Genomic DNA, 144179 nt, shown 5'->3' on the forward strand with positions numbered 1-144179 from the left:
CCGAAACTCCCAGACAGAGACGAAACTCATGCATGTTCAGCGGCACTTTCGGCGGCCGAAACTGCCCTCCAGAGACGAAAGTCCTCTTTCGGGGGCAGGCTTCGGCAGCCGAAAGGCTTGCCTCCCAGGCAGGTTCGGCGGCCGAAAGTCATTCGGCTGCCGAACCTGGTTTCTGCCAAAGGACAGAAACTTGGTTCCTCATGCATTTTTGCCTCCCAAATCCAACCAAACATGCATTTCTCCTAATCTACAACATACATACTCAAACATACAAGTTCCTAGGGGCATCAAACTATCTTAAACCCCATCTACAACACATCAAACATCCACATTGTCCAAAAACATAACATAAACCCATAACCCTAACCATGAGCTAAACATGCATTCTACCCCATAGATCTACTTAAAGCTTACTTAAAACATGCCATAAGCTCAAGATCAGCCCTTACCTCTTGAAGATCGAGAGGAGAACGACTCTAGCTCGGAAAATGGGAGAGAGAGAGTTCCTTGAACCTCCAAGCTCCAAAACTTGCTCAAAAGCTCAAAATTTTCAAAACAAAGGTAAAACTAATGAAAATTGAGAAAGATTTGAAGGAAGGAACTCAAAACCGGCGAGGGATAGCGGAGAGCTCACCTTGGCCGAAAATGGGGAGAAAAGCTCGCCCGTTTTCGGCTAAGGGACCCCTTTATAGGTGGCTGGCCAGGCCACGTTCGGGAGCCGAAAGTGCCTCCGCATGCATGCCATGTTCGGCGGCCGAACCTGGTTTCCCTCACTTATGCTTTCGGGGGCCTAAGGCACACCCGAAACGCATGCATGTTCGGCGGCCGAACTTGAGGTTCGGCGGCCGAACCTGAGTTTTCCTCCAAGGTTGTTTTCATGCAGAAACTCATTTCCTTTTTACTTAAAACCATGAAATACATCAAAACATTTTATGAAAATATGTTTCTACCCTACTAGAGGCTTCCAACATCCGAGATTCCACCGGACGGTAGGAATTCCGATACCGGAGTCTAGCCGGGTATTACATTCTCCCCCCCTTAAGAACATTCATCCCCGAATGTTCCTCAACTAGCACAAGCATAGCAATCAATAAAAACATACATACATAGCACAAAAACACATAGAGATCTAACCTTAAAAGAGATGAAGGTACTGCTGGAGCATAGACTCCCGTGTCTCCCAAGTGCATTCTTCCATATTGTGGTGGTTCCAAAGGACTTTCACCATCGGGATTTCCTTGTTCCTTAGCTTTCTGATCTGGGTGTCTATGATCCGTACTGGCTGTTCAACATAGGTGAGATCCTCTTGGACCTCCACATCAAGCTCACTGAGAACCTTGCCCGGATCTGACACAAACTTCCTCAACATTGAAACATGGAAAACCGGATGGATTCTTTCCATTGAAGCAGGTAAATCCAGCTTGTACGACACATTCCCCATCTTTTGCAAGATTTCAAAGGGTCCGATGTATTGTGGGGCTAGTTTACCTTTCTTCCCAAAGCGAACCACTCCTTTCATAGGAGACACCTTGAGCAATACCAGATCCCCCTCCTGAAAGTCTACTTGTCTTCTGCGGATATCTGCATAACTCTTCTGTCTGCTTGCAGCAGTCCTGATCCTTTCTCTGATTATGGGTACCACCCTGCTGGTGATCTCTACTAGTTCAGGCCCTGCCAAGGCCTTCTCTCCAACTTCCTCCCAGCAAACAGGCGACCTGCACTTCCTCCCATATAAAGCTTCATATGGAGCCATCCCGATGCTAGCATGATGGCTGTTATTGTAGGCAAACTCCACCAAGGGTAGATGCTGCCTCCAAGAATCGCCAAAATCCAGCACACACATTCTAAGCATATCCTCTATCGTCTTGATGGTCCTCTCTGATTGTCCGTCCGTTTGTGGATGGAAAGTAGTGCTGAAATCCAACCTGGTACCCATGGCGTTCTGCAGACTCCGCCAAAACCTAGAGGTGAACTGGGGCCCTCTATCGGACACTATTGAAACAGGAACCCCATGCAGCCTGACGATCTCATCAACATATACCTGCGCCAACTTGTCCACAGAATAGCCACTCCTGACAGGGATGAAGTGAGCAGATTTGGTGAGTCTGTCCACAATCACCCATATGGAGTCCAATCTGTTGGACGTCGCCGGTAACCCCACTACGAAGTCCATAGCTATATTCTCCCATTTCCACTCTGGAATAGGTAGCGGGTTAAGCATCCCAGCCGGCTTCTGATGTTCCAGCTTCACCCTCTGACACACTTCGTAGGCTGACACAAACTGTGCCACTTCTTTCTTCATAGCTGGCCACCAATAAACTTTCTTCAAATCTTGGTACATTTTGGTGGCTCCGGGGTGAACGCTGTATCTTGCATTATGAGCGTCTCTCATAATGTCTCCCTTTAGCCCTATGTCATCTGGTACACACAATCGACTCCCATAGCGGAGGATCCCCTTGTTGTCGAATCTGAACTCACTATCCTTGTCTGACTGAACAGTCCTGGCAATCTTCACTAACTCTGGGTCCTCATGCTGTTTCTGAGCCACCTGCTCCAGAAACACGGGTGCCACTCTCATCTGGGCAACTAAAGCACCTGTACCAGACAACTCCAACTGAAGACCTTCATCAACGTGCTTGTAAAACTCCTTCACCACTGGCCTCCTCTCTGCCGATATATGGGATAAACTGCCGAGTGATTTTCGGCTTAAAACGTCTGCCACAACATTCGCCTTACCCGGATGGTACTGAATCTTGCAATCATAGTCACTCAGCAGCTCCACCCATCTTCTCTGTCTCAAGTTCAAATCTCTTTGACTCAGGATGTAATGTAGGCTCTTATGATCCGTGAAGATCTCACATTTAACCCCATAGAGGTAGTGCCTCCACATCTTGAGTGCAAAGATTACTGCTGCCATCTCCAGGTCATGTGTAGGGTAATTCAACTCATGCTTCTTCAGCTGTCTAGAAGCATAAGCAATCACCCTTTCATTCTGCATTAGCACACAACTCAGTCCCACACGGGACACATCACAAAACACTGAGAAGTCTTCATTACTAGATGGCAGGGCTAACACTGGTGTTGAAGTCAACCTCTTCTTGAGCTCCTCAAAGCTCTCTTCACACTGGTCGGTCCACACAAACCTCTGATTCTTTCTGGTCAATCTGGTCAGAGGAGCTGCAATCTTTGAGAAATCCTAGACGAACCTCCTGTAGTAACCTGCCAAACCTAAGAAACTTCTAATCTCTGTCACTGAAGTGGGTCTAGGCTAGTTAGCCACAGCTTCTACCTTCTTGGGGTCCACCTCTATTCCATTTTCTGACACTACATGCCCCAAGAATGAAATGCTCCTCAGCCAGAACTCACACTTAGAGAACTTGGCATACAAGCCATGTTCCCTCAAGGTCTGCAGAACCAACCTCAGATGATGGGCATGCTCCTCTGCGTTCCTGGAATACACCAAGATATCATCTATGAAGACAATAACAAAGTGATCCAGGTATTGACTAAACACTCTGTTCATGAGATCCATGAATGCTGTAGGGGCGTTGGTTAACCCGAACGGCATCACAAGGAACTCATAATGCCCATATCTGGTCCTGAAAGCTGTCTTTGACACATCTTCCTCTCTTATCCTCAGCTGATGGTACCCAGATCTCAGATCTATTTTGGAGAAACAACCCGCTCCTGCTAGCTGGTCGAATAGATCATCGATCCTTGGCAGAGGGTACCTATTCTTAGTAGTGACTTTGTTCAACTGCCTGTAGTCGATACAAAGTCTAAGGGATCCATCCTTCTTTCTCACAAACAAGACTGGAGCACCCCAAGGTGAGGTACTCAGTCGGATGAAGCCCTTTTCTACCAGCTATTGTAACTGTTCTTTCAACTCCTTCAACTCGGCTGGGGCCATCCTGTAGGGAGGGATAGAGATCGGTCTAGTTCCAGGCATCAACTCTATCTCGAACTCTATCTCCCTAACAGGTGGTAAACCTGGAAGCTCGTCTGGAAAAACATCCTGAAACTCTCTGACAACTGGCACTGAGGCTGGCTCCCTAACCTGACTGCTAAGCTCTCTCACATGAGCCAAATACCCCTGACATCCCTTCCTAAGCAACCTACGAGCCTGAAGAGCTGATATCAGACCTCTAGGCGTACCCCTCTTGTCTCCTCTAAAGACGACCTCTGACCCGTTCTGATCTCTGAACTTGACTACCTTGTCTTTGCAGTCCAAGGTAGCACCATGGGTAGATAGCCAATCCATCCCTAGAATGACGTCAAAGTCTGTCAAATCTAGAACCACAAGGTCGGCGGAGAGGCATCTTCCCTCAACAAGAACTGGACTGTATTGGTAGACTGACTCTGCCACTGACGGGTCACACTTGGGTCCACTGACCCATAGGGGACACTCTAACCCAGAGACTATCAGACCCAACCTTTCAACGGCTCTCGGAGCAATAAAAGAATGAGATGCACCCGGGTCCATTAATGCATACACATCAGAACACCCAATGATGAGATTACCTGACACCACTGTGTTGGATGTGTTAGCCTCCTGCTGTGTCATGGTGAAGATCCTGGCTGGAGCTGATGGACTTTCACCTTGGGAACCAGAAGAAGAGGCTGCCCCTCTCCCTCTACCTCTGCCACTGCCCTAAGTTGTGGCTGGAGCTGATGGCTGTGCCACACTACCAGAAGCTGTCTGCTGGGGCTGGCCCATAAAAGGTGCTCTAGGACACTCCCGAGCCATGTGTCCCTCCTGTCCACATCTGAAACATGCATTTGTCCCAGCCCGACACCCTCCCTTGTGTGGCCTCCCACACCTTAGGCATTCTGTACCATCTGAACCTGAGCTCGAGCCACCGCCTAATCCCAGACCAGATTTCAACTTACTCCAGAACTTGTTGGTGGTGTTATTCCACCTCTTGCTACCTGAGCTCTGAGAAGAGGGACCTGGCCCTCCTCTGCCTGGGGTCTTAACCCCTGAAGACTGGGTCGCTGACTGCTTCACTGACCCCTCGACTATAGCACTCGCCTCCATCCTTCGCGCCATGTCCACCACAGTGTGGAAACTTTCCCTCTCAACTGATTGAATCAAAGAGGAGTACCTAGAATGCAGTTTCATAACATATCTCTTGGCTTTCTTCGAATCTGTATCTAGAGCTTGCCCTGAAAAAGGCAATAGCTCCAAGAATTTATCCGTGTACTCCTCTATACTCATGTGTTCTGTCTACCTCAGCTGATCAAACTCAAGCATCTTCAGTTCTCTGGAACTGTCTGGAAAAGCCCATCCAGCGAACTCATTTGCAAATTCTTCCCATGTCATGCCGTCAAGTCTTGGGTCCACATAACACTTGAACCATTCCCGTGCCTTTTTGCACTTTAAAGTGAACCCTGCCATCTGAATGGCCCTACTGTCATCTGCCTCTAGCTCATCCGTTATCGTCTTCACTACTCTCAGGTACTCAAAGGGATCATCCCCTGACTTGTATTTGGGAGCATCCAGTTTAAGGTAATCTGTCATCTTCACTTTGCTCCCACCGGCTGAGTTAGGTCTAGAAGGTTGAGTAACTGGGGCTGTTGGTTCTGTAGGTGGTGGAGGTGGGGGTGCAGCATTCCCCAAGGTGGGGTTTACCGGGTTAGGATAGAAGGGTGAGGGTGGATAAGCTGGGTACTGTGTGTAAGGTGGATAGAAAGGTGGATAAGGCATGTAGGTAGGGTAGGGGTTAAAGCTGGAGTAATCCGATGTGCCTCCCATCGGATACCCTGAACCCTGTGGGAAGGGTGGATAATGGGGTGGAAAACCATACCCCGAGGCCTGAGCGCCTCCCTGAGACTCCCCTATCCCTTCTTCCGCCATGCTGACATCCAGATTCCCATCCCTCCTCTGTTCCTCTTCCATAACCTCCCTCACATCTGAAGAACTTCCTCCTCTATCTGTCCCCCTTCTGCTAGCATCAAAAGACCTTCTAGGGTCCCTTGACACTCTTTCTCTACTTGATCTACATGACATTGCCCTAGGCAATGCAGGAGGACGGGCGCTCGTGCCCTCATCCTCTGGTGGTACTCCAGTCAATCTTGCAGATCGAAGGGTTCCTCTCATCCTGTTTTCTGAAAAATAGTACACAACACACAAACATTAGCATCATATGGTTCATGTGGGAACACATGAACCCGCATCACATACATATCATTCATATCATAGCATTAATGGACATGCATATAATCATGGCATTTCACATCATCATACAAGACAGAACTCAACATCCTATCCTAGTGGACATGATCTTCCTATTGTGCTTGACCTTCTAGAACATCTATGAGCCCGACACTCTAGGTCCGATCCTATGAACCTAGGGCTCTGATACCATTCTGTAACGACCCGAAAATCGGACCGCTACCGACGCTAGGATCCAGGTCGGCTTAAGGCTGCTGGGACCCGTAGCAAGCCTAACATACAACCTGTAAACCTGTTTAATCCCATACATGATCAAGAATATACATAAAAATTTTAAAACTTTTCTTCCATACATTCTCTCATACACCAAACTCAACCTGTGCATGCACTGAGCATAGTCATAATCATAAGCATTGACCCCTCTGTGGGATCTCATCAGTGCGCCAATGGGCGATATAGCATATGTTGAGTTGGTTTACATGAACATCATAAAACATCTAAGATCATGTATAAAAAGGGATACCTTACACATTGGGTCAAGCACAATCTCTAATCCTCAATATCATTACATACATTACTATTCATAACTTTACATCATTTTACAATTTATCATGTCCACACTCTATCTATTACATAGACAAGACTTCATTACTCTTGCTGACCTTCTGGTCTACCTTGTACCTGCAAACCTGGGGGATTAGGGAGAGGGGTGAGCTACTAGAGCCTAGTGAGCAGAATAATAAAACTTTTAAAACATATGATAACATGGAATGCATCACATCACAGCTAATCACATTAAGGATGAAGTTGTCACCAATAGTCCTCTACATAGTCCAACTGTGCCAGAACGTAGAATGGGTCCTGGTCTTTCTCTTACATGGCATAACATAACATTCCAATGTGCCAGAACGTAGAGTGGGTCCTGGTCTTTCTCTTACATAGTGCCAGCGAACGTAGAATGGGTCCCACTGGTCTTACATTCCGTACCGTACATATCACATCGTCACATCATAGATCGAGGGCTATGGATCATCCAACATTTCATCCACAACAACAACAGTAGAGTATGCAATGCAACATATTCGTGAATTCTAATGCAACAACCTAGTATATCTCATGGTATTAATGATGTGTGAATCATGCTAAAATGTTCATTTATTTGCTTTAAAAACGAAATGAGTTATTCCACTCACCTCTGGATAGCTCTGACCAGACACTGGAGCAGCTGACTCACTGCTGGGGTCCTCGGTTCCTCGGGTCCGAACCTACACAGGTGGACTCAAATGAGGGACCAAACATACATGTACATAACTCTAAACTACTCCCCAAAAACCCCCCTAAAACAACATGAAACAATCATAGAAAAACATGCAAAGGAAGGCTGGACAGGGCACTTTCGGCGGCAGGTTCGGCGGCCGAAAGTCCCTCTAGAGCCGAAAGTCAGGCAGGTTCGGCGGCACCTTCGGCGGACGAAACTCCCAGACAGAGACGAAACTCATGCATGTTTGGCGGCACTTTCGGCGGCCGAAACTGCCCTCCAGAGACAAAAGTCCTCTTTTGGGGGCAGGCTTCGGCAGCCGAAAGGCTTGCCTCCCAGGCAGGTTCGGCGGCCGAAAGTCCTTCGGCTGCCGAACCTGGTTTCTGCCAAAGGGCAGAAACTTGGTTCCTCATGCATTTTTGCCTCCCAAATCCAACCAAACATGCATTTCTCCTAATCTACAACATACATACTCAAACATACAAGTTCCTAGGGGCATCAAACTATCTTAAACCCCATCTACAACACATCAAACATCCACATTGTCCAAAAACATAACATAAACCATAACCCTAACCTGAGCTAAACATGCATTCTACCCATAGATCTACTTAAGCTTACTTAAAACATGCCATAAGCTCAAGATCAGCCCTTACCTCTTGAAAGATCGAGAGGAGAACGACTCTAGCTCGGAAATGGGAGAGAGAGAGTTCCTTGAACCTCCAAGCTCCAAAACTTGCTCAAAAGCTCAAATTTTCAAAACAAGGTAAAACTAATGAAAATTGAGAAAGATTTGAAGGAAGGAACTCAAAACGGCGAGGGATACGGAGAGCTCACCTTGGCCGAAAATGGGGAGAAAAGCTCGCCGTTTTCGGCTAAGGGACCCCTTTATAGGTGGCTGGCCAGGCCACGTTCGGGAGCCGAAAGTGCCTCCGCATGCATGCCATGTTCGGCGGCCGAACTGGTTTCCCTCACTTATGCTTCGGGGCCTAAGGCACACCCGAAACGCATGCATGTTCGGCGGCCGAACTTGAGGTTCGGCGGCCGAACCTGAGTTTTCCTCCAAGGTTGTTTTCATGCAGAAACTCATTTCTTTTTACTTAAAACCATGAAATACATCAAAACATTTTATGAAAATATGTTTCTACCCTACTAGAGGCTTCCAACATCCGAGATTCCACCGGACGGTAGGAATTCCGATACCGGAGTCTAGCCGGGTATTACATTCTCCCCCCTTAAGAACATTCATCCCGAATGTTCCTCAACTAGCACAAGCATAGCAATCAATAAAAACATACATACAAGCACAAAAACACATAGAGATCTAACCTTAAAAGAGATGAAGGTACTGCTGGAGCATAGACCCCGTGTCTCCCAAGTGCATTCTCATATTGTGGTGGTTCCAAAGGACTTTCACCATCGGGATTTCCTTGTTCCTTAGCTTCTGATCTGGTGTCTATGATCCGTACTGGCTGTTCAACATAGGTGAGATCCTCTTGGACCTCCACATCAAGCTCACTGAGAACCTTGCCCGGATCTGACACAAACTTCCCTCAACATTGAAACATGAAAACCGGATGGATTCTTTCCATTGAAGCAGGTAAATCCAGCTTGTACGACACATTCCCCATCTTTGCAAATTTCAAGGGTCCGATGTATTGTGGGGCTAGTTTACCTTTCTTCCCAAAGCGAACTCCTTTCATAGGAGACACCTTGAGCAATACCAGATCCCCTCCCTGAAAGTCTACTTGTCTTCTGCGGATATCTGCATAACTCTTCTGTCTGCTTGCAGCAGTCCTGATCCTTTCTCTGATTATGGGTACCCCTGCTGGTGATCTCTACTAGTTCAGGCCGCCAAGGCTTCTCTCCACTTCCTCCCAGCAACAGGCGACCTGCACTTCCTCCCATATAAAGCTCATATGGGCCATCCCGATGCTAGCATGATGGCTGTTATTGTAGGCAAACTCCACCAAGGGTGATGCTGCCCCAAGAATCGCCAAAATCCAGCACACACATTCTAAGCATATCCTCTATCGTCTTGATGGTCCTCTCTGATTGTCGTCCGTTTGTGGATGGAAAGTAGTGCTGAAATCCAACTGTACCCATGGCGTTCTGCAGACTCCGCCAAAACTAGAGGTGAACTGGGGCCCTCTATCGGCACCTATTGAAACAGGACCCATGCAGCCTGACGATCTCATCAACATATACCTGCGCCAACTTGTCCACAGAATAGCCACTCTGACAGGGATGAAGTGAGCAGTATTGGTGAGTCTGTCCACAATCACCCATATGGAGTCCAATCTGTTGGATCGCCGGTAACCCACTACGAAGTCCATAGCTATATTTCCCATTTCCACTCTGGAATAGGTACGGGTTAAGCATCCCAGCGGCTTCTGATGTTCAGCTTCACCCTCTGAAACACTTCGTAGGCTGACACAAACTGTGCCATTCTTTCTTCATAGCTGGCCACCAATAAACTTTCTTCAAATCTGGTCATTTTGGTGGCTCCGGGGTGAACGCTGTATCTTGCATTATGAGCGTCTCTCATAATGTCTCCCTTTGCCCTATGTCATCTGCATCACATCGACTCCCATAGCGGAGGATCCCCTTGTGTCGAATCTGAACTCACTATCCTTGTCTGACTGAACAGTCCTGGCAATCTTCACTACATCTGGGTCCTCATGCTGTTTCTGAGCCACCTGCTCCAGAAACAGACGGTGCCACTCTCATCTGGGCAACTAAAGCACCTGTACAGACAACTCCAACTGAGACCTTCATCAAGTGCTTGTAAAACTCTTCACCACTGGCCTCCTCTCTGCCGATATATGGGATAAACTGCCGAGTGATTTCGGCTTAAAACGTCTGCCACAACAATTCGCCTTACCCGGATGGTACTGAATCTTGCAATCATAGTCACTCAGCAGCTCCACCATCTTCTCTGTCTCAAGTTCAAATCTCTTTGACTCAGGATGTAATGGGCTCTTATGATCGTGAAGATCTCACATTTAACCCCATAGAGAGGTAGTGCCACATCTTGAGTGCAAAGATTACTGCTGCCATCTCCAGGTCATGTGTAGGGTAATTCAACTCATGCTTCTTCAGCTTCTAGAAGCATAAGCAATCACCTTTCATTCGCATTAGCACACAACTCAGTCCCACACGGGACACATCAAAAACACGAGAAGTCTTCATTACTAGATGGCAGGGCTAACACTGGTGTTGAAGTCAACCTCTTCTTAGCTCCTCAAGCTCTCTTCACACTGGTCGGTCCACACAAACCTCTGATTCTTTCTGGTCAATCTGGTCAGAGGAGCTGCAATCTTTGAGAAATCCTAGACGAACCTCCTGTAGTAACCTGCCAAACCTAAGAAACTTTCTAATCTCTGTCACTGAAGTGGGTCTAGGCTAGTTAGCCAGCTTCTACCTTCTTGGGGTCACCTCTATTCCATTTTCTGACACTACATGCCCCAAGATGAAATGCTCCTCAGCCAGAACTCACACTTAGAGAACTTGGCATACAAGCCATGTTCCCTCAAGGTCTGCAGAAATATCCAATACGACTAAGATTTTATTATTTTATCATATTTTTAATATATATATATATATATATATAAGAGATGGGAAATAATTTGCTTTGAGATGGTGATCAAGAAAACAGAAACAAGAAGAAGATGAGCTTGTTGAATGACAGCGCGCAGGCCAATTAATCAACAAGCCAAAATTTTTATTTGGATTTGGTTTATTATAAATTTAAATATAAGTATATGAGTTCCATTTTTTTATATAAATAAATTCTTTTTCTTATTTATTGAATTTATAATAACCGGGTACCATAGATTTTTTCGATCAATAATTAAGACTGTATAGAAATACCCAAGGAGGCAGCTGTTTGTTTGCTTGCAAGAGTGGACAATCAATGTACACATTTTCAATTATTAAAGAAAAAAAAAATCATAGAAATATCGTAACCAACCATGCGATGCAGTATGCAGTGTGTAGTATGAATTCCACTCATCGTGATACGTCAAAAGCTTCTTCACCTTTGTCATACATCACCATTTCTATCTTTAGGCCAAACACTTTCCTTTTTCAACTTTAGCAATTGGACTTCACACCTTATTTAAAAAAAAAAAAAGAAAAAGAAAATCTTAGAGTGACTGATATCGTAAACAAACTATAATTTATTATGGTTGGACAAAAATTATTTGTAAATAATTAATTAACCTCGTGTTTATCAATTATAGATGTTCTGTTATTTATAATTCAATCGTTAAATCATTTAAATGCTGAATCAAATTAAAATATTAAATATTATTTTTAAAATTATTAAATTTTTTAATATTTATTATAACATTCATAATATTTTTAAATCAAAAAGATCCAAATGAATTTTTTACAAATTATTCATCATTTTCATTTATATACATGATGAAAAATTTCAAATTTAAAAATTTTAAATTCCTTTATTTTAAATAAAAATTTCACAAAAAAAAGAATTCAATTGAATTGAATTTCTATAAAAATTTAAATTTCTACAAATTCTTGATTTCAAACGAAGGGTAAAACGTATGAGTTGATTCTGGCTTGTGGTAAAGGTTGTTTAATCCCAATCTCACATTTAACAATATGAGCTAGTATTATATTGTATTATTAGTTGCATTGCTGGAAACATTCCAACTTTGTCTGTCTGCAATTTATACTATTTGGTGTAGTTCAATATGCATCCAAATTGCAGTTGGATAATATAGAAGGTTAATCCTTATATATGGTTTAAATGATATCATATATAAAGCAAAAAGGCATGCAAAGGTACGAAAGGAGAATTCGTTCGGTATCTATGCAATAAATTTAAATATCAAAATCGTTTTTGACAAATAAAAGTATTAAGTACCATCTAAATGAAGTATGAAGTTTTATCTAACTACTAAGAGTAATACTTATATGGTGAGAAATAATCATATACAGTAAGGACTCTACTATAGATCAAACTATTGGTAGTTCACATATTAAAAATAAGTAACAACATGCTTTATATACTTTTAAGGGAATGGTGATGGATATAGTAGAACTAACTTTTAGTCAATATGACTAAAATGAATTGCCAAACAAAATAGTAAAGAAACTATTTGATATGTTAGATGCAACTAATCAAGAGTTATAGCTAGGATTTCAAAATCACTCTCAATTATCATAGTTGCTTGAATGCTTAACATTCATCACTTGTCAAAAAGGTATTTTGATGATATTTGTCAACTAGTTAATAAAATGCTTCCAGCATATAATGTTGACTTTTAATTACTACAACACAAAAAAAATTAGTTTAGGGTTTAGGTTTCCTAATAGATAAGATTTATTATTATTTTAATGGATATATACTTCATTAGAATATCGATAGCAATCTAACGACCTGCAAGATATGTTAGTCTATCTAATAGATGGGTATGTACAATCAGAAAATACATATCCCATACAAGAATATATATTATTTTCTGCTAATTAAAAGGTTGTAAGAGTTGTATGCATCAAACGTCATACTAAGGTACATAACATGACACAATGATCATGTTTCTGAAGATGCAGTAATGCATCGTTATGCTAACTCTTCTACCTAGAAGCACTTCAACTCTAGTTATCCTTTTTTCTTAATTGAACTAAGAAATGTCATACTTGGTTATATACTAATAGATTCCAATAATTTAATCAATCTAATTATCAATATTCTTTATATCTTATTTTTATTTTAACCCAGTACAACATGCCACCTGACATCTGATAGTACTTAAAAGACCAGGCCAGTCCTGATATTATTTAATAGACCAGGTCGGTTGGATGACCATTTTCTTCCGGATGTTTAGGTCGGACGACTACCCCAGCAGATCAAGTGACGACCTATAAAACCCCTTACCCTATCAAAGTATAAGTAGAGCAAAGACTGTCACTGTAACGATCCGAAAACCGGACCGCTACTGGCACTAGAATTCAGATCGACTTAAGGTCGTCGAAACCCGTAGTAAGCCTACTATATATCCTGTGTACCTGATAAAATTTCATACATGATCATACATCATTACAAAAACTTAAACATTTCCATGAAACCGAGCTCAACTTGTGCATGTATCATACTGAAAACATAAAACCCATACTAGAGCCCTCATCAAATGCTCTAATCTGGTTAATATCACATGCCTCAAGTGTAATACCCGGCTAGACTCCGGTATCGGAATTCCTACCGTCCGGTGGAATCTCGGATGTCGAAAACCTCTAGAAGGGTAAAATCATGTTTTTATAAAATGTTTCCATGTATTTTATGATTTTAAGTAAGAAAGAAATTGAGTTTTGAATGAAAATGACCATAGAGGGAAACCCAGGTTCGGCCGCCGAACATGCATGAGTTTTGGAGGCACCTTAGGCTTCCGAAGGTGGCCTGGCCAGCCCCTATAAGAAGCCCCATGGCCGAAAATGGGCGAGTTTCTTCCCCATTTCCGGCCAGAGGTGAGTCCATGCCCTCCCATGGTTGATTTTGATGATTTTTCTCAAATCTTTCAAGTTTTAACAAGTGTTTACTTGATTTTGAAGAATTGTGAGCTTAGAACAAGTTTTTGGAGCTTGGAGACCCAAGGAGCTAGATCTCTCCCATCTCTGAGTTGGATCGCCACTCCTCTCGATCTTCAAGAGGTAAGAGTAGATCCTCACCTCTTTTCATGTTTTGATTAAGTTTCATGAAGGTTCATGGGGTTGAAATGCATGATTAGGTTAGTTGTTTAGTGTTAAGGCTTATGTGCTTTTATAGTTAATGTATGTTGTATATGTATGTTTGATGTGTTTTGGTTGGGGTTTAGGCTAGTTTTGAGACTCCTATAAGCTTATGTATGTGTGTATGCAAGTTTTGGAAGTGTTGGATTTGAGTTGGAAGGTGTTGGGAGGCAAATGTGCATGAGGGCTAAGTTCTGCCACTGCTGGAAGAACTCAGGTTCGGCAGCCGAAGGCACTTTCGGCCGCCGAACCTGCCTGTGGAGGCAAACTTTTGGCTACCGAACCCTGCCCCCGAAAGTGGACTTTCGGCTCTGGAAGGGAGTTTCGGCCGCTGAAGGTGCCGCCGAACATGCACGAGTTTCGGATCTGGAAGGAACCTTCAGCCGCCGAAGGTGCATGACTTTCAGCTCTGGAGGGACTTTCGGCCGCCGAACCTGCCGCCGAAAGTGCCCTGTTCAGCCTTCCTTTGCATGATTTTCTATGCATGTTTGTGATGTTTTAGGGGGTTTTTGGGGAGTAGTTTAGAGTCATGTTAGTCTATGTTTGGTCCCTCATTTGAGTCCACCTGTATAGGTTCGGACCCGAGGAACCGAGGACCCCAGTAGTGAGATAACTGCTTCAGAGTCTTTTCAGAGCTAGCCTGAGGTGAGTAGAATGACTCTTTATATTGCAAAGTAAATAAATAAATTTTGAGCATGTTCATGCATCACGAATGCCATGAGATGTATTAGGTTGTTTGCATTAGAATTCATGAATATGTTGCATTGCATAATATGATGTTGATGTGGATGAACATTGGATGATCCATTAGCCTTCGTATGGTATGATATGATATGATGATGATATGGTTCGGAAGTCCAGGAAGACCCATTCTACGTCCCTGGCACTATGTAAGAGAAAGTCCAGGAAGACTTATTCTATGTCCCTGGCACATTGGAATGTTATGATATGTTATGTAAGGGAAAGACCAGGACCCATTCTACGTTCTGGCACTATTGGACATGTAGAGGGCTATTGGTGACAAGTTCATCCTTAATGTGATTTGTTTGTGATGTGATGCATTCCATGAAAGCATGAATCTTTAATATAATGTTTTACTATTCTGCTCACTGGGCTCTAGTAGCTCACCCCATTCCCTTAATCCCCTAGGTTTGCAGGTACGGGTTAGACCAGGAAGTCACCAGCATTAGAAGTCATGCTTTATGTAATAGCTAGATGTGGACATGTATTGTAAAATGTTATTATATGATGTAATGTAAAGAATTATATTGAGGATAGAATTGTGCTTGGCCCTAGTGTATGTTAATTCCCTTCTGGTACATGATCCTTGTAATGAAATGTTTTAATGATGTTTATGCAAACCAAGCTTAATGTATAATATGTCACCCCATTGGAGCATTTGATGAGGGCTCCAGTGTGGGGTTTATGATTATGAGTTGTGCATGCACAGGGTAAGCTTGGTGAATGAAAGAAAAGTTTAAGATTTTTATGTATATGTATGATCATGTATGGGATTTAACAGGTATACTGAAGGTATGTTAGGCTTGCTACGGGTCCCGGCGGCCTTAAGCCGATCTGGATCCTAGCGCCGGTAGCGGTCCGATTTTCGGGTCGTTACAGATTGGTATCAGAGTCCTAGGTTCATATGGTCGGACCTATAGTGTGTCGGGCTCATAGGTGTTATAGAAGGGCAAGCACAATAGGAAAATCATGTCCACTAGGATAGGATGTAGAGTCCTGTCTTGAATAATGATATGAAATGCCATGATTTTATGCATGTGCATTAATGATATGCTATGTATGTGATATATGTGATGCGGGTTCATGTGTTTCCACATGAACCATTTGATGCTAATGCTTTATGTGATGTGTGCTGTTTTTCAGAAAACAGGATGAGAGGAACTCATCGATTTGCACGATTGACTGGAGTACCACCTCAGGATGAGGGCACGGATGCCCGTCCCCCTGCCTTGCCTAGGGTAATGTCCTGTAGGTCTGGTAGGGAGAGAGTGTCAAGGGACCCTAAAAGGTCTTTTGATATGAGCAGAAGAGGAACAGTTCAGGGAGGAGTATCAGAAGATGTGGGGGATGATATGGATGTGGATCAGAGGAGGGATGGCAGTCTTGGTGTGAGCATGTCTGAAGAGGGCATGGGAGAGTCTCAGGGAGGCACTCAGGCCTCGGGGTTTGTTCAACCACCCCAATACCCACCCTTTTCATAGAATCCCAGGTATTCGATGGGAGGTACATCGGATTTCCCCAGTTTTAATCCTTATCCTTCTTACATGCCATACCCACCTTTCTACCCACCATACCCATAGTACCCTATGTACCCACCCCCATCTTTCTATCCAGGTACAGCAAACCCTAACCCAAGGGATGTTGCACCTCCTCCACCACCAGCAGAACCTATGGTCCCAGAAGCCCAAGCACCTAAACCTAGCTCATCTGGAGGGAGCAAGGTCAAGATGACTGACTACTTGAAGTTGGATGCTCCTAAGTATGAAACAGGTGATGATCCGTTTGAGTACCTCAGGACGGTCAAAATGATAACAGATGAGTTGGGGGCTGATGACAGTAGAGCCATTTAGATGGCTGGGTTCACACTGAAATATAAGAAGGCTCGAGAGTGGTTTAAAAACTATGTGAACCCGAGGTTGGATAGTCTATCCTGGGAAGAATTTGCTAATGAGTTTGCAGGATGGGCTTTTCTTGATAGCTCAAGGGAGCTGAAAATGATCGAGTTTGAGCAGTTGAGGCAGACGGAGGAAATGAGTGTAGATGAGTACACAAATAGATTCTTGGAGTTATTGCCGTTTGCAGGGCAAAATCTGGATATAGACCAGAAGAAGGCAATGAGGTATATCATGAGGCTTCATTCCAGGTATTCCTCCTTGATCCAGTCAGCAGAAAGGAAGAGCTTCCATGCCATAGTGGATATGGCCCGGAGGATGGAGGCTAGTGCAATAATCGAAGGAAAAATTAAGCAGTCAGTGGCACAGTCTTCTGGTTCCAAGACCCCAGGTGGGGGAAGGTTAGACCCTTCATCTTTGAGTGCAACAGCTTCAGGCAGTAAGAGGTGGGGTAACACCACCAAGAAGTCAAAGAAGAACAAGTTCTGGAGCAAAATCAAGTCAGGTCTGGGATTAGGAGGTGGCTCGAGCTCAGGTGCAGACAGTGCAGTATGTATGAGGTGTGATAAGCTACACAAAGGAATCTGCCGGGCTGGGACGACTGCATGTTTCAGATGTGGACAAGAGGGGCACATGGCTCGGGAATGTCCTAGATCAGCTTTTGTGGCACAGTCTCAGCAGACGGGTTCTGGTAGTGTAGCTCAGCCAGTAACTCCAGCCGCGACGCAGGCCAGTGGCAGAGGCAGAGGGAGAGGGGCAGCCTCTTCTTCAGCGGGTTCCCGGGGTGAAGGTCCATCAGCACCAGTACGGATTTTCACCATGACTCAACAGGAGGCGAACACATCTAACACCGTGGTGTCAGGTAATCTCATCATTGGTTGTTCAGATGTGTATGCATTAATGGACCCTGGTGCATCTCATTCTTTTATTGCTCCGAGAGCAGTTAAGAGGTTGGGTTTGATGGTCTCTGGGTTAGAGTGTCCTCTCTGGGTCAGCGGGCCCAAATGTGATCCATCAGTGGCAGAGTCAGTCTGCCGGTTTAGTCCTGTATTTGTAGAGGATAGATGTCTTCCAGCCGACCTAGTGGTTCTAGATTTGACAGATTTTGACGTCATTCTAGGGATGGATTGGCTATCTATCCATGGCGCTACCTTGGACTGCAGGGACAAGGTAGTCAGATTCAGAGGTCAGGATGGGTCAGAGGTCGTCTTCAGAGGAGACAGGAGGGGTACACCTAGAGGTCTGATATCAGCCCTACAGGCTCGTAGGTTGCTTAGGAAGGGATGTCAGGGGTATTTGGCTCATGTGAGAGAGCTAGATAGTCAAGTCAGGGAACCAGCCTCAGTGCCAGTAGTCAGAGAATTTCCAGATGTCTTCCCAGACGAGCTTCCAGGACTACCACCTGCTAGGGAGATAGAGTTTGAAATAGAACTGATGCTTGGAACCAGACCAATCTCTATCCCTCCCTACAGGATGGCACCAGCAGAATTGAAAGAATTGAGGGGTCAGTTGCAAGAGCTGGTAGATAAGGGTTTCATCCGACCGAGTACCTCACCTTGGGGTGCTCCAGTGCTGTTTGTGAGAAAGAAGGATGGATCCCTCAGACTTTGTATCGACTACAGGCAGTTGAACAAAGTCACTACCAAGAACAAGTATCTGTTGCCTAGGATTGATGATCTATTTGACCAGCTAGTAGGAGCAGGTTGTTTCTCCAAGATAGATCTGAGATCCGGGTACCACCAGTTGAGAATAAGAGAAGAGGATGTGCTGAAGACGACATTCAGGACCAAATATGGGCACTATGAGTTCCTTGTGATGCCCTTCGGGTTAACCAATGCCCCTGCAGCATTCATGGATCTCATGAACAGGGTTTTCAGACAGTATCTGGATCACTTTGTTATTGTCTTCATTGATGATATCTTAGTGTATTCCAGAAACGCAGAGGAGCATGCCCATCATCTGAGGACAGTTTTGCAGACCTTGAGGGAACACGGCTTGTATGCCAAGTTCTCCAAGTGTGAGTTCTGTTTGAGGAGCATCTCATTCTTGGGGCATGTTGTGTCAGAGAATGGAATTGAAGTGGACCCCAAGAAGGTAGAAGCTGTGGCTAACTGGCCCAGACCCACTACAGTGACAGAGATCAAGAGCTTTTTGGGTTTGGCAGGTTACTACAGGAGGTTCGTTCAGGACTTCTCTAAGATTGCAGCTCCTATGACCAGATTGACTAGGAAGAATCAGAAGTTTATGTGGACCGACCAGTGTGAAGAGAGTTTTGAAGAGCTAAAGAGGAGGTTAACTTCAGCACCGGTGTTAGCTCTGCCTACCAGTAATGAAGACTTCACAGTTTTCTGTGATGCATCCCGTGTGGGACTAGGTTGTGTGTTAATGCAGAATGATAGGGTAATTACTTATGCTTCTAGACAGTTGAAGAAGCACGAGTTGAATTACTCTACACATGACCTAGAGATGGCAGCTGTAATCTTTGCACTCAAGATATGGAGGCATTACCTTTATGGGGTTAAATGTGAGATCTTCACAGATCATAAAAGCCTGCAGTACATCCTAATTCAGAGAGAGTTGAACTTGAGACAAAGAAGATTGGTGGAACTGCTTAGTGATTATGATTGCAAAATCCAGTACCATCGGGGTAAGGCGAATGTTGTGGCAGACGCCTTAAGCCGGAAATCACTTGGCAGTCTATCCCATATCAAGGCAGAGAGGAGACCGGTGGTAAAAGAGTTTCATAAGCTCATTAACGAAGGTCTACATTTAAAGTTGTCTGGTACAGGGGCTTTGATAGCCCAGATGAGAGTGACACCCGTGTTTCTAGAACAGGTGGCTCAGAAACAGCACGAGGACCCAGAGTTAGTGAAAATTGCCAGGACTGTTCAGTCAGGCAAGAATGATGAGTTCAGATTTGACAGCAAGGGGATCCTCCGCTATGGAAACAGATTGTGTGTACCAAATGACGTGGGTCTGAAGGGAGACATTATGAGGGAAGCTCATAATGCCAGATACAGTGTTCACCCTGGAGCCACCAAAATGTACCAGGATCTGAAAAGAGTCTATTGGTGGCCAGCTATGAAAAGAGAAGTGGCACAGTTCGTGTCAGCCTGCGAAGTATGTCAGAGGGTGAAGCTGGAATATCAGAAGCCGGCTGGAATGCTTAACCCACTGCCGATTCCAGAGTGGAAATGGGAGAATATCGCTATGGACTTCGTGGTGGGGTTACCGGCAACATTCAACAGATTAGACTCCATATGGGTGATTGTGGACAGACTGACCAAATCTGCTCACTTCATCCCTGTCAGGAGTGGCTATTCTGTGGATAAATTGGCGCAGGTATATGTTGATGAAGTTGTCAGGTTGCATGGGGCTCCTATTTCAATAGTGTCTGATAGAGGACCTCAGTTCACCTCCAGGTTTTGGCGGAGTATACAGAACGCTATGGGTACCAGGTTGGATTTTAGCACTGCTTTCCATCCTCAGACTGATGGACAGTCAGAGAGGACCATCCAGACTATAGAAGATATGCTCAGAATGTGTGTGCTAGATTTTGGCGGTTCTTGGAGGCAGCATCTACCTTTAGTGGAGTTTGCCTACAATAACAGCTATCATGCTAGCATAGGGATGGCTCCATATGAAGCTTTGTATGGAAGAAAGTGCAGGTCACCTGTCTGTTGGGAAGAAGTTGGGGAAAGGTCCTTAGCAGGGCCTGAGTTAGTAGAGATCACCAGCAGAGTGGTGCCCATTATCAGAGAAAGGATCAGAACCCATTCTACGTCCCTGGCACTATGTAAGAGAAAGTCCAGGAAGACTTATTCTATGTCCCTGGCACATTGGAATGTTATGATATGTTATGTAAGGGAAAGACCAGGACCCATTCTACGTTCTGGCACTATTGGACATGTAGAGGGCTATTGGTGACAAGTTCATCCTTAATGTGATTTGTTTGTGATGTGATGCATTCCATGAAAGCATGAATCTTTAATATAATGTTTTACTATTCTGCTCACTGGGCTCTAGTAGCTCACCCCATTCCCTTAATCCCCTAGGTTTGCAGGTACGGGTTAGACCAAGAAGTCACCAGCATTAGAAGTCATGCTTTATGTAATAGCTAGATGTGGACATGTATTGTAAAATGTTATTATATGATGTAATGTAAAGAATTATATTGAGGATAGAATTGTGCTTGGCCCTAGTGTATGTTAATTCCCTTCTGGTACATGATCCTTGTAATGAAATGTTTTAATGATGTTTATGCAAACCAAGCTTAATGTATAATATATCACCCCATTGGAGCATTTGATGAGGGCTCCAGTGTGGGGTTTATGATTATGAGTTGTGCATGCACAGGGTAAGCTTGGTGAATGAAAGAAAAGTTTAAGATTTTTATGTATATGTATGATCATGTATGAGATTTAATAGGTATACTGAAGGTATGTTAGGCTTGCTACGGGTTCCGGCGGCCTTAAGCCGATCTGGATCCTAGCGCCAGTAGCGGTCTGATTTTCGGGTCGTTACATCAAGCTTGGTTCAAACATAAATCATATTTAAACTTTTACATAAAGATCATGTTAACGGGGATTACAAAGGTAAAGAAAACTAGGGCCAAGCACAATTCTAATCCATTATACATTATATGTCCACAACTACTCTATTACATCAGCTATACCAGCCACAAAGCCAACTCCCCACGCTATCTCTGATCCTGCAAACCTGGGGTTAGGGGAAAGGGATAAGCTATAAGAGCCTAGTGAGCAGAACCATAAAAACATTTAATAAACATATACTCATATGAAATGCATCACAGCACAAATAATTCACAACAAGATGAACTTGTCACCAGTAACCCTCTACATATCCAATGTGCCCGGCCCTCGACGGAGCTCCTCAGGACTTTCGCTTAAACATAACATAATATATCCATAAATTCCAGGGGCGTAGAATGGGCCTCAATCTGGACTTTCTTTTATCATATTGCCAGGGACGTAGAATGGGTCTCGACCTGGACTTCCGTATCATATCATATCATATCGAGGGCTAATGGGTTATACAATATCCATCCACATCAACAGTAAATTATGCAATGCATCATATTCGTGAATTCTAATGCAAAACAACCTAATACATGAATATGGCATTCGTGATGTATGAACATGCTTAAAAAGTTTAGTTACTTTAAAAAGATAGTTCAATTCTACTCACCTCTGGCTGACGCTTGCCTAAAACTGTAGCAGCTGACTCACTGCTGACCTCTACGGTCTCCCAGGTCCTATCCTACACAAATGGACTCCCATGAGGGACCAAACATAGCTAATACATGACTCTAAACAACTCCCTAAAACCCCCCCTAAAACATAACAAAACATGCACATAAAACAAGCAAAGGAAGGCTGGGCAGGGGACTTTCGGCGGCAGGTTCGGCGGCCGAAACCCCATCACAAATCTGAAAGTCACCAACCTTCGAGGGCAGGTTCGGCAGCCGAAAGCCTTCCCAGATCCGAAAGTCCATCCTTTCGGGGGCAGGCTAGGCGGCCAAAGGCTGCCTCCATAGGCAAGTTCGGCGATCGAACCTGGGTTCTCCAGAATGGCAGAACCCGATTCTGCCTTATGCACTCAGCCACCAAAACTCTCCAAATCCTCACATCCAATCTCTCAAAACATGCATACACACTCAAACATGCACAAGGGGCATAAAACTAGCCTGCACCCCAATATACAACTATAAAACATCACAAGAACAAGCATTCATCATCAAAACTATCACAAACCCTAACACTTTATATCTAACCAATACATGCATTTTTAACCCTTAACCCTTTTTAAAACTTACTTAAAACATAGGAAAAGGCAATGATCTACACTTACCTCTTGAAGATCTAAGGTAGATGTGACCCAAGCTTGGAGTTGAGGAGAAACAGTCTCTAAACTTTAAAATCTTGGATTCAAACTTAAAACTTCAAAAACAAGAGAAAACTCATGAATATCTTGAAGGATTTGAAGGAAAACAACAAAATCAACAATGGGAGGGCAAGAACTCACCTTTGCCCGAAAATGGAGAGAGAAACTCTCTCATTTTCGGACTGGAGGCCTCTTATAGATGGCTGGCCAGACCACCTTCGAGGGTCGAAAGGAGAGCTCCCGCGGCAGCACCATGTTCGGCGGCTGAACATAAGGTTCGGCGGCTGAACTTGGGTTTTCCTTCCAAAACATTTTTCTTTCTTTTAAGATTTCTTTCACATAAAAACCAATACTAAAAACATAAAATTCATTTTGTGAAAAACTTATTTTACCCTTCTAAGAGGTTCCGACATCCGAGATTCTGGATTCCAATGGGGATTCTGTCGGAAGGTTGAAATTCCGACGCCGGAGTCTAGCTGAGTATTACAGTCACAAACTATACCTTTTTAGACATATCAAGACTAAACAATTTCATTTATCTGTAAATACCAAGCTTTTAGGTAGTCCAAGTAAATTTTATAAAGTGATTAAAGTAAATGTAAGATTTTAAACCAAAATTTTGGCAGAATTTCCTCTGTTTCATCAACATTTCAACCTGTAGCACATATATATATATATATATATATAAAACACATGTAAAATTATCAACTGTCATTTGACATCTTACTATTCCTTGATTTACATGACCTTCATAACTCACTCTATTTAATATGTCCATGCCAAAATATAACTGTACTATGACTCATATACTCAAAACAACCAGCTATATTAATGACCTTGATATATGATGTAGACCTCTGATGAACTCCGCATGCCTACTTTAACTACAACCTGTGTGAGGTAAAAATCAATACGCTGCGCTAATGCTCAGTGGGTGATTGTAAACAAATAATAAAATAGAGCAAACATGTTCACGTATATAGATAATTAAGTAAATAATTACAAGCTGTCAAATGTAGTTCACATGATACAAAGCATACTTGTCAACTTCTTAGTATAAAATATGAGTGCCATATGTATTCTTGTGCACGACAAGAATTTCCTTCATATTCAATAAAATATATTCTTTTGCCTTTATTGCATATTTTCTATTTATAGCAAATCACCATAGCTTAGTGCATGTAATAGATGCAGACATGTTAACATTCACTGATAAGTTCACAAAATCGAGTATCAATTTTAATTAAGTTCTCAGCCCTTATAAACACATAGTAGGGTCGACTAGATAGATAAGGAGTTATAACGGTAGGCACAGGATGCTAAACGGTAGGTTCAGGGACCAAAACTGTGATAGTAGGGCTCTGTGGCGGTACTTATAAGGTACCTGATATGTAACCTCAAATATAGATCATGTATCGGTAGCAGTACTGCGAACTCTGTATGTTTATATAGCATGCCATACCCTTAAGCTAACCTTGACTCCTATTAAGTTTACTAGGGCCAAGTATCATTAATTCAATGTAAATACATATCATTTGAAACTATTTGAATTCATTTTCAAAGTACATATATCATATCTCAAAGTTAACATTATGAGAAACTCATGGTAGATAGTGCAAAACTTTATTGACTTAGCATTCCAATATTACGTTAAGTCAATTTACTTCTTGCATTTCATAATATTAACAAGTAAAGAATGACAAGTTTTTCTCAAATTATCATGCACAAATAGGTGTTATTATTAAGCAAGCACGTGCGAAAAACCAAGTACAACAAGCAAGCACGTGCATAATTCTCACCAATTAAGCAAGCATGTCAATTTTTATGCATTCCAATTTGAGTAAACTGCATTCTGCCATATATTGCATAAACTTTTCAAGCAGTTTAGAGTTACAATTTGACTTCATTTTCGATATAAAAAATATACATTTATGTCTTATCTTTTCAACAAGGTATAATTCATGCAAATCTGATTACTCTAACTTAAGTTATGAATTTTTCTTTACAAGTTGCTCAACAAGGTCTTAATCAATCCAATATTGGTACTTATTTATAGTATCATAAAATATATCAACTTCATGCATTTTCATATAAATTCAAGCTTAAGTATGTTCTACAAAATTTTAGGTATATTTCTTAAGATTCATTTGGCATTGGTCTTAACAAATTTCACTGAGTACATAATTAGTTATGGTATAATCAATACACTCTGTTCCAGATGCACTATTACTGTGTCCAGTTTAGGTTCACTTTTAATTTTCATCATTTTACCTATAGATTCATAATTTGGTCAATTCATGAAAGTTTTAGCTCTTTATCTCAGCTTTCATTTGGTATATCTTAGGCCTAATTTCAATAAATGAAAAATAAGTTATGAAGTTGTTAACACAAACTGCCCTGTTACAATCTATTCTGTCAGGTTTGCACTTTTAGCTCTCATGTTAAATTTCTTTACTCTAAGCCTTTCAAACACCATTTTAACATTCATATAACATATTTATACAATTAAAACAATATTTTCAGCAAGTAAAATCAATCCCTAATTTCACATATTCATGATAAAATCAAAGGAAAATGGAAAATCATACAAACACCAAACCTTTCTTGAATTTCTCTTTCTTTTCCTCTTCTATTCTCTAGCTATGTCCTTTCCCTTTAATGTTCCTTCACCTCTGATTTTCAAGCTTGGTGTATATGGAACTCTAAACTTTTCTTCTTCAATTCTTTCAACATATGGCTCTTCCTTTAGCTCATGATCTTAGGGTGAATTTTGGTTAAAGAAATAAGATGATTTGGTGAGATTTTGGCTTGGCTTTATTGGGAGAAAGAAAAGTAAAGTTTTTTCCTTGAAAATGGAGTGACCTATGGCAATGTGAAGGAAGGAAGAAGACAACCCCTTTTTTTCATTTTGCTTTGTCATTTCTTCCATGCTTAGTTAGGTGACACATGGAGGGTTTAGGTGAAGAGGTGGAAAACATGAAGGACTAATCTGAATTTTATCATTAAACTTTCCATATTCACACTTTAACCTACTAAACTCTTTACCATGTTTCAATTTAGTTTTTAAACTTCCAATAATCATAGATTAACCTACTAAATTATACTTTTAGCCTTTAGAAGTCCTTTTTACTTAAGTAAGCATAACAGATTTAAACAAACACCTCAAGCAAGCACGTCGGGAAACCCTAAGCACTTCCCGAAAGTGACTCGTTCTCGACTCACTAATCACACTGTCTACTTTATTTCTGGATATGTCCGTTTCTTTATTTGAGTTTTCTATGATTCAGTTATTAGTAACTTAAAGTTATGCTAGCACCTCCCCTAAGTAGCTCGGGGTAAGCTAGCACCTCCCCTAATGCCACTTGCTCTAGTAGTGAAATAGCCTAACCCATACCTAATTATGACACTACTCTAGCTATAGGTTTGAGGATGTTACACGACCTATCCAATAGACCAGGTCGGACGCCCATTCAAGACAAGGTCGGATGACTTCTCCAATAGACTAGGTCAAACAACCACTCAAGGTCGGACGATCATTCCAAATATCCAAGTCCAGGTTGAACTACTTCTCCTGTAGACTAGATTGGACGACTATTCCAGAAGATGTGCTAGCTAACAGAAGAGGTTAGACAATCATTCCAAAAGACGTGGCAACTGCATGAAATAACGGAAGAATCTTTTTCTCTCTCTCAGCTCACATGTTTTCTGTTGTAACAATAGTTATGCATAATAAGCTGTACATAATCCTGTATACTCTTCCAGAATAGTCGATAGAGCTATATATAAACCCATTCTTACCAAATAAAAAAACGCGAGCGAGTATTGCCTTAGCCTCTTTACTCCTATCAAGTTCTTTTTATTACATGGTATCAGAGTATACTTGTGTTGTTTTTCTTCTCTAATCCTATTTTTTCCTTCCTTATTCATCACTCAAATGGCGAAAGAATTACCTAGAGAAACAACTTCAGAAACTGTGAATCAAACCAAAAATGAAAAAGAGAATGAGAGTGATTTTCTCATACTTCAAATCTCAGATAATCCTGGAATACAACTAGTCAGTGCTCCTCTTACTGGGAAAAACTATTTGTCATGGAGTAGATCTATGATGATTGCTCTATAGGCCAAGGAAAAACTTGATTTTATTGATGGTACCTTCGAAATGCCACCCGCTGGGTCTCAAAACTTAGAAATGGAAGAAGGTGGACAGTATGGTTACCATATGGATATTAAGCTCAATGTTAAAAGAGCTGATTGATGCATTTATATATACACCATCTTCTCAAATACTCTAGGAAGAAGTTAAGAAAAGATTCGGGCAAAGCAATGGACCCCTTCTCTATCATATCAAACAGGAAACAAGTTCTCTTACTCAAGTTAATATCTCTATGATGATTTATTTTACCAAACCGAAAAGATTGTGGGATGAATTAACTTGTTTAAAGCCTTTACCTGTATGTGAATGTGGTATATCCAAACAATTGGATGAAATTTTCAATGAGAATAAACTGATTCAATTCTTAATGGGCTTAAATGATAGCTATGATCATATTAGTAACCATATCTTACTTTTGTATCCTCTCCCCACCATTAACAAAGCTTACTCAATGGTGGTTAGAGTTGAAAAACAGAAAGAAATACACAATGACATAGTGGGAGATTTCAACTCGGTCATGATGATCAGAAACCAACCATTTGTTGGAAGAATTCAAAGTAAGAAAAAGGAATGTGGCAGAATAGAAAATAGAACTTGTGATTACTGTAAAGGCAAGGGTCACACAAAGGAAGCATCCTTTAAGCTTCATGGGTATCCAGAATAGTTCATCGAGCTGAAATAGAAGAAGATGAAAGAAAAAGGAGTGATTGCTGCAAATGTACATAAAAACACGATGGAAACTGATGGCCAACAAAAAGGCAGCCAAGTGAGTTGGGCGAATTTAATCCAACAAGAGGTGGCAAAATACAGGCAGAACCAAAATCCAGTCACAAATGAGGTAAGCTATGTTAACTTCTCTGGATTTGCAGGTAAGAATACTAGCGGCTATCCTACTAGCAGACATGGTAAAAATTCCGTATGGATAATAGACTCAGGTGCATTAACTCATATGTGTAGTGATCTATCTCTATTTCATACCATTTATATAATACCAAATAAAAGTACCATAACCTTACCCGATGGAATATCCAAATATGTTCACTATTTGGAACCATCAAACTCTCATATAAAAAAATTCTATAAAATGCCTTGTATGTTCCTCATTTTAAATATAACTTACTTTCAGTTAGTAGTCTTTCTAAATTCTCTAACCTAATAGTAAAATTTTCTTCTGAAACCTGCTTTTAACAGGACCCAGTGACTGAAGGGGTGCCGGCTAAAGGGAAACAGCAAGGGGGACTCTATATTCTAGTAAATAAAACTCTTACTAGCTGTGATATAGTTGCCAACTCTAGCATTAATTCTACAAAGTTATACCCTTTGCATGAAAGGAATGAAGTTTTTCATTTATACTCTTGTCAAAATTCCTATGAACTATGGCATTCAAGACTTGGTCATACATTACATATAAAATTAATTCATATCTCAGCCATTCAACCAATAAATAAGGAGAATAAAGTGTATGAAATATATCCACTTGCAAAACAACAAAGGCTAAGTTTTCAGAAAAGTAAAATAATGAATGGAAGTGTTTTTAAACTAATTCATATTGATTTATGGGGTCCATATTTAGCTCATTCCATTTTAAATGCAAATTGTATTTTGACTATAGTGGATGATTTTCAAGAGTCACTTGAACATATCTTTTGCATGATAAATTTAATGTGCATAACATACTTCATGATTCAATCAACATGATACAAAATCAGTTTTATAAAAATATTAAGGTAATAAGATCATATAATGGAACAGAGTTCATAAATAAACAATATGAAACTCTTTTTAAATTCAAAGGAATTTTACATCAAAGAATATGTTCATACACTACACAGCAAAATGATATCATGGACAGAAAATATAAACATTTATTGCAAGTGGCAAGGGCTATAATGTTTGAATCTAAGCTTCCAAAATTCTTTTAGGCAGAGAGTATATTAACAACCACTTATATTATAAACAGATTGTCAAGTTCTATTTTAGATTGGAAAATCCATTATGAAATTCTTTTTGGGCGAATGCCGACTTAAAAACATTTAAAGGTCTTTAGTTGTCTATATTTTGCCACAAACAAAAGGCCTAAAAATGATAAGTTTGAATAAAGAACTTTTAAATGTATTTTCATTGGGTATACCTCAGGTTTCAAAACATACAAATTATATGATTTACATCATAAAAAAATAATAATATCAAGAGATGTGATTTTTCATGAAATATATTTTCCTTTTACAGGGGACACTTCAACATTTGATGCTACAGTTCCCTTACTTATCCTTGACATTTTTGACCTGACCGACTTTATTCTGACCTAAATTCATCGCCTATACTTAATAATTCTGATCTACACCGACCTCATTTCAACTTGAATAACAGTTCATCACCTACCCTTGACAATTCCAATCTCATTCCGACCAGAATAATAATTCATCACCTACCTTTAACAATTCTGACCTGCACTGACCTCATTCCGACTTGAATAACGATTCATAACCTACCCTTGACAATTGTGACCTACACCAATCTCATTCCGACCTGAATAACAATCCATCACCTATCTTTGAAATTTCCAACCTACACCGACCTCCCCATTCCAGTCTAAATGATGACTTTCTCATTCTTGAGCCACTCTCTGAATACACAAATAGCCTAGAAATCGAACCTGTTCTTCAAACAAATTCAGAAAAACTAAGGAGAAGTGCTAGCGTTACTTCTAAACTAAGTTGGTTAAATGATTATGTGGTGAATAATTCTTCACTTACTGAATCCTCAGTCAAAACTTCAAGATGGGAGCATAGACAAATGTAAAGCTAGACTGGTTGCCAAAGGCTATAATCAATTGGCCGAAATTGATTAACATTGAAGTTTTTTTCCAGTGGCAAAAATGGTAACTATTAGACTTTTTCTAACCATTGCCACAAAATTCGAGTGGTACTTAGATGAAGAAGTCTACATGTGTCCACCAGAGGGATATACAAAAGCCAAAGAGAGACAATTGTGCAAATTAATTAAAAGTCTATATGGGTTGAAGCAAGCGGGTAGGCAATGGAATAAGGAACTTACAATAAAATTTCAAGACTATAGGTTCAAACAGTCATCATCTTATCATTGTTTATTCATAAAACAAGCAGAAAATGAATTTACAGCTCTAATTGTCTATGTTGATGATTTATTGATTACAGATTCAAATGAACTATAGATTTTGCATGCCAAACATTTCCTTCATCCATAATTCACAATCAGAGACCCAGGATATGCTAAATTTTTTCTAGGGCTGGAGATTAGCCGGACTCAAGAAGGAATATTTTTAAATCAATGGAAGTACATTTTAAACATTTTCTAAGACACTAGTCTAACCAACTCAAAAGCAGCATCCTATCCACTATCAAGAAGCATCAAACTGGATAATGAGATAGGGGAGCTCATTGAACGCCTAGAACAATACAGAAGACTTGTGAAAAGATTGTTATACCTCGGCTTTACCAGGCCTGATGTTACTTTTGCCACACAGCAACTCTGTTAGTTTATGCAATCTCTTAGAAAAGCCTTATTGGGATGCGGCAATTCAGGTCCTTCATTATTTAAAGAGGTGTCCGTCAAAAAGTCAATTCTTTTTTTCTTCAAAAGGCACACAACTCATAGCTTTCTGTAACTCTAATTGGACTTCCTGCCTTGTATTACGAAAATCCATCATAGGCTACTGTATATTTCTCGAATCATCCTTGATTTCCTAGAAAGCAAAGAAAATAATGCACAATTAGCAAATCTTCCACTGAAGTAGAATACAAAAGCATGGCAACAATAGCATGTGAATTAAAATGGATAAGTTACCTTCTTCGAGATTTTGATAATACAAATATGTCTTTCTATTCATCTCTTCTGTGATAATCAAGCGGTCGACCACATTACTATGAATCCTGTTTTTCATGAACGAACAAAACATCTTGAAATTTACTGCCATATGGTCTGGGAACAAGTCACAAAAGGATTCATTTCTACCTTGCAGTCCCTTCCCGACACGAGCTTGCCAACCTCCTTACTAAGCCTTCGACCTCCACTTCCTTTCATGAGCATCTGTTCAAGATGGGCCTTCGAGATTTGCCTCCATCTTGAGGGGGGCCTAAAAGTACTTAACAAACCAAGTCGGTCCCTGATAATACTTAACAAACCAGGTCAGTCGAACGACTATTTTCTTCCAGATGTCCAAATCAGATAACTACTCCAGCAGACAAGGTGATGACCTATCCAGTAGACTAGGGCGGACGACCACTCAATGCAAGGTCAGACGACTTCTTTAGTAGACCAGGTCGGATGACCACTCAAAGCAAGGTTGGACGACTTCTCCAGTAGACCAGGTTAGACAACCTCTCAAGGTTGGACGACTATTCCAAATGTCCAAGTCCAGGTCGGATGACTTCTCCTGTAGACTAGGTCGAACGACTATTTCAGAAGATGTGCCAACTAATAGAAGAGATCGGACGATCATTCCAGAAGATGTGCCAACTGCATGAAATAACAGAATAATATTTTTCTCTCTTTTAGCTCACATGTTTTTTATTGTAACAATAGCTGTACATAATGAGTTGTACATAATGACGAGTACCCTTCCAAAATAGTCAATAGAGCTATATATAAACCTATTTTTATCAAATAAAAAAGGAAAATTACTTTTTAGTCCCTGAGATTTAACGTAATTAACACTTCTGTCCCTCTATTCTGGCGACCCAACACTTAAGTCCCTCATTTTCTTTTCCATTCAAATTCGTAGTCCTTCCATTCAAAATAGCCGTTTGGTCAAAGAGTCAAAGGAGAGAGGTAAGAGGTGAGAATTTTTTCCAAAAATAACCCCCTCAACCTGAAATCTCTCATCATTCTTCTCTTTCATATCTTCTCCATTTTCTTTTACCCATTATTGATTCTCCTTTTTTTTTTCTCTCTCCCTTTTCCATCTTTCTTCTTCTTCATATTTTCTCTATTTTCTTTTGACATTGTCGATTTTCCTTTTTTTTTTTCTCTTTTCCATCTTTCTTCTCCCTCATGTTTTCTTTATTTTCTCTTGACATTGTTGATTTTCTTTTTTTTTTTCTTTTTTCAATCTTTCCTCTCCCTAAAACATTATTTGAGAGTTGCAAGATCTTTTCTTGGAGGGCCAATAGAGAGATGAGAGAGTAAACTCTTACAGAAATAGAGAGAGATTTGTTGCAGAAATAGTAGAAGTTATTGTGAGGAGGCTGACAGTGATTTGGAGAAGAAGAAGAAGAAGAAGCAGAATCTACAGTGAAGAAGTAGAATCTACATTAAAGAAGCAGCTACAGTAAAGAAGCATTGGGTTGGGTTTGGGTTTCATGATTTTGAAATAGTGGGACTTTTAATGAGGGTCAATTTTATCAATTCACATGTCCCAAACGGCTATTTTGGATGGAAGGACTACAAATTTAGACGGAAGAGAAAGTAAGGGACTTAAGTGTTGGGTCGTCGAAATAGAGAGACAAAAGTGTTAATTACGTTAAACCTCAGGGACTAAAAAGTAATTTTTTCAAAAACAAATGTGAGCAAGTATTCCTCAGCCTCAGGGACTAAAAAGTAATTTTTTCAAAAATAAATGTGAGCAAGTATTCCTCAGCCTCTTTATTCCTATCAAGTTCTTTTTGTTAAATAAGTGCATAAGAAAAATGTTGGAAAAGGGAAGATGAAGAACATAGTTGCACCTAACAATGTACTCAAAAAATAGCACGAGGATTGGAGCACTAATGAATACAATGTAAAGTGTCAAAAGTTTTTCTCTAATCAAATGAAAGAGACTAGTGGACCAAGTAATGAAGTGTCTAGACATTAACATGGATCCGTTTTATAGTTTAGGCACCAATAAAGGATAGTAAGTATCAAGAATGATACTAACTTTGATAAGTCGGTAATTTCTCTAATGATAATAAACACTATGATTAATGGGAGATATTTAGAAGAGATTGACATATGCACGAGTTGTTTGAGATCACTCATAAAATTATAAATACACATTGTAGAGTTATCCATGAAAGCAATATATTAGTCATTTTGTAAATAATTTAGCTAATACATTTAATATCAATAATGAATAGTCCACTTTTACCAGCCATATGCGTGATTTGAATATATGCTATATGAGACTTATTATATATCATGTCAATAAAACCGCAATTTGTGGTTAAAGGCAAATGTACCACAACTATTAGAGGAATCAAATGAGTCGGTGTGAGTGGATGAGACTCATTTATATTATGAGTTGGTCGACGAGAAGAAGAAGCGGCAAGTATATAGCTTAGGATCGTAGGCATTTACATATTTCCCTACACAGTTGCAGGCATTTGTATTGATAACCTCAAGTAATACAGTGAGAGCTAATTTAGGATTAGGGTTAAGAATTAAGACAGAAACTTGTTCAGATGAAGAGTAAAAAGGAGACTTTGCAAACTAAAGTAGAGTAGCTAAAGGAGATCTTTAGTCAACTCATGTCTATGCAAAATGCATTCCCCAGCCTCAGCATAGACCAGTAGCTTATCCATTAGGTTTGATGAATAGCCTAAATTAATAAAATTATTTTAAATTAAATAGCCATTTAATTTATAGACTGAAAATATTTTTAAATAATTTTTCAGCCCAAAAGGACTTTCTTGAAAACTTCAAAAAGTTATAGGGACTAAATCATAATTTAGTTAAAAACTTCATCTTCTTCCTTGAGAAGATGCCTTAGTCGCTGCACGCTGTCTAGCTGCCTGCTCGAACGTCTAGTTGTCAACACAGGTCACCGACGACAGCGTAACACTTGCGCATAACTGGCTTCTGCACTTCGACAACGGTGAGCTCGGAGTCAGCGACATCACGGAAGGAGTCGCGATCTCACGGAATCGCACCCATTTCCTGCGATGTCAACAGGTTTTCGTGCATCCATCTGTGCATCGACAGGTCGCCGTGCGTCCATCTGCACACGGCTTCTTGCCTTGCCCTCGGTCATGCAACACTTGCGCATCCCACTGGCCAACTCGATCCATTCACTGGTGTCACAGTTTCAGATTTCAGCAATCGCCTGGAACCGTGCGGCACTTGACTTGAACACCTTCAAGCCAAGTCAGCCTTAAGAATCACCCGATACCCTGTGAACATGAGTACCCTGATTAGTCAAGGTTATATAAGCGAATAGCGAAGCCAACAGGCAGCATTCCATTAGAAGCCTCACAGTAGGCACAAAAGATAAGAACTGAACATGAGAATTCATGAACAGGCTACTTATTTTATTACAGGGGCAAAATAGTAATTATACATTATCATCGATGCAATCGTTACAATAATTCTCACCTCTCTTGTAGACAGGGGGGACGGTCTACAAGGAGTGAAGGCACAACTTGGATCTCCGTAGGCCTACGGTAGCCAACTGGGCCCAGCCCCAGCTGGTGGCCAACTAGTCACTCCCCCCTAAAGAGCCTTAGGAACAACTTGGCTTGTGGCAGGAGGAGACATCAACATGTCTCATATGACACCCCCCTAAAATAAATACATGAAAAGGAATTACAACAAATTGTCTCGGCCATTATCTTCATACTAATTTCTACTATTTTCTCCCAATATTGCTTTCTAGGAATTCCAATGTTGGAAAATTACAGTTTTGATCCCTGAAAACTCTATGACCCTGACACTCCCCCACTTAAACGGTCGATGTCCTCGTCGACTGAGTTTGTTGGGGTTCTTCAATCTTTGAGTCCGACATTCTTAGGCTTGCAGTGTGATTTGATCCTAGTCCTGCTCAATTAAATTGTTGGACAGCATAGTTCTTAATGATGATGAGACTACAAAAGCTCTATCTTCTGGTGGTAAATGTTCTGCCCTTGATTCCTTAGACTACTGCAAATGGTGCTAGAAATTATTGCTTTACTCCTCTGCACGAACTTATTGCCTGAAGTCATTGATCACTGGTTCTTTTCTCCTTAACTTGTCTCGCCATTACTTGTCTTTAATTGTCGACCTTACTCTTTGCCTCAAAGCACGACCCCATGGTGCAACAAATCTATCAACCTGCATACACTCATGCCATATGATATTATGATTAACCTGTAATAATCTCATAAGAAAGGTTAGTATTAACCACGTTAGAATCAAATACGATCTAATATAGCAAGTCATCTAGAATACAATCCATTATAAATTAATAGATATGACAACAGCACTTGTCCACTAAAACTTGAACTGCCTTTACCCATCTGCTTGACATAACACAACGTTATTCCACCTGTAGCGAAGCTCGGCAAATCCTCCTAAGGAACTGGTGTCCCTATTGTCAAAAGAGTTCGCTCAATACTCTCTTTCTCCTTTTTTTTTACGTCTTATGTTCCTCCCCTTCATAAGCTCTGGTATTATGTACACTTTATCTCCTTTTCCTTTCCCCCAGAATGTAGTCTATGCAAATGCCTACAAAACGTCTCCCATTACACACACAAAATATCCACGATCACTGAAAAGGGGCATTTTCTTGTTGAACCCTATGAGCAACAGAAATCTACTCAAAACAACTATTAAGATTGACTATACATGAACCAATTAATACCATCTTCATGACTTGACACTAAGAAATTACTAGAAGATACTCCCTTTCTTATACTGCTTTCATCATAGCTCACAACATCGATTCGCCTCACCAACTTGCCTCAAGCAACCTGTGCTTCTCGACCCATCTCGGTCCTCCCCCACATTGATGCACTTGGGAGAACTTTTATTTGGCCATGAGGTCTCTTTCCTGCTCGACAACAAAGGTAGGACTAAATTTTTCCTTTTTTAATTACACATTATTATCCAATCCCTTTTAAGGCAGCTACATCCTATATGTTCACAATATTTGTTAGCACCAACTTGTCAAGTCCCACATCACGAGGAACCTGACTCAATAATCCACAAAATATTTCAAAATAAATGAATAACTATATAAAGTAAGGTAAGGAATGATATCAGGAAACACAAAAACATTATACTCATCTGATGTGAGAGGGTTCCCTCTCGTTAAATTCCTTTCTCTCGTACTGAATGATCATTAAGGATCTCCATCTCTCATCATTATCTTGAGTACCATACTCCTTTGACCAGTTCAATGGTCCTCACTTCTGTCAGTTTTCGCTTATCCTCCTTCTTCCTTTTGTCGTAGGATGAGTGAATTATTTGCTTTCACAACGTTGTTGCTCCCAACGGTATTTGTTGCCACTCTTTGCCCAACGTTACCATACATTCCTATGGGTTGTCCTATCAAAATATTTACTTACCTCAAAGAGAATGAATATGTGCTCAACAATCATAGTTGGTTGGCACTTCTCAGACATTATCCCATACTCTGGTACTTGTTGTTTTCTTTTCATCCCCTCTGGACTCCCATCTATTCCTCTTTTTCGACTCATTTTCATCCTCGCAAAACTTAGTCTTGGTTTCTTTTTTCTTTTGTTTTTTTTTTAGGGTACGCCCTTCCTATTTGGTGCTCTTTTTATACTCTTGTAAAGGATATGTTTTTGAGAGACGAGGCAACTACCACCTTTGATCTATCACCATCTTATCCATACCAGTGTTTCATATGAGTTTTCCAAGAACTTTTCTTCTGCACTAACAACGCTGCACCACATAGCAAGAGTTATAGGAGCACTAGCTTGCTCCCTGGTTATGCACCAGGATCAAGTAATTTATAGAAGAATATCATAACAGTTGATAACCACAGTACTCATTTCTCACAACTTACTCCATTTATTTTTTTTCCCACTTACGCACGGCTAGACAATACTTCATCGAATGCTACTTTTCGTTGAGTTTACCCTTGCACCACTTCATGCTTGGATAGCCACTAGTTTCCTCTTCACTACTCTCGACTACCTCTCCTTTATCAAGGAATAATTGTTGGTCGAAATAGAGATAATTTGTGTCATTCTGGGAGACGCCACATCAATTAACGTCCCAAGTTCACTAAAAAAAAAAGAAATTGTGAAGTCCATCTTGCTTTTTGATGTCCTCGATTAAGCGAGTTTGTCAAAGGACATGCTCAACTTAATCCCCGCACTCAAGTTGTCTGCTTAGTCTTTATTTCCTCATATCATCCACTTCAGTTTTATTTGTGATCCTCACAATTGGGTAAACAGTGTACGAATCTTGTATCTGTGCCCGCTTTGTAGCATCAACTCCGCTATACTTGACACTGGGCAACAATATGTTGTTTTATAATAGCTTCGATTCTCATTTCTTCTCTTAGAGTCCTCAAGAAGACTTTAAAGATCTTCTCCTCCATCCCATGTCCCTTATTTAACACAACACTCACAGAATATTTCCATCATGCTTGATCCCTTCACGCGAACAATACTACCTTAGGCGGGGAGGAACAAGAAAGTACAAACAACCTAGAGTTGACAACTCTATGATTTATACCGAATGTTCCCTCCCCCTTTACTCACCATGTCCCTCAAGACCTTCGACACATTTCCTCACCAGCAACTTGTAAAATCATATGGCTTTCTTCATGGAGAACACTTCATACTGCTTAGTTATGCCACTTCCATGTGCTCTTGTTTACCACCTTTCAGACCACTCCCCCACTTATTACTTTGGCCCATCTTCTTAGGCGGCTATCAATCAGATATTAGAGTTGAATATTCCTTCAATTCCTTGGTAATAGAACCAACTCAATATTGGGAAATGCATTCCTTTACTCTACACCATAATCCTCCAGGTTCCGACCTTCTTCAGAAAGGTTTTAAGCTCAGTCATATCTCTTGAATTGTTGTCACAATCCGCTTACTCTATTAAAATCAAGTGCCACGTCCTCTTGTGTCATCCATAGATGCTGAAAAGTTCCTTTATGTACTTTCCTTATGAACACCTTGTTGGAGTTTACCAACTCTCTTGAATAACAAATGTTACATTCTTGTAGTAAAACTGGAGCTTATCATTTCATATCCTCCCTTTTCTCATGTATAGAGTGAACACTCTCTATTCATGGGACTTTACCCTTTCATTTTTAGAATAGATTTAGCTTTATAGCTTGATCCCATAAACGTTGTTCTTTATATGTCTGCACAGTCACCAATCCCAATAATATTAATGCATAAGTTCATGTTGAAGAGAAAATTATTTACCTCCATCCCACAACAAGGATTGAAGTTCTGGGATTCCACCCGTGCCTACTTCATTGGCATTAGCTCGTGATTCACGCCATTGATAATTGTTCCTCTGGTTCACTTCTGAAGTATTGCTCATAGTCTTTTCTATGTCATATTTAATATTATTGCACCATTCCTGCAAGTAAAACAAAATACATGAGAGGCTTTTGCCTCAATTCTGTCTCGGGAGGCCTCTTGCCTCAATTCTATCTTCGGAGGCCTCTTGCCTCAATTATGTCTCAGGAGGCCTCTTGCCTCAATTTTGTCTCATGAGGCCTCTTGCATCAATTTTGAGTGGAATGGTCTCAGGATTCTCGAATGGCCTCAAGCTCTATTGGCTCATCCTCCCCCTTATCACTATACCCTGAGGTCGTTACTCTCTCTCCAAGGGCCACTAAAAGGAAGCATGTAGCACCTAGTCATTACCCTCTCTCCATAAGACATTTCCAATGGAGTGTGCAGTACTAGGTCATTACCTCTCTCCCAATGGTGTCCCTAGTAGAGCGTGCAACACCTCTAGTTAATATGGCCAGTCTAGCCCGAAGGCTCATGCTTTTGTCTTCTTCGCCTCATAATGTGCTACTACTCCTCGTAGCTTCATAATTGGGAGGTCACTGCCTCCTCCTTTCACCACTTTAGGCTCAAGATCACCCCACCGGGTGTCATTCGCATGAAGGAGGTTTTGGAAGGCCTCAATCTCCCGTCAATTTGGCTATCATAGCCAACAACGTTCATTTTTATTATATATATATATATATATATATATATATATATATATATATATATTTCACTCTAGTGCCTCAAGGCACTTCTAACCAGAATCATCTCCAATGCGTTTCCCTCTTAGGTGGCATAGACAACCAACCAGGCAGCACGATTCTCACCCTTCTCTCAAGGGCCTTTGTGCAGGTGCCAAACTTCATCATTCCTTTATCTTGCTCGCAGATCTTTCTTGCTCTGATACCAATTGTCACGGTTTCAGATTTCAGCAATTGCCTGGAACCGTGCGGCACTTGACTTGAACACCTTCAAGCCAAGTCAGCCTTAAGAATCACCCGATACCCTGTGAACATGAGTACCCTGATTAGTCAAGGTTATATAAGCGAATAGCGAAGCCAACAGGCAGCATTCCATTAGAAGCCTCACAGTAGGCACAAAAGATAAGAACTGAACATGAGAATTCATGAACAGGCTACTTATTTTATTACAGGGGCAAAATAGTAATTATACATTATCATCGATGTAATCGTTACAATAATTCTCACCTCCCTTGTAGACAGGGGGGACGGTCTACAAGGAGTGAAGGCACAACTTGGATCTCCATAGGCCTACGGTAGCCAACTGGGCCCAGCCCCAGCTGGTGGCCAACTAGTCACTCCCCCCTAAAGAGCCTTAGGAACAACTTGGCTTGTGGCAGGAGGAGACATCAACATGTCTCATATGACACCCCCTAAAATAAATACATGAAAAGGAATTACAACAAATTGTCTCGGTCATTATCTTCATACTAATTTCTACTATTTTCTCCCAATATTGCTTTCTAGGAATTCCAATGTTGGAAAATTACAGTTTTGGTCCCTGAAAACTCTATGACCCTGACAACTAGCAGCCTTCAACCATCGAAAACGTGAAGAAAAACCGCGATGGTTGGACAAGCGGGTCAACGTACAGATCAACAAGTAGATCTAGGTGCCCGACGATGAGCTCAGAAGCCACAGATGCAGCTGCTACGCGCGGCTACTCAGGCTGAACATCATGTTCCTCGTGAACAAGATTTTCAGAAATTGATTTTCCTTTTTTTTTTAATAAACAATTAAAATTAAAATAAAAAATCAAAACAATTTTAATTTCAAATTCTACAAATTTTTCAAGCAACTTTTAAGCACTCAAACAAATTTAATCAGATTAATTCAATAATAAATATAATTATATATTATATTTTAATCATTTAAATGGACTCCAATGCCACTGATATATTTTAATTGAATTAAACATAATAAAAAAATAAAAATTATTTACCCGATTATGTTTAAATGAATAATAATATTAAAAAAAATAAATAATTTTTATTTTATTTACCCTAAAAATATGAGATGATTTATTTTGATAAATTATAAATCATTCAAATATTTATTTTGTATCGATATCTATATAGAATAATGGTAAAACTATTCTAAAAGTTTGAGAGAGGTTTTAAATATTAATTATCTGCTTTTCCAATAAATTTTGAAAACTTTCTAAAGGTATCTCTGATTAAAAACCGCCTGTTCTCATAAAATATTTCTTTTATACTAAAAATTTAGAATTTCAGTATTAATAATATTTATTTATTTATTTATTTATTTAAATAAATTAATTAAAATTATAGTTTAAAATTTTAATAAATAAATTATATAAATTTTAGATAATTTTAATTAAGTACTTAATTAATTGGATTAAAATTATAATTTTTTAAATTATAATTTTATCCTAATATCAATTTATATATAATTAAGTCCTAATTAATTTTATTTTTAATTTTATTTTCTCATACAATTTTTTATGTGTGTGACCAATTAGATTTTAAACATGTCGATAACAAATATAATTAATTAATTAATTAATTTGAAGGTCAATAATATTATCTAACAATATATCAAAACTACTCAAATATTCGGAATATCAAAAGTATTTTGACTTTAACCTTTCAGTGCATGATTTATCAGTATAATTAATATCATTTTATCACGAATGTCTCAAATTAACATTTAATATATGGAATGTGTCTGCATGGTTAAATCATATTATACCTCATTTATTACTCATTGACCGATTAAATAAAATTTCAAATTTTATTTGCTGATTTCATTCTGCCTTACATAAGAATTTCATGATCAATGTTAGTAGAGTACAAATAGGACATTCTCTAATTTAACCTTAAATCATATTTCATTCACATAAATACTACAGTTCTTAATATATTTAATTATTCACATTTGTTATTCATAAATCAAGTAATTTGTAAGATGAATCAAACATTGAAGTCTTTATATAAAATTATTTATTGATTTCAAGTCAAAAAATCACTTACACAATCATAATTTGAATAATTTATAAATACAGATTATTTTTCATATGTATTTCTCATATAAGTTTTAGTGTACTTATTTATAAAATAAACACCTACATATTAATTCTAGATATTTTACATATCTCAATCTGTGATATCAGTTACTTCCTATAAAAATAAAGAACATAATATGTATCAGTTTTAACAAATCTAATCATTGTTCAGTCATAATAAAAATATTGATCAGAAATATTTAAAAATATTATTTAAATGTAATAGGAATCTCACAATTATAACTATATTATAATTTATTTTGCTCAATAATATAATTTAATAAATTTTATCTTTCCTCGAAATTTAATTAAATTAACATTAAATATAAATAATAATATTTATATAATATATTTAAATATTTAAAATATATAAAAAAATAATATTCAATTATAACTACCATATCAACCGTAAGGCATTTTATAACAATTATATAAATAAAAAGAATTTTTTATTTTGATTATTTGGGTGTATAATGGGTTTATGGATTTTCTATTTATGGAAGTTTGTGTTGATGGATCAATTTTTGATTGAGATCTGATTAGGAATTATTTATGTGTTTAATTTTTTTAGGGTTTGTGGATTGTGTTAAAAATTAATGCATCTTTCCTATTTCTTTCTTTCAATTATTATTTTTTTTGTTTATCCAGTCAATAAATCAATTTCCATTTTATACGATAAACTAGAGGAACAATCAGATTATGAAGTATTAGTTATAGATTTAAGCGGTTGCAGATTTTTAGAAATTTTTTTTTTTTTTTTAAAATAGGGGTGAGGGAGTCGAACCTTTGACCAGATTTTTAGGAATTTAACTTTATTTATTTTTAGGTTAATATATAACTTGCATCTGATGTATTTTTTCAGTTCCAACTGCAATAAAACATTCTCTAGTATTTCTTTTCATTTGTCTATTATTCTATAAACATCCCCTGTTTTTATTTTAGATTGACTTTTATTCAATTTTCTAAATTATTGTTTGTGATAATATTTAATACTTGATTCATGGATTTAGTTCAAATCTTTTATTTAAATATAGATTTATTCTTCTAGAGTTTAGTTTTCTTTTTATATATATTTTTGAGTTTTTAATATTTATCCATAGTTTTAATAGATAAATCAAAACAAATAAAATAAAATAAAATATATTTATAGACTCTCAAGATTATTTTTGAAATTTATTACTCTCTTGTTTTTAATTGAATTTTTTTTATTAATAAAATTTTTAACAGAATGATTAAATAATTATATTTTAAATTAATAAGAGATATTTCAATTAATTTCAAAAATTATAAGGTCAATTAGTTAATTTTATCAAAATTAAAGGATTTCATAGTAATTTTTGAATATAATATAAAATTTTATACAGATAAAATAATATTTTAATATAAATAATATTTTATTAGGATTAAGGTTTTATCATTTCATTAAAAATTATAACATAATCAGTTTAAATTATTAAGAATTAAATTTATATATTTTAATTTTAATTTAATAAGAGTGTGATCAAATTGAATCTCCCCATGATCTCATCACTGGAGACTTAGACCTATTGGGCAAATTAAGTTTCTTTTTCTAGATATTTGTAATAAAATCATTTGCTTATAAAAAGAAAATCTCTCCAGTTGGGGAAGCATGAGACGTTTTACTCTCAAAGTCTTTTGGCTACTTATGTAAACATATCTACATAGTGTTAATGGCTTTTGTCTTTATACTATCTTTCTAAATCTACACTCAAATTTATTTCCTCCACAGGAAATTAATTTCAAATTATAAATTCATCCTCTCCAGATTTTTATACCTCATCTTTCCATTTAATATTTTTAAATAATCAAAACATTAACCTTTAAAAATTATTTTTTAAAATATTTAGCTGCTTTAAGTTACTAAAGTAGATGATATTATCGAGGAGGCCAAAAAATCAAACTAAAGAAATAATTGAAGTCCTTTGGAATCTCTCTCTTTCTCCTCTTCTCACTTTCTCTATCCTTCTAAAAGGATAAAGCCAGCTAAAGGAAAAGAACTAATTACATACCAGCATGCAACTTCTGTGTCCCCTCCAAAGTAAGCTTATATGTCGACCTGCTGAATTTTCCCAGAGAACACACTAAAATTTTCCCGGAATATAAACCATATGGAGAAGCTTACGGATTTGATCCACCTTTTCGTCACCGTCTTCCTCTCCGGCTTGGCCTTCCTCATGGTATTTCCGGCCATAACCGATGTCACCATGACAGCCCTTTGTCCTGGTCAAGATGCGTGCTCACTCGCCATTTACCTCTCTGGATTCCAGCAAGCCGTACGTTTCTTTTCTTCATATTTTCTGGTTTTCTGCTGCTGATCGTCTTCTCTTACTTCCTTGATTATGCATTTTCTTGATTTTCTTTGGTGGGTATCCATTAATTAATCTCTAAATTTTTAAATATATATAACTATGGAACTTAATCTAATTAGCTTTAAAGGTTTCCATAGTGTTTGGGTAGGATTTAGAAATTTATTGGGAAGAAGTGAAAATAATAAAAGAAAAATATTTTTAATTTTTAATTTTTTATTTTTTTAATATATTTAGATTGATGGAAAATAAGAGGAAGAGAAATGAATATACATTTATATTCCTTTATTTGGAATAAATAATATTATTTTTTAGAAATTTTTAATTTCTCTTTTATTTTTAAATAAACTTAAAAGTTAAAGGACATGAATATAATTTTTAATTAAAATGATATTTTTTTCTTTATTTTAATAACCATTTTATTTTCCACTCTTACTTATTTTCTTTTACTTTCTAAATAAAAAAGAAATATTACTTCAAAATTATTTTTCTCCATTCATTTTCCTTCCTCAACTTTTCCCGGATGCTTGTACTCCCACTATACTTCCATTTTGCGGGCCAACCCCAAATGACTAGTGGGCCCATCCACTACATTCCTTCACATATCAATTGTCAAGGGCACTGCACCAATTAGCAGCAGCCAAGTAATCTCCAATCCAAAGACAAACGGACAATTTTGTCTGTCCAAATCGAATTACCCTTAAATTATAAATTAAGGGTGTTTCTATGATTACTTAGCATAAAAATAAAGTAAATATATTTTGTTACAAAAATTATATATTTTTATATTATAAAATTACGTGATAGTTATTTTTATTAAATAATCATTATATGAAAATATATTAAATTAATGGAAATTAATGGAAATTAATTTTTCAACTATATTAATATATTTTGTGCAAATTAATATAATAAAGGTATATTAACTTAATAGCATTATTATTAAAATAGCAATTTTCTCTATCATTTAACATATATGTTATTATATTTATATTTTTAAGTGTTAATATTTTTTTATAAATTTATAAAATATAAATATAAATAATATAGATTTTAATTTTAAAAAATATTATTTTGAATTATTATCATTTTTCTGTTAATTTAATATATTTTCTTTAATATGATTAATTACAAAAATAGATTCACTGTAAAAAAAATTAAAATAAACTCTAGGTTTTCTTTTTAAAGTTTTGACAGATTTTTATAACAAAGTAATTATTACTTTGTTTTATTTATTATTTTATTTATTTTTCTAGATATATATATATATAACAAATCTACTCTATTGTTAATGGCATTATTAACTGTTGATAAGTTCATTGGCCGTTGGTAATGGCAAAGTAAAAATAAATTATTCATCAAACTATAAATTATATTTATTAAGAAAAAAAAATATAAGTTAGGTCTGTGAAAAGTTAAAAACTTTTGAGATTTTTATTATTAACCCTATATTTTTTTTTTTAAATAGAGAGTTGGAGGAGTCGAATCTTAGACCTTTCAAAGTTACAGGATACACTTTCCACCAGGCTAAACCTTGGAGTACTTATTAACCCTATATTTTAAATTTATTTAGAATAAAATATTCAAAAAAGACTAAGGACTACCCTACACATTATGATCCTTATGAATATGGATACCTAAAGCAATAATGAGGAATCTAGACTTTTATTGTGGGCAATAATATCTCTTTCTTTAAAGTACTTAACTACTTTATTTATAGCAAAGAACTTTAGAATTAGTTATCTCAATAACATTGGAATTTAAATAAAGTTATGATGATCTTTTAAAAAAAATTCGAAACAATTTTATATCTCTTGTTTGCTAAATTTTAAAAAATTTAAAAGAAATATTTTTTTTCTTAAATTTTTATGTTTGACAAAATTAATAGTGTAAGAATTTAATTTCTTTGAATTCTTGTGAGAATCAATTTTGAAATAAAAGTAAATCTCATCAAAATTGTTAGAATTTTGCAAGAAATAAATTCATTTGAGGTTATTTAAGTCAAAATTATTTAATTAGCTCTTGAAAATTTTTTTTCTTTTTTTTTAATTTGAAATTTAGTTTTTATTTTTAGTTAATAATTACTCTTTACAAAAATTATTTTAATTTAATTGTGACTATTAATATTTAATACACTTATAATTAATATTAAAAATTTATTCTAAATAAATTTATTCTAATATTGGGAAGATTTTGGATTCCACCACTGCCTAGAACTAATGCCACCAAAGGGGAGTCAAGATGTTGCGGAAACAACAAGAAAAAACCTTAGAAGCACATAATCACAATAACATGTTAAACTTGTCCATATTTATATCTAATCCAAATATTGAATCTTCACATAATTTATTAAATTTTTTAAAAAAAATGTAAAATTTGATTAAGTTTTTAAAAATTGTAAATTAAATTAATTCATAAAATATTCTTTCATTGAAAAATCTTTATCTTTATTTTTATTTTTATTTTTATTTTTATCTGTCTATACATAGAGTTAAAAGACAGAAATTCTCTGTAAAAAAAAAATATTGACTGTTTAATTTGTTGACTCACATTTTTAAGTATTATCCTATAAATTTTATTTATGAAATTGACTTTTAATTAATAATTTAATTTATGCATATAGAAACAAATGTATATATATTTTTTTAATTTATAATTATGGAATAATTTAATACATCTGAGTGAAAGCAAGTAAAATCAATGCCCTATCAGAGAAATTGTGAGATAAAATATCTTTAAAAATAAGAATGTTAGCGTGAAATATACATTTAGCAAAAACGAATATTGGAGAGAAAATGGAATAAAAGAAAGAAAATATGAGTTAAAAACAAAAATTAATGCAAGGAAAATGGCATTAAATATTGAAGAATATATATGTATTTCTTTTTAAAGAGAATTTTTTTTAATCAGAGAGAAATAATTAAAGAAAAATAAAGTTTATTTTATTTTTTTATTATTTTCTCTTCTGATAAAAAAAGTCACATTAAACTTATTTATTTTTAAATAAAAAATAAAAGAGTAAAATTTAAAATCTCTACTGTATTCTGATGCATTTACCATTAATTTGAATTTAAATATTTAATTTAATTTAATTTAAAATTTTAAAATAATAATAAAAATAATGTGCAGATAATAGGAATGGGATCGGTTGTGGTAACTCCCCTAATTGGGAATCTGTCTGATCAATATGGAAGGAAGGCCATGCTGACTATCCCTTTGACTCTCTCCATCCTTCCTTTAGGTACGTTGCTTTTTTTTTTTTTTTTTTTTTGAATAAAATTGATATTTTATTATATTCATTTTCCTTTCTTTTTCTTTTTCTTTTTCTTTTTCTTTTTCTTTTTTTTTTTTAAATTGAGATTACACAAAGTCAGTGAGATTTAAATGTGCTTTCTTTTTTCAACAAAAAACATGTACATATAATCAATGAGTTAACTCGGTGAAAATAAAATTATTTTTTATATTCTAAAATCTGAAAATTCACATATCAAATTGAAATAATTGTTTATTTCAAAAAATTAATGAGTTTTGATGTAGACTATATTTTAATTAAATATGTTTTTAAAATTAAATTGGGAAATTGCAGCAATATTGGCATACAGCAGAACAACCAATTTCTTCTACGCCTACTATGCGTTGAGGACTCTCACTGCTATGGTCACTGACAGTGGCATCAACTGCCTCGCTCTTGCTTATGTGGTAATTATCATTTCAAATCACCTTATTATTATAATGTACTCTTATAAATGTTGATTTTATTCAAAAATATAATGTAATAATACAAAATAAATATATTTTCTTTTTATTAATAATGGAAGAAAATGCAAAAAGATTAGAACCAACACTTTGAATCCTGATAGAGTCGGCATTGATTCTTTCTTTCTTCTCAGGCGGACAACATTTCAGAGAGTAGACGAGCGTCAGCATTTGGAATTCTTTCTGGCATACTCCTAGCCTCCTTTGTCTGTGGAACTTTAGCCGCTCGTTTGCTCCCTACTTCTTTAACATTCAAGGTTATTCCACCACTCCTTGGATTCAAAATTGAGGACTCACAAATATATAAAATATTTTTTTTAAAATAATTTAATTTATTCTTTAATTATGAAAGTATTTTTTCATTAAATAATTTTTAATATTTCAAATATAAAAAAATATAGCCTAAAATAAAGCTAATCGAGAAAAAGCTGTAATATTGGTTGGTTGGTCTTTCCACTCCAGATTGCTGCAGTTGTATCAATGATTTCTGCTGTGTACATGAGAATTTTTCTGAAAGATAAAGTACTAGATGGTGAAAATTTAACTCGGCCATTCTTAAAGAGTGGACTCGATGAAACTCATCAAGATGATAGTGAGTCACCCAAGAAACCACCAGTATTTAAGAAGATTCTAACACTTGGGGATCTTATTTCCTTGCTGAAGTGTAGGTAAGCTTCTCTAAAACAAATACAAGTTGAGCTTTCTTCTTCTTTTATGACTCAGTGAGTCAACAAAAACTAGTTTTCTAATTCAAATGCAATAAACTTGTTTTGCAGTGCAACATTTTCACAAGTAGCAGTTGTTGCCTTCTTCAACAGTCTTGCAGAGGGAGGAATCCAAGCTTCTGCAATGGTATATATGCGTTTTCCTATCTTTCTGCATCTACCATATGATAGAGAGATTTTTAATGGGTAAATTACTATCAAATTCGTAAAATTTTATAAAATTAACTAATTTCGTTCCTATTTCAAAATCATTCAATTAAAACATTTCTATATTTTGTAAAATCTAACTCTTTAATCATAAATTATTTATATAATTTAGTTCCGAATAATTTTAATTACATATATTATTTAGTTTCTTTAGTTTGAAGTGCACGTTTGCATATGTCATGACTGTAAAGTAAAAAATAAAAATACTGAAATTTGTCATTTGTAAACTGCAGTACTATTGGAAGGCTAGGTTTCACTTTAACAAAAATCAGTATGCTGATCTATTGCTACTTGCTGGAGCTGCAGGAATGGTGTCACAGGTACAAAAAGCATCTGTTTTTCTAAGATTTTCTTTTTCTTCCATACGTTATTAAATAATGTGAAAAAGGTTACACTTAAACACAGATAGTAAAATATAATAAAAAATATTAAATTTCATCATTCAACTTAAATTTATCTATTAATCTATCGTTAAAATACTAAATCAGTCCAAATAACGCTAAATAAATTGAGTAGAGTATAACTCATATTAAAATCCTAACATGTGATGGTTATATATTTAGATTTTTAATAATAATTGGAGAGAAAATTTAGAACGAAAAATTTAATATTATTGGTATTATCGGTCTCCATGGTATATAACTCAGAGATAAATTTATTTTGGTATTCCAATTTTTTGTGAATCTTGCAGCTGGTTTTCATGCCTTTTTTGACACCTTTTATATCAGAGGAAAAACTTCTCTCAATAGGACTCTTTATGGGTTTCATCAATGTAAGAGCCTTAGTCTTATTTCTCTTATTGTGTTTGTAAATACTGATAATGTAACTGAACCTATAAACTGACCATAAAACGTTGACGTTTAACCTTACATTTTGCAGATGTTTCTCTACAGCATATCATGGTCAATTTGGGTAATGATTTAGCTAAGTTGTACTTTTTTAGACGAAACGCATTAATTCTTCCGGTCATTTTAATCACAAAGTAACTCGTAAAAGACACTGTCACTGTGACCAGGTTCCATTTGCGGCGACAGCATTAACAGTTTTCATCGTTTTCGTGCCTCCATCTGTAAGTTTAAAATATATATAAGCTCTTCTTTGTATACGAAACAAATTTGTTATTTGATTTAATTTCGTTATTTGCATAGTTGCGCAGCATTACGTCCAAACAAGTCGGCGCCAATGAGCAGGTAATCAAATTTGTAGGGTTCCAGTTATAGTACAGTTAATTAGAACCCAAGTCAAACTTTTATTTATTTATTTTTAATTGTTATTGATATATAAGATACATTACCGTAGTCGCAGACTTAATCTGGTGTTAAGTATATCTGAATAAATTTGAGAAATATCAGTTTTTACTCTCCATATTCCCATTTCAAAAAAAAAAGAAAACATTACCTTTGTTTTAAGTTTAATATTAAAACTTGTTTCAGGGGAAGGCTCAGGGATGCATTTTAGGCATAAGTTCCTTTGCTAACATCATTTCCCCATTAATTTTCAGTCCTTTGACAGGTACATTAATCATTAAAAAAAATTAAAAAACATGACAAGGGAACATGTAATAGAATTAACTTCTTCTTCTTCTTCTTTGAATGCAGCTTTGTTCCTGTCCGAAGATGCACCTTTTGAATTCCCTGGTTTCAGTATGTTATGCATTGGATTTTTAATGGTAAGTCATTTATTATTAAATAAATTATTATTTAATTTCTATATTATAATAAAATTAATTAATTAATTCTTAAATTTGGAATATTTTGCAGATGATTGCATTCATTCAAAGTATTATGATAAAGGCTGCTACTCCAATTCCAGTTCAAAAAAACAGCAATAATTGCATGGAGGCCTAATTCTATGTTCTGGCCTATTGGGGAATTTTCAGCCCCAATGTTCATTGGAAGTGATCATAGAACTCCTTGCTTAGACAAGGAAGAAAGTCATCACTAGCTTAACATTATATATGTATACATGGTTCATATTCTATATGCCTTTTATGATAACATTCTGAACGTGTAATAACGTGCATTACACGTTATACTACTCATAATTTATTTTTTAATATAATTTTTCGTTAACATTTTGGATATTAAAAAATAGTCATAAAATAAATTAATTTTTTTATGATCAAGTAAAAAGTTAAAAAAATTCTAAACTATATAAATAATGGAATTAAAAGAAGGAATGATTATTTTTTAAAATATAGTATGTATAACTTTATTAATTAGCACAAATAAATCAAATATAAAATTAGAAAAAAACTCCAAATGCTAAATAACTAAAAATTAAAGTTATATATATAATAGAATTAAGAAACAATAATTAAAATAACTAAAAATAAATAATTTGAATATATAATATGTAACATATGAAATACCAATAAGAAAGGGAGAGTGAAATGGGGAGAGCTGCAGGGAGCAAACTTGAATTTTTGGTGACTATGTTTATTGTCTCTGTATCTTTAGTTGCATCTTTGATTTTTTTTAGGGGTTTTGTTTACCTTTCCCTTATCTGGGGGATTTTTTTTTTGTCTTCTTGTTTTTCTTTTTCAAATCTCTGTTATTTATTTGCTATGATATTTCTTGGGACTTGCTTAAGTGTCCTTTTATAATTTTAAGAGATCACTCCTATTATGTGGCACTGGTAACTCTGCCATGTCTCCTCCTTGCTATTCATAATTGTGGTTCTACTGAGCTGAGGATCTTCTCTATTTTTATTTTTGTTGCATGTATGCCTATCACTTTGTGTGTCTTGATGTTCTTGTGATTGTTATAGTGATATATTGGTGGTCATCATTATCGACCTCGGTTGCATCGATATTTCTTACTTTTGTGTGCATCAGGCAGTGCTTTTATAGGATGGTTTGAATCGGTAGTTAGTTTATGGGTTAGCTTGATTCCAGATTATGGTTTGGGTGATTTGAATCAGTGTGTTGGTCTTTTGGTTTCTTTTTAAGCCCTCTTCTGTTGTACATTTGACTATTAGGTCGTGCAAAATATAATTTCTTGTGCATTGGTAAAAAAAGGATATATTAATAATTTTATTATTTATAGCAATTAGAATTATACTTAACATATTATATACCAAGTAATTTTGTTTAAAAATAGCTCGAAAGACTAATTAAAGAAGTTGGCCAATACCAATATCTATAAAAACGTATTAATATCTATGAAAGAATACATAACATAAATAAACTATAAAATTAAGAATGTATGTCTAAAACTTTGTTGGAATTTTGATAAATTTTTATCTATAACTAAACTTAATTTAATACAAAGTAAACACAAATATTTTTAGGATCTCATATCAATTATAGAGTATGCATGTGTAGGGCTTATATAGGATCAAGGATTTTATCAAAATTACCTTGATTTTAATAATGATCCAATTTTGTCCTTAAGTCTGTGTATATGTTCATCTCTGAACAAAAAAATGGAATCCAGCTCATAGAAAATACATACACGTTTTTAGGACCTACAAAAGTCCTAATTCTATGTCAAAATATCTAACTCCATCTCAAGTTTCTAAAATTTATTATAAATATATACATACACTATGGGCAAAAGCCAAATAGCTTATCTATAAATAATTAAGTGAGCAAAAACATAAGTCTCTCTTTAATTTTTTACAGAGAGTTTTTTCTCTTAGTTTTATGATAATTCTCTGAGGCTATGTCCTCCCTTTCTGGAAGTGCATCAATTGTCTCTCACCTCTCTTGGGAGGGAGATGACTCTCTCTCTTCCATCCAAAGTCTATGGATTTTCTCTCTACCTGCTTTAGAGGGTGTATATTTTTATTATTTTGGCTTTGGAGGCATATCTGGCCTTCTTGGAGAAGATTTGGATGAGAGATTTGCATTGGTAGGCTAATTAGTGATTTTTTTTTGGATCTCCTTGAGAAACAAAGCGTCAATATTGCTTAATTTCTCAAGCAACAGAGCGGTGCATGAGATCTTTCTAAGATCCACTTTTCTTGTGTTTGCTTTGTTTTCTTAAGGTAGTTTTTTGTAAATGCTGTTGGAGACAAAAATCTTAGTTCTGCTTAGCTAAACTCGGTGAAGGGTGCGTATAGTGACTTTAGTTGGTAGTGGTTCATTAGTATCAGACATAACCTAAAAGGTGCGAGTAGGACGCTAAAGAAATATTACCTTCACCCTCACTGCAAATGTATGGATTTGGTGCCTCCCTGCCCTAAGCTCAATGTGCCGTCTTCTTTAAGCTAAAGCCTCAAATCTTAGGGAGGAGAGTGGGAATTCTTTTCTAGGTTTTAAGAGCCTTTTTAATGAGGGCATCATGGTGGACGTTAAAGCACCAAACTTCAAAGGAGCCATTAGTAGATCTAGAGCCAAAGCATTACAAACCATGATGATGGAACATTCAACAAAAGGAGTTCTAAGCCAAAAAGAGTGTTCTATAATAATGAACATATAAGTCCAAGAAGGTCTATAAAGTCCAGAATTAGCTGAACATGTTGGAGCTAATTTAGGAGAGCGTTATGTTGACAAGTCATATGGCATGCCAAGTAGAAGCTGATGCGGTTTCTTAGCTGAAGTGACAACCAAGGTGGAGGTGACTTGGATCTATATTTAGTAGCCTTAGAAGGTCCTCACCAACCATCTAGTGTGCACCTATTGTCCAAGATACAAGAGCTTGAAAATGAATATGATAGACTACTTTTATGGTAAATTTGAAAAAAAACATTCATTCCATATTTGACCAAACCCACTTTTTAGATATTGACATTTTACTTGTTAGATTTAATCTTTTCCTTTTATAGTTTGTTATTTAAACTTATTTAGTATTTAAATTTTAATTGTTTTATCAAAGTACAGACCAATGGTTTAAACCATGACTTGGTAGAACCACTCATAATCCCTTCTTACTTTCACTAGTAATTTTTAGAATTTTAGAACAGAAAAGTTGAGAAAAAAAACTCCATTGAAGGAGGTCTTATAAGGCTTAGGTCATTTTACTCATTGTGAGGTTATGTTCTTTGCTAAGTTTCATCTAGAACTTAGAGTTATTACAAGTTTGTCACTTGTAATATCTTAGGCTTATACTTGAGAAACTCCAGCACAAGTTGCTTTCGTGCTTCAAGTGTCATTGACTCCATTATATCTTTATTTTTCATATTCGTAGTGTTAATGAAAGTGTTTGCATTCTCAATTCATATTCTTATTTGTGTTATTGAGTTGTTGTGAACATTATTCAAGTGTGTTTGAGCTTAGTTGACGGGCAATCCTTTCATGGCCAAATAATCTGAGTTATACTGTAACCTAGATTCGGCTAAGACTTGTGTCAAGTGATATCAGAGCTTTTGACTCCTCTACCAAGTAAGTGTTAATATTTGTTGTTGTTCTTCTTCTTCTTTTTCCTTTCATTGTATTATGTTCTTGGTGTTAAAAGCTTACCATTCTTGTGTTTAGCCTTTCTTTCTTCCCTTTTACAAAAAAAAAGGTCATTTTTCAAGTTGTCCATTAGTATAATCTTTCCTACTAGTATTAATTTTTTTTTCTTTTACTAATTTTTTTTTTCTTTTCAGCTCTTTTGCTTCCTTTATATTATTAAGTTTGACTCTGTTTTGCTGTTTAGTTGGAGTTTTAATATTGAACATTACTCTTAAGTTGGAAACCTTAGCAAACTAACCAAAAAATTGCTGAAAATTTTCAAATCATCTACATTGTATCCAAAAGGAACCCACGTAAATTTTCATACCAAAATTCCATCATTTAGGTAGGGAACCAAATTTAACTGTAAATTGAAAATTTTTTTTATTCACATAGCAAACCTAACCAGAACTTTCTAAAATTTTATAGGTTTTATTGATATTGTCTTACAAGTTCTCATTTCCAATTTCAGTCTGAAATTTCATTACTTGCGTAGGAAACTAAATTTGGCTGCAAACTGGACTTTTCCTTTGTTCACATAGTAGACTCACCCAGAACTATCTAAAATTTTATAAGCTTTCTTGACATTATCTTATAAGTCTTATATTCAATTTCAAATTAAAATTCCACCATTTGGATAGAAAACCAAAATTTGGCCGCAAACTAGATTTTCTACTAAATCAAATTGTAAACCTACACATAAACTTTTGAAATTTTACAGGTTGTCTAGAGAGTGTGTTATGCATCCCCATATTCAATTTCAACTCAAAATTTCAACTTTTTAATTGTGGACCAAATTGGCAAAATTGATGTGTTAGCTTTGTTTTATGTCCTTGTTATATTGAATTCCAATTTTGCTGTCTAGCATTTTACTAACTCCAGTGTTACATTGAATATTCTTCATCTGGTTTTGTTTCTAAATTATACTTGAGTATACCTTGAGATAATTAAGTTCAAAAGTAGAATTTGGTTTAAGAACACCTGAGAGGAAAGAGGTAAGAGTGTGTGAGGTTAAAAGAGGGTAACAACTTAATTTTTGAGTGCTCAAACACTTTGAGGGAGTGAGCTATAACTAATAACTCAATTTCTTATAAGAACAAAAAAAATATCTCATACAAGGAAATTAGAAGAGACTAGTAGAGCAAGGGATGTTGGAGGTGATAAATTAAAAATGTATACTGAAGTTAAGAGAAGTAGAAGTGAGACTTGGTATAGAAGAACTGTAATATAAAAATTTGAAATAATGTCTAATGTAATAATTATTGTGCAAGATTATTTAGAGAGAATTACAACTGAGTTGATGAGGGATAGAGAAGAAAGACATAAGGAAAGAAGGACTACTGAAGAAAGGAACCAAAATAGGGAGAGACATAAGAGAGGTATGGAAAGACTCAATTTGGGTAAAAATGGGACAGGTAGGAGAGAAAAACAATATGAGCTAGATTGAAAATATAATCTGGATGAAGAGGATTGAGATGAGTTTGAGAATCATGATTGAGACTATCACTAAGGGGGTAGATAGTATAGACCACTTAGGGGCAGAGGTGTAACGGGAGAAGAGGAGTTAAAATTCAAACGGGAGATGTTTATAAGGGATAGACAATAACATAGAAAGCATCAAGATGAAAATATCACTTTTTATAGAAAGAATGACCCCAGTGTTTACCTAGAATAGGAGAGAGATGTTGAATTGATTTTTGAGTCCCATAGTTATTCAAAAGATAAGAAAGTAAAGTTAGCAACTGTGCAATTCAAGAATTATGACATAGTATGGTGGGACCAAGTCCCAGCAAAAAGAAGGAAAAATAGGGGGAGACCAATCTGCAAATGAGATGAAATGAAAGACATGATGAGGGACAGACTTGTATCACCCTACTACATTAAATAGCTGCACCAAAGGTTTCAAATGTTAACTTAAGATTTTAAAAATGTAGAGGAATACCACAAAACTATGGAAATAACCATGATTAGGGCGAATATTGAAAAGGAGGTAGAAGTTACAATGGCTAGATTTCATAGTGGGTTAAATTCTGAAATTGCAAACATTGTGGAACTGTATCATTATGACACTTTGAATGAACTAGTACGAATGGCTATGAAGGTAGAAAAACATTAAAGAGGAAAAATATGACTAAGTATAGAGGATTTCCTTATTCAGCCACAAAATCACCTTAAAGGAGAACTTAGACACAAATTCAAAAGGAGAGAAAGCTACACCTAACTACAGCAAGGAGTGAAAGGGAAAAGAAAAGAATAAGGTGAAGGAGAAAGTCACTACTTATGTTTCTTCCAATACCATTCAAAGGAGTAGAGATATTAAGTGCTTTAAATATTTAAGGAATGGGCAAATTGCTTTTTAATGCCTAAACAAGAGAGTGATGATCATGACAGATGAAGGTGAGTTGAAAAGTGAATAGAAAAGGAAAGAAATGCAAGAAAATGAAAGTGAGAATGATGAAGGACATGGAGCTAAAGGCAATTATGCTAGTGTACTGGTCAATATGTGCATCTTGGCTATACAGGCAAAGGATGATGGAAATGTGGTTTGATGCCAAGGGAGAATATCTTTCACATTAGATGTAAAGTAAAGGATAAGAATTGTAGTGCAACTATAGATAACAAAAGTTATTATACTATGGCTAGTAAGCTCACGATGGGCAAATTAGGGCTGCATACATGCAAGAACTGCAAGCCATATAGATTAAAGTGGCTAAATAATTATTCAAAGATGAAGGTCACTAAGCAAGTGATTGTGTCATTTTCTATTGGAAAGTACAAAGATGAGGTGTATTGTGATGTAATCCCTATGCAAGCCACTCATTTGTTGCTTAAGAGGCCATAGCTATTTGATATGAATGCTACACATGAGGGCCGAAGCAACACTATATCATTTGTTAAGTATAGCCGAAGGGTGAAGCTACTTCTATTAACTCCATCTCAAGTCCATCAAGACCAAATCAATATACAAAAATCTATGAGTGAATTAAAAAAGTATATGAGTGAAAAACAAGGAGAGACTAGACCTATTAGAGAGAAAAAGAAAGTTGATAATGAGATGAAATAATCTAAAAAGGAGGACCAAGTTTGAGGCAAAAGGAAAGCTTGTATACAACAGGAAGGAGAGTGAGAAAGAGAGAGCTTGCATTTGGGGAGACCTATATTTTTGCTTATGTATTATGAGTCATATATGATTATTGCTAACCTTGACATTTCTCTTCATAAAAGTGTTGATTTATTGGTCACCTTTGGAAGTCCTCACCAACCATCTAGTATGCACTTATTGCCCAATATATACGAGGTTGAAGGTGAATGCTATAAACCACTTTCATAGCAAATTTAGAAAAAGCATTCATTCCATATTTAGCCAAACCCACTTTTTAGGGATTGACATTTTACTTATTAGATTTAATCTTTTCCTTTTATAGTTTGTTATCTAAACTTATTTAATATTTAATTGTCTTACCAAAGCATGAATCAAAAGTTTGAACAATGCCTTGGTAGAGCTACTTATAATCCCTTCTTGCATTCACTAGTAGTTTTTAGAATTTCATAATATAAAAGTTAAGAGAAAAATTCCATTAAAAGAGACCTTGTAAAGCTTAGGCCATTTTACTTATTGTGAGATTATGTTATTTGCTAAGTTTCACCTAGAACTTGAATTTATTACAAGTTTGTCACTTAAAATATCGTAGGCTTATACTTGAGAAACTTCAACACATATTGCTTTTGTGTTTCAAGTGTCACTGACTCCACTTTATCTTTGTTTTTTAGATTTTTAGTGTTAATGAAAGTGTTTTCATTATTAAGTCTTATTTTTGTTTATATTATTGAGTTGTTGTGAACATTATTCAAGCGTGTTAAACTTGGTTAATGGACAATCATTCCATGGCCAAATAATCTGACTTATACTTCAAGCTGGATTTGGCTAAGACTTGTATCACTTTTGGTTTTTGTATTTTTTGTAGATGAAAATTGTATGCTCTTATGATATTTCTTTCTGGTTTTTCTTTTATCTTTTTGGCTGGAAATGTGACAAAGAGAACGATACTGATTTGGGGATCTGATTGTATGGAACTTCTTCTTCCGATTGTAGTCTAAGGTTTTTTTTTTTTCCTTTTTCAGCTTAAGCCTTTATGTATGGACTAGATTTGTTCCAAGCTAAGCCTATTATTTATATATTTTTTTTGGGCATTTGGCTATATAACTGATAAAGGACTATTTAGATTCCGTAAAAAATTTTAACCAATATCGTTTAATTAAGACGAAATAAGAGAAAAGAGAGGTTAGAAGACAAAAGGTCTTATTGAAATTTATCAAAAATTGAAAAGTGGATTTCTAATAGTTAAGGGAGGTTATTTATAATAGAAATAAAACTCTAATATACAAAATTATGAAAATATCCAAAATATCTAAAAAAATAATTGAAATGCAAAATTAACTCCCTAAACGATGGAATTTTCATATTGAACTTTGTGACAAACTTGCCGCCTTAATCATACTTTTAAAAGTCGTGCGTCTCGAAATTCTCTTTCCGAAAAGCTATCGTAGATCTCTATCAGACGTAGACAGCAAAAATTAGGTCCGGTCTAAATCTGTCATACAATCCAAAGTTAGTTGCTTCATGTCAGTAATTTATTCCTACGTACTAATTAATGTCTTTTTTTTTATAAAAAAAAAAAAAAAAACTTCTCCATAATATTTATATATAGTATGTTAGATCATTCGGTTTTCGTATAATTAGAAATTTTATTTTTAAAATATAATAAATAGATTTTTTTATTTAGAAAATAATTATTTATTTTATTGAAGAATATCTCATATTCTAATTAGAAAATAATCACTTGAAATTTTATTTATTCTTCATTCTATAATTGACTAAAAAGATAAAAAGGGAAAATTAAATAATGGTAATTTTCAAATGTTTTGAAGAAAGCTTTTTAAAATCTATTGAGCCTTTAGTTTTAGACTTATTATTTTCTATAATCATATAAGACCTAAATGTTTAAAATGTAAATATATGGATTTATGTAGACTAGATTATGATTTTATACTACAGATCTATACATATCCAATAACTAGAAGTTCAATTTTAAATTATTGTGTATGTGTTAAATACCCAAAAATAGAAAAAATATTAGCTACATTTTTTATATTTAGAGCAAGATAAAAAAAAATTCCTATAAATACTCCTAACCCACAACAAAATTTGACATTTATCCAATTTTCCCAAATTCTCCAAACTATAAATTATATTTCCTGTAATTTAAAATGCTTTTTTTTTTAATTCTTTAGTATTCAATTTGCTAAATTTTATTTTTTCGACATTTGTTCCTATATTATGTTTTTATTCCAACTACTTTGATCTTTTACTATCAAAAATGGCAAGCTCTACAAAGTATTAAAGAAGGTCAAGGATAGATAAGGGTAAGGGGAAATTTCATGAATTTTCCACTTAAGATACTTATGGCTTGGATTTCAAGCTGATGAGTACCGACAATCTTGATAGTTTATTTAACAGCCAATTGCCTTTCACAAACCCAAGAAGCTTTAAAATGCAGAATATTAATTTAGAGGATGACAAAGATAAAGCACCGACACTGATCATGGAGTCAATTCAATCCAGTTGGACATTGAGATGTAATTTTCAGGATCGAGTCTCCCCCCAAACAATATAGTGTCAATGGGTTTTGAAATGCTATAAAGACATGATAAAAACAAAAAAAAAAGTACAATGGAGTTAAGGTGAATACACTTTTTTTAAAAAAATTTCAACCCGAAAATTAATATGGAACAGTTTGGCAATATTTTCAAAATAAATATCTTGCTGAAGCTATTGCGGAGACGCGACAGATCCAAATTTCCATATCAAGAAGCTCATTACCACATGTTTTCAAATATTATGGTAATAAGGTTAAAGAATAAATTATAAAATTAATTAGTGTTGAATTTTTCTTTTGGTGAAAAGCTCAAATTGGGTAATTTATTCAAAATTCCCAATTCTCAATATAAAAATTAAAATATTCCTCCTAGCATTTTGAAAAGCTACCTTAAATCATGACAGAGAAGTATCACTACTTGGGGCACCAGTTAAATGACAAAGTTCTATAAAACAATCATGGCTAAAGCTATGCTTTTCAGCTATTTTAAATACACTCATCTCCATATATAGAAAAACTAGTACTCATGTAAGCACATGCTACATGCTTTATTTAAGCTCTCTCAACAATCAACTAAATGCTAAACAAGCAAAAAAAAGCCAGAAAGCATTGATGAATGAGTGAGAACGTATTATTGACTACACGAAAGGAGTAAATATGCATTAATGAATGAGAAACAACACAAGTAAAATAGCCACTTAGGCATTAAAATTTGAGACTCCACATAGTAGTTTGATTTAAAAACCTAACTTATGTACAATTACTACGGCTGTTATAGGCCAAAGGCAGAGACAATCATCTCCTAGCCAAACAAGTCTTCACGACTTATTGAATCACCTCCATCATCTGAATCTGCACTGGCATTGAATGTCAATATAAGCTCTAAAAGTTCCCTACTAGCAGCTGAGCTCTCTTCATTCTGCTCTGAGCTAGTTCTCCGCCTTCGCAATGAAAACAGTTGCAACATCAGGTCTTGTGGTGAAACTACAGGGAACATCCAACCTCTGCCCTTCGGTTTCTGCAGAACAGAGAAAGTGCAAAACAGAGTCTATCATTTGCATCATCCTACCCGTAAACAAAATTATCAACATCCTTATCTCAATTATCATCATTATAATCATTGTCATTATCACCATCACCATCACCACCATTGTTAGAGAAATAAACATCGTCATAGTAATACTCATCACCAATGGCAAACGATTTAATGCAATTATGCAGCAGAACCTTTTTTAAACAAGTAACAGCAACTGTAATACTGGCATAAAGATTAATTATTTCTCAATTCCATAAATAAAATGAAACAGCCAATCAGACCAGGCTCAAGAAGAATCGCTAGAACACCTTTCATTCTGGTAATCTTCCCCTTCCAACAAGATCAAACAGGCACAGAACCTCTTTCTTCCTAATATGAAATTGGGAAAAAGAAAATTCAAATTGCCTAAAGTTTGGAATGCTTAACCAAAGTATGCCCACCCCAAACTGTGTCATTCTAATTGTGCGTCCGGCCAAAAACTCTATCTGGATTAAGAATGCACCACAAATTGCTTGTATAATTTAAGAAGATGTGCAAACAGTGACATGGGGGCCTACCAATGTATCAGATTTTAGGACTGGCCAAATTTTGGGGAAAAAATATAGAAAATAGTTATTTTGGTTAACTTGGGTATCTTTTAGCATTCTTTTAAAACCCGCCTAGTCACTAAAACAATGAAACCAAAAGGTTAAAGATTTAAAATTCAACCGAGGTTGAATTGGGTGTTACCAAATATTAAATAGATATAAAATTAATACTCTCTTAAAAATAATAATAATGTATTATTATAAATTATAGTTTGATATGTTCTTATAAATAATTATCAACATAAAGCTAATTTAATTTAATGGGTAAAACATTGTCTGAAAAATAATTTATAATTAGAATTTTAATTTTCAAATAATAATATTTTATAATATAAAAGAACTATCTAAAATAAAACTTTTATATTGATAAAAAATAAAGTTTGAGACATTAAAAGTTTATAGTAGAATAAATAAATAAATAAATTATATACTTTATATCATATAAAAGATGACAAAACATAAAACAAATTAAATAATTCAAGTTAATAGGGCTATATTTTTTTTCAAATCAAGGAGAAATGCAGTTTAAAGCCCAGACAGAATTGCCCATTGGTCCAATTCCCAGTAATCCGGTATGGTCCACTTTTAAAAACTATGATTTTTAGGATTCAAATTCGTATTACTTATTAGGACCATGGCTCATCTTCTGATGCCTTTTTAAGTATCCTTATGGGACACCTTCCAAAATTTATTGGATGATAAAATATTAAATGAAAATTTCAGATTGCTGGTTTCCTTTCTTTGCATTTTGAATTGAGTAAGCCCTTGAAGTCCATTAAATGACAAAAGTTTCAAGGATTTCTTTTCATTTACTAGCTCAATATCATAAAGCATACCTGTTCAATGTTTGCAGGCAGAGTTGCTCTCTCAAAGGCTTTGGGAGTCCAAATCTTTATATCAGTCTCAATTCCACTACTAGCAAGAGCAGTTGTACTAGGATGAGGCTCAATACAGTTGACCACATGCTTATCAGCTTCCATTACACGAATGAGCGTTCCTCCCTTTTTCTTCCAAATGAATATCCGACCACAGTCTGACCCGCTCGCCACATACTCGCATCCAGGCCCAAAGAAGCTTACCCCTTTCACAGTCTCACGGTTACTGTGCCCTTTGTATACTTGGGGCGCATTTTTTTCATCAGCATCCATGGGCTCCAAATCTTTCGTATCACTGCCAGCGGAAACTGGAGAGGATGGGTCTGGATTGGGACCCAATCCCATGTCTTGTGTGAAAAGATAGATGAACTCATCATTATATGAGACTAGAAGCTCACTCTGGTCTGAGAACGACAAGCCTGTTATTCCAACTTTCTCATCACCAATCAAATGTGGAGGACAAAAGAAATCCGTAGGTCGACCAAATTCAGTTGACCCATCCCATTTGTACATGCGGATATCATAAACTCGAGCATACTCATCTGACCCAGCAACAGCAAAGAGATTTGGGTTCCTTGGATCAATTGCAATTGCATTTAGATGGACAACTGACATGTAATTACTCCTATCAACAGTTGGTTGGCAAGTGAAAAGTTCTGTGGCACGCCTAGTTCTCAAATCAAACTGAAACGGAATTATCAGTGTTACATAATTGTATTAAACCAAATAATCAAAACCAAGTGAAAATCATATCACAAAATCACAAGGCTTAGAAATAGGACAACGTAAGTGAAAATAACAAGAGACTCGTACACAAGGACAATCCAGACTAAGAATCAACCAGACATTTGGCTTGTCAGTTTGCTAAATTTGTGAAAAAAGAGGAAAGGAAAATCAATAGGAATTGGCAAATCAGTCCTTTATTCCTTTTATTTTTCCAGCCTGCCCTTTGCAATTAGATCAACAAAAACTAAAAGATTTCCAAACGTGCATCCTTCTTTCTACCTCAAAAATAAACCCTGAAATAGATCATTAGGCACTATAGGCAGATTTTGATGACTGTCTCATGTCACCCTAACAATATCAAACCATTCTATCACCATCACACATATCATTTAACACATTTTTCATATTCCAAGCAAATGTCTAGGTGTTCAAGCCCATAAGGCTAGTTTAAGTTCTCTAACAAACAAACATAACTCACATGTTGAACCCATTATAAGAAATTGGAAAGGCAAAACATAACTCACATGTTGAACCAATCCATCCTCGCCACAAGTATAAAATATATGAGGGCTACCAGGCTCAATAGCCAGCTTATGAGCTCGCCCTTGGTGTTTTGCTAGCAATGCAGTTTCCACAGCTCCACGCTCCAGAATTTGAGCATGTCGAACCTATAATAGTGGTTAAATTTGTCATTACAAATACTATCATATTTGAAATATAGATAGATTATTACTTTATGATGATGAGATTACTCCCTCTTTGACCTATGAAGTGCTTCGAATACAAAGAAAAAGTAATTAGTTGCTAGATATTATTTCTGGCTAAGAAGATTTTTCAAAAGGGCAACTAGGATTTACCTGACCATCTGCTGCACAAGTAACAATGCTTCGATCATCTGTGTAAGGCATAATTTTGGCTTGAAAAACATTGTTATTATGACCAGAATGGAAAGAAAGCTTGATACGCCCAGTTTCCCAGTCCCAGAGTATAACCCGTCTGTCATCAGAACCTGACACCAGAATGTCTCCATCAGTATTGAAGCTAACAGTATTTACACAACCCCTGTGCTTGTCTAGCTTCTTGTATAGATCAAGTCGCAGTACAAGATCCTGAAAAGAAGACAAAATTTTCTTCAGAGCTTTATCACTGATAAAAATTCTCAAGCAGTAAAGCCACCCCCCATCACCACCCCGCCCCCACCCCCCCAAAAAAAAAAGCATAATTTAATAAACAAATAATTTTTCCTTGTAATTTCCCTTTCTTTTCCATTTTGTGAAGTGGAATTCATATTATTTATCAACTATATTTTCATATATTTTCGAATTGCAGTTATGAAAATATATAATTAATCCCAAAAGCCAGAGCAATGATCAAACATACATACTTCCAAATGATAAATCCATCTATAAACACCAAAATGCAATATCCAGTATCCAGATAGTCCCCATTGACTAATTTCAGCTCAACCAACAGAAAACACTATCAACTCCACTTCAGTTCAGTTGGTTTTCATTTGTAAAGCTAAGAAGAAAACTTCTTAGAATAGCAAATTGTGATCAGAACCTCCTAGTGCAACATCTGAACCGTCCGACCTCAATGAATACTTATAACCCAAAAACATCAGTCCGTTGAAATTTGAAAGTGGGATAGCTAATAAAATAAATACAAAAGCATATCAACAAACTAACATATGGTCACCAAAAATCAATCAACCACTATTAGCTTCAAATAATAATAATAAAAAATATCCGCTATCCACCTAATCAAGAATTCCCAAAATTAAAAATCCAATTCAAAATGATTTTAAGCATACAAGTCCACATACCCATCACTCAATACACTATAAAAATATGAGAAAAGAAGAAGGATAAGCTAGAACAGAGGGAAAGACCTCAGAAGCAGCGAGACGGTGAGCAAAATTCCGGGTGGAGAGGTCACCAACCTCCCGTTGCAAAACATTAAGAACCGCCTTGTCGGGGGTGGTTCTAGCTCTCTTTTTCATTCTAAAACGGAAGAGAATCAATCAAGAATAAAAAACTGGAAGAGATCGAATCAATTAGTTATCTGTGAGTGAAACAGAAGCGAGAAAGAGATCGAGGATGGGGATCGCGGAGGTTCTGTAATAGAATTCGAGGTTCTGTTGTAAAATTCGCGAGGGTGTCTAAGGAGAGAGGGGTAGCTTATGGTTCGGCTCCACACCTGGAACCCTGTCACCACTATGGCCATCGTTTGATCTCTTACACTTGGCCTCCGATCGGAGAAAATAAAGAAATTAATTGAAGGCTAAAGATGTCAAATTTCTTTTTTCTATTTAAACTTACTTTTCAATTATAATTAAAATATTTGTGAGGATTTAAAACACTCTATATTTCACGAAAAATATTAAATAAGTTATTATTTGTGAGATTTTTGTTGTTTAAATTGTGAGGTTATTTTTAAATATATATATATATATATATATATATATATATATATATATATATATATATATATATATATATATATATATATATATATATATATTTTCATAGTTTTTAGTGTTTGCATCTCTTATAAAAATTAATTAATAAAAATATTTTAATATAAATTTTATTCTAAAGTTTACTGTAGAAATAATATCTTAAGATATTGTATTCCTAATTTTGGTATTCTCTTATTAATAATATGAGTTATAATTTTTCAATTTTTCTTTTTTAAAGTAATAGGTCTCTCTTTTCGTAGTTGTCGGCCACAATCTTTTCGAGTAGGTGATACGGATCCAATAGGGCAAGTTTCTGACAATGGTGTGGAGCAAACTTATGTCATTCAAATGGATCTAAAGGGAATTCAAAATCATATTCATATGATCCATATATATTTGGGGCGTGCTTCAACTCATATGGGACAGATTTGGTGCAACACTTGCAATCATAGGCTTAGGGAGCCTAATCAAACCCATGGGCTAAAACTACACAAAGGGAAGCCTAAAGTGAAGATCAAGTAAGGCTTTTGTGAAGATTCAGCTTTGTTATGATGGGCTTGCTATATTTTTATCATTTAACATTTGTTTTATTTTAGCATTGTTTGGGCTTGTATTCTGGCCATAATTTATCTTTTAAGTTTTAGAGTGTTGGGCCATGTTATGGGCTTATGTTTTAATACTTATGTGTTATGTTAGTGTGTGATTGGGCTTGGGCCTTATGTGTTTAAGTCAGGTCTAAGAAGAGTGTCTTAGGGTTTTATTTGTGTTTCTTCTTACTATATAAGGATAAGAAACAATTGTAAGAAGCAGCTTTTAATCAAACTTTTCAGAATTTCTTTCATGCCTTTGGCGTGTATTGCTTTGAGTGAGAGTGAGGATTTGCTTTCATCAATTGCACCAGGAATTTTGGCTAACTTATCAACTATTCGTTGTGGCGTTTGTCGGATTCTCATCTAAATCCTTCGATCATTGGTGTTTCAGCTTCTCTAAGTTTGGGGTGCCATAGGAGGTGGGTTTATCAGATCTTTGGATTCCGTATCTACTTGTGCGTGTGGGTTTGAGGCTTGTGCCATAGGGTTCCGCGTCAGTTGGTATCAGAGCCAAAGTGAGGTAAATTCTTATTTATCTCAGGATCTAGAGTTTTTTTTTTTGAGTTTTCATTTTCTTCCTTGTTGTTTTCGGCGAAAGCTTGTATGTCCATGGCTGCACCTTCTTGATTATTAATCATAAAAAAAAAATCGAAATCCAAAAAAAAAAAAAAATCGCCTTTGCCTTATTTACCTTGATCTGGCCGAAATTGTGATTTGCTTCCTTTTTCATATATATTGCCTTACCTATCTCAATTAATTGCAGTAATTTATGGGAATCAATTTGAATTTTGAATTTTAAATTTGGTCGAATCCAGATTAGGAGATAAAAGAAATTCTGCCTATTTCCTAAAGTGCACATTTAGGGCAATTGCATCTAAATTGATTTGATGTGAAATCCTTCTTTTAACACCAGAATTTTCGTCCATGTTTCTGACCTGAGAGAAATTTACATTTTTCTTTTCTGATTCTATTTGTGGGGTTTTGATACTTTCCTTTTTGGGTAGATTTAAGTAGATCCATATTTAATTTGCGTTGAAGTGAATTAAATGCAATATTTTTTGTCCAGGTTCGTTTTTATTTGATTTCTAAGTTTCTTTTTTTTGTTTAAGCTTGCTTTTGCTTCCTTGACATTGCTGGAGTATTGTTTGCTTGTATCTATACTCTAGGTGATATTTTTCAAGTTGCACAAAACATAGTTCATGTGTTACTTTCCAAATTGTCAGTGTCTTCTTTCTAGTTTTTGCGCGCTTCCTTCTTTCTTTAGGTTTTCTTCTTTGTTTCATTAAACGCACCTTGTGGTTGGTTGGTTGACCTTAGTTTCTGAAGTGCAATTGAAGAATCAGCAAAAGAATGGTAAGAGTGCAAACACTTGAGTACTTTCTTTTTTTAACACAATATTTGCTAGTTCTTTTTGTTCTTTGTTGATTTAAGGTAGGATGAGTAAAGACAAGAATGTGGTGGATCGTACTGATGGAAGTGAATCGAATATGGGTAACGATTATAAGCTCTTTAAGAAGTCAGTCAGTGGTGAGTTACAAAGGCTCAATAAGACTCTTGAGAGGTTAACTGAAACTATGGAGAGTTTGAATGTCTCACAAGCTTCCACTTCTACAAGAATACCTCAAAGAACTCTTAATTGCAATAATGCCTGTGATGATTCGGATGTGTTGGTTAATAATGTGTTGCTTGCTGCACATTATGAGATGCTTGTTGCTAGGAGTGCTCTGAATATGCAGGTTAAGAAAGAAAGCCTAGAACAACGGGAAAACATATTTCACACTAGGTGTTTGGTTAATGGAAAAGTGTGTACTCTCATTATTGATGGAGGTAGTTGCACAAATGTGGCAAGTGTGTATATGGTGGAGAAATTGGGCTTGGCTTCGATTGACCACCCTAAGCCATACAGATTGCAATGGTTGAATGATTGTGGTGAGGTTAGGGTTACACGCCAGGTGGTTATACCATTTTTTATTGGTAGGTACAAGGATGAGATCTTATGTGATGTGGTACCTATGCAGGCAAGCCATATGTTGTTGGGTAGACCGTGGCAATATGATAGAAAGGTGCACCATGATGGGCTCAATAACAAGTACTCATTCACTCATGAAGGACATAAGCTTATATTCGCTCCTTTATCACCTCAAGAGGTATATGCCGATCACATAAAAATGATGGAGAGGAAGAGGGAGGCTTCGGCCTTGGCTAAAAAGGAGAGTGAGAGCTTGATTTCTGTGGAAAAAATGAGAGAAAAGAGTGAGTTTGAGGGTAAAGAGGCTGGAAAAGAATCAAGACTAGTTCAAGGAGGGAAGGTGGAGAAAGAAAAGGAGAAAGAAGAGGCTAAAGTTCCAATCTCAACTTCCATAGAGATTAAAATTGAAGAGGAAGTTGTAATGCATGAATATAATGTAGTTGTTGTTGAGAATTCCATCAATGAACTTATAGAAGAGGTTGTGAATGATGAGGGACATGGGGAGCACGTGATTGATCAGGTGGAGGAGGCGAATGAGACTGTTTTGGAAGTTGTAGAGGAGAATGGGTCACATCCACATGATCTTTCTATGACTAATATTTTTATGCCTAGTTCATTTGTTCTTGGTGTGCAGGTTGTTGATGAAAACATTCATGACGAAAGTTTTATCCTATTTCCACCTATTCAAAAGGAGGTCTTTGAAGATACATGGGTTCCTAAAGCTTCCCTTTTTGACATAAATATTAGCAAGATTCGAGGACAAATCTTTTCTAAAGAAGGAGAGAATGATACGGATCCAATAGGGCAAGTTTCTGACAATGGTGTGGAGCAAACTTATGTCATTCAAATGGATCTAAAAGGAGTTCAAAATCATATTCATATGATCCATATATATTTGGGGCGTGCTTCAACTCATATGGGACAGATTTGGTGCAACACTTGCAATCATAGGCTTAGGGAGCCTAATCAAACCCATGGGCTAAAACTACACAAAGGGAAGCCTAAAGTGAAGATCAAGTAAGGCTTTTGTGAAGATTCAGCTTTGTTATGATGGGCTTGCTATATTTTTATCATTTAACACTTGTTTTATTTTAGCATTGTTTGGGCTTGTATTCTGGCCATAATTTATCTTTTAAGTTTTAGAGTGTTGGGCCATGTTATGGGCTTATGTTTTAATACTTATGTGTTATGTTAGTGTGTGATTGGGCTTGGGCCTTATGTGTTTAAGTCAGGTCTAAGAAGAGTGTCTTAGGGTTTTATTTGTGTTTCTTCTTACTATATAAGGATAAGAAACAATTGTAAGAAGCAGCTTTTAATCAAACTTTTCAGAATTTCTTTCATGCCTTTGGCGTGTATTGCTTTGAGTGAGAGTGAGGATTTGCTTTCATCAATTGCACCAGGAATCTTGGCTAACTTATCAACTATTCATTGTGGCGTTTGTCGGATTCTCATCTAAATCCTTCGATCATTGGTGTTTCAGCTTCTCTAAGTTTGGGGTGCCATAGGAGGTGGGTTTATCAGATCTTTGGATTCCGTATCTACTTGTGCGTGTGGGTTTGAGGCTTGTGCCATAGGGTTCCGCGTCACCAATTGATGCGGAACCCAGGACCAACTTGTGATCAAAAACCCCGTCACACAACTTGATAGAGAACAAGACAAAGATATCTTCCAGAAGGTTGTTCTACCACACCCCTAACCAACGAATGTGATTAGAAACATGGATAATCAAGCGAAGGTTGCTCTACCACACCCCTAACCAACCATGTGATTAAAAACATAGATAATCAAGCGATTCCAGCTTCGAGAACGCCACAAGAAATTCTTGATAAGTTAACTAAGCATGGAGAAAATCCAAATCAGAACGCCACAAGGTTAAACCTTGATAAGTTACCAAATAATGGAGAAGAACCAAATATTGTTCAAAAAATCATTTTTATTCACTGCCTCCTCGTGGCTGCCACCTTAAGGGTGTTTTTATAGCCTTCAAACCCTAATTCTATTGTAGGAAGGTGTAATTACAATATAGGACCATATCTAGTCAAATAGTCAAATCTGGATTACATTAAAGATCATTTTCCTAAATTATCTTGGAGAAATCTCCTTCCTAAATGGGCTGCACGAATTTGGCTTCTAATATAGGCTAAATTAATTTAAAACAAATCCCACAAAATACTAAAATACCAAAATAATAAAACTGGCCTAAATACAATTTGGCCATACATGCATTACGCGATCTGAAATTGTGTTGTGCGTCCACATGTGTTGAAGAGAGTCTGATTTGTTTCCTTATTTTTCCATGCTTCCCAAATATAGTTCTCATCTCGTAAGCCTTGAATTAAGCGATGGTAACTTGATTTGTCATGATTTAGAGTTTCCCTTTTTAAATCTTTGAAGTATCGTATTATTTCCTTATCCGTATCATTCTCTACTTCTTCAAAAAGATTCGTCCTCGTATCTTCAACCATAATGATAAGAAAAGAATCGATCGACATGGGATTCTCCTTGAATTCAGTATGATATTTCACGAATAAAACACTAAATTTTGACATCTCTCCTCTTTTTTTCTTTTTTTTTTCTTTTTGAAATCAAACAATTGAAATAATTTTTTTTTCTTTACTCTTCTTTTTTTTTTTTCTTATCTCTCACTTTTTTTTTAAAGAAAAAATCTCACACTGAAATAAAAAATAAATTCTCTATTTTTTTTTCTTCCTTTTTTTATGAGAGAAATTATAAGATAAACTGAAATAAAAAAATAGAGAAAAAATAAAAAAAAAACTTATGAAATAAATAAATATAGATAAATAGGAATTTATCTATCACCGTGCTTTGATACCAACTGACGCGGAACCCTATGGCACAAGCCTCAAACCCACACGCACAAGTAGATACGGAATCCAAAGATCTGATAAACCCACCTCCTATGGCACCCCAAACTTAGAGAAGCTGAAACACCAATGATCGAAGGATTTAGATGAGAATCCGACAAACGCCACAATGAATAGTTGATAAGTTAGCCAAGATTCCTGGTGCAATTGATGAAAGCAAATCCTCACTCTCACTCAAAGCAATACACGCCAAAGGCATGAAAGAAATTCTGAAAAGTTTGATTAAAAGCTGCTTCTTACAATTGTTTCTTATCCTTATATAGTAAGAAGAAACACAAATAAAACCCTAAGACACTCTTCTTAGACCTGACTTAAACACATAAGGCCCAAGCCCAATCACACACTAACATAACACATAAGTATTAAAACATAAGCCCATAACATGGCCCAACACTCTAAAACTTAAAAGATAAATTATGGCCAGAATACAAGCCCAAACAATGCTAAAATAAAACAAGTGTTAAATGATAAAAATATAGCAAGCCCATCATAACAAAGCTGAATCTTCACAAAAGCCTTACTTGATCTTCACTTTAGGCTTCCCTTTGTGTAGTTTTAGCCCATGGGTTTGATTAGGCTCCCTAAGCCTATGATTGCAAGTGTTGCACCAAATCTGTCCTATATGAGTTGAAGCACGCCCCAAATATATATGGATCATATGAATATGATTTTGAACTCCTTTTAGATCCATTTGAATGACATAAGTTTGCTCCACACCATTGTCAGAAACTTGCCCTATTGGATCCGTATCAGTAGGCGTAGTTTTTATTCTTACTCGGATATGAATTTTGCTTTCCTCATTCGAAGGTGGTATAAATATTTTTGTTTTGGCTTTCTTTTTCTTTCTTTTTAGCATGTTGAAATTTCGTTGGAGGAAACTCTTCCTCGTTGATGTTAATGGATTAAAGTTTTTCTTCCTTGACTCATACTCTATGAAGTATGTGAATAAGGCCATCCCTCTCTCGTCGTATCTGTTTTCTACTGTGTTTTTTCAACTGATTGCATATATTTTTTATAATATTTTTTTATTTTTCTCAATTTATATTTAAAATCTAAATTATTTATTAAGATGTGTTATTTTTTATATTTCTTAATAAATAGATATATTTTATAGACTACTATTGATGGAAATACTCTTTAGACGTGAATGCTTTCTTTCGACTTAGAACATGATCGAATTTTGTTAATGAATAATTAGAATTTACATTTCATCTATCATTTTTATTTATAGAGTGAATTATAAAAGATTTTATCATTATTAATAAGTTGATTAATATATTTTTAAAAACTTATTAAAATACCTTTAATTTTTTATTCGATTAAAGGTCTTTATCCTTCATCTATTTAATTATTAATATTAAAAAAAATAAAATAATATTATTAAAAAAACGTCTTAATAAATTCTTTTATTTTAAACAGTGATAAAAAACCAATACAAGTAAGTAATTAAAGCAAATAAAGTACATAAAATATACACATTTTAAAGCAAATTTCTTTAAAAAATTAAAAAAATTATTATAATTAAATCACAATTATTTTTTTATATTTTTAATTAATTAAAATATATTTATAGTGATTTAATTATCAATATTTATAAATATATTTTTCTATAGAAGTTATCAATTAATATAGTAGCTCAATACTAATTGTATTATAGAGTTAATTTTTAATGATATTTATTATAGAAAAAGCTTTTTCATTATAACACATATGTAAACTCAGAAAAAATATTGTTAAAATAACGTATTAATTTAATACATGATTTATTAATAAAATTTAATTTTTTTATAAAAGAAATTAAATTTTCTAATCTATTACCCATAAAATAATATTTATTTATATCGAAGGTTTTTTTAAATTAAATTATTTAATTTATTACCTATTAAACTCATGTTTCCATCAAATCTATTAAATAATCTAACTTTACTGGCAAAACACTTTTTTCTAAATATTTAAAATTTATTTTTTAAAAATTTAAATATTATAATATATAATTTCAATGAGATAAATAAAAAATATATTTTCTTAATAATAAAATGATGCATTAAATTAAAATTAAATAATAAGTAAATAACTGAAAAAAGATGAGTTTTAAAGTTAAAATTTTAAAGATGAGAACAAATTTTTTGGATTGAAAACAAATAGAAAAGGGAAAGAATTAAGTAGTAAATTTTTTTTTTGACAAATATGATAAAGAATTTAATTTTATATTATAAAATATAAAAATATTGTAATTAAATAATTTTAAAATAAAAATAAAACAATAAGTTTTTTTAAACATATACAGGTTCTTTGATGTTCTAAAAAAAATTTATTTAAATACCATTAAATAATTTAAAAATTTTCAGGAGCCATGACGGCCTTTTCTTGCTGGCTTTAGGGCTGTGCGGCCTTTTCTTGTAATCGATCGGATTGGTTTTAAATTCAAAAAATTAAAAATTAAATTTTAAAAATATTAAAAATTAAACTAAATCGATTATTAAAATATAATTAAATTAAATCAAATTAATAAAAATCAATTCACTTCGGTTATATCCGAAATTTGCAAATTTAATATCTTTTCGCTGGCCGAATTAAATAAAGAAAAATTGAATAAAGAAAAAAAAAGTTAAACTTGGGATTGCTCGCTAGATTGAATAAAAATTAATATAATAATATATAATAAAATCGATTTAAATCGAATCAAATCGAAAATCAAATAATCTAAAAAATATTAATCGAACCAAACTGAATATTTTAACTAATCGATTAGTTCGATTTTTCAATTCGAATAGAAAAATGCTCTCCTCTAGCTGGCTTTACCCTACTCTAAAAAAAAATATTTAATAAAAATAAAAAAATTGAATTGAATCCTTTTAAAATAAAAATACTTTTAAATAAATGTATAAGTTTCATGAGTTAAAACCCAACATTCTCTTAGTCAATGATGCCCATAACATGAAAACTCAGCATCCTAAGAATCAGCAAGAAGTAGTAGTTTGTTTCTAACGAAATGAACTGAATTCAAGTATAACATATTATAATGAACAATTTGCAAGTGATTTCGGATTATGTTGTTTTTGGGTCCAAACTTGTACCACTAGCTGTTTGAGGGAATTAGTTATTAGGTGGTTAGAAATGAGTTCGCAAATTTGGGCGGTTGGTGGATCATATCAGCTTGGTTTGTTCAGCTCAATGCAAGAACAACAAGAAGAAAAACTAAAATTCCAATCAATATTAGCCTTGATACAACAAAAGCCAAACCATTGGAGTAAATTATTCATCTTGATAAACAAAATTATTTGAAAAGATTCGATGGGATTGGGGCCATGTCTATCTCAAAACAGAACCTAAAATTTGTGATTCCTTTTCATATGCATTGATGGGTTCAATAAGTACAGATAACTTACTGGAATTCTATACATATCAGCTTCAATCTTCTGAAAAAGAAATAGCAAATGAAGCACTTTCCCAATCCTTCTCAAAAATTACTCTGATGTAAAGAATTGGAAAAAATAACAGAACCTAACCCACCATCCATTCAATAATTTCTCGTAGTGGTCTCTGTTTCTACAAAGGACAGCAAAATCTTGCTCCACCCTGGAGCAAATACAATGCCCAAATCAACTTTTGGACAGAGCCCAAAAAGACTATCCATATGAAATACATTGAAAACAGGTTATAATCAATTCGGAATTACCTGAACAATTACCAAAAAAATTGTCCCTAGATGAAATCAATCCAGCTCTAACGGTTTGAGAAGCCAATGATTTAGCCACCTCCACTCACAGGACTGCAAATGAGAGACAGACCTTTTGTTTTAATGCCAAGCTTCAATCTCAGATCCCAACACTTAGTCTGGATCTGGCTGCCTTGATGTGCTTGAAGAGGGAATCCCCAGCATCAGATAAGCCTTTTCTACCAACCAACCTTACCTGAAAGTTCTGAGATAACACTTCCATCCTCTTTCCATCATCACCTAACTCGCTTAGTGTAATGGCCTGCTTCCTGGAAATCAAACCATAGAGACATAGCAAGCAGGAATCCAATTTTGGTCCTTGGAATTTGACCCTTAATAATGAAAGGGATTCAAGATCATTTGATCTGGGATCAAACAGAATAGAGAAGCTCCCAAATGTCAGATCAGGAGAGTTAAATAGTTCAGTTAAATCATCACTTTCCTCAATATCATTATTTGATTTGCTGGTTAAAGCCAAAGATCTCCTTTTGGCCACTCTCAGTATATTAGCAGCCTCTCTCATCCCACTTAGAAATGCTCCATGCATTGTTGCTGGATACTGTTTGTTTGTTGCCTCTCCGGCAAAAAAAACCCTTCCATCTCCAATGCTCTCAGCAAGAATATCATAATCATCTCCTGAAGACCCAACTGCAACATAAGAATAAGACCCATATGTGAAGCAATCTTGCCCCCAACGGGTACAGACTGCCTGAACTGGATCTGGAACAACAATCCCTTTTGGATGAAAAATACCTCGCAGTATTTCTAGGACCCTCTTAACAGACTCCACTGGAGACATTGTCTCAAACTTAACTGCAGCATCCCCAGCGACAAGAGCAATTAGAAGTGGACCCCCTGAAACAGATGAATAACTATAAAACAGAAAGAATTCACCTCTCCTACTCGAATCTTCTGTCAAATGTCCAAAAGTATCAAGCTCTCCTCCCCAAAAATTATAGGGAAACAACAGGGCCACCTTATTTAACAGCCCATATCCCAATCTCTGTATTGCATCTTTCTTTCTTTGTGGAAGCTCGGGGACAAATTCAATTGTTCCCTTCTTAAGCACCCCCAATGGCACTGTACAGAGCGCCATGTCACCACGAAACACCTGCCCACTTGCATAAACAATAACCCCATCAACTCCATATCTTATACTCTCCACAGTTCTTTCATAGAAAATGGGCAGATCCATAGCAAGCTCTCTAACAAAAGTATCATTACCTCCTGGAATAAAACAATGGTCACCTCCCATCTCATATGGATCATCCTGATCCCAATAAGCCATAGACAAATTAGACATTAGTGAAGCATTTGCATATTCTAAATTTGCAAGATGCCAATTCAATAGCATCCTCTCCTGTAAATCCTCAGCTACCTTATAAGCATGCCTAAAAGCGTCAAGCGCAATTCCTAAGTTAACATCAACAGATTTAACTTCCTCAATCATGACCTGCCTAAGTTTACAAACTCTGTCTAACAATTTATTAAACGAAACCTCTACCCTAGAATCAATCTCTGAATCTACAGCCTTCCCATCAGGTAGATACAAAGGGCATATATCTCTCACTTTATGAAGAGGTAAACCCAATTGCCTTGCAAGAACTCCGAGTGGGTTTCCATTTATTCCAGTGAGAACACTCCCACCCAGATCAGCGGCGGCCACCACTGCGTCGCCCTTCATCTTCATCGTTTTTACACGGCCACCTGGCCGTGCTCTACCTTCCAAGACGACCACTTTAAAACCCATAGCCACTAGCTGCCTCGCTGCAACGAGTCCGGCGAGACCCGCTCCTACAACCACCACATTGGCTTTGTCAGCCCGCTCATGCAACATCATTTGCGCCTCTTTAACAGCAGGCGCGAGCCCGAAGTTTATGTAGCCATGTTCTAGTAGAAAATTATAAGCAGAGTCGACTAGGTTCTTGTACTCGGCCCTAATTGACACAAGAGCGTGATCACGAGTTAGCCAAGTCGACACATTTGATCTCCACCGAGCAAGAATGTGGTTCCTCACAACAATATAATTAGCTTGCTCCGTGCCCCCAATCGTCGACACCACATTAGCTTCGATTTCTTCTTCGGTGAGCGAATCTACGGGAAAACCTACAGAGATTGCAATGAATGCTTCGACGTTAACTTCTTCAGACAGGCCTCCGGCTATCCTATGCCGTCGGAAAGACGGATTGCCGTTGATTTCGGTGAAGAACCGCTTCCTACGGCGTCGTCGTTTTTGTGGTGGAGGAGGGTCTACGGAATTGGGATTTTGGGGTTGTTCTTCGATGGTGTCTTCGGGGATTGGGTCGGAGGAGTCGTCGTCTTGAGAGTCTAAAACGGGGGCGTCGAGTGTCGTATTGGGTGGTGGAGACTGGGTTTCGGAAGAGTGTGGGAGGTGGTTTTCAGAAGAATTTTGGGGATCGTTAATTTGATTTTGGGGTTGGCTTGGAGAGAGGGTGAGGTCCGTTTCCGGCGAGGATTCATCAGAGACAACTTCATTAGGGTTGTCGGAGGGGTCTCGGGCAAGCTCCGGCTCTGCTGTTGTTTCCATTATTTGTATCGAGTAGGTTTTCGGCTCGTTTGGATAGGGGTAATAAAGCTTGCCCCAGATAAAGAGAGGGAGTATCTAAGCTGGGCTTATATAAATAGGCATTCCAGGGTTAGATTAGACATAAAATAAAGGTCAAATTGAACGGATAAAAGTACAAAATAGGTTAAATTAAATATATCCGATTCTTAAATAATTTGTATGTGATTTTTAAATATCTAATTCACTAAAAAAATTAAAAAATGTGAAATGTAACTATTAATTGAGTCGATTTGATATGCTAAATCTCACATGGGATTTTATATTCTAATAATATTTAAATTATATTTAATTCACCGTATGCATAATTAAAATGTTATTTTTCAATACTTAATTAAAAATAAATTTAATTAAATTCATGTATTTTTATTTAAAATCAAATAAAATTAATTTAATTTTTTTATTAATTAAATCACTATTCTTTTATTCAGAAGTCGAGTAATCTCATTTAATATAATATTATTTTTTTAATAATAAAAATATTTTTTATACAATAAAATTTTACTTTTTAATTTTAAAAATTATTTATTATACTATATATTTTTTAAACCTTTTTAGGTTAATTAAAATATAATAAATTTTGATGTTTTCAAATGATGTAAAAAAATATATTTTATTATTAAAAATAATATTATATTATATTTTGATTTATTCTACCTTAATAAAAGTATAAAAGTTTAAATGGCACAAATTTTTTAAAAGTTAACTATTTACTCTTTATAAAAAAAATTATTATTTAATTTTTTAATTTTAAATAAATTAAAATATTTTCGATATTTTAAAAAATATGTAAATTAATCACTCTATTAATTTTAACAGTTAAATATTAAAAAAATTTTAAATATTCTTAATATAAAATAATTAATTAATAGAATTTTTACAAACTTAAAGGATTAATTAATATATTTTTTTAAACTATGCAGATTAAATAATAAACTACTGAAATTAATAAATTTATTAACAAATAGATTTTTTAAAATAGTATAAATATTTTAATATACTTTTTAAAATTAAAAAATTGTTAAATAAATTTCCTCCTAATATATAGATTAAATAGTAATTTTTTCATAATTTTTTTTTCCTCTCTCTGCCGGAAACACACAATCTTTCGTTTCCAATATTGATTTATGAATAATAAACTTTATTTGTAGACAACACAATTAAGTTGTTATTTGTTTAACAACTTATAATAAAATTTTTCAATAAACAAATACTTGATGATGAAATATGAGGCTTTGTGCATCTTAATCATAATTTTTTATATTTATATTTAACATATTGTGAATTTCACTTTTCTTTTTAAAAATTATTTGAGAAAACAATTAGTCTGATTTGAATCAAAGGATAACATTAAAAAATAATAATGAGATTCAATATTTTTGAGTATTGAATACGATGAAACTCTAATCAAACGGATTTGAATAGTTATAATCGAATATGAAACTAGTTCAAATTTTAAAAAAATATTCCTAACCGATTCAAATAGAATTCAAGTTTTATTTATAGGATATCTACTTTCAGAACTTATAAATAGTTAATTTAATATAAAAATATATATTTTATAATAATATTTATAAAATTTTTTATATATTTTTATTTAAAAATTAAAAATATAAATATATTTTAGAAGTATTAAATTTTTTAAATGAGAAGTATTTTTTATATAAATTATTAATTAAAATATATAAAACTAAACTAGTTTGGATTTTATTTGGAAAATAATAATTGAAACAGATTCGACTAATTTATATTAATTTTAAATTAAATTTAAAATGAATTTAAATATTATTAATATAAAATAAATTTGAATCAAAATATTTTAATTTTTATTATATTCTATCCATTAACATCCCTAAATATATCATAAATTAACTACATAAATTTATTTATACTATATAGTTGAATTTAATCATTAAATTTAATACAAATGCCATATCATTATTTTAGTTCGTACCAAAAATTAATATTTTAATATAATTAATAATTATTAAAAAAATTCAAAATTTTATTAATTTTAACTATTATTCTCTAAATTTTTTTTAACAAATACGCCTCAAACTAATTTTTTAATTTGATTTTTTAATTTTAATTAGATTTATTTATAATTTAAGATGATATATTTTTAAAAATAAATAACTTATTTTCAACGTTTTTGTTATATATTTAAGTACAATTTATTATATAATTATAAATTATAAGCGTTATAATAATATTAAATCTAGTAAATTAAAAATTATAATTCTTTCAATTTAAAAAATTAGTTATATTTATTATATTCATTTTGATTAAACTTAACGTTAATAATCAATTTAATAAATTTAAAATAATTAAATTTATTATATAAAATATAAAATATAGTTATAAATTTAATTTAATTTTATTATTTCTGATTAATTAAATTGATGGTTAATTTTTAATTTTATTAAAATAAATATAATAAATATAATTATTTTTTAGATAGTGAGAATTATAATTTTTTATTTATTAATAGTGTTATTATTATAATACTTTGGATAATTATACAAAAATTTGTATTTTATGATGTAAAAAAAAAAGTTATTAGCACTTAAAATTATGCCATTCAAAATTATAAGTAAATCAAATAAAAAAAATTAAACAAATCAAAATTTAATTTAAAATATATTTATTTAAAAAGTCAGAGTATAATTGTGAAATTAAAAAAATTAATTTTTTTATAATTATTTATTTAAATTATATTAAAATATTAATTTTTGAAGCTTGAAAATTTTTTTTACCATTATCCCTTAAATAAATCAAATTAGGCGTAAGATCATGTAAACTAAATCACTTTTTTTTGTTTACCTTTTAAATTTTCAGTACTCTTTTAGTTTTTTAATTAATTAAATTAGTATTTTAAAACTAAATTATTACTTTTTTTTCATTTAATATTATATGTTGTTACGTTTTAAAATAATAATAATAATAATAATAATAATACATTTTAAGTATTCGTTAAATCCAGCTAACTAAAACTAAATTTATAATTTTAATTGAATTAAGAAATTTTTAATGAAACTATTTTCATTAAATAATGAAATTTAAATTTAATTAGAAAACCCATTAAGCCAATCAAAATAAAGAGTTTTTTAATGTATTATTTTTAAAGGAATTAAAAAATTAAATAAATCCTTACTCATTAATAAAATAAATTTAAAATGAAAAACTCATTTAATCAATCAAAATAAAAATTTTTAAATAATATTAAATTTCTCTATTTCCTTCAGCCATTCAAAATAGCGAGTAATATTCCGCAGCCGAAAGATCATTCAAATTTGGCTTTGAGTTTATGATTTCTGTATCCAATTTCTAATACAGTTCTTCCTGTGACCGCCTTTCCTACCAAAAACTTAATCCCACCAAATATGGAAGATCAAAATATGTGAAATGATTAAAATGATAAGTAGGCATCAGCAGTTCATCTTTTTCCTTCCTTCAAAATTATTTATTTAGATTCGATCCATTATAAATTAAGAGATTTTTAAAATATAAATAAATGAATGTCAACGTGAAAAATATATTAAAATTATTTTAATATTTATTGAGTTTATTATGAAATGAATTCATCTAAAAATTTTTATTGTGATTAAAATGATTTATTTATATATTTTGAGATTAATATGATTTATTTATGTATTTTGAGATTATTTATATTATGAAAAATAATAATAAAAAAAAACTCTTCATGTTTTGCTGCTGCTTTAAAGCTTCAAGGGACGGTTGAAGGGAAATCAATCAGAAAGTACATCTTAATTACATTTGAGTTGAAAGCTTCAAAGGAGGGGAGCCCCATACTTAGTCTAGGACCTTCTTTCACGCCTCTTGCACTTTGGTGGTTAGGAGGGAATTGCACGGTTTTTTAAGATTTTGAACCGAATAAAAAATTGTATTGAATTGAATCGAAAAATTATGTGAAATTAAATTAAAGAAAAAAAAATCGATGATTAAGGAATTAAATTATATCAAATTAAATTTATTTAATTATTTAGTTTTATTTTTTATTGAGAATTGAAATCATAATAAAAATTATTTATATATATATATTTTAAATAATTTATAATAATATTATAATTTTAACATATAGTTCGAATAATATATTATGTATATCATATAATTTTAATAAAATTATACACATATAATTATAATATTGTTTAATTATTAAATACTTCTTACCATTTTATTTAATGAATTTGGTTAATTAATTATAATTATTCTATTTATATATATATAATATATATATGCTAATAGAATTATACTATTAGAATATAAATTACTAAAATAATTATATATATATATTTATAATTGCTATTATTATTATTTATATAAATATAATAATAATATAAAATTATTATAATTTTTAATTATTAATTAATTATTAAATATTTATAGTAGTATAACTTAATTAGTTAATTAATATTCATTCTATCTAAATAAATTAGATATATACACTATCTCAATATTAATAAAATTATATTAATAAATTATATTAATAAAATATAAAAAATATAATAAAAATACTATATTATATTTAATTATTTAGTGTCTTTTTATATTTTAAATAAAAATATTATATAATATTATGGATATTTAATATTATTTTAATATTAAAATATGAGATTTATTATAAATAATATTAGTATTATCTTTCGTTTAAATTTAAATTTTATTATAAGAATAAAAAATTATACCAAAAATAAAATCAATATTAAAATTGAATCAAAATCAAAAATATAATTTTATTATAAAATTTAAATATTTTATTGAAACTAAAATCGAAAAAAAATTGATATTAAAATCAAATCAAAACTAAAAATACATAAAACCATACAAAAACCATACCAAAATCATACTGAAATTTGATCTTAATTCTAAAAAATTCAAAAAGTTGATTTTTGATTTAAATTTCAATTTCTATAAGAAATTGGTCTAAAACTGAAATCGAAACTGCACGACTTAATAGAAATTAGAGAAACAAAGATTGCTATTAATTTTTAGTGATACAAAAATTAAATTGGTAAAAAATATTATTGTTTCATTATTTTTAAATGATTTTTAATATATTAATTTTTATTTACAATAATTACATTTCTAATATACTAAAATAAACAAATATTAAATTTTCTATAATTTAAAAAATTCAACTAAAAGATTTTTATTTTAAAATTTAGCAACTGATACCGTTGGTTGATATAGTAAAAGTTGTGCTAAAATTTAACTCTTAATTATCATTATTTTATTTTTAAAGTCTTAGTTTCATTAGAAATTATTTAATATATTTTTTAAAAAACAATGATTAATTAGTTAGTTTTTCCCAGGAGCAACGGTGACTACTAGATTTGAGAATCCACAATTAAATTGCCAAAACAGTGGACCTAAAACAAATTTAATTGAAGAATTATAAAATATAAAAGGGTTTTTTAAAGAGTTTTTGATGATTGATTTAAATCAAATTTGCATTTAAACTATTTTCATCTATTATAACATATAATTTATTTATTTTGTAATTAAATTCAATTCAATTTATAATTTTTTTTATTAATTAACTATTCAATCCATCTATTAACTCCATATCCATCGATTATTAAGATTAATTTACTAATTAATAATATACTAATAAAATCAATGAAATGCTAATATAAAAATTAAAAAATAAAATATATTTTACATTATTTTAACTATTTTTTAGAAATTTGGTTACTTTTAAGTTTTAAATAAATTAAAATTAAAATAATTTATACATATTAATTTAATTTTTTCATAAATGTTAATTTTAATTTTATAAAAATTTAAAAATTACTGCACCTGAAATAATTATTGAAAAATAAAATAATGTATCTGCAAAATATATTGTAGGTGCAAAAATATGACTAATTTTTAATTTTTTAAAAATTAAAAGTAAGAATAAAATAATTAAATTGAGATATTAGATTATTATTAATAATAATAAAGATACCAAAAAATCTTATTAAAACACTAAAACTAAAGAGAAGAAGATAGAGTTATCATTTAAGATGAATAATTGAATATAAAATAATTATTTGTTGATTAACTAATAAAAACTAATAAAAAAATTTATATAAATTGAATGAAATATCCAAACCAATCCAACATAACTATCCAACTAAGTTTGTTGGTTTGAATTGGGTTAAATTAGTTGGATTTCATGGATTGAACCAATTCATGAGCACCCTACTTTTTTGTATATTGAAGTGAGAAAATTATAAGTATTTATACATGTTTTCTAGCTCAAAAAAAAAAAAAAACACTAATTACTCGATCACAATATCTTACAGAAATTATGTTAATCAAATCAAACAAATCATTCTGAAACTATGCTGAATAGTCCTACAATCATGCTCTAGTCAACACTCTTTCTTAAATTGATACAAAGATATTACACATGTCCAACTCAACCCTTAAATTGATGCAAAAATATTACATATGTCCAACTCAACTTGCAAATCAAGATCCTATTGCTAAGACATTTGGAAAATATACATCAGCTAGTTGTTTATCATATGTCACATGTAATATACTCAAGGAGCTATTTATTACTTTTTCCTTTATGAAGTGATGATCAATTTTAATGTTTTTTGTTTGATCATATTAGATGTGATTGTGAATTATTCTAATATGGCAGCTTTGTTGTCACAAAATAAAAGACTATTTTTTCTTAACAACTTCAAATCTTCTAACAATTTCTATAGTCATAGTAATTCACAAACTCCAAGAGCCATTACTTTATATTTTGCTTCAGCGCTTGATCAAACAACTACACTTCTTACCATAAAAGTACAATAGCTAGAGCCAGAAGTTGATTATCTATCATCTAGAGATCCAACCCACTCAGCATTTGTAAAGGCTTCTACACGGAGGTGGCCATGCTTGGAGAAAAAAAGTCATTTTTCTAGAGCATACTTCAAATACCATAGAATATCAAAAATAGCTTGCAAATAAGGCTCCCGAGGATCATGCATATATTGGCTTACCAAGCTCACTGCATATGCAATAGCAAGCCTGGTGGGAGATATATATATATTAAACTTCCTACCAATCTCTGATATCTTTTTTGGTTAACTGAATCACAAATTCCTGACTATAGTTTATGATTGCTTCAATAGGAGTTTCTGCCAGCTTGCAACCCAACATGTTAATTTCTTGTAAGAGATATAAGATATACTTCATTTGAGAGATAAAGATTCATTTCTTTGATCTGGCTATTTCAATTCCCCAAAAAATACTGCAATTTTTCTAGATTTTTGATCTCGAACTATTGAGCAAGAAGATTTTTAGTCGAAACCTTTATTCTCTATCATCTCCAGTTACCACAATGTCATCAACATAGATTGTAACGACCCGAAAACCGGACCGCTACCGGCGCTAGGATCCAGATCGACTTAAGGCCGCTAGGACCCGTAGCAAGCCAAACATTCATCCTGAATACCTGTTTAATCCCATACATGATCAACACATACATAAAAATTTTGAACTTTTCTTTTCATTCATTCACAAAACTCAACCTGTGCATGCACTAATCATATACATAATCATCAACCCCACACTGGAGTCCTCATCAATTGCTCCAATGGGGTAACATAACATATTTTAAGTTTGGTTTACATAACATCATAAAACATTTCATTAAAAGATCATGTAACAAAAAAGGGATTAACAACATACTAGGGTCAAGCACAATTCTATCCTCAATAACATCATTACTTTACATGACTGTTTAATTGTAACAGTCCGGAAATCGAACTGCTACCGGCGCTAGGATCCAGATCGGCTTAAGGCCGCCGGGACCCGTAGCAAGCCTGCTGTGAACTCTGTGTACCTGTGAAATCCCATACATGCTCATACATTTTCTGTAAAACTTAAAACTTTTCTCTGTTCCAAGGCTTAACCTATGCATACTCTATCTTTGGTCTGTAAAACCCCTGCTAGAGCTCTCATCTTTGCTCTGGGCGGGTCAACTCATAGAATGTTAAGCCTGGTTTTTCATATACAATAAAATCATTTGCATAACCGACCATGTATATACAAAAGGGATTACAACTCATAAGGTCAAGCATCATCTATACAACATACACTATCTTGTACAATTACATGTCCACACTAGCTATTACATAACTCTTCTCTTTATCTATACCCTGCTGACTTCTCTAGACTCTGAACCTGCAAGACTGGGGTTAAGGGAGAGGGTGAGCTATACTAGCCCAGTGAGTAGTACATATAAAACATGTTATAACACATGATCTCATGGAGTGCATCACAACACAAGTAAATCACATAATCTCAGACGGACTAATTCAAAATTCCCCCACATTGCCCGGCCTGCGAAGGAGCTCCTCAGGTCTTCATTCAGCACCTTATGGTACCGTGTGCCCGGCCCTTTCAGGGCTCCTCAGGTCTTCATTTAGGGGGCTAATGAATCCAAGCTACGCCCGATCTGTACATGCACTGATTAATGCAACATCTTCGTGCTCTCTAATGCAATACTATACACATGGCATAAATGATGCATGAAACATGCTAACAATGTTTGAGTTCTCATATTCAAAGGTTTAGTTCAGTTCCACTCACCTCTGGCTGACTCTGTACTGACTCTGCAGGTTCTGAAGCAGTGCTCATTGCTGAACTCCTTGGTTCCTCTGGTCCGTTCCTACACAGGTGGACTGAAATGAGGGACCAAACTAACTCAAGAACATCTCTAAGAAACTCCCCACAAACCCTCTAAAACATCCTAGAACAAGCACATAAAACATGCAAAAGAAAGTTGGACAGGGCACTTTCGGCGGCAGGTTCGGCGGCCGAAACTCTCCTCCAGAGACGAAACTCATGCATGTTCGGCGGCACCTTCGGCAGCCGAAAGTCTCGTCCAGAGACGAAACTCAACCTTCGGCGGCACTTTCGACGGCCGAACCTTGCCTCCAGAGACAAAAGTCCAAATGTTCGGGGGCAAGCTTTGGCAGCCGAAACTGCCTCCACAAGGGGTTCGGCGGCCGAACCTTCCTTCGGTGGCCGAACCTGGTTTTGCCCGTTGGGCAGAAACCTGCTCTGTTTCATGCAAACTTCATCCAAAATCTAGCCAACATGCATAACAACTACTCCCAACTAGCATATACCATATAACATGCATAAAGAGGTCTAAACCTCTCCTAAGACCTCCAACAAACATATCAAACAACACTTAACCATGCTGATACACCAAAATCCTCAAAAACCTCCCTTAACCTAAACATGCATAACTACCCAAACAACTCCCATAAAACCTTCAAAATCAAGAAAGGAAGTTCAGGATCTTCACTTACCTCTTCCAAACAAGAGATTGAACAATCCCTATGTGGAGATATGGAGAAATCCTCTCTCAAACTCTCCAAGCTTCCAAACTTACTCTTTGGCTCAAAAACTTCAAACACACATGAAAATCCATCAAAACCATGAAAGATTTGAGAAAACACATAAATCACTCAAGGAAGATCAAGTCTCACCTCAGCTCGTGCAAATGGAAAGAAAATCTTATCCATTTGACCGACCTAGGCCCTTTTGTAGTTGGCTGGCCAGACCAACTACGGCGGCCGAATGAGAACCCGAATGCCATGCACGTTCGGCTGCCGAAAGTCACCTTCGACGGCCGAACCTTGGCTTTTCTGCCTTGGTGCTTTTCTTGCAAAACCTTACTTCTTTAACACTTTAAAACATGAAAACACTTTCAAAACATAGGAAAACCTAATCCGTACCCTTCCAGAGGATTCCGGCATTAGAAATTCCACCGGACTACAGGACTTCCGACGCCGGACTCTAGCCGGGTATTACATTCTCTCCCCCTTAAGAACAGTCGTCCCCGAATGTTCCTTAAACACGAAGCACATAAACACATAGGAAAGGGAAAAACTAACCTCAAAACAGATATGGGTATTGCTGGAGCAAAGACTCCCGTGTCTCCCAGGTGCACTCTTCTAGGTTATGATGGTTCCACAGGACTTTTACCATCGGAATTTCCTTGTTTCTCAACTTTCTGATATGGGTGTCAATGATCCTCACTGGCTGCTCAACATATGTGAGATCTCCTAGGATCTCCACATCAGGCTCACTGAGAACCTGGCCCGAATCTGACACAAATTTCCATAGCATAGAAACATGAAAAACCGGATGGATTCTTTCCATAGATGCAGGTAAATTCAGCTTGTACGACACATTCCCGATCCTCTGTAGAATCTCAAAGGGACCAATGTATCGTGGAGCTAGCTTACCCTTTCTCCCAAAGCGAACTACGCCCTTCATTGGAGACACCTTCAGCAAAACCATATCCCCCTCCTGGAACTCTATCTGCTTCCTACGGACATCTGCATAGCTTTTCTGTCTACTGACAGCTGTTCTGATCCTCTCTTTGATGATAGGCACTAATTTGCTGGTAATCTCGACTAACTCTGGCCCTGCAAGAGCCTTTTCTCCGACCTCTTCCCAGCAAACAGGTGTTCTGCACTTCCTCCCATACAGAGCTTCATACGGAGCCATTCCTATGCTAGCATGATGGCTGTTATTGTAGGCAAACTCCACCAGAGGTAGATGCTGCCTCCAAGAACCGCCAAAGTCTAACACACACATTCGGAGCATATCTTCTATTGTCTGGATGGTCCTCTCTGACTGACCGTCTGTCTGTGGATGGAAAGCCGTGCTAAAATCCAACCTCGTGCCCATAGCAGCTTGCATACTCCACCAAAACCTGGAGGTGAACTGAGGTCCTCTATCTGATACGATTGACACAGGAACTCCATGCAGCCTTACTATCTCTTCTATATACACCTGCGCTAGCTTGTCCACAGAATAGTTACTCCTGACTGGAATGAAGTGAGCAGATTTAGTCAGTCTATCCACAATCACCCATATGGAGTCTAGCCTGTTGGACATCGCCGGTAACCCCACTACAAAATCCATCTTTACATTCTCCCACTTCCATTCTAGAATCGGCAGTGGGTTAAGCATTCCAGCCGACTTCTGGTGCTCTAGCTTCACCCTTTGACATGTTTCGCAGGCTGACACATATTGTGCCACTTCTCTCTTCATCGCTGGCCACCAATACACTCTTCTCAGATCTTGATACATCTTGGTGGCTCCAGGGTGAATGCTATACCTTGCATTATGAGCTTCCCTCATAATGTCCTCCTTTAAACTGCTGTCATCTGGTACACATAACCTCTTCCCGTGACGAAGAATCCCCTCACTGTCAAATCTGAACTCCGCACTGTTGCCTGACTGAACAGTCCTGGCAATTTTCACTAACTCAGGGTCCTCGTGCTGTTTCAAAGCCACTTGCTCTAGAAACACGGGAGTAACTCTCATATGTGCAATCAAAGCACCGGTACCAGATAACTCTAACTATAGCCCTTCTTCCATGAGCTTGTAGAAATCCTTCACCACCGGCCTCCTCTCTGCTATAATGTGGGATAAACTGCCGAGTGACTTCCGGCTTAAGGCATCAGCTACAACATTAGCCTTACCCGGGTGATACTGGATCTTGCAATCATAATCACTGAGCAATTCTACCCACCGTCTCTGCCTCAAGTTTAACTCTCTCTGGCTCAAGATGTGCTGCAGGCTCTTATGATCTGTGTAGATCTCACACTTTACCCCATAGAGGTAATGCCGCCACATCTTGAGTGCAAAGATAACTGCTGCCATCTCCAGATCGTGTGTAGGATAGTTCAGCTCGTGCTTCTTCAGCTGTCTAGAAGCATAAGTTATCACTCTGTCATTTTGCATCAACACACAACCCAATCCCACTCGGGAAGCATCACAGAACACTGTGAAGTCTTCATCACTGATCGGCAGAGCTAACACCGGTGCTGAAGTCAACCGTCTCTTCAGCTCTTCAAAACTCTCTTCACACTCTTCTGACCATATGAACTTCTGGTTCTTTCTGGCCAGTCTGGTCATCGGAGCAGCAATCTTCGAGAAGTCCTGAACGAACCTCCGATAGTACCCTGCCAAACCCAGAAAACTCTTGATCTCTGTTACTGTCATGGGTGTAGGCCAGTTGGCTACTGCCTCTACCTTCTTGGGGTCCACTGCTATACCTTCATCTGATACTAAATGCCCCAAGAAAGAAATGCTCCTCAGCCAGAACTCGCACTTAGAGAACTTGGTATACAAGCCATGCTCCCTCAAAGTCTGCAAGATTATCCTCAGATGCTGGGCATGCTCCTCTGCATCCCTGGAGTACACTAAGATATCATCTATAAAGACAATCACAAAGTGATCCAAGTACTCTCTGAAAACTCTGTTCATGAGATCCATGAATGCTGCAGGGGCGTTTTATAGTTGGCTGGCCAGACCAACTACGGCGGCTGAATGAGAACCCGAATGCCATGCACGTTCGGCGGCCGAAAGTCACCTTTGGAGGCCGAACCTTGGCTTTTCTGCCTTGGTGCTTTTCTTGCAAAACCTTACTTCTTTAATACTTTAAAATATGAAAACACTTTCAAAACATAGGAAAACCTAATCCGTACCCTTCTAGAGGATTCCGGCATCAGAAATTTCACCGGACTACAGGACTTCCGACGCTGGACTCTAGCAGGGTATTACATTAATACTATTCATTACATTAATGAACTATACATTACATTTCAATATTTATCATGTCCACCACTAGCTATTACATAACCATAACTTTACTCTTCTTGACCTCCCGACCTATCCTGTACCTGCAAACCTGGGAGATTAAGGGAGTGGGGTGAGCTACTAGAGCCCAGTGAGTAGAATAATAAAGCATTTAAAACATATGCTATAATGGAATGCATCACATCACAGACAAATCACATTAAGGATGGACTTGTCACCAGTAGTCCTCTACATAGTCCAACTGTGCCAAGGGCGTAGAATGGGCCTCACTGGTCTTTCTCTTACATAACATAACATTCCAACTGTGCCAGGGGCGTAGAATGGGCCTCACTGGTCTTTCTCTTACATAGTGCCAGGGGCGTAGAATGGGCCTCACTGGTCTTCCATACCGTATCATCATCATATCATATCATACGAGGACTAAAGGATCATCCAACATCCATCCATATCAACATCAAATAATGCAATGCAACATATTCGTGAATTCTAATGCAAACAACCTAGAATATCACATGGCATTCGTGATGCATGAGTCGTGCTAAAACTTTCATTAATTTAAAACATAAAGGTTTATTCTACTCACCTCTGGTAGACTCTAGAGCAGCTAGCTCACTGCTGGGGTCCTCGGTTCCTCGGGTCCGAACCTACACAGGCGGACTCAAATAAGAGACTAAACATACATGAACATGACTCTAAAATACTCTCCAAAAACCCCCTAAAACATCCTAAAACAATCACATAAATCATGCAAAGTAAGGCTGAACAGGGCACTTTCGGCTGCAAATTCGGCGGCCGAAAGTCCCTCCAGAGCCGAAACTCAGCCACTTTCAGCGGCAGGTTCGGCGGCCGAAAGTGGGTTCCAGAGCCGAAACTCATGCATGTTCGACGGCACCTTCGGCGGCCGAAACTCCCTTCCAGAGCCGAAAGTTCACTTTCGGGGGCAGGGTTTGGCAGCCAAAAGTTGGCCTCCACAGGCAGGTTCGGCGGCCGAAAGTCCCTTCGGCTGCCGAACCTGAGTTCTCCCAAAGGGGTAGAAACTCAGCTCCAACATGCACAAATGCCTCCCAAACTTCCAAACATGCATCCAACCCTCTCAAATCATGCATACACACATACATCAACACATAGGGGCCTCAAACTAACCTAAACCCCAACAACAACACAAAACAAGTAACTCAGCAACCTACATTGCCCAAAACTCACATAAAAACCTAACAATGTTCAACTAACCTAAACATGCATTTCTACCCCATGAATCCTCTTAAAACTTGTTTAAAACATAGAATGAGCTCAAGATCGACTCTTACCTCTTGAAAATCGAGAGAGAGTGTGACCTAACTTGGAGATTTGGGGAGGATGGGTTCCTGAGGTCTCCAAGCTTCACAACTTCGATCTAAGCTCGAAATCTTCAAAAACCAAGATAAAACTTGTTAAAACATGAAAGATCGAAGGAAAAACATAAAAAACGACCATGGGAGAGCATGGACTCACTGTTGGCCGAAAATGGGGAGAAAGCTCGCCCATTTCGGCCATGGAGCCCTTTTATAGGGGCTGCCAGACTACCTTTCGGTAGCCTAAAGTGCCTCCAAAACTCATGCAAGTTCGGCGGCCGAACCTTTGCCTCTTTCGGAAGCCTAACTTGCTCCCCTAAACCATCCAATGTTCGGCGGCCGAACCTGGAAATGTCTCCATAGTCTATTTCATTCAAAACTCAATTCCTTTCTTACTTAAAACCATAAAACACATTAAAACATTTTATAAAAACATAATTTTACCCTTCTAGAGGTTTCCGACATCCGAGATTCCACCGGACGGTAGGAATTCCGATACCGGAGTCTAGCCGGGTATTACATAGATAATGAGTAGTGTGATCTTACCTTTGTAATGTCTAATGAACAAGGTATGATCAACATTACTCTGTCTATATTTAAAGAAAGTTATGGCTTTGTTAAATCGCTCAAACCACGCTCTAAGAGACTAATTTAAACAATACAAATCTTTCTTCAATCTACAAACTTTCCCTTGTGTGTTCTTATCATCAAATCCTGGAGGAATCTTCATGTATACCTCATCCTCTAAATCTCTATAAAGGAAAGCATTTTTAATATTAAACTATTGTAAGTCCCAACAAGATTGGCTGCACAAGATAATTAATAATATCCTGATAGTGTTCATCTTAGCAACCAGAGCAAATGTCTCTTGATAATCTACTTTATAAGTCTGGTTAAAACCTTTAGCCATCAATCTAGCTTTGTACCTTTCAATTAAAATGTTAGCCTTGTCTTTTATTGTGAATACCCATTTATAGCTGACAAGTTCCTTCCCTGATGGAAGAATAACAAGCTCCTAAGTCTCATTCATTTTCAAAGCTTTCATTTCTTCAACCATTGCTCCTTTCCATTTTGAATCATTAAGAGTTTCTCTCCAATCCTGTGTAATGGACACAGAGAAAATAGACAAAACAAAAGCTCTATAGGAAGAAGACAATAAATTATAAGAAACAAAGTTAGATAATGGATGATTGGTACAAGATCCTACTCCTTTTCTATGAGCAATGGATATGTCTAAATCATTAGAGACTAGAAATAACTCACTGGGAGAATTTGAAGATGATTCTTGGCATGGTATAGACTACTCGATGGCTTTACCTATCCTTTCTTTTCTTGAATACGTCTTCAAATCTGATCTATCTAGTCGCTTAACATCAACATCCTCCCTTTGAACTTGGCTCTCTTTCTCCCCATGACTATCAACATCCTCCCCTTGAAATTAACTCTTCTCCCCATGACTATCAAGAAGTATGGAATCAAGGATCTTCTCTTCCTTTTTCTCATTCTCCCTCTAAAGAGGTGATGGAGGTGCAGGAAAATATGGCTCAAATTTCCTGAAAGTAACATCCATACTCACAAATACTTCATAGAAGGAGGGTGATAACACTTATATCCTTTTTGTGTGGGAGACCATCCAATAAATACACATTTAAGAGCTCTAGGTTTCAATTTTTCAACGTTATTTGTATGAACAAAGCAGACATAATAAAAAACCTTTGGGGGAGCAGTATAGGAAATTTTACTTTCCAGAACCTCTATGTTTGACTCTTATAGTCAAGTGCTTTCAGTGGCATCCGAGTAATAAGATAGGCTGCTGAAAGAATCGCATCTCTCCAGTATGGTTTTGGCAGATTTATAGTGAATATAAGGGATCTAACAACTTCTAATAAGTGCCTATTTTTTCTTTCTACAACTCAATTATGTGCACTAGTTTGGTGCATTATCCCATTGGTCTCAAGATAATTCTAGAACCATTTCTCTATGTATTTTGTCCCATTGTCTTATATCAGAATCTTCACTTTAGCATCAAACTGTGTACATATCATCATGTGAAAAGACATGAAATAAGAAAACACTTCATTTTTTATTCTCAACGAATAGATCCAAATTAATATGGTACAACGGTCAATAAAAGTAACAAATCATTTATTACCATATAAAGAGGCATGTTGTGCGGGACCCATGCGTTAGAGTGAATGGTCATAAAAGGAACACTACTTTTATTCTTACTCAAATGATAAGAGTTCCTTGTGTGTTTGGCAAATTTTCAAGCACCACAACATAAGAATTGACCTTAGCTTGACTAAACAATTTGGGATATAATCATTCTAAAACAAAAAATGAAAGAATCTTTAACCTCTTGTGCCACTGGATTATTTCCTTAGTGACATCTTTATTTGTATTTAGAAGAGCTTGATCTAAATCAATATCTAAGTTTCCATCCAAAACATATAACTCATCTTGCAACCTATCAGTACCAATAATTTTCTCGGTTCGTAAGTCCTAAAAGTTATAATGAGTGCGAAAGAATTTCACTTTACAATTAAGAGAATAAATTAACAGGAAAATCGGTACATAAAGGACAGAGAAGAGACTGATATTTGAAGTATAATTAACAGAACATATGCCAGCTATGAGAGTATAAGAGTCAGCAACTATTCGAATATGATATTGTCTTGGTCAAGAAGTTTTGTCTCTTTGCTAAAATTAATTATTGTAAGTGGGAGAGCACCGGGAGTAATTATCTCTCCAAAAGATTCTAGTAGAGAGTAGAAATCCATTACAAGATAAAATCATGTAGATACACTCAAAATTTGATGAGAGGGTGATCGAAAAAGGAATCAACAACAAAAGGTGATCGACAGAGATGAAATGCGTCGACGCATGAACAATACTAAAAAATTTAAATCGGCGCGTGAACTCACGCACAACGGCAAAAAAAAGCAAGCATCTAGAATTGGATCGATCTGCGTTTGGACTACCTCCTAGAGTGGACATGTCACGAGAGAAATATTGTAGCTCCACCACTTGAGTTTTGCTCAAAAATGAAAAAAAAATGAAAAAAACAAAAAAATACCAATGCTAAAAGGAAAAACCGGCTCTGATACTATAAAAAACTCTTTCTTTCTTGTACACTGAAATGAAAAAATTACAAATATTCATATACGTTCTCTAACCCAAAAAAAAAAAAACTACACTAATTACTCAATCGCAATATCTTCCAGAAATTAGAATATCTTACAGAAATTAAACTAATCTAATCAAATAAAATCATGCTGAATATTCCTCCAATCATGCTACTTTTATAAACCACAAAAACATTTAACTAAGTTTAAAAAATATATAAATTATATAATTATTTTGACAAATTACAAAACCTGCAGTAATTCATCCTATCTTAATCATGTGAGATGATATAAATCAAAGATGATTATTAAAAAGAAAAGAAAAGAAAAGAAAAATAAGTAGTTTCCCATTTCTCAAAACTTGAAGTTGTGTGCTGGTTCCCAAAACATAGAGAGTCACCACAGCTTCTTTATGAAACAGTGTCTGTAAAACCTGCTGAACACCAAAAGCAACCAAACCGATTAGCTCAGATAATGAAGCAGAGTAGGAGGCAAGCTTAAGAAGTTTCATCTGCAGCTGAAGTCTAAATTATACAACAGTTGCAATTTCAGTACATCCACAACAAGCACGATTGTCATTAAAGATACACACAGATATATACATGGCAAATATAATCTTATGTTACAGACTAGTCCTACATTTCAGGATTAATTTCAGCATCAATCATCTCTTCATCATCATCCTCAAATTCTCCTTCCAGAAGCCACTGTTCAAGTTCATCTACATCATCATAGTCGTGCATGTGTAAACTCTCTGAGTTATCCCATTGGTCAATTCCCAGCTCCTCTCCATGGCTTGCCACATTCAAGAATGGTCTATTCCTAGCCAACGCATCAATAATATCCCTATTTACATTTGCTGTCACTCCCAACCATCTCAACCTTGGAAAGTAGGGTTTCTTCAACCAACGGAATGCTAGTTGTGTCATTCCACCACAGTTGTATATATCCAGCAAGCGCAAGCTACTCCCATGTCCACGGTCCTCATCAACCTGCATTGAGGCTAACGCCATTATTGAAGTATCACCTATAAGTGGACATTGTCGCATTCTAAGTACTGAAATTGGTACTCGACTTTTTGCAAGACAGAGAATTCCATTATCAGAGAGGTAAGGAAGATTTGATACATCCAATTCCTGCAATTCTAGTCTAGAAGAGCCTTCAAATAGAGCGTAGACACATTTATCTGTTAGTCTCTTGCAGCCTCTCACAGACAATGAAACTAATGAACTTATGATCCTACCTTTCAAGTATGACAATCCTGAATCACTTATATCAGATCCATCCAGAAGTAAACTCTTTAACTCAGGAAGAGTGCTGATAGCTCTGAGGGCTTCATCGCCAAGGCTTTTGCAATCTCTCAAGTCAAGAACTTTAAGGTGCGTGTTTGATACCAAACTTTTAATTGCATGGTTAGTTAAAAGGTTACACCATCTCAAGCTAACATGAGTCATACAAAGTGCTGTTGCAGACATATCATGGAAAACCAGATCAGTCAAATGGATCCCATGAGACACCCTAAGCCTGTATAAGCTGGAGCATGAATGCAATATTGTTTTGAACCCAGTATCTGTAACCTGACAAAAGCCACCAAGACATATACTTTCCATGTTTGCACACTTGTCTGCCATTAAGAGGATCCCAAGATCATTAACTCGTCTGAAATACGTTACTATGTACTCCTGGCTTCGAATTAATGAGAGGTGTTTCAGTTTTCCATACTGATTAATCTGTTGAAGGCCAGAATTGGTGAGATCAAATGTAATTCTTGGTTCAATGAGGGGTGTGTCTCGAAGATCCAAATGGGTTAAAGACACAAGACTTTTGGATATTGTGCCCACCATAGCATCAGTAATATAGTCAACCGAAAGGTTTAATTTCAGAATGCCAGGCAAAATGGATGCTCGAATGTGGTTCAGTGGTTGATGGGGTCCCACACTTGGACTGAGCAGTTCAGTTACCATTACTGATGAAACATAACCAATCTCGAGGGAAGTGAGTTTTTCTGAAGCCAAAGCCCATACTCGAGCAAAATTATGGCGTAGAAATAATGATACATCAAACATCAAAGTCAACACCTACCAAAACAAAAAAGGGTATTAGAGGGGAAGTATCAAATGATTCTAAAATGGTTATAAAATAATTAAATTGCAAACACTAAATTTGTATTAATTAGATTGTAGCTTTGATGTAACAATAAAGTTACTCTATTAGGGATTTAGGGGCCATGATTTTGTGCCATGAAAACAGCCTTTTTGCAAAGCAAGGGTGAGGTGAGGCAACATACATCAACCATCCCAAAACCCACAAGTGTGGGATGCTTCATGCATTGGAATCAACCATGTTGTAGGATTCAAAACATTGACAAAGTACCACAAAAAAATATCCCATAAATGTTAAAGGCATATGCTAATGATCACCAGTGAATGGAACGATATGCATGCAAGTATAGCCTATCATTTAATTATTACACCATATCACTGAAGGAATAATGATCAGGTCAGTTCTCTGATCATTTTCATTATCCAGGGACATTCACAGAGACATAAAATTTAGGAGTTATTTCCTAAATCCTCCACTATAAAGTTCTTTTTTCTTTTTCCTTTAGTTTCTAATTTGAAAGTAATATTCAAAAATAAAATAGCAATACTTTATTCAGCCAGTCAGCTGATTGGGCTAATTTTTTCATAAAATAATAGGTCTGAACTAATCTCGCCAAATAAAAGTTTTCCCTTATAAAAAGACATTGGCCAATAATTTAAGGGCCTTCTTTCCATTTTATTAATACTTTCAAAGTATTGCAGATATTCATAGGCATTAAAATCAAACATGCATATAACTGATGCAAACTTGACTCACATGTTTGTCACTTGGTAATTTGCAATAACTTAAGAAATACTAAAAAATATTGCGCAGAATTATCTACAAACGGATATTTCATTGCAACATTCTTACATCCTTTTATTTTACCATATATATAAAAAAAATCATTTGAGGTATCACACCATTTATGTTGCTTAGACTTGGTTACAAGGGTTGGGTGCATATCCATTCCACATCAACATGGATATCCTCAATTTGTTCATAATGTGGAGGATAATGCCCAACTACCATTGCTGCTTGCATTTAATCAATAATCAACCCCATTACTGTTTGCAGTTCCAACATAGTAACAGCATGAATAAGCAAAGCATATCAAAGTGCAAAACATCAACATTATTCTAGAGTCTAAACACTTATAATGTTACTATTAAAAAAATGCACTAACAACAAACATACAAATGTATGCCAAGCAAGTGATTCCTAGATTACCTCTGTCAATATATGGTCCATTGTTCCCTTGGTAAAAATCTTTAGGAATATATCAAGTTTTCTCATTTTGCTACAGCCCTTTGGGATATTTATACCTCCTTGTTTGGTACAACCTAAGAACAGTTTCAAAGGCCAAGTACAGTTCTGGCTGTATCAAGGCCTTTGATGGTACAACTCTATTGTATACTAGTACTCATAACAAATTATTGTACATCAACACATCTTATAGAAAAAGACACTTTTTTTTTTTGGGAGAAGGGGGGAGAATGGCGGTATAGGTAGAGAGGAACTAAACTGTAGGAAGACAAAAGTTTTCTGATTTTGCCATGCATGGATAGCTCCTCAATTAGAAATTAAGAAGGCAATTGGTATTGTTTCAAAGCCCGAGCAACTCTGGCTGTATTGAGTCCTTTAATGGTACAACTATACTGTAAGAAGGCACCGAATCTGAATCAAAGGTAATCTGAAGTCGTTCCAATGGAAGAATGTCATTGAAGAATCCTGAGTTTCCTTTTTCTTCTAGAAAGCTAATTTATTCACTAGCTGAATTGCAATAGATGGGCTCAAAATTAAGTGAACTCATATTAAAAGTGGGGAATTTAGGAGTCTATTTGACATTGCTATTGTAACTATTATTAGAATGCATTAATTTACAAGGCTTTAAATTATTTTGAAAGAATACACAATATGATTTGATTATAAAAACTCTAGAACAACTAAAGAACCATTTCAAAGTACTCTTACAGTAGCAGTTTCAATGCAAGGCCAAACATACACAAAGGCAGTTTCAACCATGACACCTAAAAGAAACTTATCAGTTCAATTCCCATAATTTGGTAGATGTAATTGAATGTAATGAGGTAAGCATATGAAAGTTTAGTTCACATCCTCATATACTTCTATTGAATTTTTGTTTCATCACATTCAATTCCGTCCTAGAAGCCATGTATTTCATCCTTACTAACTACTTCTGCAATTGCCCTTACTTCTAATTGTGTGCAACCATTGAGCAACTCCTCCAAATCAGATATATGAATAGCTCGCCCTCTCTTTTCAGCCACAGAACCCAAGTAGAGATATCTGAAGGAAAATCACGTACACAAAATCGCTAATAAAAAAGAACGTAATATACATCCCATACAGGATGCATACATCAAATTTTATTTCATTGGACACAAAAATTTACCTTAGATCAGCACACTTTCCTCCAATCTCAGAAAGCAATTTCCCACTAAAATCCGCGCAATTATGCAGGCAAAGCTCGTGCAACGAAGGTCGAACCAGAAGATCGATGGCTGAATCGTCGAGACGAGCACAATCAACCTTCAAACTGCTTAGATAAGGATTGGGAGGTAGTAGAGGGCTCAATAAATTAATTGATAGCGCAGTATCCTGCTTGATCAATCCATTAAGACTAATTAATTGGATAATTTTCAAATTGGAAACAAAATTTTCTCAGGATTATAACAAATACCAAATTTTAACTTACGAAAAGGTGGAAGTTGGGGATGAAAGTAAGGATATGAGAAGCGCAGGCCTTGAAGATCTTGCACGTGGAAGCGACTGAGCATATGGAAGCGACGTCGAGTTTCGTCATTATGGTGGCCAACAGAGCCGCCGGCAATTGATCGAAGCTCTCTTCTTCTTCTTCGGTTGCTTCGGGGTTCGCCATTATCTCTATGTGAAGGGATTTGCACGATTTACGCAACAGGCGGATGATGCTCGAGTTGCTAACTTGTTGGCTTTCTTTCGGTTGCAAACGAATGTGGGTCCACCCTCAAGGTAAAGGAAAAGTTACTTTGTGCAGGGAACAGTTTTTAAAATGAATGGAAAAGTTAAAAAAAAAAAACATATAGTTTCACTCGTTTTATATTAAAATAATATTTTTGGTGTGTTCCACTTAAAAAATAGTAATAATTTTTTTATATTTTAATATTAATATAATAAATAAAATATAATTATTAATTAAAAAATATAAAAATAATAAATACTTTCACTTATATTTATTTTAATGTATAATTTTATTTATATTAAATTAAAATTTTATTTATATTAAATTAATACTATGTAATATAATTTTTATATTAATATTTTTTAAGAGCATGTAAAGATTATTTTTATTTGTTAATAGTTTGATATTATATATATTATATTAATATAAATTGAATTACAAACGATAAATTAAAAAATTAATAAAAATACGAATATTTTTAATACTTTCCTCTATAATTAATTATCATAAAAAAATTTATTAATTCATATTTATTTGAAAGTGTTGATTAAAATATATTTATATTTTATAATATTATTATTTAATTTTTTATTAAAAAATATTAATCAATTTATTTAATTATAATTAAATAATATGATTATTTAAAATTAAAAAGATTAGATAATATTTATAGTTAAAATTATAAAAATTAAATAATATAAATATTTAAAGTGACTATTAATTTTCTTAGATAAAAAGATTTTTTAATTTAAATAATTTTAAAATAAAAAATATATAAATTTGCTAAAAGTTTAAGAATATGATAATAATTCTAAATTTTTTTGAATAAAGGTATATTTGGATTTAAATACTCATATTTTCAATTCCCCTACTAAAAAGAGCCCAAAATCACTCAGATAAATAATCTAATACGCAAAAATATTGGTAGCCCTAGAAAATACAACCTTAATTAACATGGAATCCTGAACCCACAAGAAACTCTAAATCAAGCAAAAGTCAAAATAGCCAATAGACTCCATCGCCAAACCATGGAGAGATCAATTGAGCACAATAGATAATTTCCTTTGAATAAAAGAGAGAGACAGTTAAGAACTAGAAATATAAAGAAGAACTTAGCTTAGTAATGGATGTAAAGGCCCAATCATCTAGAGCTTCTTGAGGGTCAACTACCAAAATTACGGTTTAACTTTAGAGCCCCAGAGGTAAACCACGCAAACTAAAACTCCTCTCGCCTATAAGACCACTGCTAATAGTACCTAAGCATGTGATAAGGCCAGAAGTATGAATTGTTGAAGTGTATAAAGACCTGCATGTAGAAGAGATCAAGACAAGACATTGCCCAAAATAAGATAAAGAGACCACTGCTATTTCCATGTGTGAAGCATGGCTAGACAAATTGAAGAAATTTCCATCTTAGGTTGCTGGTGGACTTGCTAACAAAACTAAGGTTATCTATAATTTGGTCTAGAGATAAATAGAAAAATTTAAAACTAAGATTATCTATAATATCGTCCAAATATAAATAGAAAAAATTCATTTTTCAGATAGAGAAAATAAAATATTATATATTTAAATAGAATAATTAACGACTACTATAACGATAAGGAAGAAAATGAAAGTTCTCTTCAACTAACTATAGTAGAAACTAATGAAATTCAATTTTTAAAAAAACTTTTTGTAAAGAGATAAATATGTAAAATCTATAAATTAAATATATATATATTTTAAGTAAGGATAGGTTTGCATTCATTTTTCATTTACTTTAAATTGTATAGTTCACTTTCCTTTTTGAGGTGGTACTTACATCTTAAAATAATCATTTTGCCCTAATTTAGTATAAAATTCTTTTAAGAAAAATAATTGAATTCTATTAATAGAATTCAATTTATTTTAAAGAATTTATTTATTTAAAATCAATTTAAATATAATAAAATTCAATTCAACTATTATATATTAGAAAAATTAATAATAAAATTTAAATTGATTTAATTTATTCATTATTTTTATTATTTTTAAATAAAAAATAAATATTTATTCTTATAAACAACAATCATTTCTATCACATTTATTGAAAAATCATAATTAATATTTTTGTAACATTTAAAGTCTGAATTTTACATAATTTTTTACTATTAAAAATATAAAAATTATTTTTTAAAATTAATAAAATAATATAATAAATTTTTTAATACTAATTATAAATGCGTTAAATATTAATAGTTATTATTAAATTAAAATAATTTTCATAAAAAGTAATTATTAATTAAAAATAAGAAATAAATTTAAAATTAAAGACTAAAAAAAGAAAATAAAAAAATTTCAATGGCTAATTAGGTAAATTTGATATGAATAACTTTAAATAAAATCATTTCTAATAAAATTTTAACAATTTTAATAAGATTTACTTTTAATTAAAAAAAAATTCTCACAAGAATTCAAAGAGAATTGAATTCTTATATTATTGATTTTGTTAAACATAAAAATTTAAAAAAAATAATTCATTTCTTTTAAATTTTTTCAAAATTTGGTATTCCAAATAAGAGCATTCAGATTTTATTTATGAAAAATAATTTTTTTAGAAAATATTTTTTGAAAAAAATACTATGAAAAATATTTTTTAATAAAATAATTTTTTTTTATTTTAAAATAAAATATATTAAAAAATTTATAAAAAGTCTTAGAGATATTTGAATTATTTATTGGATACATTCATAACTGATAAATATTCAAATAGTTAAACTAAATATTTGGTAAACTTTTATAAAACTAATGAATTGCTGATAAGTAGTTAGTATGAAACTTATAAACTATAATTTAGATTATGTCTAATTTTAAAATTATTTTGAATTAATTAGTAATTATTGTAATTTTATTTTTTATTTATGTCATATTATCTTTTAAAATTTATTAATTAAAATTTTTAAAATTTAAATTTATATTAATAAATTATTTAAAATTACAATACACGATATATAAATTAAAAATAGTATAAATGATAGTTTAATTAATTATAATATTTATTATTATATAATAAAATTTATATACGTGTATAAAAATATTATATTTTAAATTTTCTTTTTATTACTATATATGTTATATAATAAATTAATATTTTTATATTTATTTTATTAATATAATAAATTAATAAATACTCTCATTAATTATTTTACATGTCAATTAAATATAATTTATTAAATATCTAAAATATATAAATTAAAATCAGTTAGCAGCTATCATTTACATTCAGTTATTCGCTATTAACTCTTAGTTCAATAACTAAACTAAATAGACTTTTAATAAGATTTTGAAAGTGTAAGTTTTTTAAAATAAAATTATTTTACTTAAAATGACATAATTTTTTCCAAAAAAAATATTTTTTGTTAACTAATTTTTATAAATACTCTAAATGTTAAAAATGTGAAAATTATTTTTTAAAAAAATATTTTTTTAGAAAATATTTTTTATGAAACAAACATAACTTAATATGACTTTAAAAAGTAAGATTTAATATAGTTTTGGAAATAGTTTAGTAATAGAGCAATATGAGTGAAGGTGTTACGAGACCCTTGCAAGTGTATACTCGTAACCAGTAGAAGCAGCAGCCACGTGTAATGCTTATGGAAGTTGAGGATTGAAGCAATTAGTCATGTTCAGTTTCTAGTTTATTTGTTGAATATTTCTTTATGCATTATGTTAGTGTTTCCATTATATTAGAAGGGTATTTTTCAGATTCTGTTATTTCCCATATTCTAGGAAGTAGTGGCCATGATCAAGTCATGATCCTTTGATGTACCCTATAAATATTTGCATAAACATCAATGAAGAATCAACTTGGAATTTCATTCAGTCTTTGAGCACTTTACACTCAAGAGGTTTAAGGCTCCCTCTTTAAGCCGAATCGTTAATGACCCGAGCAAACAAAAAGAAATCTAACCCAAACACTCAAACACCTACCCAACCATCTACACTTAGACCCCAAACAAGATCCTTGGCCCGGGACCCTAACAGAAGGTTATATTATATAATATAAAATTTTATTATTTTAACTATATTAATTATATTTTATAATATAAAATTTTATTATTTTAACTATATTAATTATATTTTCTTAATTTAAATAAAGATAGCTCTAAATTTATTTTTGTGTGAAGGAGGGAGTAATTCATTATATATTTTGTATCTTAAATTTAAACAAAATTTAGACAAGAAAAATCCAAAATTTATTATGATTCATGGTACATCCTCTCTTTTCTCTCCTCTTTTATATATATTAATTCAAATGAATTACAAATTCATAATTCATTAAAAAAATTATTGTTTATTATTGGTACAGCTTAAAAGGATATAAATTTATAAGTATAATTAAAAAAAAATTCTTAAACTTCTTTTTTTTTTTTACAATTTTATCATATTGTTTTAATTTCAATAACTTATTAAAAAATTTGTAGTAATTCTAACTCAATTTAATGAATGAAATGAAGATGTACACAAATCTTATACATTGTTAATCTATGATTATATAAATTGCATGGATGAGCCACTTAATTAATGTAACAAAATATCATGGACTAGCATAACGTTTGGATTAGAGATTTAGAATAGGTGATGGAAAATTCATACCAAATAACTACTATAAGCTCATTTTGTTTTGCTGATATACCATTTGAGTTGTTGTGTTTCAAAAAGTTTGAAATTAGAGTTTTTGGCATCGATTTAGGCTTGTATTGTAACGACCCGAAAATCGGACTGCTACTGGCGCTAGGATCCAGATCGGCTTAAGGCCGCCGGGACCCGTAGCAAGCCTAACATACATCCTGTATACCTGTTTAATCCCATACATGATCAACATTTATATAAAAACTTTAAACTTTCTTTCTTTCATTCACCAAGCTTAACCTGTGCATGCACAACTCATAATCATAAACATTAAACCCCACACTGGAGCCCGCATCAAATGCTCCAATGGAGTAACATATCATACATTAAGCTTGGTTTACATAAATATCATTAACACATTACATAGATCATGTCCACGCAAAGGGATTAACCATACTTGCTAGGGTCAAGCACAACTCTAAACCTCAATAAACATCATTACATTACATTACATGACTGTTTAATACTATTCATTACATCGTATTCTTTCTCATGTCCACTTACTAGCTATTACATACATAAAACTTCCTACTCTAGCTGACTTTCCGGACTGCCTCGTACCTGCAAACCTGGGGGATTAAGGGAATGGGGTGAGTTACTAGAGCCCAGTGAGCAGAATAATAAAACATTATATTTAAAGTTCATGCTTTCATGAAATGCATCACATTACAGACAAATCACCTTAAGGATGAACTTGTCACCAATAGCCCTCTAAATAATCCAATCATGCCAGGGGCGTAGTGCAGGCCACACCTGATCTTTCTCTTACACATATCATATCATACATATCCATTCCTGCCGGGGGTGTAGTGCAGGCCACACCCGGACTTTCTCTTACATTGTGCCAGGGGCATAGTGCAGGCCACACTTGGACTTTCACATCATATCATATCATATCTCATCATAGTGAGAGCTAAAGGATCATCCAATATTCATTCACATCATCATCATATTATGCAATGCAACATATTCGTGAATTCTAATGCAAACAACCTAATATATCATATGGCATTCGTGATGCATGAACATGCTCAATTTTATTTATTTGCTTTGGAAATAAAGGTCCATTCTACTCACCTCAGGCTAGCTCTGACAAGACACTGAAGCAGCTATCTCACTGCTGGGGTCCTCGGTTCCTCGGGTCCGAACCTACACAGGTGGATGTAAATGAGGGACCAAACATACACTAACATGACTCTAAACTACTCCCCAAAAATCCCCTAAAACACCTTAAAACAATCATAGAAATCATGCAAAGGAAGGCTGAACAGGGCACTTTCGGCGGCAGGTTCGGCGGCCGAAAGCCCCTCCAGAGCCGAAAGTCATGCACCTTCGGCGGCCGAAGGTTCCTTCCAGATCCGAAATTCATGCATGTTCGGAGGCACCTTCGGCGGCCGAAACTCCTTTCCAGAGCCGAAAGTTCAACTTTCGGGGGCAGGGTTCGGCAGCCGAAAGCTTGCCTCCACAGGCAGGTGCCGAAAGTCCTTCGGCTGCCGAACCTGAGTTCTTCCAAATGGCAGAACTCAGCCTCATCATGCATATTTTTGCCTCCCAAATCATTCAAACATGCATTTAGCTATTCTACAACATGCATACCCAAGCAAAGAAGCATTTAGGGGTCTCAAACTATCCTAAACCCCAACACAAACGCATAAAGCAACTCAAACAACATACATTACCCAAAAATTCAACATTTACCCTAACAACAAACAACTAACTTACACATGCATTTCTACCCCATAAACTTTCATAAAACTCGTTTAAAACATGAAATGAGCTAAGGATCTACTCTTACCTCTTGAAGATCGAGAGGGAAGGCGATCTAAACTTGGAGGTGGGAGAAATCTAGCTCCTTGGGTCTCCAAGCTCCAAAACTTGATCTTAGCTCCAAAACTCTTCAAAACCAAGTTAGAACTCGTTAAAACTTGAAAGATTTAAGGAAAATCACCAAAACCAACCATGGGAGGGTATGAACTCACCTCTCGCCCATTTTCGGCCATGGGGCCTTTTATAGGTGGCTACCAGACCACCTTCGGAAGCCAAAAGTGCCTCCAAAACTCATACAAGTTCGGCGGCCGAACATGAGGTTCAGCGGCCGAACCTGGATTTCCCTCCATGGTCTTTTTCATTCAAAACTCAATTTCTTTCTTACTTAAAACCATAAAATACATGAAAACATTTTATAAAAACATGGTTTTACCCTTCTAGAGGTTTTCGACATCCGAGATTCCACCGGACGGTAGGAATTCCGATACCGGAGTCTAGCCGGGTATTACATGTACAATCAGTCAGTTCGGTTTAGAATCGAATCGAATAAAAAAAATTAAAAATCAAAATTTAAAAATATTAGAAATCGAACCAAATCAATTATTAAGATATAATCAAATCAAATCAAACTGATAAAAATCAGTTCAGTTCGGTTCGATTCGGTTATATTAAAATCAAAATTTATAAATTTAACACGTTTGGTCTTGAGCTGTTGATTGGATTAGATTAGAGAGGGGAGGAAAGAGGTTGGACTTGGACTGCTAGTTGGATTGAGTAAGGGTTAGTATAATAATATATTGTAAAATTGGTTAATTCGGTTAGTTGCTTATTTAACATATTTAAACCGAATTAATCAAAAAATTGAATAATTTGAAAAATACTAACCGAACCAAACCAAATGTTCTAACTAACCGAACTGTTAAATCAAAATCGATCGATTTAATTTCTTGATTTGAACCGAGATATGTTCTCCCCTAAATCAACTATCACTCTTTCAAAATAAAAGACCATTTTGGCCTTATATATAAAGAACATGTGTGATGACTCTAAATCAAAATCATTATGGGCGCTAAGGCATAGGATAGCCAAAGGCCCTAGTACTTATGGTAGGTCTAACTTAATCATGGTTACTTAATCTATTCAACGATCTTATGGGTTAATCTTATAAAACTTCAGTATGAAATATAAAATTTTTGAAAACATAATTACACAAGGTTTGATAAAATTTTTAACCCAAGAATATACACATAGATGCTAAAGTAAGAATATTTACATTTATATATAGCATTCTTTTTAAGAGATCATAGAAGTGAGAACTCTCAAAGACATAATATATAAACAAAGTTTGGGAAAAGCATAATATTCTATTCATAACATTTATTATATATCCAACTACCCATTATCACTTTGAAATATAGGATTAATATAGTACAATTCCTTTCTCTTGTCTGTTTTGCTACTCTTCTGACTCACCACCTAAAAGATAAGAAAGAAAGATAAAGCTACACTTATAGCTTAGTAAATAAAAATATATACCATTTTGTTTTTGTATTTATTATATTATAAATATTTATATAAAGATAAATTTGTCATCAATCGCCTCTTTAAATCATTATGAGGCTCCTTAAGACTTTCGCTTAAATATGACATAATATATTTTATAATGTCAGAACATAGTCATAAGCCTCTCTGGACTTTCCCTTCACATAAATGAGGGCATAACATAGGCCCCTATGATCTTTATATCGTAGTTTACAACATAGTAATACACGAAAGGTAGTAAATCATTTTATACCAACAAAAAGTATATACAAAGAATACAATATATTTTTAATTTAGAGGTAAGCACCCTAAATAATCATCGCGATAAAATAATGCATTAACATAAGATGTTAATGTAAGTTCAATACTTTAAAGAAAAATTATAGTTCTACTCATCTCTTGAAGTCTATGACATATTATTTGTTAATGCATTTCTCTAGCTTCCATTCAGTTTTCTTGGCTTTTTCAATATGGTACTATATATATGGACTTGAAATGAGAAATCAAACTCTAATTTAATATTAGTATAATCCCTTCTTAAACCACTCTTAGACATTCATAAATAGTACATAGAAAATACGTAAAAACAATCATGGAAAAGGTTGAAGGAGGGGACTTTTGATGATACCTTAGGTGACTTAAGATCCTTGGATAGGTTTGAAAGTTGACTATAGGCGGTATCTTCGTCCACCTAAAATCTTCTGGATAGATTCAAAATTTGACTCTTAGCAGCTCAAAGTCACTTTGACAGATCCAAAACATGAGTTTCATTGATATTTTTTGCTACGAAAATTGTGTTGCTTAAAGAGGATTTTAATGTCTGAATCTAGATTTTGATTTAAGATCAAACTAGATTTTTTTATGTATTTATTTTATGAAAAAAAAAACACTTAACAACTTAAAATGGTTCAAAATTAAGTCAAAACACCATAAAATGCTAATCAACATATAAGAAACCACAATATCATTAAAGCAATATATACATTAAAATCCATTAATTTTCTTTACACTTAACATGTGAATCCTAAGACTCAATAAAAATCAAGGTACTCAATATAAATCAAGGTTAAATTTATTATTTCTCTTTTCCATAGTCATTTATTGTTACCCAAAAACAAAACATCAAGCTTAAAACACTCAAAAGTCCAACACACACATTATCGAGAATTTTATTCAAAGGAACTTGGATCCCAACCTTACTAGGATTCTTAAATGCAAGGGCATTTTATCAATTAAAACTTATCTAAAAGAACCTGATCAATATGTAAAGAATAAAAGAATAAATTTTTAAACTCTAAAAACCTATTTGTTTCATAAAAAATATTTTCAAAAAAATATTTTTTATATTTTTTGGCATTTGAGGCACTCAGAAAATTTAGTCAATGAAAAATATTTTCATAGTCAAATAAAAAACAAACCATTTTAAAGAAAATGATTTCCTCTCCTGAAAAGAAGTCATCCTCCACACATTGATATCTTTATTAAAACCTTTATATATAAATTTCCTAATAAATTTTATTACTGTGTCAAAATTGGAAAAAAAGCTATTTTTTAAATTAAAAGTAAGTAATGAAAAATAAATTATCTTACTAAAAAATATTTTCTAAATACAAATTATTTTCTGCAAACAAATGGAGTCCAAGTGCTCCTCAACCTTAAGTCTTTAAATATTCAATCTATAACTTTCATACTTGGGGATTAAGCTTAATAAAGTGAAAAATTGAAATTTTAGAGTAAATACCTTGGTTTAACAAAAGGGAGAAAAATGGCTCTATAATTCGTGAAACTAAGCCTTTTATACTTTTACTACTAAAGGAAATTTGGTGGCCGAACTTGGCATCTTAGGAAGCTAGAAGATTTAAATTGGAAATTTTAAATTTTAAAATGTTCTTTTAAATATTTTTAAAATAAATGAATTTTTTAAAATATTTTAAATATATAAAAATTTAAAATAAACCTTTTTAGTCTTGTCTAATATCTCCGGTTTGGGATTTCAAATTCCACAAGAATTTAAGAATCTAATATCGGAAAGTAGTTGAGTCTTATATATATATATATATATATATATATATATATATATATATATACGCTAAAATGTTGCTATTATTTCATATTTTTAATTTATTTTAATAATAAAATAAATATGATACATAAATAATATATTTATTTAAATAAAAAATAATAATGTAATGTTAATAGGTAGAATATATATACACACTTATATAGAAGGCCTATTGGCACCCTAAATTATTAAAATGTGCTACCACACACATCAACTTCTATAAAGTGAAATTAGATGATTTAGATGATTTGGGAATTCTATTAATAGAGCATGTGAATTACACATGGCATGATAGGGAATCATTTTAAATGACGTGGCACACTTGCCAGAAAAAAAATTGTGATTTATTATATATAATACAACCCTTAACCCTAAATTTCTAAATTTAGAAATCTCTAATATTAACTCACAAATTACCATGGTTGCTTACTCTCCCATATTTAGAAGCTTGTTGAGACCCATTGTAACGACCCGAAATTCGGACCGCTACTGGCGCTAGGATCCAGATCGGCTTAAGGCCGCCGGAACCCGTAGCAAGCCTCCTATACCTGTCATATACCTGATAACATCCCATACATGATTATACATTTTCATAAAAAATTAAAAACCTTCAATATTCCAAGCCTGACCTGTGCATGCACTAACCTCATAAACATAAAACCCTAGACTAGAGTCCTCATCAAATGCTCTAGTGGGTTATCATAACGTACATCAAGCTTGGACTGTCATTTCTCATCATAAAAGCATTTCATTAAATGTACAAGGGAAATAACATTATTATTTGGGCCAAGCACAATACTAAACCTTAAAGCATTTCTTACATTACATTGCATAAAATCATTTTACAATACATGTCCACTCTAACTATTACATAGACATAATTTTAACTTGGAAGACTCCTTGGTCTATCCCGAGCCTACAAACCTGGGGGTTAAGGGAAAGGGGTGAGCTACTAGAGCCCAGTGAGCAGAATAGAATAATATTAAATTTAAAACATATGCTTTCATGGAATGCATCACATCACAAATAAATCACATCAAGGATGGACTTGTCACCAATAGCCCTCTACATAATCCAATCATGCCAGGGGTGTAGTGCAGGCCACATCTGGTCTTTCTCTTACACATAACATATCATACATATCCAATCATGCCGGGGCATAGTGCAGGCCACACCCGGACTTTCTCTTACATTGTGCCAGGGGTGTAGTGCAGGCCACACTTGGACTTCCATATCATATCATATCATATCTCATCATATTGAGGACTAATGGGTCATCCAACATCCATCCACATCAACATCATAATATGCAATGCAACATATTTGTGTATTCTAATACAAACAACCTAGTAAATAACATGGTAGTCATGATGCATGGACATGCTCAAAGCTGATTTAATTTGATACATAAAGATCCATTCTACTCACCTCAGGCTGACTCTGAAGTAGCTAGATCACTGCTGAGGTCCTCGGTTCTTCGGGTCTGAACCTACACAGGTGGACTCAAAATGAGGGACCAAACATACGCTAACATAACTCTAAAATACTCCCCAAAAACCCCCTAAAACATCATAAAACAATCATGGAAAACATGCAAAGAAAGGCTGAACAGGGCACTTTCGGCGGCAGGTTCGGCGGCCGAAAGTCCCTCAAGAGCCGAAACTCAGCCACTTTCAGCGGCACCTTCGGCGGCCGAAAGTCCCTTCCAGAGACAAAACTCACGCATGTTCGGCGGCACCTTCGGCGGCCGAAACTCCCCTCCAGAGCCGAAAGTCCAACTTTTGGGGGCAGTGTAATACCCGGCTAGACTCCGGTACCGGAATTCCTACCGTCCGGTGGAATCTCGAATGTCGGAGACCTCTAGAAGGGTAAAAACCATGTTTTCATAAAATGTTTTAATGTGTTTTATGTTTTAAGTAAAAAGGAAATGAGTTTTTTTGCATGAAAATAACCTTGGAGGAAAACCTCAAGTTCGGCCGCCGAACATGCAGGCATTTCGGGTGTGCCTTAGGCCCCCGAAGGTATAAGTGAGGGAAGTCTAGGTTCGGCCGCCGAACCTCAAGTTTGGCCGCCGAACATGGCATGCATGCGGAGACACGTTCGGCTCCCGAATGTGGCCTGGCCAGCCACTATAAAAGAGCCCCTTAGCTGAAATGGGCGAGCTTTCTCCCCATTTTCGGCCAAGGTGAGCCCTTCCGCCGTTCCTCACCATCCTTGAGTTCTTTCCTTCAAATCTTTCACGATTTTCACAAGTTTTCATCTTGTTTTGAAGATTTTCAAGTTTTGAGCAAGTTTTGGAGCTTTGAGGTTCAAGAACTCAAATCTCTCCCATCTCCGAGTTTAGGTCGTCTCTCTCTCGATCTTTAAGAGGTAAGAGCCGATCTTAAGCTCATTGCATATTTTAAGTAAGTTTTATGTAAGATCTATGGGGTAGAATGCATGTTTAGCCTAAGGTTAGGTTTATGAGCTTATGTTGAGTTTTTGAGCAATGTGTTGTTGTTGTGTGTTGTAGTTGGGGTTTAAGGTAGTTTGAAGCCCCTAGGAGCCAATGTATGTATTTTTGCATGATTTGAATGAGTTATATGCATGTTGGAATGGGAAGGAAAGGTTTTTGTGCAAAGGGGACCAAGTTTCTGCCCTTTGGCAGGAACCAGGTTCGGCAGCCGAAGGACTTTCGGCCGCCGAACCTGCCTGGGAGGCAGGCCTTTCGGCTGCCGAAGTTGCCCCTGAAAAGAGACTTTCGTCTCTGTCTGGGACTTTCGGCCGCCGAAGGTGCCGCCGAACCTGCCTGGGTTTCGGCTCTGGAGGGACTTTCGGCCGCCGAAGGTGCCGCCGAACCTGCCCTGTTCAGCCTTCCTTTGCATGTTTTGCATGGTTGTTTTGAGGTGTTTTAAGGGGGTTTTTGGGGGATGTTTTTAGAGTTATGTTCTAGTTGTTTGGTCCCTCATTTGAGTCCACCTGTGTAGGTTCGGACCCGAGGAACCGAGGACCCCAGCAGTGAGTTCAGCTACTTCTGAGTCAGTAGAGCTTCAGCCAGAGGTGAGTAGAATAAACCTTTACGATTTAAAGCAATAAATTATAGAGTTTTTAGCATATTCATGCATCATGAATGCCATGTGATAAATTAGGTTGTTTGCATTAAACTTCACGAATATGTTGCATTGCATTTATGATGTTGATGTGGATTGGTTATTGGATGATCCTTTAGTCCTCATATGATATGATGATGTTATGGCATGATATGGTATGGAAGTCCAGGTTGTATCCATTCTACGTCCCTGGCACGATGTAAGAGAAAGTCCAGGTTGTACCCATTCTACGTCCCTGGCACATTGGAATGCTATGTTATGTTAAGAGAAAGACCGGTTGACCCATTCTACGTCCCGACATTTTGGAATGTAGAGGACTATTGGTGACAATACCATCCGAGATGTGATTTGTTGTGATGTGTTGCATTACATGATGGCATGAGATTTTAAATATTGTTTTCTATTATTCTGCTCACTGGGCTCTAGTAGCTCACCCCTTTTCCCTAATCCCCCAGGATTGCAGGTACGGGCTAGACAGAGAAGTCTAGAAGAGTAAAGTCTTATCTTTGTAATAGATAGAAAGTGGACATGATAAATTGTATAATGATGTAAAGTTGAATAGTCATGTTATGTATATTAACATTGAGGATTAGAAGTTGTGCTTGACCCTATGAATGTTGTTATCCCTTTTATTACATGATCTCAGATGTTTTATGACGTAGATGTAAACCAACTCAACATATGTTATGCCACCCATTGGGGGCATTGATGAGATCCCACAGAGGAGTCAAGTTTATGATTATGATTATGTTCAGTGCATGCACAGGTTGAGTTTGGTGTATGATAGAATGTATGAAAGAAAAGTTTTAAAATTTTATGTATGATTGTTGATCATGTATGGGATTAAACAGGTTTACAGGTTACATGTCAGGCTTGCTACGGGTCCCGGCGGCCTTAAGCCGATCTGGATCCTAGCGCCGGTAGCAGTCCAATTTTCGGGTTGTTACAGGCAGGGTTCGGCAGCCAAAGGCTTGCCTCCACAAGCAGGTTCGGCGGCCGAAAGTCCTTCGGCTGCCGAACCTGAGTTCTCCCAAAGTGGCAGAACTCAACCTCCTAATGCACATTTTGGCTCCTAAACCATTCAAACATGCATTTAGCTATTCTAGAACATACATACACAAGCAAATAAGCATATAGGGGTCTCAAACTAACCTAAATCCCAACACAAACACATATAGCAACTCATACAACACACATTATCCATAAACTCAACATTAACCTTAACAAAAATCAACTAACCTAAACATGCATTTCTACCCCATAACCCCTCAAAACTTGTTTAAAACATACAAGAAAGGTAGGATCTAAGCTTACCTCTTGAAGATCGAGAGGAGAGATGATCCTAACTTGGAGATGGGAGAAATCTAGCTCCTTGGGTCTCCAAGCTCCAAAACTTGATCTTAGCTTCAAAAATCTTCAAGACCAAGTTAAAACTTGTTAAAACTTTAAAGATTTGAGGAAAATCATCAAAACCAACCATGGGAGAGCATGGACTCACCATTGGCCGAAAATAGGGGCGAAAACTCGCCCATTTTCGGCCATGGAGCCTTTTATAGGTGGCTGGCCAGACCACCTTCGGAAGCCAAAGGTGACTCCAAAACTCCACCATGTTCGGCGGCCGAACATGAGGTACGGTGGCCGAACCTGGATTTTCCTCAATGGTCACTTTCATTCAAAACTCAATTTCTTTCTTGCTTAAAACCATAAAATACATGAAAACATTTTATAAAAATATGATTTTACCCTTCTAGAGGTTTCTGACATTCGAGATTCCACCGGACGTTAGGAATTTCGATACCGGAGTCTAGCCGGGTATTACATTCTCCCCCCTTAAGAACATTCATCCCCGAATGTTCACCAAACAAGCAAAACATGGCATAGCATACATAAACACATAACTACACATAGATACTAACCTTAAAAGAGATGAGGGTATTGCTGGAGCATAGACTCCCGTGTCTCCCAGGTACACTCTTCCATGTTGTGGTGATTCTAAAGGACTTTCACCATTGGGATTTCCTTGTTCCTCAGTTTTCTGATCTGTGTGTCAAGGATCCGCACTGGCTGCTCCACATAGGTGAGATCTCCTAGGATCTCCACATCAGGCTCACTAAGAACCTTGCCCAGATCTGACACGAACTTTCGCAACATAGAAATATGGAAAATCGGATGGATTCTCTCCATGGAAGCAGGCAAGTCCAACTTGTACGATACATTCCCGACCTTTTGCAAGATCTCAAAGGGTCCGATGTACTGTGGAGCTAACTTACCTTTCTTCCCAAAACGAACCACCCCTTTCATAGGAGACACCTTGAGCAACACCAAATCCCCCTCTTGAAACTCCACATGCTTCCTGCGGACATCTGCATAACTCTTCTACCGATTGACAACAGTCTTGATCCTTTCTCTGATAATTGGTACTACTCTGCTGGTGATCTCTACTAGCTCAGGCCCTGCCAAGGCCCTCTCTCCTACTTCTTCCCAGCAAACAGGTGACCTGCACTTCCTTCCATATAAAGCTTCATATGGGGCCATCCCTATGCTAGCATGATAGCTATTATTGTAGGCAAACTCCACCAAGGGTAGATGCTGCCTCCAAGAACCGCCAAAATCTAGCACACACATTCTGAGCATATCTTTAATTGTCTGGATGGTCCTCTCTGACTGTCCATCAGTCTGAGGATGGAAAGCAGTGCTAAAATCCAACCTGGTACCCATAGCACTCTGCAGACTCCGCCAGAATCTGGAGGTGAACTGGGGTCCCCTATCTGACACTATTTGAAACAGGAGCCCCATGCAGCCTGACCACTTCATCAACAAATACCTGCGCCAATTTGTCCACAGAATAGCCACTCCTAACAGGGATGAAGTGAGTAGATTTGGTCAGTCTGTCCACAATCACCCATATAGAGTCTAATCTGTTGGACGTTACCGGTAACCCCACCACGAAATCCATAGCTATATTCTCCCATTTCCACTCTGGAATCGGCAGTGGGTTAAGCATTCCAGCCGGCTTCTGATGTTCCAGCTTCACCCTCTGACATACTTCGCAGGCGGACACGAACTGTGCCACTTCTCTCTTCATAGCTGGCCACCAATAAACTCTCTTCAGATCTTGATACATCTTGGTGGCTCCAGGGTGAACACTGTATCTAGCATTATGAGCTTCCCTCATAATGTCACCTTTCAGACTCACGTCATCTGGTACACATAATCTACTCCCATAGCGGAGGATCCCCTTGCTGTCAAATCTGAACTCTTCATTCTTGTCTGACTGAACAGTCCTGGCAATTTTCACTAATTTCGGGTCCTCATGCTGTTTCTGAGCCACTTGCTCCAGAAACACAGGTGTCACTCTCATCTGGGCTATCAAAGCACCTGTACCAGACAACTCTAACTGTAGACCTTCATTAATGAGCCTATGAAACTCTTTCACCACCGGTCTTCTTTCTGCTGTGATATGGGATAGACTGCCAAGTGATTTTCGACTTAAGGCGTCTGCCACAACATTTGCCTTACCCGGATGGTACTGAATTTTGCAATCATAATCACTAAGCATTTCTACCCATCTCCTCTGCCTCAGATTCAACTCCCTCTGACTCAAGATGTACTGTAGGCTCTTATGATCTGTGAAGATCTCACATTTAACCCCATAAAGGTAATGCCTCCACATCTTGAGTGCGAAGATCACAGCTGCCATCTCTAGATCGTGTGTGGGATAATTCAACTCATGCTTCTTCAGCTGCCTAGAAGCATAAGCAATTACCCTTTCATTTTGCATTAGCACACAACCTAGTCCCACACGGGATGCATCACAAAACACTGTGAAATCTTCATTATTGGCAAGTAGAGCTATCACCGGTGCTGACGTCAATCTTTTCTTCAGCTCTTCAAAACTCTCTTCACACTGGTCGGTCCACACAAACTTCTGATTCTTTCTGGTCAATCTGGTCATAGGAGCTGCAATCTTAGAGAAATCCTGAACGAACCTCCTGTAGTAACCTGCCAAGCCTAAGAAGCTCTTGATCTCTGTCACTGTAGTGGGTCTAGGCCAGTTAGCTATAACTTCCACCTTCTTGGGGTCCACTTCTATTCCGTTTTCTGACACAACATGCCCCAAGAATGAGATGCTCCTCAACCAGAATTCACACTTGGAGAACTTGGCATACAAGCCATGCTCTCTCAGGGTCTGCAGAACTATCCTCAGATGATGGGCATGCTCCTCTGCATTCCTGGATTACACTAAGATATCATCAATGAAGACAATAATAAAGTGATCCAAGTACTGGCTAAACACTCTGTTCATGAGATCCATGAATGCTGCAGGGGCATTGGTCAGCCCAAACGGCATTACTAGGAACTCATAATGCCCATATCTGGTTCTGAACGCCGTCTTCGGCACATCTTCTTCTCTTATTCTCAGCTGGTGATACTCGGATCTCAGATCTATCTTGGAGAAACAACCTGCTCCTGCTAGCTGGTCAAATAGATTGTCGATCCTAGGTAACGGATACTTATTCTTGGTAGTGACTTTGTTCAACTACTTGTAGTCGATACAAAGTCTGAGGGATCCATCCTTCTTTTCCACAAATAGCACTGGAGCACCCCAAGATGAGGTACTCGGTCGGATGAAACCCTTGTCTACCAACCCTTGTCTACCAACTCTTGCAACTGCTCCTTCAGCTCTTTCAATTCTGCTGGTGCGATCCTGTAGAGAGGGATAGAGATCGGTCTGGTTCCAGGCAGCAATTCTATTTCAAACTCTATCTCCCTAGCAGGTGGTAGTCCTGGAAGCTCGTCTGGGAGGACATCTAAGAACTCTCTGACCACGGGCACTAAGGCGGGCTCCCTAACCTGACTATCCAACTCTTTCACATGAGCTAGAAACCCCTGACAACCTCTCCTGAGCAACCTACGAGCCTGTAGGACTGATATCAGACCTCTAGGCGTACCCCTCCTGTCTCCTCTGAAGACAACCTCTGACCCATCCTGATCTCTGAACCTGATTACCTTGTCTCTGCTGTCCAAGGTAGCCCCATGAGCAGACAGCCAATCCATCCCTAGAATGACATCAAAATCCGTCAAATCTAGAACCACAAGGTCGGCTGGAAGGCATCTACTCTCCACAAACATTGGACTATACCGGCAGACTAACTCTGCCACTGATGGATCACACTTGGGTCCACTGACCCAGAGGGGACACTCTAACCCAGAGACTATCAAACCCAACCTCTCAACGGCTCTCGGAGCAATAAAAGAATGAGATGCACCGGGGTCCATTAAAGCATACACATCTAAACAACCAATGATGAGATTACCTGACACCACGGTGTTGGATGTGTTCGCCTCCTGCTGTGTCATAGTTAAGATCCGAGCTGGAGCTGATGGACCTTCACCTCGGGAACCTGCTGAAGAAGAGGCTGCCCCTCTCCCTCGGCCTCTACTACTGCCCTGAGTCACGACTGGAGCTGCTGGCTATGCCACATTGCCAGAGGCTGTCTGCTGGGACTGTACCATGAAAGGTGCCCTAGAACACTCCCGTGCCATGTGTCCCTCTTGCCCACATCTGAAGCAGGCTGTAGTCCCAAACCGACACACTCCCTTGTATAGCTTGCCACACCTCAAACATTCTGCACCATCTGAACCCGAACTCGAGCCACCACCGAGTCCCAGACTTGATTTCAACCTGTTCCAGAACTTATTCTTCTTAGACTTCCTGGGGCCTCTGTCCCACTTTTTCTTTCCACCTGAAGCTGCTACATCCAGAGAAGAGGAGTCTAACCTTGTAATACCCGGCTAGACTCCGGTATCGGGATTCCTACCGTCCGGTGAAATCTTGGATGTCGGAGGCCTCTAGAAGGGTGGGAACCATGTTTTTATAAAATGTTTTAATGTTTTTTATGTTTTGAACATGAAAGAAAATGAGTTTTTGCATGAAAATAACATTGGAGGAAAACTCAGGTTCGGCCGCCGAACGTGCATGCACTTCGGGAGTGCTTTAGGCCCCCGAAGGCATAAGTGAGGGAAGTCCAGGTTCGGCCGCCGAACCTCAAGTTCGGCCGCCGAACATGGCATACATGCGGAGGTACATTCGGCCCCCGAACGTGGCCTGGCCAGCCACTATAAAAGGGTCACTTAGCCAAAAACGGGCGAGCTTTTCTCCCCTTTGTCGGCCAAGGTGAGTTCTCCACCGTCCCTCACCAATCTTTGATGTTCTTCCTCTAAATATTTCAAGATTTTCATTTGTTTTAACTTTGTTTTGAAGATTTGAGCTTTTGAGCAAAGTTTTGGAGCTTGGAGGTTCAAGAACCCAATCTCTCCCAACTCCGAGTTTAGGTCGTCTCTCTCTCGATCTTCAAGAGGTAAGAGCCGATCTTAAGCTCATTGCATGTTTTAAGTAAGTTTTAAGTAGATCTATGGGGGTAGAATGCATGTTTAGGTTATGGTTATGTTTATGGGTATAAATGTATGTTCTTGAGCAATGTGGATGCTTGATGTGTTGTAGATGGGGTTTATGTTGTTTTGAGGCCCCTAGGAACATGTATGCTTGTGTTTGTGTGTTGTAGAATAGGTTTGATGCATGGTTGTAAGGTTTGGAGGCGAAATGTGCAAAAGGAGCCAAGTTTCTACCCTTTGGCAGAAACCAGGTTCGGCAGCCGAAGGATTTTCGGCCGCCGAACATGGCTGGGGAGGCAGCCTTTCGGCTGCCGAAGCTTGCCCCCGAAAGGAGACTTTCGTCTCTGTCTGGCAGTTTCGGCCGCCGAAACTGCCGCTGAACATGCATGAGTTTCATCTCTGTCTGGGAGTTTCGGCCGCCGAAGGTGCCGCCGAACCTGCCTGACTTTCGGCTCTGGAGGGACTTTTGGCCGCCGAACCTGCCGCCGAAAGTGCCCTGTCCAGGCCTCCTTTGCATGTTTTTCTATGGTTGTTTCATGATGTTTTAGGGGGTTTTTGGGGGAGTAGTTTATAGTTATGTTCTAGTATGTTTGGTCCCTCATTTGAGTCCACCTGTGTAGGTTCGGACCCGAGGAACCGAGGACCGCAGCAGTGAGTTCAGCTGCTTCGGTGTTGTCAGAGTCAGCCAGAAGTGAGTGGAACTAAACTTAATCTTTTAAATTAAGAAATTAAATGTTTTATCATGTTTCATGCATCATGATTATGCAATAGGATGATTGCATTAGTTTTCACGAATATGCCGCATTGCATCGATTGTTGTTGATGTGGGTGAATGTTGGATGACCCAATTAGTCCATGACAGGAAGACCAGGACCCCATTCTACGGCCTGGCACAGAGTAAGGAAAGACCAGGACCCCATTCTACGACCTGGCACGGTTATGGAACTCGAAGACCAGGAGCCCAGAGGAGGCCCTGGGACAATGGTAAGTAATGTATGTTATGACAGGAAGACCAGGACCCCATGCTACGGCCTGGCACAGAGTTAGCTTGGACTAATTGGTGACAAGTTCACCCAGCCCTTATGTGAATTGTCTGTGTTATGATGCATTCCATTGAAGCATAGTATTAATATGTTTTATGGTTCTACTCACTAGGCTTTTAGCTCACCCCTCTCCCTTTACCCCCAGGCTTGCAGGTACAGGATAGAGCAGGAGTCCGGATAGAGTAATGAAGTTTTGATTATGTAATAGTTAGTGTGGACATGATAGCTGATTATGATGTAATGTAAAAGTACAGTTTAGATTTGTAATGAGATGATGTTTATGGATGTTAGAGGTGTGCTTGACCATAGATTGTTGTTATCCCTTTTAATACATGATCTTAGAGATTTTTATGATGTTTATGCAAACCAACTCAACACAGGTTATGTCACCCATTTGGGGGCACTGATGAGATCCCACAGAGGGATCAATGTTTATGATTTATGTTATGTACAGTGCATGCACAGGTTGAGTTTGGTGTATGAATGGAAAGAAAAGTTTTTAATTCTTATGTATGTTGTTGATCATGTATGGGATTATACAAGTTTACAGGTTATATGTCAGGCTTGCTACGGGTCCCGGCGGCCTTAAGCCGATCCGGATCCTAGCGCCGGTAGCGGTCCGATTTTCGGGTCGTTACAAACCTTCCCCCGCCGGGGTTCTTGGAACCAGAAGACTGTGCCACTGACTACTTAACTTTCCCCTCGATTATTGCACTAGCCTCCATCTTCCGGGCCATATCCACTATAGCATGGAAACTCTCCCTCTCTGCTGATTGGATCAAAGAGGAATACCTGGAGTGAAGCTTCATGACATACCTCCTAGAATTCTTCAAGTCTGTGTCAAAAGCTTGCCCTGCAAATGGCAACAGCTCTAGGATCCTATCAGTGAATTCATCTACACTCATCTCCTCTGTCTGCCTTAGCTGTTCAAACTCAATCATCTTCAGCTCCCTGGAGCTATCAGGGAAAGCCCATCCTGCAAATTCATTTGCAAACTCCTCCCAGTTCATACTGTCCAATCTAGGGTCCACATAGTTCTTGAACCACTCATGGGCCTTTTTGCATTTAAGGGTGAACCTCGCCATCTAAATGGATCTACTATCATCCGCCCCTAACTCATCTGTAATCATTTTTACTGTCTTCAGGTACTCAAAGGGATCATCTCCCGTCTTGAACTTGGGAGCATCCAACTTCAAGTAATCAGTCATCTTAACTTTGCTCCCTCTAGATGAGCTAGGTTTGGGTATTTGGACTTCAGGAACTATAGGTTCAGGGGGATGAGGAGGAGGTGCAACATTCCCTTGCTGAGGGTTTGCTGTATTTGGGTAGAAAGGTGAGGGTGGATACATTGGGTATTGGGGGTATGGTGGATAGTAAGGTGGATAAGGCATGAAGGTAGGGTAGGGGTTAAAGCTGGAGTAATCCGATGTACCCCCATCGGATATCCTGGGCCCTGTGGAAAGGGTGGATACTGGGGTGGATAACCAAACCCTGAGGCCTGAGCGCCTCCCTGAGACTCCCCTGTACCCTCCTCAGACATGCTCACATCCAGATTCCCATCCCTTCTCTAATCCTTATCCATCACTTCCCTCACATCAGATGACCCTCCTCCTAGATCTGTTCCCCTTCTGCTAGTATCAAAAGACCTTCTAGGGTCCCTTGACACCCTTTCTCTGCTTGATCTACATGACATTGCTCTTGGCAAAGCAGGGGGACGGGCATCCATGCCCTCATTTTCTAGTGGGACTCCAGTCAATCTCGCTGATCGACGAGTACCTCTCATCTTGCTTACTGAAAAACAACGCATCACATAAAACATTAGCATCAAATGGTCCATGTGGAAACACATGAACCCGCATCACATTCATAGCATAACATTAATTCACATGCATAAAATTATGGCATTTCACATCATCATTCAAGACAGGACTCTACATCCTATCCAAGTGGACATGATTTTCCTATTGTGCTTGCCCTTCTAGAACACCTATGAGCCCGACACTCTCTAGGTCCGACTATATGAACCTAGGGCTTTGATACCAATCTGTAATGACCTGAAATTTAGATCGCTATTGGCGCTAGGATCCAGATTGGCTTAAGGACGCCGGGACCCGTAGCAAGCCTCCTATACCTGTCATATACCTGATAACATCCCATACATGATCATACATTTTTATAAAAATTTAAAAACCTTTAATATTCCAAGCCTGACCTGTGCATGCACTAACATCATAAACATAAAACTCCATACTAGAGCCCTCATCAAATGCTCTAGTGGGTTATCATAACGTACATCAAGCTTGGACTGTCATTTCTCATCATAAAAGCATTTCATTAAAAGATCATATACAAGGGAAATAACATTACTATTTGGGCCAAGCACAATACTAAACCTTAAAGCATTCCTTACATTACATTGCATAAAATCATTTTACAATACATGTCCACTCTAACTATTACATAGACATAACTTCAACCTGGAAGATTCCCTGGTCTATCCCGAACCTGCAAACCTGGGGGTTAAGGGAAAGGGGTGAGCTACTAGAGCCCAGTGAGCAGAATAGAATAATATTAAATTTAAAACATATACTTTCATGGAATGCATCACATCACAAACAAATCACATCAAGGATGGACTTGTCACCAATAGCCCTCTACATAATCCAATCATGCCAGGGGCGTAGTGCAGGCCACATCTGGTCTTTCTCTTACACATAACATATCATACATATCCAATCATGCCGGGGGCGTAGTGCAGGCCACACCTAGACTTTCTCTTACATTGTGCCAGGGGCGTAGTACAGGCCACACCTGGACTTCCATATCATATCATATCATATCTCATCATATTGAGGACTAATGGGTCATCCAACATCCACCCACATCAACATCATAATATGGAATGCAACATATTCGTGTATTCTAATGCAAACAACCTAGTAAATAACATGGTAGTCATGATGCATGGACATGCTCAAAGCTGATTTAATTTGATACATAAAGATCCATTCTACTCACCTCAGGCTGACTCTGAAGCAGCTAGATCACTGTTGGGGTCCTCGGTTCTTCGGGTCCGAACCTACACAGGTGGACTCAAAATGAGGGACCAAACATACGCTAACATAACTCTAAAATACTCTCCAAAAACCCCCTAAAACATCATAAAATAATCATGGAAAACATGCAAAGGAAGGATGAATAGGGCATTTTCGGCGGCAGGTTCGGCGGTCGAAAGTCCCTCCAGAGCTGAAACTCAGGCACTTTCGGCGGCACCTTCGGCGGCTGAAAGTCCCTTCTAGAGACGAAACTCATGCATGTTCGGCGGCACCTTCGGCGGTCGAAACTCCCCTCTAGAGCCGAAAGTCCAACTTTCAGGGGCAGGGTTCGGCAGCCAAAGGCTTGCCTCCACAGGCAGGTTCAGCGGCCGAAAGTCCTTCGGCTGCCGAACCTGAGTTCTCCCAAAGTGGCAGAACTCAGCCTCCTAATGCACATTTTGCCTCTTAAACCATTCAAACATGCATTTAGCTATTCTACAACATGCATACACAAGCAAATAAGCATATAGGGGTCTCAAACTAACCTAAACCCCAACACAAACACATATAGCAACTCATACAACACACATTATCCATAAACTCAACATTAACCTTAACAAAAATCAACTAACCTAAACATGCATTTCTACCCCATAACCCCTCAAAACTTGTTTAAAACATACAAGAAAGGTAGGATCTAAGCTTACCTCTTGAAGATCGAGAGGAGAGACGATCCTAACTTGGAGATGGGAGAAATCTAGCTCCTTGGGTCTCCAAGCTCCAAAACTTGATCTTAGCTTCAAAAATCTTCAAAACCAAGTTAAAACTTGTTAAAACTTGAAAGATTTGAGGAAAATCATCAAAACCAACCATGGGAGAGCATGGACTCACCGTTGGCTGAAAATAGGGGAGAAAACTCGCCCATTTTTGGCCATGGGGCCTTTTATAGGTGGCTGGCCAGACCACCTTCGGAAGCCAAAGGTGACTCCAAAACTCCACCATGTTCGGCGGCCGAACCTGGATTTTCCTCAATGGTCACTTTTATTCAAAACTCAATTTCTTTCTTACTTAAAACCATAAAATACATGAAAATATTTTATAAAAACATGATTTTACCCTTCTAGAGGTTTCCGACATTCGAGATTCCACCGGACGGTAGGAATTCTGATACCGGAGTCTAACCGGGTATTACACCCATGAATCTATACACATGTAATCATTTTTTATTGTCAAGGCGTCACATTTGAAAAGCTGTACTTAGTTATTATATTGAAGGACATTGATATAGGATTCGAAATAATTCTCAGATACCTTAAACTCGTAAGGTGCAACTATATTATTTTCCTTTTTTTTTTCCTAACTCATATGGTTAGCAAGGTTATTATTGAACACATTGAAGGCATTTTCATTCAATCTTGTTGAGTAAGAAACTAAACTTTATATATTTTAAAAATTTCAATTGTGATGCATATTGTCTATGGTCCTATGTGCAACTAATATTTTGGATAATTTAACGTGGATTCTTTCATTTGCTTAAGGTAGCATCATAATGGCAATTTTGTAAATGACTCGTATCATAGGTATACTGGTGGTAGTGTAGTTATTGTGTATAAAATAGATTCATATAAACTCTCTTTTATTGATATATAAGAGGATAATAAAGAACCAGATTGTACATCTTGATGGTGTTTATTATAGGAAGATAGGCCATGAAAGGGAAGAATTTAGAAACGTTTGGAATGAATATAATTTTAAAGATTACATGAGGTTTAAGGCTGGGAAAATTGTAGATTTTTATATTTCTCATTTGGTTGAGAATCCTATCTTAGTAGATGAGATTGTAATGAATCTGTTGGAGATATTAGAGCTAGCTTAAATCAAAGTTGTGTAGTTGGGAATTTGTGGCAAAATATATTGGTATAACATGTGGATTTGTCTTAAAAAAAGTTGAAGAGTTGGTGGATTTAGAGCAAGACAAATTGCTAGAGTTAGTCCATTCGGCTTGAATCAAAGAGTAGGTGTTGGTGGATTTGGAGCAAAATAAAATAGTCCAGCTAATGGATCTGTCATATAAAAAAGTGCTAGTGCTGGTAGATTTAAAGCAAAATAAAATATTGGAGTTAATCTGTTTGACTTAAATCAAAGAGCAGGTGTTGGTGAATTTGGGGCAAAATAGATTGTAGCTAGTGAACCTATTTTCCAATAAAGTGCTGAAGTTGGTGGATCTAGGGAAACACAAATTGTTGCAGTTGAGTTTGTTTCACTTGAGATATCGATCATATCAAATGATAGTGAAAGGTATTCTAATAAAGATTCAAAAGATGATGAAGAAGATTAAAATTTAGAAGAAGCTGAGGTTGATGATGAATTGAGAAATACCATTGATAATGCCTGAGAGTATAGAAAAAGGAAGGGAAGAGTGAATGCAGAAGGTGGTTTGCTTGATGTTCTTCTTAGTGAGGCGGAAAGTGACCTTGCATTTGAGAATGTTGGAAATGAAGATGTTGGTGCACAAAGTAAGTAGAATGAAGGTGATGAAGAGCATCTTAGGATCTCATATGGAAAGATTAGATTATTAAGTAAGAAATGGTCAAATTATGAAAGTTTAGTCTAAGCAAAGGAGAAAGTAGGATGCTAACGTACATTAAGATCTAACTTATGAGGTTCTTAGATGGAAATTAGGGTTAATCTTTGAAAATGTTACACAATTTAGGAGGCATAAGTAAGTATAGTGTTGCGAGAGGTGTGCAATTATCACTTAGGCTAAATAAGCCGATTGGAGTTTAGAGTGTAAAGAAGGCTATCCATGGTTGTTATTTGCTAGTTTTGATAAAAGAATCGAGAATTTTATAATTAAGACATAAACCTATCCAAAAATGTTACGGGGCTAATAAGAACAAGTTGCTTATGTTAGCATGATTATAGAAAATCAATCTTTGCATGATTATAGGATATTTGTTTAGCATAATTATAGTGATTATTATTCTTGTCATAATTAGCTCATACTCTTCTGTATATATATATATATATGTAATATCTCTGTAAAATATACACAATAGAAATATACAATTTTCTCATTATTATCTGTACTCTTTTTGCTAATATGGTATCAGAGCCGCAAGGCTTCGATTTCTAGTTTTTTGAATCTCTTCTCTCTCTGCAATTTTGATTAGTTTTCCACCAAGCCACCTAACTCTGCCTGTATGTAACAGCCCGGAATCCGGACCGCTACCGGCGCTAGGATCCAAATCGGCTTAAGGCCGCCGGGACCCGTAGCAAGCCTGCTATGCACTCTGTACATTTGATAAAATCCCATACATAATCAAACATTTTCATAAAAACTTTAAAACTTTTCTCTATATACCAGGCTTAACCTGAGCATGCTCTGTAACTGATACCTGCTCTGGTACCACTCTGAAACTGTAAACTTAAAAACCCCTTACTGGATGTAACGACCCCAAAATGGACCGTCACCGGCGCTAGGATTCAGGTCGGCTTAAGGCCGCCAGAACCCGTAGCAAGCCTGCTATACTCTCTGTGTACCTGTAAAACTCATACATGATCATACATTTTCTGTGAAAATAAAACTCTTTTCTGAACCAAGGCTTAACCTGTGCATGCACTATCTCTGTACTCTGTACTCTGTACTCTGTACTCTGTACTCTGTACTCTGTATCCCTGACTAGAGCTTGCTCTAGATGGGTTAATTCATACCTGTTAAGCCTGGTTTTTCACATACAGCAAAAGACATATACATATACAGATCATGTACAAAACATACATCACTACGTCAAGCACATTTCTAACTTTATACACAACTATTACATCTCTTTAATATTACATGTCCACTCTAAGCTATTACAAATCTCTTTACTTTTTCTGTGAACTCTGCTGGACTGTCCCTGTATACTGTACACTGAACCTGCAAAACTGGGGTTAAGGGAGTGGGATGAGCTCTATAGCCCAGTGAGTAGAACAGTAAAACATCTCAGTAAAATATGATCTCATGGAATGCACCATAGCACAGACAAGCCACATCAAGAGTAAACCTGTCACCACATAGTCCCAGTAACTCTGTGCCAGGGCGTAGAATCGAGCACCTGGTCTTCCTGTCATATATGTATATGTGTATATAACACCTCTGTACTTACCATTGCCAGGGCGTAGTCAAAGGCTCCTGGACTTTACTATATACCTGCCAGGGCGTAGTCAAAGGCTCCTGGACTTCTCTATACCTGCCAGGGCGTAGTCAAAGGCTCCTGGACTTCCTGTCTGAGACTATTGGATCATTCCGCATTCAGCATTCACTCACATCACCAAATAACGATGCAATGCAACATATTCGTGGATACTAATGCACTCAACCTATGGCATAATCATGATGCATGAGATATGCTAAAACATTCCATTGTGCAAGTAAAAGAGTTAAGTTTAGTTCCACTCACCTCGGGCCAACTGGACTGACTCTGCAGGCTCTGAAAACTCTGGAGCAGAACTCACTGCTGCTCTCTCTGGTTCCTCTGGTCTGTACCTATACAGATAGACTGAAATGAGGGACCAAACTAGCTTATGACCAACTCTATTAAACTCCCCAAGAATCCCCTTAAACTTACTCTAACGTCCATGCAAAGCATGCAAAAGAAAGCTGGACAGAACACTTTCGGCGGCAGGTTCGGCGGCCGAAAGTCCTCTCCAGAGACGAAACTCAAGCACCTTCGGCGGCCGAACTTCCACTTTCGGCTGCCGAACCCTTTGGGGGGCAAGTTTCGGAGGCCAAAAGGCACTCCAGAGATGAAAGTCTCTAACCTTCGGCGGCCGAACTTCCCTCCAGAGCCGAAAGTCCAAAAGCTCGGGAGCAAGCTTGGGCAGCCGAAGCCACCTCCTCACACCTCTTCAGGGGTTCGGCGGCCGAATGTACCTTCGGCTGCCGAACCTGAGTTCATCAGCAGGGCAGAAACTTGCCCTGCCTCTCGCCAAATGCACCAAACTCCCCTCCAACTTCACACCACACTTCCTCAACTTGCATACACTCATGTATATGCTCAAAGGGGTCAGAAACTACCTTAAAACCCCAAAAACACAACTCAAACAACACAGAAACAAGCTCTATGCACAAAATCATCAAAACCTCACACAAAACCCTATTCATGCATCTCTCTCTCTAAACCCCATAAAACCTTCAGAAAACATACAAACAAGCTCAGGATCTGCACTTACCTTGTGAAAACAAGTAGATGAATGATCCTCACGTGGAGTTTTGGAGCAACTCTCCTTCAAACTCTCCAAACTTCACAACTTTGAGTTTTTAGCTTAAAACCTTCAAAAGATCATAAAAACTAATCAAATCTTTGCATGATGTAATGAAAACATGAAGAAATACTCACAAAGGGCAGAGTTTTCACCTCAGCAAGTGAAAGAAACGATGTTCTACCGCTTCAACCGACTGAGGGCCATTTATAGGTGGCTGGCCAGACCACCTTCGGCGGCCTATCGTGAAACCGAAAGCCATGCATGTTCGGCGGCCGAACCTCAACTTCGGCGGCCGAACCTGGCTTTTCTGCCTTGGTTCATTTCACTCAAAAACTCATTTCCTTATGCTTAAAACTTCATGAACATAGCAAAACATTTAAGAAAAAAATAAATCTAACCCTTCTAGAGACTTTTGACATCTTGAACTCCACCGGAAAGTAGAATTTCGATGCCGGACTCTAGCCGGGTATTACACTGGAGCCCTCATCAAATGCTCCAGTTGGGTCAACATATCATATGTTAAGCCTGGTTCATCACATTTCATCATAAAACATATAAAAGATCCATGTACAAAGGGATTATTCATACACTAGGGCCAAGCACAATACTATAACTCTACACACATTACATGTTATAACATGTCTGTACATTATATAACCTGACTTTACATCATGTCCACTACACTTCTATGACATAGCCATAACCATAGCCATGCTCTACTCTTAGCCTTGCTGACTCTGTCTTTCTATGAGGCCCTGAAAACATGGAGTTAAGGGAATGGGGTGAGCTATAAAGCGCAGTGAGCAGAACTATAAAAACAGTAAAACATATGCCATTATGAAATGCATCACATCACAGTAAATCACATAAAGGATGGACTGACTCAAAACTCCCTCTACTCTGTGCCCGACCCTCAAAGGAGCTCCTCACGACTTCTGTTACATACATAGCTCTGTGCCCGGCCCTCAAGGGGCTCCTCAAGACTTCTGTTACATGCAATATAAACTAGAGGGCTACTGAGTCGTCCTGTTGTCCATCCACATGTACAATAAACAATGCAATGCGTCATCTTCGTGGTTACTAATGCAATACAACCTACTATAGACATGGCATTCGTGATGCATGGAACATGCTAAAACATTCATTGAGTTAAAAACATAGTTCAGTTCCACTCACCTCTAGCAACTGCTGGGCTAACTCTGAACCAGCTAACTCTGTGGGCCTCCTCGGTTCCTCGGGTCTAATCCTACAAAGGTGGACTCAAATGAGGTACCAAACCACTCTAACATAACTCTAAACATTCCCCCAAAAACCCCCTAAAACATCATACACATGCATGGAAAAACGGGCAAAGGAAGGCTGGACAGGGCACCTTCGGCGGCACCTTCGGCGGCTGAATACCCTCTCCAGATCCAAAAGTCAGGCACTTTCGGCGGCACCTTCGGCGGCTGAAAGTCTGCTCCAGATCCGAAACTCAACTTTCGGGGGCAAGGTTAGGCGGCCAAACCATGCATCCACAGGCAGGTTCGGGGGCCGAAACTACCTTCGGCGGCCGAATCTGAGTTCATCCAGAACTCAGCTTCTTATGCATACAAGCTTTCCAAACCTTCCAAACACCTAAAACATGCATCCAACCTCTCCAAAACATGCATATGCCCTTAACCATGCATAAAGGAGTTTAAAACAAGCTTAAACTCCAACAAACAACATCACATACACATAAATATGCATAAAGGGGACATAAACCCTATCATGCACAACCATGCAACTCATGCATAAAAACCCTCTTAACCCTGCATAAAACTCATTTAAAACATCATAAAAGCTAAGGATCTACACTTACCTCTTGAAGAATGAGGGTTGGTGCGACCCCAAACTTAAAGATCTGGAGAATCCAAGCTCCAAAGTCTCCAAGCTCCAAAACCTTGCTCAAAGCTCAAAACTCTTCAAAACAAGGAGAAAACTCATGAAAACCTTGAGAGATTTGAAGAAACATCATAAAAACAACCAAAGGAGAGCATGAACTCACCTTAGCCCAAGAATGGAGAGAAAACTCCCCCATTTTCCGGACAAGGGGCCTTTTATAGGTGGCCTGGTCAACCATTTTCAGCGGCCAAACCTGCTTCCAAAACCTCACCATGTTCGGCGGCCGAAAGAAAGCCACTTTCGGAAGCCTAATGTGCCCCCTAAACTATCCCATGTTCGGCGGCCGAACTTCACTTTCGGCGGCCGAACCTAGCACATGCCTCCTTGGTCTTTTCTCTTCAAAACTCACTTCCGTTCAACTCAAAACCATAAAATACGTAAAACCATTTTAGAAAACCTTTCTTTTACCCTTCTAGGAACCTCCGACATCCTCACATTCCAGATTCCAACGGAAATTTCGCCGAAAAGTAAGAATTTCGATGCCGGCGTCTAGTGGGGTATTACAATCTCCCCTCCTTAAGATCATTCGTCCCCGAATGTTCCTCAACTAGGACATGCATAGCAAAGCAGAACATAAACATAAACACATAATCTCAAACATAAAAGAGGCACAGTACTACTGGAGTAGAAACTCTCGGTCTCCCAAGCACACTAAACATACTAAGGTGATTCTAAGGGACCTCCACCATCGGAATTTCCTTGTTTCCTCTACTCTGCGTGTCTATAATCCGCTCTAGCTACTCAACATAGGTGAGATCCCCTGAGATGCTCACCTCTGGTTCGTAAAGAACCTCACTCGGATCCGACATGAATTCTCATAACATGGAAACATGGAAAAACCAGATGGATCTCCTCTCTGAAGTGGGTAAATTCAACTGGTAGGATACATCCCCAATCCTTTGCAGGATTTCAAAGGGTCCCATGTATCTTAGAGCTAGCTTACCCTCTCTTCCCATAACGAATCACCCTTTCTTAGGAGACACCTCCAGCAATACCTCAACCTCCGCCTGAACCTTAACAAGCTTCCGCTACGTACTCTAAAAAACTCTTCTCTGCTCACTGCTACACTATACTCTCTCTAACCCTCAACAGGTAGTACCCGGATCTCAGATCTATCTCGAAAAACAGCCAGCTCCTGCTAGCTGATCTAATAGATCATCAATCCTGAATGGGAATACCTGTCCTTGGTAGTGACCTTGTTTAACTGCTTACAGTCACTACAAAGTCTCAAGGATCCATCCTTCGTTTCCCACCACAACATTGGAACACTCCAGGGTGAGGTACTCGGTCGAATTAAACCCTTGTCTACTAAGTCTCGCCGCTGCTCTACCACTCTTACACCTCTGCAGGTGCCATCCTGTAGGGAAGAATAGAAATGGTCCGGGGTCCAGACACCACTCCTATTCCAAACTCTATCTCCCTAACAGGTGGTAAACCTGATAGCTCGTCTGGGAAAAACATCTAACTCTCTAGCGACGGGCACTGAGGCTGATTCCCTGACCTGACTACTAAACTCTTCAACAAGTGCTAAAAACCCTCTGACAACCTTTCTTCAGCAAACTACGAGCCTGTAGGGCTGACATCAAATCTCTAGGCACCTCTACTTTGTCCCCTCCAAGGACTACCTCTGATCCATCCTGATCTCTGAACCTGACTACCTTGTCTCTGCAAACTCAGGTAGCACCACGAGTAGCTAGCCAATCCATCCCTAGAATGACATCAAACAGTCAAATCTAGAACCATATGGTCGGCTGGAAGGCACCTACTCACAACATACTCTAAACTATATTGGCAGACTGACTCTGCCACTGATGGATCACACTTGGGTCTACTCACCCAAAGAGGACACTCGAAGCCTAGAAGCTATCAACCCACTCTCTCTATGGCTCTCAAAGCAACAGGGAAAGAGAAACATCATAGTCCAAAAGAACAGCATACACATCCGAACATCCACAAGTGAATGTACCTGACGTCACTGTGTTCGATGTGTTAGCCTCCTGCTAAAGTCAGGGTGAAGATCCGATCTAAAGCTGACGGACCTTCCCTGCGGGAACCTACCGAAGAAAAGGCAAACCCTCTCCCTCTGCCTCAACCACTGCCCTGAAACATAGCTGGAGCTACTGGCTGAGCCACACTACCTGAAGTTGTCCGCTGGGACTGTGCTAACCAGGGCGCAGTAGGACACTCACATACCATGTGCCCCTCCTACTCGCCTCTATACATGCCATAGTCCCATACTGACAGACTCCCTTGTGCGGTCTCCACACCTCGTGTATCCAGAACTATATGGACCAGAGCTCGAACCACCATCTAATCCCATACCGAACTGTAACCTCTCCTGCGCTTACTCTTACTTCTTCTTCCTACTCTTGGTCCTATCCCACTTTACACCTATTGAGGGGGCTGCACTCAGAGATGAGAGATCAACTCTTCCTGTACCCGAAGTTGTGAAACCCAAGGCCAGAGCATCTCTTGGCAACTCTCTTCTGCCCTTCTCTGACACACTAACCTCTAGCTACTATCTCTTCTCTGAACATCCATCTCTGCTATACTCTCACATCAGCTGACATCCTTCAGGATCCAGTCCTCCTCTGACTGCATCAAAAGACCTCCTAGGGTCCCTTGATGAATCCTCCCAGCTGATGCTACGCTACTGCGCTCTTGGCAGAACAGGGGGAAAAGTAGCTATACCTTTCCTCTCAAGCGGAACTCCTGTCAATCCCGTAGATCAATGACCACTTTGCATCTTGCCTGCTAGAAAAAGAGCACACATACAGAATCCATAGCATCACATGGCCCATGCGGTTACACATGAACCCACATCAACCATAGCATCATATAAACATAGCATCATATGGTCCATATGAAGACACAGGAACCCAATCACATACATAGCATATCAAGGATGAACTGGTCACCAATAGCCCTCTCTATATCCATATCATACTCTGTGCCAGGGCGATAAAATCACACCTGGTCTTCTCTTACTCTGTGCCAAGGGCGATTAGGCCACACCTGGTCTTCTCTTACTCTGTGCTATGGGCGATTAGGCCACACCTAGTCTTTCCATCTCATATAATAGCATAACATGACGTACTGAGGGCTAAAGGATCATCCAATATCCATCCGCAACATCATCAATGCACATACATAAAATCATGGCATTACACATCATCATACAAGACAGGACTCTACATCCTATCCTAGTGGACATGATCTTTCCTATTGTGCTTGCCCTACCATAACCTTTATGAGCCCGACACTTTATCGGTCCGATCATATGAACCTAGGGCTCTCTATCCCTTTCAGTTCGATCATATGAACCTAGGGCTTTGATACCAATCTGTAACGACCCAGAATCAGGACCGCTATCGGCGCTAGAATCCAGATCGGCTTAAGGCCGCCGGGACCCGTAGCAAGCCTGCTATGCACTCTGTACATCAGATAAAATCTCATACATGATCAAACATTTCCATAAAAACTTTAAAACTTTTCCCTATATACCAGGCTTAACCTGAGCATGCTCTGTAACTGATACCTGCTCTGGTACCACTCTGAAACTGTAAACATAAAAACCCCTTACTGGAGCCCTCATCAAATGCTCCAGTTGGGTCAACATATCATATGTTAAGCCTGGTTCATCACATTTCATCATAAAACATATAAAAGATCCATGTACAAAGGGATTATCCATACACTAGGGCCAAGCACAATACTATAACTCTACACACATTACATGTTATAACATGTCTGTACATTACATAACCTGACTTTACATCATGTCCACTACACTTCTATGACATAGCCATAACCATAGCCATGCTCTACTCTTAGCCTTGCTGACTCTGTCTTTCTCTAAGGCCCTGAAAACATGGGGTTAAGGGAATGGGGTGAGCTATAAAGCCCAGTGAGCAGAACTATAAAAACAGTAAAACAGATGCCATCATGAAATGCATCACATCACAGTAAATCACATAAAGGATGGACTGACTCAAAACTCCCTCTACTCTGTGCCCGGCCCTCGAAGGAGCTCCTCACGACTTCTGTTACATACATAGCTCTGTGCCCGGCCCTCATGGGGCTCCTCAAGACTTCTGTTACATGCAATATAAACTAGAGGGCTACTGAGTCATCCTGTTGTCCATCCACATGTACAATAAAGAATGCAATGCGTCATCTTCATGGTTACTAATGCAATACAACCTACTATAGACATGACATTCGTGATGCATGGAACATGCTAAAACATTCATTGAGTTAAAACATAGTTCAGTTCCACTCACCTCTAGCAACTGCTGGGCTAACTCTGGACCAGCTAACTTTGTGGGCCTCCTCGGTTTCTCGGGTCTAATCCTACAAAGGTGGACTCAAATGAGGTACCAAACTACTCTAACATAACTCTAAACATTCACCCAAAAACTCCCTAAAACATCATACACATGCATGGAAAAACGGGCAAAGGAAGGCTGGACAGGGCACCTTCGGCGGCACCTTCGGCGGTCGAATACCCTCTCCAGATCCGAAAGTCAGGCACTTTCGGCGGCACCTTCGGCGGCCGAAAGTCTGCTCCAGATCCGAAATTCAACTTTCAGGGGCAAGGTTAGGCGGCCAAACCATGCATCCACAGGCAGGTTCGGGGGCCGAAACTACCTTTGGCGGCCGAACCTGAGTTCATCCAGAACTTAGCCTCTTATGCATACAAGCCTCCCAAACCTTCCAAACACCCAAAACATGCATCCAACCTCTCCAAAACATGCATATGCCCTTAACCATGCATAAAGGAGTTTAAAACAAGCTTAAACTCCAACAAACAACATCACATACACATAAATATGCATAAAGGGGACATAAACCCTATCATGCACAACCATGCAACTCATGCATAAAAACCCTCTTAACCCTGCATAAAACTCATTTAAAACATCATAAAAGCTAAGGATGTACACTTACCTCTTAAAGAACGAGGGTTGGTGCAACCCCAAACTTGAAGATCTGGAGAATCCAAGCTCCAAAGTCTCCAAGCTCCAAAACCTTGCTCAAAGCTCAAAACTCTTCAAAACAAGGAGAAAACTCATGAAAACCTTGAGAGATTTGAAAAAACATCATAAAAACAACCAAAGGAGAGCATGAACTCACCTTAGCCCAAGAATGGAGAGAAAACTCCCTCATTTTCCGGACAAGGGGCCTTTTATAGGTGGCCTGGTCAACCATTTCCAGCGGCCAAACCTGCTTCCAAAACCTCACCACGTTCGGAGGCCGAACATGGGGTTCGGTGGTCAAAAGAAAGCCACTTTCGAAAGCCTAACGTGTCCCCTAAACTATCCTATGTTCGGCGGCCGAACTTCACTTTCGGCGGCCGAACCTGGCACATGCCTCCTTGGTCTTTTTTCTTCAAAAATCACTTCCGTTCAACTCAAAACTATAAAACACGTAAAACCATTTTAGAAAACCTTTCTTTTACCCTTCTAGGAACCTCCGACATCCTCACATTCCAGATTCCAATGAAAATTTCGCCGGAAAGTAAGAATTCTGATGCCGGCGTGTAGCGGGGTATTACACTGTATTTCACACACTATTCATCTCTGTTCCTTTGAAATCAAGGAACAAATGGAGAAATTTGACATTTCAAAACCTATTGCAACGCTTCTAACTGGCTCCAACTATAATCTCTGGGTTCAAGGTATGAAAATTTTTTTGATAGGTCATAAACTTTGGCGTATTGTCACTGGCGAATTGTTGTCCAACGTTCTTGTCCTCACACCTCTCAGCAGAATGGGCGAGCTGAACACAAGCATCGCCACATTCTTGATTCTGTGATTTTGATACCAGCTCACCCCATCTGCTCCTGTTGAACCTGCTCTAGTTGTTGATTCTGTACCTGTGCCTGCATCTCCTCCTACCACTACTCTCCGTCGTTCTACCCCCACTTGCTCTTGTTGAACCTACACCAGTTGTTGATTCTATACTTGTGCCTGCATCTCCTCCTACCACTACTCTCTGTTGTTCTACCCGGTCAGTCAATTTATGTTTACTCCTCGTTCAACTCATTTTTCTGCAGTGCTTCGAATCCTTTGTTATATCAAAGGAACTATTTTTTATGGTTTACACTTCTCTGCTACCTCCTCCTTGGTATTATCTGGCTACTCTGATGTTGATTGGGCCAATGATCCGACTGATCGTCGCTCTACAACTGGTTATTATTTTTTCTTGGGAGATTCTCTTATCTCTTGGCGTTTCTAGCACTGAATCTGAATATCGTGCTCTTGCTGATACTACATTTGAACTACTTTGGTTACGATGGCTATTAACTTATATGGGGTCACTCACTCTTCTACCACCATGCTTCATTAAGACAATAGAAGTGCCATACAAATTTCTCATAATGATGTATTTCATGAGTGTACCATAAACATCGAAATTGATTGTCATTTGGTACGTCATCATGTTGCTCACGACACCATATGTTTGATTCTTGTCTTGTCTGCTAGCCAAACTGCGAATATTTTCACGAAATCGCATCTTCTAGGTCGCTTCCAAGATCTCTTATGCAAACTCAAGTTGGCACCTGCGCTACCACCTTGAGTTTGAGAGGGAGGTGTTAGCATGATTATAGGAAATCAATATTTGCATGATTATAGGAGATTTGTTTAGCATAATTATAACGATTATTATTCTTGTCATAATTAGCTCATACTCTTCTGTATATATATATAGATGTAATATCTTTGTAAAATATACACAATAGAAATACACAATTTTCTTATTATTATCTGTACTCTTTCTGCTAATAGCTTAATTTATAATACTTTGTAAAGGTTTGTAAGAACAAAATTATATCTCAGACTATGATAAATATTGAACTATAAGATTTACTAAGGGAAAGTTTAAAAGTGTATGGTTGAAAAACTGTTGTTAGAAGAGCTAAGCTAAAAATTCTAATAAGTGTTGAAGGTGATTTTAGATTGGAATTTGCAATGTTACAAAATTATATTGATGACATTAGGAGTAATCTCGGAACCTTGTATGTGAGAAGCAAGAAAATGGCAAATGGAAAGCTAAAATTCATTAACTTTTATATGTGTTTTGATGCGCCTAAGCAAGGGATGATCATAAGTTATTGAAAAATTATTAAATTAGATGGAGTATTTTTGAAAAGATTATGCAATGGATAACTATTAGTGGCAATTTCTAAAAATGCCAATAATCAAATATTCCTAGTAGCCTAGGTAATAGTCCAAATTAAAGATAAGGTCACTTAGAAGTATTTTGTTATGTATTGAAGAATTATCTAGGTATTGAAATAGGTGAAGGATAGACATTAGTTACTGATATGCAAAAGATATTAAATATTTGTTTCAATAGGTATTAAATATTTGTTTCAATGAGTTTATTAATAGTTTGAATATTATTAATATTTAATCATATGGATATTAATAATAAATTTTGTCTTTTCTTTTATTGGAAGGGATTATTTTATGCATTTCATAAGATGTTTTTAGACATTGAGTGTAGAATATATGCTGGGCATATTTAGTCTAATTGGCTAAAAAGTGGAGAGGGGCACAGAGAAGAAAGAAGTTTTTTAGCAATATTTGTCAACTTTTGAAGCTAAATAGAAGAATAATTTGGAGGATCTAAAAAAGCTAAAGATAGATACTGTGGAAGATTTTTCTTGGCTATAACTATAACATATTTTGTAAAGCATTTTTGAAATTAGAAACATGTTCAGATATAGTTAACAATAACATATTTGAGACTTTTAATATTTAGATTTTAGCAGTTAGATTTTGTTTGTCTGCTTGGTTAGTCAAACATAGGCTAGTTCATAAAATTTTAGTTTTGATTATCGAGGAATAGAAACTTTCTAAATAAAGCTTGAAGATTGGTATTCCAGTGCTGTCATTTTATATATATATAGATTCAATTACTTGCAATCACAATGTGCCTATGATGTAATATCAGACTAGCTATTAGCTAATATATATCATCCAGAAGAAGCATTTATAAGAGTATTTGCCCTAAGGAAGAATTCTAGAATTCTATTTGTTTTTTAGGTTTGGAAAAGTGCAAATTTTCAAAAAAGGAAATCTTATGATATGATGTGGAATCTATCGATTATAATCATGCTTAAGGAAATTTGACAACAAATTGATGAATAAAATAAGAATAATGAGGGATTTTACAAACACTTGCATATGTGATATCTCACTCACAACTATGATAAGCATGAAAATAAGAAAAAAGAATGAATGGCTTGCCTTCCTTATTGGAATGGTGAGCATAGGCATATCATAGATTTGAAGATGAAGAATTGTACATGTAAGGCCTCATAGTTGAGAGGAATCTCTTGTGCTCATATAATAAATGTAATGTTTCTCAAATAATATCAACTAGAATAGTTTGTTAGCCATTGGTATCATAAGGAAACATTTTAAAGGCTTATGAAAATTTAATGCAATCTATTAGGAGGACGAAATTATAGCCTAAGTCAAATTACTCAACCATAAAGCCTCTTAAAATTTAGAAAGGAAAATGTCCTAAGCAAACCAAAGAAATATAGGAGGCTAGATAAGGATGAGCCCATGGAAACAAATTAAATGTGCAATTTATAAAGGAATTCGACATAATCCCTCCCTTTGGCACGATTCATTTCGCAAACAAAAAATTTAAATAAATTATTATAAAATCATGCATACCTTCTTTAAGAATAAAAATTTTGTAAGTTAAAAAAGAAATGAATCCTTACACTCTAAACAAGATATTTAATAAAAAAATGAATTGGATTGAATTATTATGAATTCTTTGATTCTAAATAAGGGGAATAGGAAGACTTGCAACAATAAATCCCAATAAACTGCATATGAGGTAATTTTAACTACTTTGTTCTACTTAAATAAAACATTGGTTTGCTTTGTTTTGACAAAATGCAATAGTTAAACTTCTTTATTAAACTTCTTTATTCTATTTACATTTTATATTTGATATAGAATTCAAATGCTAATATTAAAGAAATACAAACTACTGCAAATAATGAAAGGATAAATCATTTCGAATAAAACATAGTTTAGATCCCACAATTATTGGTGAAGATCCTATTATGGCAAAAGGTTCAGTTGAAAGATGCAGAGCCAAGCCAAGCAAAGCTATTGAAAATACATAGCCTCAACTTGTTGGAGGAAGGGGCAAAGGTAAATGAAATAGGAATATCTAAAGTCCGTTAGGAGTTTTAACGAATAACATTTGATAAAGACGAAATTTAGAAAATAAAAGGCTAAAAGTCAAAATTTCTTATTGAATTTTCAAAAATTGAAAAGTGTTTGAAATAGCCAAGAAAATGACTATTTATAATAACAAAACCCTAATGCGAAAATTTATGAAAAAATCTAAAAAAATAATCAAAATGCAAAATTGACCCCCTAAACGATAGAATTTGAGTCTCGAACTTTCTGCAACCTTTTTCACATTTTTGAAAGTCATCAGTCTCAAAATTTCCTTTTCAGAAAGTTAATGTGGGTCTCCAATAGATATCGACAGCAGAAGTTAAGCCCAGTCCAAGACTTCCATAAAATCCAAGGCTAATTGCTCCACATCATTCCCTTTTACTTGTAAAGAACTTGGCCTCGAGTTGTCATCAGCAGGGTAGTACTGAGACAAATTGCCACGTTAAACATCTTAGAAATTTTCATATAATTTGGGAAGTCAAGGACATAAGCATTGTCATTAATCTTCTTAATAATCCGAATTGGGCCAACATTCTTTAAGTCAAGCTTTTTCTGTCCTCCACCATATCCTTATGCAAATACACCATAACTTGATTACCGATATTGAAGGACTTGAAACACCTATGTTTATCAGCTGCAGTTTTATGCTTGTCATTGACTTTCGTAAGACATTATTGTACTTATTTGAAAACGTCCACATGCTGATTTGCCAAGCTGTTTGCTGCAATACTGTTTGCTGCAATACTGTTATGAAAACCTGTAGGAAGGGCAATAAGGTCAATTGTATGCATTGAAATTTTCTTGTACTTAACTGAAAAAGGTGACATCTTTGTAGAGTTGTGGACAAAACTATTATAAGCAAATTCTGCTTGGGTAAGAGCAAGATCCTAAGCAATTTTTTTATCATTGCAGATGCAACGCAAAAGATTGCCAAGAGTGAGGTTCACCACTTTAGTTTGGTCATTAGTTTGAGGATGAGAAGCACTACTGTATCGAAGTTCAGTCCCAAAATACTTTTATAAAGTCATCCAAAAGTGAGCTAGAAACTTCACATCTCTGTCAAAAGTAATGGTCTTAGGAATGCTATGTAATTGAGCAACCTCCTAGAAATACAAATTTTCAATATAAGAAGCATTATTAGTTTTCTTGCAAGGAATGAAATGCGCTATTTTGGAGAACCTGTTAATTGCAACAAAAATGGAATCAAATCCACATTGAGTACATGGAAGACCAATAACAAAATCTATAGACAAGTCCTCCAAGGATATTATGGAATAGGTAATAGAGTGTATAAGCCCGTATTCTGCGAATAACCCTTTTGAGTTTGACAAACTGCATACTTCTGGATCATTCGACCTGTATCCTTTTTCAATTGTAGCTAATAAAAATGCTCCTCTAAACTAGCAATAGTCTTATCACGCCCCAAATGACTGCTCAAACCTCCTCCATAGACCTCTCGAATCAATTTTTCCCGCAGAGAAGAAAGAGGAATGCATAACCTATTCTCCTTAAAAAGAAATCCATCATGTATTAAAAACCCATCAGCGGGTTGGCAAGGCTGGACCTTCACCCATATATCAGCAAAATCATCATCTGCAGCATACAAATTATTCAGAAATTCTAAATCTATGGCCTCTTGACTAACTGTAATCAACAAAGCAACCCTCCTACTCAAAATATCTACTACCTTGCTACTATTACCAGCCTTATACTTTATGATATAATGAAAAGTTTCAAAATAAGCTGCCCATCGAACATGCATTTTATTCACATATTTTTGAGTCTTAAAATGAATTAAAGATTAATGATTTATGTGAATAATGAACTCGCGCCACATCAGATATTATTCTCAAGTTTTAAAGGCCCAGAACACTCACTACAACATATTACATCTCTAGTTACGATACATAGCTACAAAACAAATTATTGTGGCTAATATATTTATTTTATTATGGCTAAAAACCTATTATGGCTAATTTAAACTATTTAGTAACAAAAATGCAACAATTATAACTAATATGTATTTTTTGTTTTATTTTATATATAATGTAACTATTTGTTGACTATTTGCCACAATTAATTTTAGCTACAAAGTAATATCATAGCTAATAGATATAATAGCTATAAATTTAATTTTTTTGTAACAATTACTATCATTGTAGTCACAACACATTAATATTATAGGTAATAATTTTAATAGCCACAAAGCTAATATGATTGTAGTAATAATTATTTTATTAGCTACAGTTTATTAGTCATTACAAAAAATTTGTGGCAGAAACATAAAAATATTAGTCATGTAATTATGTTTGTTATAACTATTACTAAATCATTAGCCACAACATCGTAGCTAAATGAATTGTATGAGTACTATGATATTTTAGTTATAATTATCCAAGAGTCATGGAATTAGCTATCAAATTAGCCACAATTATATAACTACGATAGAATACTATAACTAATAAAATATTAGTCATTAACGAAAGTTAGTCTTAATTCTACAGAATTATTGTATTTTTTTCAGACTTGAATATAGTCGGTTTTTTCAGACTTCAATACTAGTTCTTCTATGATTCTCGATTTTAAATCGGTTCTTCATGAACCTTACTCTGTCAAATAATTATATCTTAGAAAATTTATCTCTTAATTGAAACCATATACAGAATTATATTTTCTAGTTCCTATTCTTCTCTTAGAGCTGAGACTAGAATTAAAACCTAAACCTGAACCATGGAAATATAATTGGAACCAATACTAGAACTAAGAAAAAAATTGGTATCAATTTCTTAATTTCCAGGAATCGTTTTTTTATCTAGTACCGCTTTCTTCTAGGAATCAGTTTCAGAACCGGTACTACACACCCTTAGTAACATAAACTTTACACTGCCATATGCTTAAAGGTGAGCATTTTATAACCATCACCGTGACCAATTAGCAAATTTGGAAATTATGGTAATTGAAAATTTCTTACAAAATTACTAATTACTGAAAATAATTACTAATCGGTAACCAAAAAATCAAAATTCTTTATCCATAATATATAAATTAAATTTATACCAAAATTATTCCAAATTTTTAACCAACGATTTAACACCTTTAGGGTCTTATTCCATCAAAAAACACAATTATGCCAAATTTGGCACACTTAAAACTTTTTTTTTTACATACTTGAATTTTTTTTACCTACATATTTGTATTTTGCGTATAAATTAATTTTGAAGTTTTTTTTTGAAAATAAATTTATTTTGATGTTAAAAATACAACTCTACAAAGGTGTGGTCATGATTTTTTTCTTTTAAAAAAAAATTCATAGCGTTGATTTTGAATCTGCTTAAACAAATTAAAATTATTTTATTTTGCTTATTTAATTAAAAATATAAAATATTTTAATTACAAAAAAGTAAAAATAAATAATATTATATTAATTAATAAAGGGAACCCTATCAATTAGTGGCGGCAATATAATGATAAGCTTGCTAATATATATATATTTTTGGCTTGGGGGGAATGAAAACCTTAAAATTAAAAATTCCCTCCCTACAGCCGCTACTGCTACCGCTACTGTTACCGCTACGAATTCTAATTTTCATTCTCACTCATGATTCATTCAGTTTTCAATTTCTGTCCACTATCAAAAGGAGAAGCTCCCACTATCAAATCCAATCAGATACGTTTAAAATTACAAAAGACTTAAAATTAATGTTTCATTGTAATTGTTTTAGGTTAAACACGTGAAAGGCATCTGATATTTACTTTTCATTCGTTTTTCATCTGTTAAAAAGCTTTGGTTCACTATTTTTATATTAATTTATCCTCTATGTGTAATATTCAATTTTTTCCATGAAGCAGAAGCAAACATCATGGCTCGACGATGCAAGTTGCGGAAAGGGAATTCCATCAATATTAACTTGAAAAATGAGACTGAAAATAATGTTAACCAGAACTTTCAAGAAACTCGAGAGTTACACCAAAATCAGGCTTCAAATTTTCAAGGTAAATAATATTTATGTGATTTATAAATTTTAAGTTGTTTTCGTAAATAATTAGATGGCTAACTTCAATTTTTTTTTTTTAGGGAATACTAGTCAGAAGACAATGAGGTATCATTATGAAGGCCATTTTATATTTTCAACAAATAGAATATATGAAAATGGTAGGTTCATGGAGAAACCTAATTTTGATGTTGATTTCATCTCATTTTTTGATATATTGTGTAACAGCCCGGAAATCGGACTGCTACCGGCGCTAGGATCCAGATCGGCTTAAGGCCGCCGGGACCCGTAGCAAGCCTAACATACATACTGCATACAATTTCTGCTCATAAGTAGACCATTTCTTCCTAACATCATTTAATTTCTCACTAAAGAAGGCAATAGGTCTACTAGACTGCGATAACACACCACCAATCCCAACTCCATAAGCATCATATTCAATCTCAAACATTTTATCAAAATCAGGTAAAGTAAGAATAGGGGCAGAAATAAGCTTATCTTTAATCTCTTCAAAGCTTTTATTAGCAGTTTCAGTCTAAGTAAATTTCAGCACTCTCCCTTTCTTCAAATAATTTGTGATAGGGGCAAAAATTTTTGATAAATCGCCGATAAAAAGTAGCAAGTCCATAAAAGATGCGAACTTCTGAAATATTTTTGGGAATGGGCTAGTTCTGTATTGTTTCTACCTTATTCTCATCAATATGTATCCCTTCTGCACTAACAACAAATCCAAAAAAATAGAACACACTCTGTCATATAAATGCATTTTTTAAATTAATAACCAGCTCATTTTCTTGCAAGGCTGTTATGACTTGACGAAGGTGCTATAAATATTCTTCTTCACTATGACTAAAAATTAAAATATCATCTAAATAAATAACCACAAATTTTCATAAGAAAGGGTGCAAAACCTGGTTCCTAAGTCACATGAACGTACTAGGTGCATTCGTCAAACCAAACAGCATAACCAGCTAGTCATACAAACCTTTCTTGATTTTAAAGGTTTTCTTCCATTCATCTCCCTCCTTAATTCGAACTTGGTAGTAGCCATTTTTAAGGTCGATATTAGAGAAGACATTAGACCCTGATAATTGATCCAGCATGTCATCCAAGCGAGGAATAGGTAGTCGATAATGAACTATAATCTTATTGATGGCTCTGTTATTCACACATATTCTCTAGGTTCTATCTTTCTTTGGAACCAATAAGGCAGGGATTAATGCTCTCCCAAATGTGCCTCTTCTTCAATAACTCTTCAACCTGTTCCTGAAGGATTTTTCTCTCCTTTGGGCTCATCTTATAATGAGGCAGATTCGATAATTTGGATTCAGGAAGGAGATCATCCGATGTTGAATATCTTATAAAGGTAGAAGCTTTGAAGGCTCTTCCACTATCCTAGGAAACTCCTCCAATAGCTCTTTGACAGGCAGTGGTAAAGATAGTGCATCCTACA

The 144179-nt window shown here is 36.0% G+C and overlaps 4 protein-coding genes across 6 annotated transcripts; 1 reads left to right on the forward strand and 3 right to left on the reverse strand.

Moving 5' to 3' along the window:
* The first annotated feature begins 43020 nt into the window (after positions 1-43020).
* Positions 43021-50214, forward strand: LOC110625750 (multidrug resistance protein 1). Of its 2 annotated transcripts, XM_021771373.2 has the most exons (14): positions 43021-43419; positions 46582-46693; positions 47039-47151; positions 47343-47465; positions 47671-47876; positions 47985-48060; positions 48374-48460; positions 48832-48912; positions 49020-49052; positions 49156-49209; positions 49289-49330; positions 49574-49652; positions 49739-49809; positions 49901-50214. In XM_021771373.2, the coding sequence occupies exons 1-14, from the start codon at positions 43255-43257 to the stop codon at positions 49985-49987; spliced, it is 1329 nt and encodes a 442-aa protein (XP_021627065.1). In that variant the 5' UTR covers positions 43021-43254; the 3' UTR covers positions 49988-50214. The 2 variants fall into 2 exon arrangements, with proteins under 2 accessions (XP_021627065.1, XP_021627066.1); XM_021771374.2 differs by lacking the exon at positions 49574-49652.
* A 9572-nt stretch (positions 50215-59786) lies between these two features.
* On the reverse strand, positions 59787-64640 carry LOC110626683 (DDB1- and CUL4-associated factor 8). The gene is made up of 5 exons (XM_021772725.2): positions 64293-64640; positions 63259-63510; positions 62926-63069; positions 61637-62359; positions 59787-60195 (listed from the first exon to the last, which is right to left on the reverse strand). Exons 1-5 carry the CDS (start codon positions 64401-64403, stop codon positions 59980-59982), a joined length of 1446 nt encoding a protein of 481 aa, XP_021628417.1. The 5' UTR covers positions 64404-64640; the 3' UTR covers positions 59787-59979.
* An 8981-nt stretch (positions 64641-73621) lies between these two features.
* Positions 73622-76646, reverse strand: LOC110626809 (lysine-specific histone demethylase 1 homolog 1). The gene is made up of 2 exons (XM_021772918.2): positions 73986-76646; positions 73622-73885 (listed from the first exon to the last, which is right to left on the reverse strand). The coding sequence occupies exon 1, from the start codon at positions 76570-76572 to the stop codon at positions 74125-74127; it is 2448 nt and encodes an 815-aa protein (XP_021628610.1). The 5' UTR covers positions 76573-76646; the 3' UTR covers positions 73622-73885; positions 73986-74124.
* A 17542-nt stretch (positions 76647-94188) lies between these two features.
* Positions 94189-98785, reverse strand: LOC110626733 (F-box/LRR-repeat protein 10). 2 transcript variants are annotated; one of them, XM_021772791.2, is made up of 4 exons: positions 98505-98785; positions 98202-98407; positions 98002-98095; positions 94189-95781 (listed from the first exon to the last, which is right to left on the reverse strand). In XM_021772791.2, the coding sequence occupies exons 1-4, from the start codon at positions 98685-98687 to the stop codon at positions 94339-94341; spliced, it is 1926 nt and encodes a 641-aa protein (XP_021628483.2). In that variant the 5' UTR covers positions 98688-98785; the 3' UTR covers positions 94189-94338. The 2 variants fall into 2 exon arrangements, with proteins under 2 accessions (XP_021628483.2, XP_043817918.1); XM_043961983.1 differs by lacking the exon at positions 98002-98095 and having other exon boundaries at positions 98202-98429; positions 98505-98640.
* Positions 98786-144179: the final 45394 nt, after the last annotated feature.

The sequence above is a fragment of the Manihot esculenta genome, chromosome 11 (assembly GCF_001659605.2).
Source record: "Manihot esculenta cultivar AM560-2 chromosome 11, M.esculenta_v8, whole genome shotgun sequence".
NCBI lineage: Eukaryota > Viridiplantae > Streptophyta > Magnoliopsida > Malpighiales > Euphorbiaceae > Manihot > Manihot esculenta.

Bases quoted from the DNA above. Each gene is read 5' to 3' on its own strand.
- LOC110625750 (XM_021771373.2), top strand. From the start codon at position 43,255: ATGGAGAAGCTTACGGATTTGATCCACCTTTTCGTCACCGTCTTCCTC. The intron at 48,913-49,019 runs GTAAGAGCCTTA...TACATTTTGCAG, and splicing joins TCTTTATGGGTTTCATCAAT to ATGTTTCTCTACAGCATATC. The intron at 49,653-49,738 runs GTACATTAATCA...CTTTGAATGCAG, and splicing joins AATTTTCAGTCCTTTGACAG to CTTTGTTCCTGTCCGAAGAT.
- LOC110626683 (XM_021772725.2), bottom strand. From the start codon at position 64,403: ATGAAAAAGAGAGCTAGAACCACCCCCGACAAGGCGGTTCTTAATGTT. The intron at 63,070-63,258 runs GTAAATCCTAGT...CCACTATTATAG, and splicing joins CTTGTGCAGCAGATGGTCAG to GTTCGACATGCTCAAATTCT. The intron at 62,360-62,925 runs GTGAGTTATGTT...ATTCCGTTTCAG, and splicing joins AGGATGGATTGGTTCAACAT to TTTGATTTGAGAACTAGGCG.
- LOC110626809 (XM_021772918.2), bottom strand. From the start codon at position 76,572: ATGGAAACAACAGCAGAGCCGGAGCTTGCCCGAGACCCCTCCGACAAC.
- LOC110626733 (XM_021772791.2), bottom strand. From the start codon at position 98,687: ATGGCGAACCCCGAAGCAACCGAAGAAGAAGAAGAGAGCTTCGATCAA. The intron at 98,096-98,201 runs GTAAATTTTTGT...ATTTTCCTTCAG, and splicing joins GGAAAGTGTGCTGATCTAAG to ATATCTCTACTTGGGTTCTG. The intron at 95,782-98,001 runs GTAAGGGCAATT...TTGTTTTGGTAG, and splicing joins ATGGTTGCACACAATTAGAA to GTGTTGACTTTGATGTTTGA.